Raw genomic sequence first — 137,355 nt, forward strand, 5'->3', positions numbered from 1 at the left:
ACCATATTTATATATATTATATATAGATATATACCACATTAATTAGAATCCTAGATCTGAATAAGATAGTGTTTGTATGAGCTTTTTTGAAGCACTTCTTAGCTTTTTCGTTAACAAAAATTTAAAATTTGTAAAATTTTATTAACGAAAAGCTGAGAAGTGCTTCCTAAAAGCTATCCCAAACACTACCTAAATTCGATTCATGATTTCGAATTACTTTATTGTAACTTACTTACTTAATCCAAATGCACATTTACTATTGTTTTGTATTTCAAATTCTCGTTAAATTGATCAGTTTTTAATTAAAATTGACTGGAGTGGGATTACTTAATTGCTAGTACGTTAATAAACAAATTAACCAACCCTCGTGCTTCAAGCTGCAGTGCATCCTTACCTTGGAACTAATGCATGTAAATCCACGTGCTTTCTTGTGCAATCTTATATCATTATAATTTACTCATCATGCATGAATCATTTAAACGACAAATTCCAAGAAATCAAGACCAGATTTGGACGGCAGAGGAGAAACATATATATATATATATATATGGTTGCGTTTACTTAGTGAGATATGATTATATATGGATAAATCATACTAGAATTATTAAAACGAGTTTAATGGATATAGAATAATAATGGATAAACGGTAAAATTTTTACTTCGAGTTATTAATTTTGACATTGAAGTAATGATTTGTGGACGAATTACAATTTTACCCTCCATCTATTATAAATAATCTTATGTTAACTTTTGTATTCATATAATTTGGATTAGATTATTTTTGAAAATTTTAAATTGGGAGAGGGTATATTAGGTTATCTATGAATTTTTTTCCAAAAATAATGATAAGGATGAGTTATACCTAGAAATATGAAGGATGAGATATCACGTCAAATAAAGGTAAAAAAAGGTGAAATGACGGGCTTTGAGATTTCAGGATAATTGATTTTTTTCAAGTAAAATGATGATGATATTGGATTGATAAACTCATCCTACCTTTATCAAGCCAAGTAAATGCAGCCTATAGATATAACGTTAGCTAGCTTAGTACTCGCACTACATGATAGTCATCACAAATACCTTATGTTAATTAACCAGATCGAAACGGGAGCTTCTATGCTCCATCAGACCATCAGGTGTTTTATATCTGATGAAATATGGTCACTAATCGATTTATTATGTGACCCACATGATACGATAAATCAATGGTGGATGTTACATTGGATGAACATCACTCGATGCAGCATGTACACGGTCAAGTGAAACAGGCGGATTATAGGTATTAGCGATGTTGCAGAAGAAGCAATGAACCTTGGGCTTTGCAAAGACAGTAAACAAATAGGTAGGAGTAACTGAAATAACTATCTATCAACGTGCTGTATTTATTTTTAGTGTTGGTTCCGAAATTCGGGAATGAGATTAATTGAATGATTAAAGGTTAAGGAATCGAAACTTGAAGAGGGCGAATATTGAATTACTGTATCAATTCACGAATCCTGATTATTTAACTGACTAACTGTATTAATTAATTAATTTGAAGAGGGCAAATAACTGTATTAATTAATAATGCATAATCAGAAGGGGGGCATGCATATAATAATTAATTTAACAGATTTTCTAATCAAATTAATATTTTTCAGTCAAAATATTACTATGTTAGTCAAGGGTAATTTATAATGAACAAAACTTGACCAAATTATTGTTTGCTAAATGGAACTTTTAAATTTAAGTTTTAAGTTCTGAATTCTAAGTTGAATTCCGTTCGGTATCAATAAATAAAATACTTCATTAACCATATCGCATACACATCCTAGTATCCCAAATCAATTTCATCCTACCGCGGATCTAGCTAGCGATCTTACATGGAATATATATATATATATATATATATATATATATATATATAAATGATACCCTACACACCCTTATCCTGCACACCTGTGGGCGCTTGCCAACGTGGCGCGCCCACAATCACACAAATTTTTTTATTTTTTTTTACAATAAACAGCTGACCAATCATGGACCACCACGTAGGTGGTGTGCATGGTATCAAAATTATATATATATATATATATATTTGAAGACACAAATTTTGTAATAAAAATAAATTAAATCACCCCATAGTGAAATTATATATATCTTAATGTATTTTTTAAACGGCAATCGTTATTTTGCAGTGTGCACTCGATAAAAATTAAGAAACCGAACTACATGGTCTCTTGCAAATCACGCTGATCAGATAAATAGTATTAGAAAAACTGTGCAAAAGTCTTGTATGAAAAAGTGTTGTCAAAGATAATCAAATTTTTGACATTAAATGATACGTGTTAACATACTCCACCAACATAGACTCTATCTCCGATCACCTGTGATCTTATCTGAGCCAGAAAAGGTGTTAGAAAACCATACGAGTCGTTGAGATTTATGCACAATTAATGAAAACGTAAGCGGGAAAGTCGAATATAAATTTGATAAATTAATGAATGAATGAAACAATTTAATGTACAGGGAGTGACCACTCTTTTTGTTTCTGAAAAAGACATAATAATCTTCTATTCATAAGATGACCCATTGTCATATAGGAATCACATGGAGGCACGAGGATTGCAGGTGCAAATGTGAGGCAGGTTGATATTTGGCCAACAGGGGAGGGAGTTAGGGTCGGGTTTTTATATATCATATTTAATAATATTATTTTTTAAAAATAAAAGCATATAATAAATAATAAAGACAACATGAGAACACCCTTTTGCGTAGCTTTCAATTGTAGTGGACCCTTCGATTACTTTTTGATACTATGAGAGTGGGACAATGCATTATATTTATGATGATCATATGAAATTATTATTATTATTATTATTATTATTATTATTCAACACAAACTAGTTGGATAATTTATAATGTCCCACTTCAACTTTCCGATTTGACTTTTGATTGACCTTTGCGATTTCATTTTACAACCTTAATATCCAGCTCTCTTTTATTATTATTAATTTTTTTTTAGCAAACTCATTTTTCAGATAATTCGGTGGCGCCTGCAATTTTTTTAGTACACTGTAAACCTTTCTAATTTTTTTAATTTTCTTTGTAGATACATTATAAACGCATAACTATAGCCAGAAGTTAAGAAAATACATTTGGAAACAAGATTAATGTGGCAAAAAAAATTGAGTACATATAGAATAATTTCTCCCAAATTCTATCTGTTAATCTTTTCTTAGGGACCCACTTCCATGGATACATGACAGGACTCGACAAAACCTCTCCAGCCCTTACACCTGGAAACACCAAGTTAAGATGCATCCCCCTTTGCCAATGAGGTCTTGGCCTAGTGGTCAAGACTGAGGCCCTGAGACCACGAGGTCTCACGTTCGATTTCCGCTGATTGCGGGTAGATTTTTTAATTTATTTAGGTAGATTTAAGTAATTTTTTTACTCGAGATAAGCACGTCTCGAGTTCATTCTCAAGTCTCATCGGTTGTGCGGGCAAATTTCGCTCTTTAATGTCATAATATGATGTAATTTCGATATTCGATGTAATTTGTACTAAACAAAGAAAAGATGCATCCCCCTTTGCCAAAGGGTTGAGCTAGCTAAACCTATTCTTTCCGAGCGATATTTTTTTAAGTGTGTATTCAATAATTATATTTATCCATATACGTAACGTCTATCATTTTTTTTTTTTTACGTGGCTGGTCATCTGTGAGGAAGAATAAAGATATCTTGTGCGGTAAACATTTTCGAATATTCCCATGTTATAGATGAATAAACTTCGGATATTTCATTTTCATTAGTGCATGAATTTGTTTCGTTAAGCATATTCAGCATCTATGTCAAAATAATGACATCACAAATATACAGTGGGTCAAATTAGCTTTTGAATATATTTAATTAACCAGTAGAATCGGGCAGTGTATGGGTGTTTATATTAGTAGCATGCCACGTACAACTTCAAATCAAATGGCAAGAAATTAAATGAAAAAAAGGTGACCAATAATGCAATATGAGTGCTGGAAACGCGAATTTGTGCGTGGCATGTTAAGTATGAATACATTTGGGAGAATACTTCTTAGTGCCACTTGGAGCTCCCCTTTTTAGATAATGGTTTCTATTTGAGGAATATATAATCCATTATATAATTCAAAACAAATATTATAAAATTTGTTGACTGAAATGACGTACCCTTGCTAATTAAAATCACCTAGCCATCTTTGTTGGAGTACTCCCTGTGTCCAAGATTATTTAAATTAAATTAAATTAAAATATATGAAATAATAAATTCTATGTTAAAATTTTAATTTAATTTTCTTACCAAAAAATATAAATGCAAAGCATGTGATTATACAAAGTGAGTTAATGTTTCCAACAGCAATTAATTCCGCGGAACTCAATCGGAGCAAAAAAATCTCGCCGGGAAGAGAGATGCATGGAAGTTAAAACTTAAAAGTCCCTCCGCACTAGCCTTTGCGGGCCGAAAGTTGGGCCGAAAGACATGTCTTTTCGTTTTCGAACTTTTGTCTGGGAGCCCACTAAAAGTTGAACTGGCCCACATTTATTGGACTTGAGCTGTCTACGCGACACGTAGTATTTTTTTGGCGACTGTTGCTTCCCAGTTCCAATTCTTTGGTGTGAATGTATGAATGCATAATAATCCAGAAAAAAAGGTATCGTATAATTTCCCAAATACTGAATCAATAATTATAAGGAGAGTGTTATTTACACTTCAAATTTTATTAATCACTTCACTTAAATTTTTAATTTTATAAGATGATCATAATATCTTTATTCTTGTGATAGCAATGTTTAGTTTTCGGTTTCCATAATCAAATTCTTTTTGTAGGTTCATCTGTAATTCTTCGATTCCTCGTGATCTACTTTCTATTAATAACTTTGGATCTAATTGTATTAGTGTCTAGAATTGATTTCTTCTGTGTAATACTAATTGATAGGGCCCCATTGGTAAGTGCTACAAGATCTCGTGCATTGGAACCCATGGTTATGGACCCGAATCCGCTCTAATTAATTTTTTGACATAAATAAAGCTATAAAAAAACTCCAGTAAATACTTTTCATTTTAACGAACACAATTCCATTAATATGAAAATTCGTTTTTATTTCAAGTACATTTGTTCTCAATTTAATATCAATAACGAGTTTTTTTTCCTAATTTTTAGGTGCATGTAATATGTGTAATTATTATATTACATGATATCATATTCAGTATTTGTTTTATATTTTAATATAAAATCATATCATTTGTGTTCCAGATTTTATTTAACTTTTAATTACTTCGTTTTTTTTATTAGCTAATGTGTCATAACTTCTCAAATTTTTTATTAAAAAAATTATTTTTGAAATTATTTTCCATTAATTAATTTATAATTTTTATCGAGTCCAAAGTTTCTTTCATTTAAAAGAAAAAATATTGAATCGAAACTCCATACATTTAATAGTTCTTCTGAAATAGTTTCCATTTAATAAATTTTAGAATTTCTTTGACATTTTTATTATTCATTAAATTTAATTTAAATTTTATAATTCTAAAATTATTATTATATTTTTTTTTTGAAAATTAGAGAAATTATGGAACAAGAGCTAATAATTAAAAAATTAAAATAGATTTAAATAAAATTTATAATATTAAATAATATTCCTTCATTTTATCATGTAATTCTATCTCACTTGTTTTAGTAGATCTATTTTTTCAAAAAAATATTGAAGATATTATCATTTAATAATTATACATATTATATGAACATAAATATTGGCATGTTGTCAAAAATATTTTTTTGTTATAGTACATTGGGAATAAGTAAATGAAATAAAAAAAAAAATCATATTATGAAATTTTATGAATAAAGTACACGAACATTTACAATTTTTTTTATTGGGTGTATTTATGGAAAAGAATTGATTAGAGTGATAAAGGATATTATGGCCATCTTATAAATTTAAAAAATAGGGTTGGAGTGTAAATAATATTCTCTTAATTATAATAATAATTATTAATTATAAGTCAAAAACTTTTGTGAGACAGTCTCGGGTTAATTTTGTGATACGAGTTTTTTTATTTGAGTTACTTATCAAAAAATATTTTTTATGTCAAAAATATTATTTTATTGTAAATATGATTGAAACCATGATTATTGAATATTATCCAATTGATTGATAATTTTACTTTTGACACATGGGCATGCCCTGTTGGGGTTCAGCGCTCAAACTTACACACAAACTGAATTAATCCACAATCTCTTTAGGCCAATAAAAATTTAAATTTATAGTTGGTTTCTCTTTTTATTTAATCTTCACAAATCGTTATAATTAATTTAATCTTCGTGTGCGGTGTGTCACAATTTTTTTTTTTTTTGTTCAATGGTAGTAAAATTATTTGGTTACTCTAAATATTTTTTATAAAAACAATTGGGCAACATATTTTTGTATGAAAACAAAGATTATATGAATTGCACACTTCAAACATTAATTGCCTTTCACATGAGGAAATTTTTTTGAAATTATCTTAACAAAATTTATTGTAACAACTAAAGTAATATGAAAAATTTTTATGAGACAATTTCACATGTTAATTTTGCGAAACGATTTTTCTATTCAACTTAAGTCATGAAAATTTATTATTTTTTATGTCAAAAATATTACTTTTATTGTGGGACCGTATTATAAAAGACATATTTCTAGAATAAACGCACCCTAAAATTATTTGGTTTAACAATTTACCATCACAATAATCTAAGCACCATGTGTTATTAAATGTTAGTATAAATTTTTTAATACATTTAAGATGAATTTTGTTTGAAATCCAATTATAAGATCCATCGTTAAATCGGTTGTCCATACACAAAATTAACAAAAGATAATGTAATCCGGTCCACTGCTATACGAGGAAAGCATGGGATTAGACAAAGAAGATGTCCTAAATCGCTAATTTGTTGTCTTATTGTCTAGTGTAGCTATCCAACCATAAAGTTAGGTTTCACGTTTTATCATATCTTATAATTGGCTCGTAAAATAAAACGATAAAGAATATTTATATATATATATATATATATACACGCGAATAACATAATAATTTATAACATAAAATGCCTCTAGTTAACGCTAAATGAAACAAAAATTTGCAATCAACAAAAAAATAAAAATTATAAATTCTCACGTCACAAAAAAAAATCACAATCAATTAATATATATCTCATCTACATATTAAATATAAATTACGTTAAGCAAAAGTTGCCTACTCCAACTTTATGGAATCGAATGCTTCGGTTGGCAATCTCGGTTGTATATTATATTGTAGCTTTATATATATGTCAGATAAAAAGATGAAGATTGCATGGTTAACCGTTGAAAGTGAGACTTGACGGATAAATATGACATAAAGGAACGAGAAAATTAGCTAATTTTTTTTTAAAAAAACAAAAATTATTTCTGATTGATTGATTGATTTATTTTTATTGGAGCAAAATGTAAGGGTCCAATCCAACGGCTACAGAAGGTGTTAAATTTCTGAATCAGCGGTCAATGATCAGCCACGCCCGAAATTCCCCCATCATATAATTATTAATATAAAGGCGCATAACCCCTTGATTAAAACGTGTTTAATTGACCCCGCCACCCATACAAATGTCGCCACGCCTTTCTCCCCTTGTTTCTTTAGTAGGCTGATTGGACATCAGCACTTTCCCCCAATTATCCTAATCCTTCGCACGCTTTTTTATACACAATGAATGGAAGACCATCTCGTGGCCCCCGATGGACCACAAGAAGCCACATCAACTATATAATAATGTGTGTTTCATTCGACATCGATGTCTCAAATTTGGGACAAAATGTAGAGTTCGAAGCGTAGTTATAGAAAATTCATTTTTAAATCCCCAAAAAAAACCCTACGGATGTAGTGTTCAAGAATTAACAAAAAATCAAAAACTATCTGAACGATATATCTACGGTTAACGTTGAAATTAAATTCGTTCATGAATATGACAACTGTCATTTATTGTAAATATACAGATACACAGATAATATCATTACATTTAATGAGTTTTGATATGATGAACACCTACCGTGAACGCATATATGAGCATGAGCTCTTTCATATATGTAAAGAATGCCACCTAAGTGACTTGTTACATAATACGTATTATAATTTATACCATCCGTGTAAAGGAGGGAAGGAATGTTTCGGTAAGCAATTACGTATGTAAAGCTTATCGTGTACATGTAGACAAAATAATGAAAAAGGAATAAAATGACTTTAATTATTTTTAGGTGGGTCTATTTGTTGATTCATGACTATATACATTGTTTCCCAAACTTGGAAATCAAATCAGGACAACGATGCTGTTAGTTCATGAAGGGGCCCAAGAAAACGTGGGAGCCAATTTTTGTTGCCTTTACATGTTTTGGTTCAAAGTTCAAACCAAGATCTTGATGTCTTGTTGTACAGCCCGACAAATTAGAGCGCAAAAATTATGGGCCCCTTGAATAATTTAGTGGACTGGCCTATCTTCTGAGAAATGGACTAGCCCGTTGGGTATTGGGGGGGATCAAACGATGACTTTAAACAGTCCTAAACAAATAAAGAACAAGATGAACAAAAAGAAAGAGAGTCCAACAAGAAGCCCACGAGATTTCAGCATGCTTCGCACTTTTCGTTCTTAATAATAACAATAAAAATATATATAATAAAAATGAGGCCGTTTTATAAAAATGTTATAAGACATTTTGATTTAACCAATGAGAAAATATGATTTTTTACGTGAAAACAATACTTTTCAATATAGACATAGTTCAGTTTAACAGTTTCATTCGTAATACTATCTCACATGAAATGTAAGCGCGTATATTTCTATGATCTTCATATTTCCAAATGAGTTTTGAAGAATTGAATTTAAATCAGAATATCATCCTTATATATTAACATGAACTCACTTATCAAGTCTAAGACTAGATATTGCATTGCATTCGATAAATTTCTTTCAACTTAATTTTTTTTTAATTAAAAAAAATCCAATGTCCATGAATTATGGTTTATGCCAAGTGTAATTTTATCTTTTGAGGGAAAACCCATTGTATAACATAGGGGGCTTTGACTTAGTTGATGTTGACGTTTACTTACCTTTTGGGATTCCTTAACGTCAATGTATTATGGCCGTGATGCGAAAGCCTCACAGCCCTGTGACACTATCATTGCCACCCGATACATCGGTACCCAGACACTTTCTTTCTCCAAGGCTCTGTTATTTCATTGTCCATCATGGTTTGTTCTTCCATGAACATGATCAAAACTTTATCTTTTTTACATTTTCGATTGATTGATTTGATGCAGGAACGTAGGCATATGTAGTGGAGGAGCTCAGGTGGTTCTTACAGCATGGATTGCTGTATGGAGCCGCAATGGCCGGCCGACGAATTGTTGATGAAGTATCAGTATATTTCAGATTTCTTCATTGCGTTGGCTTATTTCTCGATCCCTTTGGAGTTGATCTACTTTGTTAAAAAATCTGCTGTGTTTCCGTATAGATGGGTGCTAGTTCAATTTGGTGCCTTCATTGTTCTTTGTGGGGCGACACACTTGATTAACTTGTGGACATTCACCATGCATACAAGAACTGTGGCGATTGTCATGACTTGTGCGAAAGTTTTGACTGCTGCTGTGTCGTGTGCGACTGCCCTTATGCTGGTTCATATAATCCCTGATTTATTGAGTGTTAAAACAAGGGAGTTGTTCTTGAAAAACAAGGCCGCGGAGCTCGACAGAGAAATGGGATTGATTCGTTCGCAGGAAGAAACTGGTAGGCATGTTAGAATGCTGACTCATGAAATTAGAAGCACTCTTGATAGGCATACCATTCTAAAGACTACTTTTGTTGAGCTGGGAAGAACTTTGGCTTTGGAAGAGTGTGCTCTGTGGATGCCAACCCGTACGGGATTGGAGCTCCAGCTTTCCTACACTCTTCATCACCAAAACCCAGTTGGGTTTACCGTGCCTATACAGCATCCTGTGATCAATCAGGTTTTCAATGCTAATCGAGCCATAAAAATCTCTCCGAATTCTCCGGTCGCCCGGTTCCGACGAGCTGGAAAACACATGCCTGGGGAAGTGGTTGCCGTGCGGGTTCCCCTCCTGCATTTATCCAATTTCCAGATTCATGATTGGCCTGAGCTCTCGACTAAACGCTATGCTTTAATGGTTTTAATGCTCCCTTGGGATAGTGCAAGGCAATGGCGTGTCCATGAATTGGAGCTTGTTGAAGTGGTGGCTGACCAGGTTAGGATTCACCACATCTATTTCCTAGTTACGTTCAGATTTTTGGGTAGATCTTATTTTTTTTCCATTTCTTTGTTTGGGGTGTTGATCTTTTTTGTAGTTTTTATCTTTATGTTAATAAAAGAAAAAAATTGGCATTGGATGTGTCTCTGCTTTGTTTATGCTGTTTTGCTTAGAATTTAGACAAGCTAAATCTGCTGAAATGAATAATTAAACTGCAAGGCCCTATTCTTTACTAATTTCAAGCTAAATCTGCTTTGTTCTTAAATTACACTTTAGGTGAGCGACAAATATAAGACTGGAAGGTTGGTAAAATGGCTGATGGAATCTTGTGTATCTGCAGCTGCATCTAGTATTATCTCAATGCTAATGGCATTATTTTTGACCGAAATAACTGGCAACAAAATTCTCTATTTTTATTTGGTTTTCTAGTTTTGTATTTCTACCCTCGTTTGTCATTGCTTTTATGAATAGAGTGGGCTTTATTCATCCATAATTTCAAGATCCAGATTCATTAGCAGCATGCTTGGTTTTTCATGCTGTGTTTAGTTTTTATTCTTTTGATTGTATTGGCCCAACAAGTTTGAAGGGTATCTCAGCAAAGTTTCTCGTTTGTTCGGAAATTCATTTTTCAATCTCTGAGAATTTGGTTGCGTATAATATAATGTCGTGATTATGGATAGGACTATGCTATGGTGCTTATTGGTGTTTCTTATCTGGTTATTTAAATTGTCAAAAAGATTTTCTGGTTTAAAGCACTTGCCTGATTCAGAACAGTTGATTAGCCCTCTTATCAGATTTCTTGATGCTTTGAGTTTCCTGTGCGTTTGATTTATTCTGGAATCAGGTCGCTGTTGCGCTGTCGCATGCTGCAATTTTGGAGGAATCAATGAGGGCTAGGGATCTTCTTATGGAACAGAACGTTGCTCTTGATCTTGCGAGAAGGGAAGCAGAGACGGCTGTCCGTGCTCGTAATGATTTCTTGGCTGTCATGAATCATGAAATGAGAACTCCCATGCATGCAATAATTGCTCTCTCAAGCTTACTACAAGAGACCGAGCTGACACCGGAGCAACGTCTGATGGTTGAAACAATACTCAAGAGCAGCAACCTTTTGGCAACACTTATAAATGATGTCTTAGATCTTTCAAGGCTTGAAGATGGTAGCCTTCAACTCGAGATAGGAAATTTTAACCTGCATGCACTCTTCAGAGAGGTAAGAATAAGATACTGGCTGTGTTATGTGTGTTTAACTACTGCCTTGTCTTTAGAAGTAGCAAGTTATTATTTAATTTCTGTTTCACATTCTTCTTTGGTTAAGTGAATGCCTGCTTCTTATTGCAGGTCCTTAACTTGATAAAGCCTATAGCATCTGTGAAAAAGCTATATGTTACATTGAGTTTGTCTTCAGATTTACCTGAGTTTGCTGTTGGTGATGAAAAGCGGCTGATGCAAGTACTCTTGAATGTTGTTGGGAATGCCGTGAAGTTCTCAAAAGAGGGCGGCGTTTCGATTTCTGCCTTCCTTGCAAAATCAGATGCTTTGAGAGATCCTCGAGCCCCAGAATTTTCCCCCGTACTGAGTGACAACCACTTCTATTTACGTGTGCAGGTTTGCTCCTTTTTCCGGAATAGTATGATTATTTTCGTTCTTTTAAGCATCTTACAGCTGTTACCATTTTGGTTTAGGTAAAAGATACTGGTTTGGGAATCAGCCCACAAGATATTCCTAAGCTATTCAGGAAATTTGTGCAGAGCCAACCTCTAGCTGCCAAAAATTCTGATGGCAGTGGACTTGGTCTGGCAATTAGTAAGAGGTAATCTTGCTACTTTTCCTGAGCCATAAACATTTTTAAACGATTTCAAAATTAGCTTAGATCTTTTTCTTTGATCAGGTTTGTTAATCTCATGGAAGGGCATATTTGGATTGAAAGTGAAGGTATTGGGAAAGGTTCTACCGCCACCTTCATTGTTAAACTTGGGATTCCTGGACGCTCAAACGAGATCAAGTACTCGTTTGTACCTAAAAGTCCAGAAAATTATGTTAAGCCAATTTTTTCTGGGCTCAAAGTAGTTGTGATGGATGAGAACAGGTTAGTAATGGCTTATCATTCACTTTTATTCATGCTGTTGTGATTTTTTCCTTGTCTTATTTATGAGCAACATATGTTCTATTTGTACGTAAAGCAGTGAATTATAAACATTTAGTAACTCTAGCTATTAATTACAGGTTGCCTTTTGGTGAATTAATATCTTTATTGGCTTGAATTGGTTCAACATTGTGATAGTCCTTTCTACCTTTAAACTGAAGAAAAAAAAAGGCATCTTGCACCAGATCACCATAGAAAATACTTTATTTGAAGATAGTGATGGTGCAAATACATTCGGTACTTTTAAACTAACCAAGCTGAAGAAACTTATTCCATAGTCTTTGCTAATCTTTGGGATTGCCTTTTCAAATAAACGCTGGTTACATTTCTTTATGCTATTTGTACCTTTTGAAAATTAGAATTAATTCCACCTTCCTTTATGGGAGGTACATGTTAACACAGTGGAATGTTTAGTTAGGATGTTTGTGCAAGCATTTTTTTGGTTATTTTATACCAGGAATGTAAAATGTTCAGAGAAGATAGATGTTGTTTATGGATACTTCTTTGGGAACTAATATAATTTACCCTCTCTAAATATTTCCATATAGCGTTGAAACACTTTCTTTGAGTCATTATGTTTGGACAAGTTCAGCTTGCACAGGGGCACGTTTTTGAGTTAGGAAAAAATAATCAATTCAAGACTCAATGAAGTATATGTCGAGAAGCTGTATGTGCTTGTCACTCATGGAGATTACGAGTTCACTTTCATGCTCTGTTGTCTTAAACATATTGCTGTCTTTTATCGTTGTTGTCAATAGTTTTGGCATCATTGCTGGCCATCCAATTGGTCACTGCCACCTTATTCAGTGCTGTTAAATTGCTGAGGTTTCTGTTGCATTTGCTGTTGTTGTTGTCGTTTGTTAGTCTGAATCCTCTTATGATTCTAGATCATAGTTATCAAAGGTGAAAGTAAAACTTGAAGCTTGAGCACAAAGTGAGAGTGTGAGACACATGCCTTGTTTGAACGAGACATGCTGAGACATAAATTTGTAGGACCTGCATCTAATAGGAAAATCACACAACATTGCACATAGTCTAATTCATTAATAGTTTTGAAACAATTTTTTTCCCTCAGTTTAAAGGTATAAAGGACTTATCACATTGCATCTCAACTTGGATTAAACAAACTCTACGTTAAACATCGAGCCTTTAAGGATGGGGAAGTCAATTGCCAGACACTAGAATACTGATGTACTTTTTGATGCTTATTTAATTTGGCTAAGCTGTATGGTATCGTTTATATTAGGGAGGACATAGTCTGATCTCTCTCCCACGTATGTGTTTTTTGCTTTTATATAGAAGCACGCCTAGGCATGCGGTTGTGTTAAAAAAACAAAAAAACATTGAGTCTTATGGCAATCACGTGCCTTATATCCAAGCCACACACTTTATTGAAGGTTGACACATAACTGCAAGTAATGTGCCTTGCCTGTTGTTGAACCTAAGCCATGGTTTGTTGGTTTTTAACGACCTTTGTTGAATACATGATGAATTGCGAGAGTCATAGTTGTTAATAAATTTGATTTTAAAGTTGTTTCTTCACGATGCAGTGTTGGCCGTATGGTAACAAAGGGGCTCCTCACGCACCTGGGGTGTGATGTATTGGCTGTTGGTTCGGGAGATGAGTGTGTCAAAGCTGTTACTTATGAACACAAGTTGGTGTTCCTTGACATAAACATTCCAGGTGCTGAGCATTTTGAGGTTGCTAAAAGGATTCGTGAAAAATTCCCAAAGCGTCATGAGAGACATTTGATTATAGCACTCACAGGAAACTCCGATAAGTTGACAAAAGAGAACTGCTTAAGGGTTGGTATAGATGGAGTCGTGTTAAAGCCTGTTTCCGTGGATAAAATGAGAACCGTTTTATCTGAACTCCTCGAGCATGGATTTTTGTTTGAATCACAGTAAACCAAAACACAAGTGCATACTCATGAACAAGGTAATCTAGTTTAGTGAATATATATGGGATGGAACTGCTTTTCCTGAGACCATGTTGGTATTGTTTGACTGGTCGGATAAAGAATGTTTCAAAGATGATAGAACTTTGACAAAATTTGGGAGAGATCAGTCGTCCTAAGGTTGTGTTCGCGCTTGCACTTGGCCTGGTTCGAATCATAAGTTGGTAAGTTTCTGGCTTGTGTTCTGTTTTAGAATATTGTAGTAAAATATAGAGGAAGTTCTGAAAATAGGACTCGCTACCATCTATAGTTACCTAACTTACTCTTACTTTTTGTTGTTTGTTTGTCATTCATAAGGCTGTAAATACTGTTACTTTGTCTAATATTCATGCTGCAAATCGAACCCATTTTAAGTTCGCAAAACAGTGGCTTTCCTTCTTGTTATTTCGGACGGAGCATGGTTCGAGTTGGAGAGCTTCATTTTAGGACATTGTTGACAGGCTTGTGAGTTGTGTGTTCCATTTTTCAGGTGTATCATAGAACGATGCTTAAAGGTATGCATATTCAGTTCCTAAATTTTCGAACAAAAAAATGGTAGTATTAGAATCGATTAGATATATATGAATTAAATGGCACCAAGGTTTGCTAATTTTACTTGGGAAAATTAATACCGTGTAATTCTGATTGTTCGATCAATTGTGTCATATTCAAATTTTGCACGTGTATATATATATATATATATATATATATATTTTTTTTTTTCTTTCCGAGTTCCAACGTGAAAACTTGTTCAAACTTCAAAGTCGATTTTCATTTGGTCAGATTCCTTGACTATTTAGTTGTATGCTAATTAATGACTACCCCCTTACGTAAGAAAAGAGAGGTACGTTACATGTATAAATTTTGTTATATACACAATTATACGTTATTTTTTAAAATGATTAAATTATCTGTTCGATTACGTAAAACATTTTTCAACAAAAGAACCATGTGTGGAAATCACCTCTCACTGACTACTTTTGTGGCAATTAATTAAGCACAACTAATAATATATAAAAATTCAAACTAGTGGTCGTGGTTGCTTTAAAATATATTAGAATATAATAATCATCACAGTTATGTTGTAATCACCCTCAGAATTCAAACAATAAAATTCCATTTTGCATGTCTTGTGAAGCAATTCAGTTTTTGTGACGACCAACTTCTCTTTTTCCTGTTAACCTCAATTCATACACAATGAATACTCATAATTTTATGATAAAAAAAACGTCAACAAAGGTTGGTGTTATTATTATACCCTCCGTTTGTTTTTGTATTATTTATGTTGATTTCGACGATAATTTGGAATATCAAAATTTAAAGAGATCAACATTTATTGATAATAAAAAATAAAAGTAGAATTTAGTGAGATGATCTATGTTTATATGAGACATGTTAATTCGATTCATATTTATAATAAAAATAATATTTTTTTGTATAGATCAAGTTGAATCGAAGATCCATTTTATAAAATTGATGCCTGAAATCATCTCGTAAAAATATTATAGAAATGAGCAAAGCGTCCAAAAGATAAGGGGAATGGAGAATTAGAATCCCAATGAAAAAAGAGGCAGTAATAAGTAATGAAAGCCACATCCCATGTGTGGGTATGAATAACAAACAAAAGAAAGCTAAACTTGAAGTCATCTTACGTTAGCTTGGTACACAAATCTTTTAACGTCCCTCACTTTAATGCACTTTCTCTATTCCCCCCTCGCCCGCTGGCTGGCTGGCTGCAGCCTCCCTATCCTATGTGGCTAGCTGTATGTGTGTGTGTGTGTGTGACAAATTCTCTCTCTCAACAACACTGCCAAAAAGAAGGGTAGAGAAAGGCCACCTGTTAGTTTCTCCCAAAACCACTTCCAATTTGTTATGCAAGAGCCCTTTGTAATATATTGCATCTTCTCTTCACTTTATTTCTTTCCTTCTCTCACTCTCTCTCTATATATCATCATCACTTCTTTTCTTTTCCTGCCATTTTTGTCTTGTTTCACCGAATGTGATTTTGGTTGTAGCTCATTTATTAATGGTGTGTATGCTCGTTACATTGAGAGAATCGGCCTAAAATCTTGTTTGGAGATCACCCAAATCTGAAACGGAGAAAAAGACTCTTTCTTGACTGATAATTAATATCATTATTGAGATAAAAGATTGGGTTTTTAATCTTTACGGGAGGAAAAATGGAAAATATTGGAGCTTTTTGATTTTGGAGTCTGAATTCTTGTGTGGATTGTCTTTCAGGGTCGGGTTTTTTGTGTGATTTTGGCCCTTTTTTTTGTTTGTGGGGTTCTGTTGATTCAATGGCTGCTGGTGCAGAAGTGACTGGTGACGCAGCAATTAAGGAAATGGAGAACCCTGTTGCTGTTCTTGATCCACCAAAAGCCACCGACGCTTCCGCTGAAAAATCCGTTGAGAATAACGTCAGCTCCGATTTTAAGGAGTTTGCGGAAACTGAGGGAAATGGTGGGGTTAAGGATTCTGATTTGAACTCCGATGGTGATTCAAAATCAGAAATGGAAGTGAACGAAATTGTTGATATTCTGAAGAAACTGAAGCTGAATCCCCTAGCCAAGGAGTTCTTTCCTTCATCTTATTATCATGCCCAAATGGGGATAATCAATTTTGCTCCTGATGATAAGAATTCGGGAAATGATGGTTTCCCAAATAATCAAAGGGTACAATATAAATTCAATAACCTCTCTGGTTATGTTAACCGTGTTCATATTCAAATCGATCAATTAGTCTTCTTGACAGCCTCTTGATTCTCATCTAAGGTTTTGGCCTGTTCATGTGATTCAGTGTTGATGACTTGATGTTACTGTGTTAGCTTGCACTTATGCATTGGATAATTACAGAATAAGAATAAATTCCTGTGTTTTATTTGCAAAAGTGAGAACGATAAAACATTTAGCAAGATTTTTTCCTTTCTTTTCTGAGGATTGTGCACATTTGTTGTCTGAGGTTTTTATAGTGATTTATAGGTTCTTGAATTTGGAATTGTAATGATCTAATTATACATTTTATTCTATTTGCTATTCATGTGGATTTGATGATTTTGCAGAACTAAATTTGATGCTAAATTCGATCATTCTACATGTAGTTTTATGTTCCTCCTTGGAGAATTTATTGTTAAACGAAGTGGTGGAAAGAATTTTAAGATACAAATTCTCTTACATATTGGTCTTTCGTATTTCTAACATTGATGCATGAAGGCGGATTGGAATGAATATGGAAAAAGTTATGTCCTTTGTATCCATAAAGTCGTTTTCAGCATATCATATGTAAAGATGACTCTATTGGAATACGAATCTTTGGGAAAGTTGTTGACTTTGTGATTATAACTGCTGGCAGTGAATTTGGTTTGGCATGGACATTATCGAAACTGGTCCATTTGATATATGACTGTGGACTCCGCGCGCCTGGCGTCGGTACACTAAGATATACATATATTGATGGATCTGATAATATAACATAGAAAGAATCAGCATGAAATGTGTGCTACCGAGTACTAGATTTCACAACCGACAATCGATTTTCTTTTATCATTTTCATTTTTCCCGTGATTATTTTCTACCATATTTCTCTTTGATGTCAGGCTGTTGCATATTACGATTTATTAGGCCAAAAAGTGCTCTTTAAATTTATCTGAACTGAAATTTTGAATTGCCATTACCAATCCCACTGTCATTCTCTTATATTTATTAACTTCTCACTGGTCGTGCAATTGTTCTCAGAGAAGAAATAACTACAGCCAGAATCGGAGGAGGATAAATGGCAGATCTTCTAGAGCTCAAAGAGATGATAGTATTAGGCGAACAGTCTATGTGTCTGACATTGATCACAATGTAAGTAAATCGACGAACTTCATTTTTTCTTGTAATTCATATTGACACTTTTTTGTTGTTTCTTGAAATAAGGTGACCGAAGAGCAGCTTGCTGCGTTGTTCAGCGGCTTTGGACAGGCAAGTTATTCTGTTTATAGATTGTTCAACTGCAAGCCATTAATGATTTCCTTGTAAATCTGCTGTGGATATGTGTTGTTTGAAAAACTTAGACGATATGTTTGGTGCTGATTTTTAAAAATAAGATTTTGTTATTAGAATGTTAACCAATAATCTGGAGAAATTAATTCTGAGTGAATTACTAACTTTTCCAGCAATTTATTACAAGATGTTTGACTTTCTTGTCTCCTTTGTTGAAGTTCGAAGCATATTGTTTTGCTTGCTGGTTTAACTAATAGTAAAATCATGGATCTGTGCTATTATGAGATTTGAAGAATATGTTTGATTGTATCTATCGTATACCTTATCTGACTGAGCTGAGCTGGTTTTATTCCTTATGGTAATGCATTATGGTTTAGCTGCATTTCTTCTTTCTGTGCCCTGAGATATGGAATATTTTTGTTTTTCAGGGATATATCGATATTTTCAGAAAATGTAGCATCAATGATTTAGACTGCCTAACCTAGCTAACCAGTTATTTGTTACATAAATCAAATGAGTAAACTATGTGACTCAGTAGATTTTCTGAGGTTGTGAGTTTGTTGTCCTCTATGTCTTTTACTGTGTTTTGAGGCATACAACCTCATTGTAAAATTTCAAAAGAGCTAATAACCCCCTCCGAAAAATAACTAAACGCGTAACCCCCCACATCTTTAAAAAAAATGTTTATTATAAAAATAATAATACGATTCTAACGTCTTTGTTGTACACAAAATAGTTTTCTTGTCATATTTTTTGCGTATAATTTAAAATTTCATCAGTACTAATGAATATAAATCACATTATCTTTTTCTATTTTAATTTTTTTAGTTAAGTTGTGGTATTGTAATTTTATTTCTTTGATTATTTTATAGTCTCATGTTACAAAAACTATTACGTTTTAATTGTTAAAACATTTGTTTGTATGGTTTTAGCGACAATTTTCGTACATTCACACACATAACATGTGAATTACACATTGTCGGAAGTATAAAAGTGTGTACATCTACAATTATGAAGTTTAGGTTATTTGAGTTTCTTTTTAAAAGACATAGGGAGTTAAGCACTTATTTATTTTTGAAAGGGAGATATCAGCTATTTCGAGATATTACTAGGGGTCTGTATGCAAGTTATCCCATTCAGTCTCTATCCCTTTGATTTCCTACCAGAGGACTATGTTTCCCTTGTAGGATTCCCCTATCTGTCATAGTAATCGACATTGAAGGGGGGGATTGAGTCAATATATTTTGTCTGACAAATCCAATGGACTCTACACTTTGAAGCATTTAATATCTTTTGCTCTATAGATCCTAACCTATAGGGAAAAAATTACCGGAATGGGATGCCATAAATTTCTCTCCCTGTTTTCTTGTTTTATGAACTTAAAATGGGGTCTCTTTATCTTCCACTTTTGGGAGAATAGTCTATAGTTATTAACCTGTTAAGGTCCAAACAGTAAACCACCTTCTGTATACTGGGAAAATTTTCATACCATCAATTCACAGTGAACAGAACTTTTACTGAAGGCTAAAGATTGGAAAGATATATCTTGTGATATTTCTTATATTCGTTTCTCTTTCTGGCTGTATTTAATTTCAGGTTTTTGACTGTCGAGTTTGTGGTGATCCACACTCTCGCCTACGCTTTGCCTTTGTAGAATTTGGTGATGAGTGTATGTAATTTTATTTTCCTCATCAACTCATTTTTGCATTGCTTGACATGTGAGCCTATATCTGAATTTTGCATGTGTGATTAACATCTACAGATTCTGCTAGAGCTGCTCTTAGCCTTTGTGGGACACATTTAGGTTTCTCTCCTGTGACAGTCCTGCCTTCAAAAACGGCCATTCTACCGGTTAACCCCACCTTTCTTCCTAGGGTAAGATCAAATATATGAGCTTTAAATATTGATTGTATTGAAGTAAATTTGTATGTAAATCTATCTTAATTATTTACCAATATTTCATTCTATAAATTTTATTCTGTAGTCGGAGGTTGAGCGTGAAATGTGTGCCAGGACCGTATACTGTACAAATATCGATAAGAAGGTACATGATAGCTGGTTTTTTTCTTTTACTGAATAATGATTTGCCGTTTTCCATGTTGTCCTGCTCGTATGTTACTGAGCTGTTGCATGCTCTAAAGCACATTTCTGTGGTATGTGTCAACTTGAGCAGGTCTCTCAAATTGATGTCAAGGTATTCTTCGAAACAAGATGCGGAGAGGTACACGAAAAGTTTTAAAGTATTGTCCATTGGAGTCGGTTTTCGTAAACATTTTAACTTTTGAAAGTGTAAAATGCCTGAGGTAACTAACTCTACTGTAGGTTTCTCGTCTGAGGCTCTTGGGGGATCACATGCACTCAACACGCATCGCTTTTGTTGAATTTTCCATGGTATGTGTATATCACTGGCTGAAATTGCTCTCACATGCTTTTAACTCAAATATACATACATACTATTGTAACTTGCTATGATTTGCAGGCTGAGAGTGCAATACTGGCCCTCGAGTGTTGTGGTGAGATGTTGGGATCCCAACGCATCAGGTAAATCTTGTCATTGGTGATCGTTCGTTTTCTTTCAAGACAATAACAATTCATTTACCCCAAATTTCTCAATTTATACTATAGGGTGAGTCCTTCAAAGACACCGGTAAGGCCTCGGATTCCTCGTCCTGGAGTATAGGAAAAAATCCGATAGCGGGAACAAAACCTGGTATCTGGGGTTTGTTATCTTGGAAGAGAATGCTTCTTAAACGAAGTGGTGGTGGAACTTATCTTTGTTTCATTTATCCCTTTTCCCTGAATTTTCCCTGAACCTCGATTATTTTTTTCCTTTCAAACTGAATGCTACTCTTGATGGTCGACCTTTTATTGAACGGTTCAAATCATGGTCATTGCCTTATACCATGATCAATCATTATCTACAATGGCACTGGTTTTAACTTTCCAGGTCGTTATAAGAGTTACTATTTTCGGATTTGATCCAGTGGTTATAGAGTTTTCTTATATATATGTGAAGAATAGTAACTATTAACCATTCAAAATTCAACTGTAAGTTGAAGAATATTGGGCTATTTGTGTAGGTGAAACAATTGATTACAGAAGTTCTTGTTTCAGAATATACGATCCCACAAAATAATGAAACTAAGAAAAACACTTTCGCAAGTCTAAAGCTTTGATATCCATACATTAGTCAGGAAAACAAGAACAAAGGGCCAAAGCCACTGATAACTAGAGAGGTTCTCTTGAAAAACAGAGGCCTCTAAATTCTAATCATGAAAGGCAAGAAGGAGGCTTCTGTCTTCCCCGAGATCTGCCGTGGACGTTCGAGCAGGAAGAAGATGCAACTCCTCCCGGACCGATCAAGTTTATGTTCTCTAAAGCAATATTGTGACATGGATGGCTTTTGCTGCACTTGAGTTTCACTGCATCCTTGGTGGTTGATGTACCCCATATGTTCCTGAATATAATGTTGCTTATCTGAATCTTTGAGGATCCCTGAAACAAGAAAACTTAGGAAAAATACTCAGAAGGTACTCTTATGGAAAACACTATCATTTTAAACAAATTTTACCTGAGGATTGCACAAATTGAAAGGGCAGTACTGCTGATTAATGAATATGGGGTTGTCAACTTTCTCCATTAAAATGTTGTCATATGTGAAGTTCGAAGCGAACCCGCCGGCAGCCTCGGGGTCCGGCCAAGTCTTGATCTGAACTCCATTAAGAGTCCCTCTGAACGTGCAGTTGACGACGCTGATGCTTGTAACGTCTTCTTTGGTGCCAGATTTTCCCATGCTACCGACACTGATCCCGTGGCCAGGCCCACAAAATGTGTTGGTGATGTGAATGTCCCGGTTGCCGGGGCCGATGGACACGCAGTCGTCTCCCGTGGAGATGACGGTCTTGTCGATATTGATGTTGCCCGAGCTGCTGACGTGGATGCCGTCGGTGTTGGGACTGTCCGCCGGAGCCGATAAAACGACGTGCCGGATGTTGACTCGGTTGCATGCGAAGAGGTTAAAATGGAAGTTCTTGCTGTTTAGTGACTTTATGTTGGATATCTCTGAGTCGTTCACGAAATCCAGCCGCAGTGACTGTTGGTTGTCATTCCAAAAAGAAATTAACTAAATTTGAAGAGTACAATTATAAATATAATTTTAATATTCAAAGGTGGAACACTTGATCATATTTTTTTTTTGTATTAAGATTCAAAATTCAAAATACTTATCTACACCCTTCCTAAATCTTAGTTTATCAGTATCCCGTGCATGTTTTCACAAAACCACTACAATCAAAAGTGAGAAAAAAAAAAAAGAATTATTAAATGCTTCATTTAAGCCATTTAACACCAATTTAATTTCATAATAATACTCTAGTAAAATAGGATTAAAGGAGGGGTTACATGTAGTCACTTCCCACAAGTAGTCAACCAAAATTAAACCCATCTGGCCACTGCCACTTCCAAACGTTTCATCAAGAATTATTATTATTATTTAAAAAAAAAACGAATAATTTTGTAACTTCGAAGATAACATGTAATAAGTTACATTGTAAGTATATAGTATTGGAAAAAAGAACTTACAACAGGAAGACGCTTGCAAGAACCGGTGTTACATTTATTATACGACCAAGCCGAGGCTCCTTGGCCGTCCAACGTACCCCCGCCGTGGATCCTGAGATTGTTGATATTCTGGAATGTGATCCAATGGTCGATGAAAAAGGAACCCGGTTCATTAGGAGACCTCAGCATCCCTTTGATCACAAACCCCTTTCTCCCATTGCAAGGTCCTTTTAAAACTATGGATCCCAAATGGTAAGTTCCCTTTGGAATCAAAACAATGCTCTTGCCTCTCCATTTACATGACTCACTCCAAGCTTTCGTAAACGCCTACCCAAAAAAACAACAACAGACACTTTTATATAGTATGAATATGAAAAGCTAGCTAATGGGATCGATGTATGCATGCATGGGAACTAAATTATAATTTACCTTAGAATTATCGGTCTTGTTGTTCCCAATAGCTCCATATTTCTTGACGTTGAAAACTTTGGTTTTGTGACTCGAACACACGACGAGTGCTGAGAAAATGGAAAGGAAAGCTACTCCAAGGGCTACTCTTGGATTCATGTTAGTGTTTGTTTTGCGTGAATTAATGAGAATGGAGATTCGCAGCTAGCTAGCTGTGTGTGCTATATATTTAGCGAGAAGTTTGGGAGTTGGAAACGGAAATATTTAGGGGAGATTTAAGAGAATCGTTTATGATATATATAGTTGCCCATTGTCATGATCAAACTCCATCTTTTTCCGTTGATTTGAATGAGCAAGAGAATTTATGAGATAATGTTACTGGCCGGTTTTCCAAAGGAAGTTAAAAGGGTGGCATTAATTTTGCAATGGAATCGAATTAAAAGACTATAATTCACTCATCCAATTAATTTCTTGAATTAATAATATATTTCGAAAAAAAAATCATTTTATTTTATATTCCGACTTCTTTGTTGATACATTTTGGGAACAATAATAATAATATTTTATGTTGGTCGTGGGTTAATGATGACAAACGTATTTACAAATTTTAATACCATGTTTTAATCGAATGGAATCACTGATCTAGATTTTTTATTATATTATATAAATATAAATAAATCAAACTAAGTGTGCCACGACCCCAAGTGCATGCGTGTCTCTATATATATATATATATATAATTTTTTTGATTATGTAATTTTGTTATTTTATAATTTTAATTTTTTACGTTAACAAATTTCAGTTGAATTTTGCATTTTAGCAAGTTTGGTCATTTTTTTTCGAAAGTGATAATATGATACTATAAATTTCAAATACGAAAACTAAAATTTGATAATATATAAGAGATAAAAAAAAAATCAATTTTCGCCATGTATTTTTTTTTGTCACTTATCCAGTAATTTTTTTTAAGAAGTTGGTTTAATGACGTGTATGATCATTTTTTTTGTGACGTGGGAACCCGGGGCCGCTATCTTTCGGTGCGCTCTGGGTAAACCCCGGACTAACGCAATAGCCTGTAAACTACGCTAGTCAGGTAAACCACACTGGGCAAGTCCAAGAAAGTGTTGATAGGGAAAATCGAACTCCCGACCTCTGGCCAAAAGTTCACTTACTCCACCAACTTAGACAACCCCTTAGGGGCAATAATCATTTCTTTACGTACGCACATGGTAACACGAGATTATGTATAACTTGAAACAAAAGATAATGTCGTGGATTTCAGAAATAACTTGGGTGGCTAATCTTTGCTGTCTACTGTCTACCTCACTATTAATGTTACGCTCACGATAATAAACGTTACGGTAATGAGTAATAATTAATCAAACAACAGTAATAAAGCCTACTTAATAACATTTATCTATTTAAACACAATTAAATCAAATCATCTTCTTTTCACAATTTACGTTCAATTTCTCAAAATCCTCACATAAATCACCCAAGTTTGTTGATATTAATATATGTATGGATAAGTCGACGCATGATAGCCAATTTATTTTTGCTTGATTTTTTTTCCCTAATTTTAAACTAATTATATAAATTTATAATCGAGAGATATTTGGAGCTGCATGCAATGCACACGTGGGGATTCTAATTCTTTGCTTTCTTTCTGAAAAGTTCCGAAACGGACACAATTAATCCCTCGTACGAATATTGCGAACTATAGAGACAGCAGATCATATAATTGATCCAGCCAATTTCATCGATCATTCACATCTATGCATCAGGTGCGATTAATCCCTACATGTAATTCAGCTTCTTCAATATGATCACATATTATTAATTAATCGTGGGAAATCTTTGGTTGTTGCTAATATTTGCTGAGATATGAATGGATTGGATTTGATCTTAGATTGATGTAAATTTATGATGCCTTGCATAATTTGAGTAATGATTTCGAAAGCCGATTCCTACCGCCAAAAAAATACTTTTTTTTTGGATATGAATAGGAATATGATTGGTTTCAATAGAAGGTGAAATTTGATTTTTAGGGATTGAGTTTTTTAAAATTATTTTTAATTTTTATTCGAGGGTCTGCGGCTGCAGGTTTCCATACTACTGGCATTCTGTTTTTTAAGTTATGTACACCTTCATGAAAACAGGAATAAGTTATGACACAAAGTAGAACTTGTAATAACAGTATAATACCTCTTGATGCAGGTTTTTGGCTGTGAACAGCTAACGGTGTTCACGAGGCAGACGAGGTGATCGTTATAAGTATAATTCGACATACACTTTTGGTATTAGTTAGGAGTTCTTTTATGAACATTGTAGCGCTATTAATTTTAAATTGCTAATGACATTGTCTCTGCACTTTTCTCTTCATGTATGCATCATAATATAGGAATGGAAGTGTTATAGTTTCCAACATTGTTTGAGTTTTTCGATCCCATGGACATTTCTCATCCTCAATCTTGTTCTTAGTGACCGAGAATTCGATAATTCATGATAAGAAATTTAGAGGTTGCTCTAAGATTGTTCAATTGCCAGCTCCGATTTTCCTTAAATTCCATAAATCCTTTTCGGCTTGTCGTCGTCTGCATGACCACTAAGTTATTTTACAGCAATGAACCTGTTTAAACCGGTGTATGTATGAAAGAATATTTTTTGCCCTGATACAACAAAAAGTGGTTAGGCCACACGATGGCATCTCCAATGAATCGCCATGGACGATCTAGTTCGACTGGATTAGCAAATATGAAGAGGCCACAGAACACAAAAGCAGCAGCTCAAAGACTTGCTCAAGTTATGGCTCATCAACCTGCAGATGATGAGGATGATGACAATGACTTGTATGGTTTTGAACCTGGTATCTCGTCAGTTGGCATAAGACTTGGAGGTGGAAGGCAAACGAAAAGTCATTCTCCGATGGTAAAAACCTTTATCAATAATATTTTTGTTTCATTCACTATCATTTGGTAAGGGACAGACCCAGGATTTCATTTAAAATGTGAGAGAGATGGGTCTCAGGAGACTATTCAGTAGTCTGTGGAGGGGAAGAAACTTTCACTTGAAGAATTTATACTTTTTTTCTTTTTTTCGAGGGGAAGTGATATTGAATGATAGAATTTCCAATAAGCACCTAATATAAACTATTTCATGTTGCTATTTAGTCAGTTCGCACCTCGCAAGAACAACCACCATCTACACGTTCAACAATCAGTGCTCGAGCATCTACAAATGCTAGTTCGGTGGAGCAGCAGCGTTCTGCACGTTCAACATCAGGTACTAGAGTATCCGCAACTCTCAGCTCAATAGAACAACAGCCTTCATCAGCTCGCTCATTACCTTTTCTTCGACCATCAAATCTAAAGCCTATTGACCTGCCAACACCTATTCTTTCTACAATACCAAGTAGTTCATTTCAGCCCATAGAATCGGTGGAAGAAACACAACCACTTTCTGCTCGATCTAACATCACTGGAAGATCAGCTTCTTACTCTAGTCTCTCGGAACAGCCCCCATCTGCTCGTTTTGGATCAGCTGATCATCCATCCTTAGTGATCAAGACCGCTTCCACGGTGCCTCGAAGTGTACCAGTATCAAATAAGCCAGAGGTCTCAGGAGTCCCTGTAGAGACTAAATCTGCTAAATCCAAGGACAAAAGGTACTTAAATTGATAAATATCACGTCAAAAGACCTCTTACTCTAGTTTATTTTTCACTCACCCTATATCTTCTACATTGTTTTTTAAAAAACTGTTGAGTACCGAAATTTATTTAGATGTTCTGCATCTATGTATTCAATGATAATTGACCTGCCAATCACCAGGTTATCTCTAGACTTTGGAACTTTCAAATATAAAGAGCCTAGTGAGCAGCAGTCGTCTTCTGCTCTACAAGACGAGGTACTTTTACTTACACCAAATTGATTCCACCTGAGATAACGGGCAAGTGCATTTATACCTTTCAGAAAGGAACGATGTATGGAAGTGTTCTTGCAATTAATGTATTTGTTTGTTTATATTTGTTATAAGAATGTAGTTATGCATATACACGAAATATTTTCCTTTAAAAAGGTCGGTTGCTTCATTGACAACTGTTGATCAAAACTGCAGCTTGACATGCTTCAGGAAGAAAACGATAATCTATTGGAAAAGGTGATGCATTTTGCCTTTTCGTTGATGACTTGTGAATAGTTTATCACTTATTGCAAGTTTAGTTTCACATGAAACTGGAATAGTTTCCATATCACATCAGCAGTTAGAATCTCAATGTAACCACTGGTCTTCAGCTGCGAATTACAGAACGAAAGTGTGAGGAATCGGAAGCAAGAACCAGGCAGCTCGAGAAACAGGTAACTTTGAAAGTGTACTCAAGGTCTATATTTAATGTTTCCTTGGGGGAAATGTGAAATGCCTCTACCTAGCTTTTGACTAATGTGTTTCTACGGCTACAAAAGACATCGTCTCAGTAATGAAGAACCGTGTAATGGTTTTTTGCCTGTAACTTCAAAACCTACAAACTTGGGGTTTTATTTGATTGATAAATCATGACCTTGTGTAGATTGCATCTCTGGGAGAAGGAGTATCTTTAGAAGCTCGGCTTTTGAGCAGGCAAGTTTTGAATTGGGAACTTTTACCAAAGATGGTTGATTCAGTTCTAATTGTTTTTTTTGCTTTATACCAATTCTGCAGGAAGGAAGCCGACCTTCAGAAACGAGAGGTCTGTAAGATAGCAACTACCAACTTCTAATGATTTGTTTTTGTGATTGGATATTAGTGAGCATCAGCTTTCCATCCATGATAGTCAGTATCACAACTTATGCCAAAACGTATTCATTAAATCTTAATAAAAGGTCAAGGCTTGATGCTTTTGCTCATTCTGTTTTACATGGACAAGTAATTTTTGTTCTTCGTATCAATTGCCTCAGGCTGCTCTTAAAGTTGCTGCACAAAGCTATGGTGGAGGAGGCGAGGAGATTGCAGCGCTTCGATTAGAAGCCGAGGTATTAAGAATCTCAATGTCTACCTTGTTTATGATTTTTTTGTTCATAAATTTCGCAATAGTCACAAGGATACTGAAATAAATTCCAATTATATTCCAAATATTATTACCATGATATTCTTACAAGGCTGCAAGGGATGAAGCTACATTGGCTTTGGAGCAGCTCCACGATGTCCAAAATGAAGTTAAATCGCTTCGAACAATTACACAAAGAATGATATTGATTCAAGAAGAGACGGTATCTACCAATTGTGAAACATCTCGATGCTCTTACGTTGCACTATTTTATCCATACATATGTAATTGACAGTCTCTTAAATTAGGAAGAGGTTGTCCTGAAGCGATGCTGGCTTGCTCGATGCTGGAGCATATGCCTTCGCCATGGTAATTTTAGTCCACTCACATTCTTTCTACCACTACATGGTTGGGCCTATTTAAGACACCAACTAGGATACATGACAGGATTCTGAAAAAGCAGGTTATGGTGGAATAGATCACCAAAAGAAATCTTGAATTTTAATTGGAAAATTATTGTAGGAATTTAAATTTGAAATAAAATCTCAGGTATTTATGCGGAACTTGCGGGATCGAGATACGAATATTGGTCCTCCTTTGCCTCTCGTCCTGTTGAAGTTATATTAGCTGCTGGACAGAAAGCAAAAGATGAAACTTCACAGAGTATGTTCCATTTGCTGGACAGAAAGCAAAAGATGTTAACTAGCTAGATTAATTTCATGCAAACTTCTCTCAACTGTATATTACTTTTGTCAACTTGCAGTGAACATTGAGTTTGAAGAAAGGGAGAAGGTTGTACAAGACACAAATGGCATTTCGAAAAAAGCTTGTGTTGAAAGCATGCTTTTAGTTGAGAAAGGTCTTAGGGAACTGAACTCACTTAAGGTTCTTCTCAAAAGTTTAACAGCTATGTATTGAAATTTCCGCACTTCTTCAAGATTATATTTATTCGTTACTCAGGATTTTTATTGATGTTTGTAAAGAATGTTTGAAAATTTGATCTGTCGTCTGTGGAAACAAATACAATTGATCACGCCTGAAATCTCTTATTTTCAACCTCGAGTAGAATGAAGTTTTTTACTTTTACAAAAGGAAAAGGAAAAGAATGAATTTTGCCGCTGTTTCTGATGATTTTTAATATTTTGTTTCCAAGGTAGAAGAGGGAATAGCAATATCAATGGCCCTAAAGCGTCGCCCAAGTGTCGCAAAATCTAATGTTAATGGTATGAAATCTCGACCTCTTTCGACTGAATCTTTATCCTGTGGATGAATATTATCAAACTTGTATCTGATCTCATCCCTATCTTGGTAGAACAAATTAAATTGTCTCCTCATATTTTAATTGTAATCCAATTAATGTCATTTTATAACACAGTCTAACAAGGAAAGTTGATGCAAATATTTCTGATAATGCCCTCTTTTTTTTGTCACTATAGATGAATTAAAGCTATCTAGTGAGGGTCAATATTATTCAGAAGCATTTGGTAAGTCCTTTTCTCCAAAAATTTTCAAGATATTACTACTTTAATTAATTAAGAACTCATGCTTTGTTTCAGAACTGAGCCAAGAAGAGTCTGAAGACGTTCTTCTTAAACAGGTAACCTTAAATGAAACCAATTTCTGTAATCTGGAATGATTATAGTTATCTACCGCACATTCGGTTCTCGGGATCATGGCCAGTCAGCCAGATTGATTATACTGTAATATTAGGCTTGGCTGACATATTTTTGGAGAAGAGCAATGAATCATGGACTGGAACCTGACATCGCGGAAGAGAAACTTCGGTTCTGGATCAACAAATCCAACAAGCTGCTAAATTCACATGATGCTGTGGATGGTACTAACTTTGATACCTCTCGTTTTTGTATTTGTTCCTTTTTCATGTTTTCCTTATAAGTTTATATTGAAATATGAATGTTTCTTTTGTTTTCTACGCGACACAAATGGTATACGTCAATCCACGTCTCTTGAATAATCATGCATGCATGATGGAAGTATTAATGGTGCCTTCATGTAGTGTTCGAATTCATCGGTCTTGCTTGTAATGTCGCAGTCGAGCGTGGTCTGATGGAGCTCCGGAGGTTAGGACTGGAGACCAAGTTATGGGAAGAAACTCGTAGATTGATTAATGATCAAGATTGCAACCAAAAAAGCTCCTAGAAACAGAATTCTACGTCCACATATCTCAGGACATGCCTGTAAGTAGGACAATTTTTTTGGTCTCAATTTAGGCAATCTCTTATAATTTTTGGTTTATCTGGTTATCAGTAAATTTATCATTTCATGGCAAAGTTTTTTTATTGGTTTTTTTTTTTTGAGCAAATGGCAAAGGTACTTGAATCATCCGTTACAATTCCTTTTATTTGAAAATATGTACTAGAGAAATTTTTACCGAGATTTTTCATTATTTTAAAAATAATGATGGTTAGCCTTTTCTCATTATAGTGTCGGTTATTTTTACTAAGAATATTCATTATTCTATGCATCGTTTATTAACCTTTTCTACGTATATTGTTATAGTAAAATTATTATTTATTTTTGTTTGTGTAATTATAAAAATATATATAACTTTGCTTTCTTTGTTTTTACATTTTGAAGTTTTAGTCTTTCTTTGGAGGAAGGTTGAAATGGAGAGATTCAGCATTGAAACTGGGAGCACGTGTGGATCGCACGTTTTGACTGTTGCATGCATGTGTCAATTTAGATTCCAGGAATCTCGAAGCCGAAAAGTTGAAAAGACGAACTATGTAAATGCCAAAATTATTCAAATAAATCGAAATTATAGACCACACATTTACCATATTATATAAGAAATTTTTATTTCATTTTTTAAGATTAAGTACCCAGTTAAGTCTATAATACACCGGAATAGATATTCAATGCTATATAGTTTTTTTTTAAACAAGTTCAATGTTGTATAGTTCAAAGTGTCTTAGAAACATGATATATAAGCTCATCAGAGTTGAAAATATATGTAGTATCTCACTTCGCCCTTAAACAAATTTTAAAGTCTACATCTAATTTTATACATTTAATTAATTTTCATTATGACCACTTCATAACATCAATCACAAAATGACATGAAATCTGCGTACTGCACAGTATATTCATTAATATAAAATTAAAAGTGGGAAATAAAATAAAATTAGCCTGTAAGACAAATATCAACTTGACATTTGGTCAGCAAAATTTTAATGTTGCGTTCCCACCAAGATGTGAAGAGAACACAAACACGTAGGCGCTTGTCATTTTTTTAATAAAATCGGGCTTATAATTTGCGATATTTTTATTTTGGTTCCCTTCACAATTTTAATTTACTAATTTGTAACATTTTTTTCATTTTTCATCTTAATATTAACGTGACACAAAAAATAATAACGTGTCGTTGGACACAAATGACGTGACGTTGCTTCAGATATTGTTTGCGTGTCTTATGTCACATCAATATTCTAATAAAAAAAAACTAAGATTGCAAAATTGTGTAAGATCAGTTGGTGGAGTAAAAATGTAACTCGATCGATAAAAGGACAACAAAAAGAAAAATGTATAAGTTACATGATCAAAATGTTGAGTTCCCCTCAAGTGTGTGTCAATGATATACCATCAAACGAAAATTTTGATCAATTATGTATGGACTCATTCTATATCCAATTCCCAAGGTTCACATTCGCGTGTCTTGACTCTTGACTTAGTACTATATGGTCGTATTAGGCTGTTCCTTATATAACAATACATCGGTCAACTTCTTTGACGAATGACTATCAATCCGTACAGGTCAAACCACGTATATATAAATTCTGCGATCTGCTACTCATCATGAGTATCATCATTCACAAATCCCTTTTTTTAAAAAAACAAAAACAAAACAGCTCGGAGCTTGATTTTGTTCATTCATTTAGCATAGCAAAATATAATATCTGAAAAGTACGTGAAAGGAAAGAATATATATATATCAATGGCTGGGAGGCGTGGAAATATTGGAGTAAAGGTGGTGATAATCAACACGCAATATGTGGAAACTGATGCCATGAGTTTCAAGTCTGTTGTTCAAAACCTCACCGGAAAGGATTCCCATATCCACCCTGCCGCTAATTATTACTCGCAACGACAGCCGCCGCCGCCGCCGCCGGTTCGATATTCCACTGATCAAGCTGCGTGTGATGTGGCTCCATTCTTGTCACGTGGAATGTCGTTCAGGGATTTTGAATGGATGTCCAAGGACATGCCTCCACTCGATGAACTGTTGCAAGCTTTACGATGATTTGAAGTATAACAATTTCTTGTTCGATTATTTCTGTTGCCATTGTATCTCAATGCTGCGGTTTTTATATATATACATGTAATGATAATTATTATTAATGTCGTTGGTGGTGGTAGAATTGTGAACAAAGTTTTCCTTGAATTAAAACATGGGGAAAATTGCATATATCATTCTTGTGAAATCTCGGGATCGTTGTTAACTTCCTATGAAATTTTTTTAAGCTAATAACCCCCGTTGATTCTAGATTTATAGCATACACACCCCTTCTGGCTAAAAATGACAAAAAATGCCCTTGATTTTTATGAACTCTTTAATTTATCATTTATTTATGTAGGGGTATTTTCGTCATTTTTTAGCTGGAAATGGTGTGTATGCTATAAATGTAGAATCACAGGGGGTTATTAGCTTAAAAATATTTCATAGAGAGTTATCAGCAAACCCGAAATTTCGCAAAGGTAATATATGCAATTTTCCCTAAAACATATTTATCATCTCACGTATATATATATATAGGTAATATATACAAATGGAAATTAAATAGGTTAAGTTAAAGTGGCCTACACCACATTTAAGTACAAATTACTCTAAGGTTAAGTTCAGATTGAATCCTTGATTTGTATCTTATTTCTTTTTCAATTCTTATAGAATTTGGAATTTTGAAACCTCCATCACTTGTCAATCAAATCTTCCAATAACCACAACGAGTTAACTTCATCGAATCCTATCACCGAAGATCGATCGATATAATTATTAATTAATTTGATCATAGAAATGTGATAAACAAAACGTTATATTATGAAAAAACATAACTTAATACTTATTTAAATTCGTTTGAGACCTTTTAGCATGCCATGCATTCATGTCAATGATGTGGCATGGACATTATCTGATCAAATCTATAAATTTGGTCATCTTCTTCGAAATCAAATTAAATTGAAATATAAAAATGTTAGTATTTAATTTATGGAAACCGATAACGGGTTGTTAGTATACCGTTGCGAACAGATGATCAGATGGAAATAGAGTAGGAATGTTGAATTTAACTAAATTTAGTTGGACTAATATTCATGTGATGTTTATTTAAGGGAAGCTATTGGCCATTAGGCTTTGTTTGGTTTGGCAGGGGACCATACCCTAAACTCCATGACACGTATCAGATAAAAAGTACTAAACTATTAATCCCCAATTCAACTCACGGGCGTAGCGGATGGACCAAACACATATCTATATATATACAGTACACACACATATATAAAGGCCATTTTCTTCTTTATATATATCATCCATTCTTATATTATAGTCTCCGAGGAAAAATATAATAAAATCGCAGATTATTGTCACTAAAGTTGTGCCAATTATGATGCAAACTCATTTGAACTTAAAGCATCTCTTCTAGACGAGAGAGGTCAAGTCATAAAGTTTTTTGGCGACAAACTTATGATTTTGTGGATTCGGCTAATATAATAAAAATTTCTTCGTTGTTTCAAATTTTATTTAATGTTTTTCATAAAAAAAATATTATTTAAAATCTTTATTGGTAATCTATTGTTTCTATAGATGTACTCGTATTGCCTAAAGTCGTGATGCGGTATGACTAAAAATGGAGACCAACTTGCATGCTAAAATTTACCATCCAAAACTTGGGGCAGTCATATTATATTCCACTTAACATTAATTTGTAATGAATTCTCCAATTTTCAGCTAATTAATTCCCGTTAAATTTCGTTGACAGATCTAGTGGAAGTAATAATTTAGTTTTTGAGTAAATTAAATATATTCTTAATGGGTATAATTACTAATTAGGTCCCTTGAAAAAAATAAAATTCACAAGAGGTAGTGGGAAGTGGGAACGTTACCACGACCTTGAAAATTAAACATGTCGATTCATGAATCGACATTTTAAAATAACAATGTAAAAATTAAATGTTATCTACTCACGGGTTCCGTTTTATAATTAAAGTTTTCAAAATAATAATATTAGGATACACTAAAATTTTTAAAAAAAACTTGGAGGTGTGTATAATATATTGATGCAATACATAGAGTAAAATATAACCCATTTTTTCATGTTGATCATATTGAGAGATTTTTTGTACCGAATGGGACGCATGTAATAAACAAGAGGACACTAAAAATGGAAAAATAAATAAATAAAGGAAAGAAATAGAAGGGGACAATAGAAGTGAATCTTAGTTTGTTGCTCGGATAAGCAACTTGAATTGGTCAGTTTGCTTTTTCAGGCTACATACAAGCAGCTGGCGTATGTTGGCAGAAGAATAATTGCTACAAAAATGGAATTTTTATTTTCAATTTTCTATTGTTCCTTCGTAGCTTTTCCCTTTATATTTCTTGGTTTTTTACCAACATTTTTTTGCTTTCATCCTTGGCTAAGAATGTCCTTGGGATTTACAAATTTAATTTAATAGAAGGGGGAGCATGCATGACTACCAAGTGATACTTTTATTTAAAATAAATAGAAGAATTATTGTATTTTGAATTTATAGTATTGAGATTTACTCAATATTTATAATTTGTGTAGTCCTTTTATAAAAAAAATCTCAAGTATATTGTCAACTTCCCAATTCGTTTCAACTTTTTTAGGATAAAAACACGTTGATATTGATATTGAAAAGTTGACTTCTTCTTTTTAAGTACACATGTACATCTTGAAGAATTTGACCAATTTTTATTTTGTTTTTTTTTCATTTAACTAATTTCAATACTGTATGGTTACAAAGTATTAATTAACTATGACAATATAACGTCAAAATTACATTCATGCAATTTGAAAATATATGTTTCCCATAAATGGCCATGTACATTCCATTTAAGACCATGCACGAGAGTACTAATTACACACATTACATATAATAATCAAATTCACTTGAAGTATATAAGATAGTGTTTGCAATCATTAAAAAAAGTGATTGTTAGCTTTTGGCTTAAAAAAATTATTTTTGTGTGTTTTTTAAACCTAGATTATGTGTTAGTTTATGCTTAACTTAATTGAAATTCAAAAGCTAGTCATGTGATGATTATGATTCTCCAAAAGTGATTATAATAAGATAATCATCGTTAAAATCACTCTAATCACCTATTTATCAAACACTACCCAACTTTGATTTTTAGATTTTCACACATGTTTCCAAACACTATCAACTTTTGATTTTTCTTAACTTTTTTATAATATATAAATTAATCACTTCTACAAAAAGCACAATCTATTGCAAACACTCCCTAATTATCAAAACTGAAATCAAGTATTTGAATTTCACCCATTTTATATTTTGTGAACGACGAGTTTAAATCATTTTATTTTAATTTATTCGGCAGCTTATACGTAGATGTACACGATATTATATGCATGTATACATGTCCGTACGGTGTATATACTCTTTTTACCCTCTCTCGATTCTTTCCGGTTGCTCCACTCTATCCCATGGCTTCTTTCCTTTGTTTTATTCGTCAAGTTTTAAGGAAAAATGGCACAAAATTGACAGATCAATGGGTTAATTATTAAACGACAAATATCCAAACTTTCTTGTTTTACTTGGTTGAGAAAAAGAGAAGGAAAAGAATTAGCTTGTGTGTTTTCACCGAAAACTTTTAGTTTGAATCTGATGAACAAACCAAACCGAAGCCTAAAGATCCGAAATAGAACAAGAACAAAAGCAGATGGTGGATTTTCAGCGTATGCATCAGCATAATAGGTATATATATATATATATATATTTCTTATTTTATATTTTATTATTTTCTATAGGCACCGCATAAAAATTAAGAGAGATGCATACAAATTCCATCACAAATCTCCCACCTATATATCGATTCACACGCAAAAGAGCACAGATATCGACAACTGAGAAAAAGTTCTGATCTTGTTCCCTATTTCCCTCGTTCTTCTTTCCCTTTTCTCTTGTACAGACATGTTGATGTATCCGTGGAGGCATACGCAGTGTTGCGCTGTCTTGCTTGTTGAATTTCGTTAGGGCCGTCTTCATTTGTTCCAAGATTTCGTTTCGAGGTTTAATTATTTGATGGTGCTCTTCATTTCTCGCGTAAAATTGATGGGTTTCTCTCGTTTCTTCGAATTTTTTTTTTTAAATCTTCATATACCCGTTTTGCAGGAATTTGAGAAAGCGGAAATTGTGTTGCTTTGAAGTGACATCTTGGAGCCACAGTGTAAGATTGGGACATCTTGCTGTTGTAGAAAAAGAGCGATTGAGAAGTTTTGTGGTTTTATTCAATGGGGAATAAATTGGGGAAGAGGAGGCATGTGGTGGATGAGAAGTACACTAGGCCTCAAGGGTTGTACCAACACAGAGATGTCGATCACAAGAAGCTTAGAAAGCTTATTCTTGACTCAAAGCTGGCACCTTGTTTTCCTGGTGATGATGATTGTGGTTGTGACCTAGAGGAATGCCCCATTTGTTTCCTGGTCCGTCCCTTTTTTTGTCTTTGTATTTCAATTTTCTATCTTTTCGTAGGGGTTGGACCAGATCTCCAATTAGGAAAAAAATTGTTTCATGCGCGATACCAAGTGATTAGGAAAAGAAATCAGAGGACAAATGCAACATTGTTTTACAAGTATTGGTAGATTTGAAGGGGTAACTGATTTGAGTTCTCTATCTATTACTGTAGTTTAGTTCTTGAGCTCTATTTGATCGTTTGTGTATTAACTTTTTTGTCTGTTTTTATTTATTTGCTGGCCTTGTGATTGGTTTCTTCTGCTATAACGCAAAAGCAGCTGCCTTGGAGAAATTGAGTATTCGGCAAAATTGTTGAATTGTGTTGACGTTGGAAATATAAGCCTAATCTTTAATTATCACTTTAGGCTAATGCTCATGAGCAACTGAAGTGTAAAGTGGTTTGCTTCAATTTTTAACAACTTGGAGTGACCAGTTATGTGTTTTTATCTATTTTATGGCAACAGACGAAGGAGGGTCATTTTGTAGGAATAAAGAAAGCGCTTATTTGTTCTTGATGACACAATGATTAAGTTTTTAGCAAGCAATGGTGATTGGCAACATGTTATTTTCGTTTTAGTTTGATCTCCATTTGATGTAGAACTATGTTTCTTTGTTTTGAATGCTTTCAGTTCTATCCAAGCCTTAATCGGTCAAGATGCTGCACGAAAGGCATATGTACTGGTACAGTGCACATTATTTTATTTTTCATATTTACTCATTATTTCACCAAACAATTATGCTTATTTATCTTGTCATTTAGTTGCTAATATATTATTTTTCCCATTTCAGAGTGTTTTCTGCAGATGAGGACTCCTAATTCCACCAGGCCGACGCAGTATCCTTGGTTCAATGTAATTGTTTTATTTTCTGTTTTATATTAAAGGGGTTTGCTTTGCACGGAATATGCAATTGTTTACTTTAACTATCTATCCGAATTGCTCATTATGGCGTCAAGTATTTCTGGTTCTGCTTACCTTAACAATGAAAGGTGTCCTTTCTGCAAAACCTCAAATTATGCCGTGGAATATCGAGGTGTTAAGACAAAGGAGGAGAAAGGCTTGGAGCAAATTGTGAGAGTTAAATATTAGTATCATTACGTGCTATATTTTTCCTCCTACAGATGTTGAAATGGCCTCGCTGCTAAATGTTGGCATGTAATCAAACTTACATTTTTAGGAAGAACAACGAGTTATAGAAGCCAAAATAAGGATGAGGCAGCAAGAAGTTCAGGATGAAGAGGATAGGATGCTGAAACGAAGAGAAGTCAGTTCTTCTAGCAGCATGAGAAGACCAAGTGAGGCTGATTATTGCTCGACTAGAGGTAATGATATGAGTCTTTGTCAATGGCTGTTGCTCTTTTTCTAATTTAGATTAGATTTCATTTCTTCCAATTTGTAGGCCCATCTTTTGCTTCTGCCTTGGAGAGTGAAGAAATTGTGGCCTGTCACGAGTCTAGTGCTGCTACCGCGTCGAGACTGCTTCCACCTCAAAGGCAAAATAGGTCAGCTTATTTTATAATTTCTGCTAATTATTCTTGTTATGATCCAGTGTGTTCTTAATTGAATTGTATCAGACAGTTAAATGTTTGTGTTGACGTGTTTGGTTATGTGCTAAAAGAATAATATTTATCGGATGCTGGTTAGTGGTGTACCTCATCATTTGTTCCATGTTTATCTTGTGGGAGTTGAGCTTATCATGATCCGGCGTGTTCCTAATTGAATTGGATCAGGCAGTTTAAAAGTTTTTGTTGACGTGTTTGGTTGTATGCTAAAAGACTACATCTATCGGAGGCTGATTAGAGGTGTAGCACATCATTCCTCCCATGTTTATGTTTGGAAGTCGATCTTATCACTCTAATTAATAATTATGTTACATTTCAAATGGGTAGGCTAAATTTGGTGAAAATTTAGTGATTTCATATAACTTGTAACCAGGTATCTATTTAATCTGGGCAAATGCCCTCTTCATAAGTTTCTTTTCTTTCAGCTTTTCCTTTTCTATTTCTTGAAACGTGAAGATACCTACAAATGTCAGGAAGATGATCACTCAAAATTGGCAATTTCTTTACATATTTCTATTTCCTTTTTATCTGGGGAAAAGGTACCATCCTAGGTTCTAGGAATGTCATGGACAGAGTGTGAGCTCTATGTTACTTGATTCACTTTAGTGTCAGCGATTGTTTCAACACGATACGGTATTGTTGCCGAAGATTTTGGGTGATATATAGTTGGTTTATTGTTCATTGTTCAACGGGATTCATGTTCGATAATCTGTTTGTCACTTTTTCTTTAAGGTGCTGTCAAATGAAGAGCGTAAATGTTGCTTTAGCCTTTTGAATTTCTGTTATCCACTTTCTTCGCTCATCTTAAAGCTTGTTTTGCAAATTGCAATCTTATGTTTAGATTTAAGAGCTTGTGTTCATAGGGTGCTAGAATTTGTACCATGTACTTTATGATCAGATCGACTTGCATTGTTGGTTAAAGTTGAGATTGCTGCAAAATGAGGACTGGATTTCATCTTTTTAGGTTGGAATGTAATTTCAGCTAGGCAACTTTTAGTATTGATATGGATTAACTTTTTTTACATGGTTTGCGGATTCAAGTTTTTAGGAGCCTGTGAGTCTACACACTGAAAGGTGAAGCAAATACGAGATTTAATCTTCATTTTTATCCCTAGCTAGTGCTTGGTTACCTTACACATCAAGAATGAACTGAACTTACAATAACATGAATATTTTTCCGTTCCTATAGTATACCAACCTAGAGGTGTTTGGCTTAATTTGTTTTAAACATCTTATCATCTTCCTGAGATTTTATTAATGTTTCTGGATCTGGTAAGGCCTTAGGTTCATTTTTCTATTTCTTTTTCGAGAAAAGAAATCTGAATTTGTTTAATCAAAAGTAAGATGAGAAATATATTTTTTCTAGTGTTAATCTTGTTATTTACATGCTAAAAATGATTAAGCTGTTACGAGAGCTTGTTCTAGAAAAATACTTTCTAGTTTGAGATGCGAACTTTTCTATCACCCTGTTAGATGTCAGGTTTATAAGCTTCTTCAAGCAACTCCGTTGCTGGAAAGGCTTTTGGCGAAATGATTTTCTGATTGATTGAAGAAATATACAATTTCATTCTCATACACTGAAGAAATCTTGGGTGTGTTCAATGACATAAATTTATTAATGTTTTTCTATGGCCACTTTCATGACATCTTGATAGTTGGAACCTACTTCTACGACTACGAGTATGTTTCATATCATCACATATGCATTCATAGCTTAACACTAAGTTGAGTGACGGATTTTTAAGTATGAAGGTGATAATGGTTGCAGATTGGACTAATAGATTAGAGATTGCTTATTTGGAGATTTATGAGATGATTTATTGATGCCATATCCCTTCTATATTGCTCTTATACCGACACTAAATGCAGGGAGGGTGAATTTGACCTGGACCTCGAGGATATAATGGTTATGGAAGCCATTTGGCTGTCTATTCAGGTACTCCTACAGTCCCATGCATCCAAACTTTCTTTTCCTTATTTTGTTGATGCAATATTTAGATTTATTGTAAGGTAAAGAAACACAGAGCTCATTGCTTAGCTGATTTTGAAGACCCATGTGCATAGGAAATCTTCGATATGCTAAAAAATTCGGTGCTTGGTTACCTAATGTATTTGTATGTGCATTTTAATTGGTCCATTTGTGTGGCATTAAATCTACAAAGTAGTGATATTAAGCAATGTTGGAACATCAACATCAATATCGATCACCATTTCCTTGTTGGGAGATTAGAGAAATTAATCATTTGGGTTATTTAATTTGTCAAATTTCAGTTTTAGTATAATATTTTGTTTCTTTTTGCAATTGTAGTCATTTTTTCGTTGAAGTGTTGACATAGCACTTGAATAGGTGTTAAATCAGGAATATTTGGTGTTATGTCAGCATTCCGACAAAAAATGAGTAAATTTGTGAAACAAAATTACTAGACTAAAACCAGTGTTGTAAATGGTGGTGGGCTGTGGCGGGATAGTCGGTGACTGGCTACCGCCTCGGGTTCCTAGGCGGTTGAACTTTTTTAAACTAGTTTTAGAGATAATTATTTATAATCTTGCAATATATGAATAAATTAAATGATGTTTGTTAATAAATAAACTTCATACAATATAATACAATTTTCACAAAGTGCAAATAAATATATAAATACAACTAACAAGATAAATAAAATTCATCACTGTTTTAACCTGGTGGGCGGCGGTTGTTTGAGGCAGGAATGGACAGGGGCTTGTGAACTTGCAAGTGATTGGGTGGGACTGGAATATTATGTGTTGAAAAGGTTGGGTTTTTAAAATTTTCAATTTTGTTGACCGATTCTTTGACTTCCTAATCACCTGTCACTCCCGCCTCATCTGCCTTGGACCACTTATGACTGCCTCCTTAACCGCCTTAGGCAAAAGTGGTGCAACCGATGGCCGCCTACCGCCATTTAGAACACCGACTAAAACTGAAATCTGATCCGTTAGCTGATTAAAATCACTATTGGGCCTTCTGAGTGGATTAATTTTGCGATATTTCCTAACCCTTTCATTCTTGTTACATCTCGTTGTTGAGTGGTCTAATTTTTAATTGTTTACTCTGATTGCGTGATATGGTGAATTGACTTTTGTCATCCTTTCTCTTGCTGAAAGGAGAGTGGGAAAAGACAAGATCCACAGTATGGTGAAGCAGCTCAGTCAGAAGAATACATTGCAGAAGATCACAGTTCCAGTTCCTTGGCGGTGACGGCCCCTATATCCTTGCCTACATCATCTCCATCCGGTGGTCTCGCATGCGCCATTGCAGCCCTTGCGGAACGTCAACAAATAAGTGGAGAGACCTCTAATAACTATGCTGGAAGCATGTCTACATATAGCATGCCTAGCTCTAGCAGATATTTGAATCGGGAGGTGCGTGAATCCGAAAGTTATTTTCCTACAGAGAATATGATGGTGGCATCACCTGATAACCATTTGACAATGACCGGGGATGCTGGAGAATGGGTTGATCATAGGTCGGAAATGGCCGAAGTCGGAACCAGCTACGGAGGTTCTGATGAATTTGATGACGCAATGAGGCATGGGGAACTACACCAACAAGATGAAAATCAAGATAGCTTCCAACCTGTTACAGGAACGATTGTTCCCGAGAGTTTTGAGGAACAGATGATGTTAGCCATGGCTGTTTCACTTGCCGAGGCTCGAGCCAGGACAAGTCCACCAGGAGTTACATGGAACTAGCTCCCCCTTAGGTATAGTCAAATCTTCCCAAATCTATCCCTCTATAACCCGGGGCACAACAAAAATATATTTATTATATATTGCTCTGCATCCATTCACATACATTCAAAACTTGAGGATGGTATCTCATCATGTTAAGCCCAGGGAAATATGTGATGTAAAACATCGTTCAACGATCTCCTTTCCACTTTGCAGGTACAAAGTTTCTTGCAGAAGGGATTTGTTCAATGGGCATATATCACGATACCTAGAAAAACGCTACTTGGTAGCACTATATGTATGGATGTGGAGGTTTGAACCGGGGGGGTGTTAACATATCACGTTGCAGCTCGTATGAGGCCGTCTTCTCAAGCTCAACAGGACACCAGAAAGTTGACCACTTCCTATGTAGCAGAACATCTCAAGCCTGGAAATGGCTGATTCTCAGGTATCGCAAGGCAATGTACATGTACATAATATACACACATTTATAGTTGTTTTTCTAGATTCTCTTTTTTTTTTTCCTTTGGGTGGGTGGGTGGTTCAAAGGTGTACTCTGTTGTGGAATGCCATTGATTAATTGGCCATTTTCTGTTCCTGACGGGACTGTTCAACGCAATCTGTGTGGAATATAGATTTTTTGGGATTTCTATTGGACGATCGTATTTTCTTTCGAGTGGATATGAGCTTGATATGCTTACTTGTGCTAATTGACTGCTTCATGTGAGTCCATTGACTACGTACTTTGCAGATATTCGGAATGCGAGGGGAAATGGATTTGGATAAGTAATATGAGCGATAAAAATTACATATTTTTTTATTAAAATATATATAAATATGAATCCGATCGATTTTTCATATTAATATAGGTCCTTGAAATCGTATCATAAAAGAGAGTTACACAATGTTTTTTCCGAAGTGTTTTTTAGTTTTTATCGGAGAAGAATGATCAAGGACGAAACCAAAACAAGCTCTTCGTAGGCCGGAAGTCAAACATTTTGACCCACTGGATAAGAGGAGACTTCGATTAGAGACCTTTAATTACGGGAGCGAATTTATTTTTAAGATAGATTAATTGAACCTCGAAACTGATAATTATTTGTCCTACGCTCCTATGCAAAAAAGCTCAAAATCCTCCTCCTATATAACATTTAACACCCCTATGGTAAAATGACCTACCCTAGTTCAATTCATATCACTTGGGAAGGTCATTTTTTTTAAAAAAATATTGACCAAGGTCAATTCCCCAAATATCCCGTTTATTAGAAATCAAGTACATTTAGTTTTAGAAAAGAAAAATGTAAGGATACTTCTACGAAGAATGATGTTTTTATACTTCGTTTTAATTTTTGAATCGAGGGTGAGATTTTACTATAATTAAATGTTGAGTACGAGATTCGTCCAAACTTAAAAGCATATCTACATGAAACTTAAATAAAAAATTTTAATACGAAAAACAAGATTAGTAGCCGCCGGACCCCGCTGTTTGTTTTGCCTACGGGACAGCAATAATAATAAAGAAAAAAAGTGGAATGCATTAGCCGCCGTGACCAAGACCACAGTCGATTCCATTATTGAATTGGCACCTACTTCTGAATATTCTTTATTTTTGAACATGGGGAATTTTTAACTACTATAGTTATTATTATTAAATTATCAAACTGTTCTATTGGTCTATTCTTTTTTCACTTGTACTATAATAGGAGAAAAATAATATTTTCGACAACTTTGACGACGAGACTTCAATTTATAAGCACGTTAGTGGTTTAGTGGGGACGAATTTATGTACTAGATATCTATACTATGCGGATTAATTATCACTTGATTAAATTATTATATTAGATCAAGTTTGATTTGGAAAATAATTACCCTATTTATTGAACAAATTGGAGCTTGAGGTTTTCGGACACCTTAGCTGTAAATCATGTGATGATTAATCTACACATCTCAACTTGTTTGATAGATTAAAATTGAAATAAAAAGTATTTAGACTTCTAATTCATTAAATTATCATAACCATAGAAATTCAGTCCAATTGCCTATATATATACCAAGAAATGGAGAGGTAGTTTCCATGAGCATACTCTGCCTTTGATAAATATTTCACAAACCATGGCCACCATTCCACTTTCATGGTCCGCCGCTCCCACGGTCCGCTTGCCTCAGCGCCAACGTAGTTTCACCGCTAAGCCACCGCGGTTTATAGGCCATGATTTCGCCGTGTCGTGCAGCCACACGAACCACGGCCAAGATCACCGGAGACATGAGCCTGAAAAGGTGGAAAGTTCCGCGGGGAAAATGGACAGGAGAAATGTGCTTCTGGGGATGGGGGGTCTCTACGGTGCGGCAAGTGTTGTTCAATCAGATTCGGCAGCGATCGCCGCTCCGATTCATTCCCCTGATTTCACCAAATGCACGAGGGGCACGAATCTTAACACACAGAAGCCACTAGACGTGGACTGTTGCCCCCCTCTGTCCACGGAAATAGTCGATTATAAGCTCCCACCAGTCCAGAAACTGCGCATCCGCCCGGCCGCGCAGCTAGCAGGGAAAGAATACTACGCCAAGTTCGAGAAAGCTATTGCTCTCATGAAAGCTCTCCCCGCCGACGATCCTCGTAATTTCATGCAACAAGCTAATGTTCACTGCGCATACTGCAATCTCACGTACGAACAGGCGGGAGACGCCAAGCAGAAACTCCAGATTCACAACTGCTGGCACTTCTTCCCCTGGCACAGATGGTATTTGTATTTCTACGAGAGAATTTTGGCCAAATTGATCGATGACCCAACTTTCGCTTTGCCATTTTGGAACTGGGACCAACCAGATGGAATGGTGATGCCTCAACCATTCGCAAACAAAGACTCACCCCTGTATGATGCGAGACGAAACCAGGCTCATCTGCCCCCTGCACTCCTCGATCTCGCCTACTCTGCCAAATCCCCCACCAAGCCGAACAAGATTGTGCCCAATAACTTGACCGTCATGTACGGCGAAATGGTTCGCAATGTTAAAAAACTGGACGATTTTTATGGGGCTAAGTACGTGACTGGTACAGCTCCTAACCCGGGTCCAGGCACGGTGGAGCGTGGATCACACATCGCGGCTCACGCTTGGACAGGGGAAGCCACGCCTAGTGGAGAGGATATGGGGAACTTCTACTCAACAGCTCGAGACACGATTTTCTACGCCCACCATGCAAATGTCGATCGTCTCTGGACCATATGGCGCGGCCTGAGGGGAACCAAACCCAAAGATTACACCGAAGCCGACTGGCTGGAAGCCGATTTCCTCTTCTACGACGAAAACGCGCAGCTTGTGCGCGTGACAGTCAAAGACACGCTGGAGAACGAAAAAATGGGGTACGTTTACCAGGAGGTGGACTTGCCCTGGTTGAAAAACAGGCCGGCTCCGCGAGTCAAGAACTCAAAAGTGGCGGAGACTTCTGGGGCGCCGGCGGCGGAGACCGTTTTCCCGGTGAAACTGGACAAGGTGGTGAAAGTTTTGGTTACCAGGCCGAAGAAATCGAGGAGCAAGAATGATAAGGAAAAGGAAGAGGAGCTGCTGGTGATCGAAGGGATTGAAGTGGACACTGCTAAGTTTGTGAGGTTCGATGTTTTCGTCAACGACGAAGACGATAAGCCCGATGAACTGGACAAGGCGGAGTATGCAGGATGTTTCTCTCAGATTCCTCACAAGAATTCGATCAATATCAAGACTCAGATAAGGCTGGGACTAACTGAACTTCTGGAAGATTTGGGTGCCGATGATGATGACAAAGTATTGGTTTCTTTGGTGCCAAAAGATGGGGGAGAGGACATATCCATTGGTGGTATCAAGATCATCTACGCTTAGCTTAATTCTTTTATATATTATGATTGATCCTGAAGTTGATTTGTGTGTGTGTGTGTTTTCCTCTGAATATTAAAATATTGTGTTTTGTAAGCAGAAAATAAATCTTGATTTGGTGGTGTTCTGAAAATTTTAAGGAAATGGAATAAAGGAAAGTTGGGGGAAAAAGCAGGTGGGGAATTGACGTTTGATTTTGAGAATTGAAGTGGATATATATTGACACATGTTTATGGAAATATTTAAGATTAGGTAAAACTTGTAAATCTATTATTTATATTTATATATATATATATATATATATATATATATATAAGTGTCGCTTTAGTTGTACAATTTATTTAATAATTAATTTTTTGTTATTTCCAAGATTTTTTTGAGGTTTTTTATGCCATTTTATAGATTTATTCAATGCATATTTAATTTGTCACTATTTATTTATTCTAGGTAAAATTAATTATTAATATTTAATTCATGTCCAAAAATTAAAGTTTAGTTGTTAATTTACATTTTTATCATCATTTTAATTCATTTAATAGTTAATTTTTTTTGTCATTTCCAAAACTTTTTGAGGTTTTTGAGGTCATTCTATAAATTTATTCAATGCGTATTTAATTTGCATGTCATTATTTATTTATTCTAATTCATGTCCTAAAAACTATGTCCTAAAATTAAAGTTTTATTAATTGAAAGTTATATTAAATTTTTTTTCTCTACATCAAAGAAATTTATTTATTTTGTGAAATTATTTTCAACATTTATCTTCAACGCTATGCTTTTAGTCTTCATTCTTCTAACATAATATTTTGATTATTAAACTTTTAAACAAATAACAAATTAAATCAAATCATTAATTTTAATCATCTGATTCAAAACAAGTAGAATCATATCATAATCATAAATCGATATTGTATTCTACTTATATAAGAAACGTATCTCATACTTTATTCAATCAAGTCGTTTATTTTTTTGGAATTTGGTAATTTAACTAAAATTTCTTGTATTCCTGTTTTTAGGAAGAATAACTATAAAATTAACAATGATGCCTAACTAAGTAATATCTTAGAAAATTTAAGGACCAAAAATATTTCAGTGATAAACTAAAAGTGTAATCAACAACATTTATACTTTTTTATCGAATCGAAGGTAAAAGTAGCACTTTATTTATGAATTTAATAATTGGTTTTGTCATTTTTAAGGTTTTTGAAGTTTTTTATTCATTGTATAGTTTTGTTCAATGAGTATTTAATTTGTATATATCTATGTATTTATTGTAGATAAAATTAATTGCTAATATTTAATTCATGTTCGAAAAGAAAATTTTATCAATTGAAAGTAATATTTTTAATTTGTCTATAAATCTAAAAAATTTATTAATTTTTGTACCTTACTTTCAAGTTTTATCTTCATTGCTATGTTTTTAGTCTTTTAAATTTTTAACATAATTTAGTATTAAAATTTTAGAAAACAAAAAATTTCAATCGAGTTATTAAATTTTATCGACTTGTTAAAAATAAATAAAATCATATCATAAATCGAGATTTTATTTCACTTGTATTAGAAATGTATTACCCTCTTTTATTCAATCAATTAGTTTATTTTTTGCATTTGGTAAGCTAACAAAAATATTTGGAATTCCATTTTTTTAAAAAGGGGGACTACAAAAATAATGGTGATAACTAACTATGTAATCCTTTAAAAAAAATTTGGGATTAAAAATATTTTAGTGTTGAACTGAAAGTGTAATCAACATTGATATTTTTTTGTTCAAATTAAAAAATATATAATTATAACCAACTTTCATGTTGATGTTTGAACTACATTATAATATAATATTTATTTATATAAAAGTGGTTATTTAGTTATGAATTTACAGTTTTGTATTTATTTTATTTCATTTAATGATTAACTTTTTGTTATTTTCAAGGTTATTTTATGTCATTTTGTAGCTTTTTCAATGAGTATTTAATTTATGTTTATTTATTTATTTATGTGAATTAATTATTAATATTTAATTCATGTTCTAAAGTTAAAGTTTTATTAATTGAAAGCTATTTTAATCTAAAAAATATATATTAATTTTAAAACTTACTTTCAACCTTTATCACCATCGCTATGTTTTAGTCTTCTAAACTTTTTAACATAATATTTCGGTCATTATAGTTTCGCGAAAAAAATGAATAGAATCATTAATTTAGTCATCTGGTTCAAGACAAGTAAATCAGATCATAAATAATTGAGACTATATTTCACATATAAATGAAAGATATTCTCATATTTTATCCAATCAATTTGTTTTAATTTGTTTATTTTTTTTTTGAATTTAGTAATCTAACTAAAATTTTTGGTATTCTAGATTGTAGGACTAATATTATAAAACTAATGGTGATGACTATGTAATCTAACTATGATAGTTCACTGAAAAAAAATATTACAAGATTTAAAGAAATAAAAAAAGTTTACCTTGATTATTACATATTATATGTATATGATTTTTCAGAAAAAGGTAAAAAAAGAGACATTTACATATTAATATTTTTGATTTTAAAATAAGATTATGACAAAATTATGAAATAATTATGTTTATCATTAATTAAATAAATAATTGTACGACTAAATTAATTTTTTGGCATAAATTTGTTAATACTTTAAAATAAGAGTTTATGTTAGAAAAATTTATTTTGTATTGTATTTTTGTTAGGACATTAATTATTTTATATGCTAAATATTATTCAATGTATATTAAATTTGATTTTCAAAGCTAACGAAACAAAGTTATTCAATACGCTAAAAAATATACAAAAAACTTATGAATGTATTATGCATGAGCAAAAAATTTGAAAATCAAAGCAAGTCATATAGACATCATGTTTTATCAGACGTAAAAAATATATATGATTTATATACACTTTATTCATAGAAGATCAAATTTTATCTTCAACTAAAACTTTTAAATTAAAAAATTATTATTATTTTTCACTAACTTCTTAAATTTTAGGTTTTGGTCACTAAGTTTTCAAAATTTGTTTTTTGTATACTAAATTTTATTTTAATCTATTTATACCTAATTATTGTGGTGACACTGGAAAATGCTTTATTTTGTATCGAAAAATACTGACATGAGCATTATAATAATGATGAAACTTAAAAAAATTTGAATTATTAGATGTCACGTCAACAATTGGATTAAAAATAGTCAAAATTAAAAGTTAGTGTATTAAAACTTAAATTTAACAAATCAATTGACTAAAAAGCAAAATGTGATGTGTTAATGGAACTAAAAAAATTATTTTCTTTCAAATAAATTATTGTTTTAACTTTCAAATAAATTACTGTTTTAACTTACAAATCAATAGAAGTAAAATTATTATTTAACAGATATTACTTTTGTTGAAGTGCAATAACTATTCATACTGAAAAGAACAATCGAAACATGATGTTTGAGATACAACATAATTTAAAATATTGGATTAGTATTGTTACCAATGACTATAATTATTGAAAATGTAATAAGCATTCGGCCATACAATATGTATCAAAGTAAAGGTCATAACTTCGATTCACATTGATTGCGAGCATAATTATTGGGAAGGGGATTATTGGGTACAATAATTATCTCTTTGCTATGTAAAACAATCAAAATGTAGTGTTTGAACTGTTACACATATTAAAATATTTGAATTGCACAATTATATATCAACTATATATAGCTTTTAATAAAATGCAAACGCTCAGTCTTACGGTTTATAAAAAATCAATGTATTTTTTTACATTTATCAACAAATATATAACATATGTTATTGTTTTAAAGTCATTAATTAAAAAAATAAATTAAATCCAAGATGTAAAACATAAAAGCATCGATTAGATACCACAAATCGATCGTACTAATTAGAGAATAAATCATTATAACCAAAGTTTAAAATTGATAGTAAAATATATAACACTTAATTAAAAAAGCTAAGCAAACAATTAATAAAGTTATTATAATGTGTCACGTGCGTTGCACGTGCAATTTTCTAGTAAATTAAAATAATAGAGTTGCAAAGTCATGTTGAAATTACCTACAAATATGTTTTCAGAAATTTTATGTTTCGATGGATGACAGATTCAAAAGTTACTCGATTAATGAAGCATTATATTAATCCTCTAATTAATTAATGCTCCTTTAGGTCATCCCGTTACTAATTATTATAGTTATTTAATGCAATTTGATTCTGATAACGTGTCTTAGCGTAGATATAATAAGTTCAATTTCGTGCTTTAATAAATATAAATTAACCAACTTCAACATGACCACAAGTTTTTTAAGCAACAAGCTAGATACATATATATTAGCATATATTTATATCTACTTGCTTTCTTGGGTATAAATTAAGGTTGTGGGCGGGCTTGAATATTGTAAGGTAGAGAAACTAGAGCTATTACCTATATATTCGGCGAGGAATATGATATATTTGGAGTTTTAAAACTCCAATATATTTTTTTGAGTTAAAATAGTTTCATATGATTGAATGTGAGTTTTACTGATTTAAGGATTGTTGTCTCATCGAACGTAATTATTAGATTTAGATCTGATGGAACATAGTCCTTATTAATATATTCCAAAGAACAAGGTAATCTGCTATTAAACATACTATTTTTTCAGTTAATTAGTTTTTATGTGAGAATCTGATGGTGATAATAAAAGTGATGGAATCTCTCCCCATAGTTTTGAATTTTCAAGTAATGCACTGTCGTGAATCTTGGCTGCATGGGCTTTTTTTGTTGGAGACAGAATATTTTGGGCTGGTTTTGTTAATGGGTCGATTTAAACATGTTTTTAATTCGCGCAAATTACAAAAGTTCAAAAACCACCCCTTCTTTTAAAATTTAATAAAAAAATATCCTCCCGATTAAAAATATAATGTGTTGGTTAATTTGGAGTTGAAATCAACAATGACAAATCGAAGAGCTAAAGTTTTCATTTGTTGTAAAAATTGAAGTTAGAACCCTTTTGAAAAAATTTATGAGCTAAAACCTCATTTCTAATCTAATATCTTAATAAGTTTTGGAGATTTGAATTGTTAATTTTTCATGTTGTCCCTCAAATCCTTAGTTGTTGGAGGATTTCGGTGAGTTTATCTGAAGTTTCTTCTCCTTCATTTATTAACTCCTAAGGCATAATTAATTATTAATTATATTATCACCGATCACCTTTCATTTACGAAGGTATAAATTCAATCTCTTACGTTAGCTTTCATTTTCATAAAAATTTCGAACCTACCCATGGGGTAATACCTCATGGGTGGGGTCTAAGGAACCCATTTTCATGGGAAAAAGGCTAATAAAAGTTGTCAACTTTAATAAATGATAATTGATAATTAGTATATTATTTAATCTAATCTAATTATAATACACATACTTAACTTAACTTACTGTTATAAAAGTACGAGTTTTGAAGTTTTGAAGTGTGAATTATAACGTCCGTAAATTCAAAAAAATAAATGTAAACTTTTTTAAAATATAAACATATTGATAAAATTTATAATTATTGATTTCATACGTGTAAATTTTCTTCCATTGTGTCTATTTTCTGGGTACTTGGGGAATTTTTCGTCTTGGTTGATTGGCCTTGTAACTTCTTACATCATTCGTCCCATTAATTCATTTAGGCTTGTGTGTGCTTTCACACAAATCATAAAATTATTTGGAAAATCAATATTTATAAAAAAAATTCTCGTTTTGTCTTTATTTAATAAATAATAAATATCTTAATATGATAAAATAATTATACAACTAGTTAATGATATTAATTTAATAAATGTAAATTGATAAAAGATTAAGATAAATAACAATAAAGATAAAAACTAGAGTACTATATAACTGGAACGAATGAAAAAATAAATATAACTTAAATGAGTGTGATAGATGGAGTACTATTATAATTAGGTATTGTTTGGTTTGATGTATTATTAATTTATGTATAACTTATTTCAATCAATTTCGTCTTATTTTCGTCATATTATTTATCTATTTATTAATTAATAATTTTACATCAATTAAATCAAATAAATTATAATCTATCCATTAAATCAAATAATTTATTAACTATTTTTTCTTATTTATTTTTAATTTACATTATATTACTTATCTATGGATTACTTATCCTATCACTCAAATCAAACGGTGCCTTAGAGTACGAGTTTGAATTTTTGAATTGTGTATTTTCATGTTGTCAAATGAGTTTATTTGTAATTTTCTTTCCATCATTTAGTAATTACTAATTTATAATTAATTAATTATTCCTATTAATTATGGTTGTACATTTCTTTTTTACTTTTTGGTGGAAAGGGATTCAATATTTTAATATTTTTCATTTTCAGGGGAAAGATGACTAGAATTTGTCAAATTTAACAATTGATAATTAATATAATTAATATCTAATCTAATCTAATATATAATTCTAATATAATTTAATTTAATCTAAAATCTAAAATCTATCTAAATCTAAAAGTCTAAAATCTAAAATCTAAAATCTAATCTAAAATCTAAAAGTAATCTAAAGTATGAGTTTTGAATGAGTTAGTCTACGCTACACCGGGTTTCTCCCCTTATCGTGAGACTCATATATTTTTATGAAAATTGACATATGTCTTGATGATCCAATGATTGATATTTGACCACATCATGGGGGGAGAAGTACTCCAGGTATAGCATATAATAATCCGTTTTTTGAATTGTGAATTGTCCTTGTTGTCCTTTCAAATCCTTAGTTGGAAGATTTCAACGAGTTTAATTATTTATAATTTTCATCTCTTCATTAATTAAGTCATATTAACAATTATTAACTACTAGTACTAATTAATAATTACAATTATAAAAAAAATCTAATTAAATTTATAGCTACAAACCATCGTATGGATAAATTATTTGTGGCTTATATACCTTTTAAATATCTACACATAAAATTATGTACAAAACTGGAATTGTCTAAAGTCGAGACTGACATTTTGAATGTAATAAATAAAATATGTATATGTCGTTTTGCTCATGTTATTATTGAGATTCAATCACCGATTATGGTGAATATGATTGAACTTTAAAGTATAAATGTTATATATATGATTATATTTATATAAAGGTAGTAAAATTAGTATGAAATATGTGACCATAACATGCATCCTCATCATTTTTTTAGTTTTATTATGAAACGATATATTTCACGAATTTCGATCTGTTTCCTATTATATAGAGTGAAAAGTAGTAATATTTTTAACATAAAAAATTATACATTTCCATGGGTCAAGTTGAATAAAAAAACATGTTTCACCAAATTAATTTACATGTGAGACGTTCTCAATTCTCATGGTAATTTTATTTTATTTTTTAATTTTATTTAAAAGCAATCCACCTTTTTAAGGACATAATTTTCGATCAGAGAGCCTAAATGTTGGCACGTGTTTAATATATCCAATGTTTTTATAATCGGACCGGTTATTGAACCGATCTACTTTGAAAAAATGATACAATTGATCAGACCGTTTTAACCGGAAGGTCGAACCGAAAAACCCTTTATATAATTTAATATAATTAATAATATAATATTAAAATTTAAAACTTAAAAGATGTATATAAATAGATAAAAAAAAATTATCACAGTTTGAAAAATAAAGAACGATATAAATATATTCAAAATATTAATTATAGTTATATATATTTTTAAAAGTAAATTAATTAATTATAAAAACTTTAATAATACTAAAATAATATTTTAAACGATGTAAAAATTAAAAATAATCATTTATTATATATAATCAAATATTAAATAAAAGTTATAAATTAAAAAAAACTAATTTTTTTAAAAAAATTTGAAAACCGGTTGAACCGGTTCTTTAGCCGGTTTTTAGGACCGGTTCTTGGCAAGTTCTTGACTGATTTCGAGCAGTTCAACCGTTCAAACGATTTTAAGGAGTGTTTCCGATCGGTCTAGTGACCGGTTTCCGGTTGAACCGGTCAGTCCGGTCCGATTTTGAAAATACTAAAAATATCTATCGATGCCCACCATACAAAATGAGAGTTGAATTAGAGATGTTAATTACTTGAGTAGTAAATTACAAATTAATCATTTCATAGAGTAAAGTAGTAATTTTTATTTTTAAACACTCCTATTTTGAACTTCCTCAAATAAAATATGCTACTGCTAGCAACATGACGGTCTTGCTAAATAATTTTATGAATAATATATATTGTTTTATGTAAAAGGTAAAATACAATATACTTGTTCTTTTTACATGTACATCCATTAGGCCATGTTTTGATTGATGAATTTGAAAATATCGATTTCAAGTTTATTGACTATTTTGAATCAACGATATTTATCGAATCTACTCCAAATCAAATTAAAAAAATTTATTAGCATAATTGTGGTGGATTACAAATACACCTAAGATGAATGTCAGATTGTGATTATGCATAGTTCATGCATGTTAATCTATTCTTTTCCTCATGTGAAATTTTCTTTTATTTTTTCTTGCAAATTTGATTGCTATAAATTAAATATGTCACATACGATGTATTAAAAACTTTATTATTATACTTTTATGTTTCAATTTCAGGTAATTTATTATAAAAATTTAATCTTAATTTTAATTTTTATAATTTTTATAATTATCTTTATATGAGTCGAATATATGTGTGCAAATTAAATATGTCACATACGATGAATTCTTGCTTGAATATTCTCCTACTTTTAGGAAGATATTCTTTTATAATTATATTATATTATATTATATATATATTATGATCCATAATTTTGAAACAAGCTAAGAAGATTTTTTATTCCCAGTTTGTGTATATAGTCAACATTTAACACGCTATATAGAAGAATGGTAGGTTAAGGGAGACCCTGCAGCCGCCGGGTCCCCCCCACCACTGCATTTCGGACCCTGGACAGCAAAAATTTTCTTCATACAACAATAATTTTAAAGATTTTTTCGAAAAAGTATACATAAAAACGTGCGATACGTACGTAACGTAGACGCCCGTGACAAAAGACATAAACTCAATTAATTACATCGTTAAACAACATATTGATTCTTTGTAATCATCAATAACTACAATATTTGTTAAATGTTGCTCTGTTTTATTCGTTTAGTTTGTTGTTCCCTTTAATTTTGACTATATATCTCTGCATTTATATTTTTTTAAACCATGAAGGATTTCGCATTCAATTTGGTTTCGATTCTTGTGAAAAATTGTGGGAAATGTGCTAGCTAGGAAGTATGAACGTATTCAAGAATTTTGATCACAAGTGTGCTTGTTTTTATGCGCGCAAGTGGTTCCATGGGAACGAACTTATTTTGTTTTATAACTATAATCTTCGGTTCAAGGGAACTCAATTGAAGTATTTCATTGTGAGTAGCATTTCACTAAATTATCACGAAAAAACAAATATTTGAGAAAAGATATATGTGCATTGTGTGCGCAATTAATCCGCAAGAGTAGGTCTTTTGTATTGTCTATGAAATAGATCGATCTGATTCATATTTACAATAAAAATTAATTAATTTTGACAAAAATATTAATAATTTTTCGTGATTCAAATTGAACAAAAAATTCCTCGTACAAAATTGATATGTAAAACAATATCATACACCTCGGAGTAACAGCGTGGTAGCTTCCATGTATTCTTATGTCCAATAGTCTATATATACGATAAGTGATGGTTGCCACATTATCATGAGCATATTGAGCATTAATAATATCTCACAAACCATGGCTACTATTCCACTTTCATGGTCCGCCACCGCCGCGGCCCCTTCTTCCTCCTCCTCCCACCACTTGCCTCGACACCGACGCGGTTCCACCGCCAAGCCACCGCATTTTTCAGGCCGTCCATCGAAAGCTCATCGCTTGGCCGTGTCGTGCAACCAAACAAACGACGGCGGGGAAAACCAGAAACACGACGTGGAGAATTCTCCAGGAAGATTGGACAGGAGGAGGAATGTGCTTCTTGGAATGGGAGGTCTCTACAGTGCCGCAAATCTCGTTCCAGCGGTGGTTGCCTCTCCGATATCTTCCCCTGATTTCACCAAATGCTCGAGGGGTACAAATCTGAACACAAACAAACCACTGGACGTGGACTGTTGCCCCCCAGTGTCCACAGAAATAATCGATTTCAAGCTGCCTCCCGTGGAGAAACTGCGTATACGGCCCGCGGCTCAGCTAGCCGGAGAAGAATACTACGCCAAGTTCGAGAAAGCTATTGCTCTGATGAAAGCTCTCCCTGCCGATGATCCTCGCAGTTTCATGCAACAAGCTAATGTTCACTGCGCTTACTGCAATCTCACGTATGATCAGACAGGAGCAGACCCCGAGGTAAAACTTCAGATTCACAACTGCTGGCACTTCTTCCCCTGGCACAGATGGTATTTGTATTTCTACGAGAGAATCTTGGCCAAATTGATCGATGACCCAACTTTCGCTTTGCCATTTTGGAACTGGGATCACCCAGACGGAATGCCCATGCCTGAAAGATACGCGAGAACCGACTCATCCCTTTACAATGCACGACGGAACCAGACTCATCTTCCCCCGGTCCTCCTCGATCTGGCCTACTCCCCCACCGCCCCCACCAAGCCAGAGAAGATAATACCCAATAACTTGACGGTCATGTACAGCGAAATGATCCGTAATGTTAAGAACCTGGATGATTTCTACGGGGCCAAATACGTGACCGGTACCCCTCCTAACCCCGGTCCAGGAACAGTGGAGCGTGGGTCACACACAGCGGCGCACGTTTGGACCGGAGAAGCCACGGCTACTGGAGAGGATATGGGCAACTTTTACTCCACAGGTCGAGACACGCTTTTCTTCGCACATCATGCAAATGTCGACCGTATGTGGACCATATGGCGGAAACTGAGGGGATCCAAACCCAAAGATTACAAGGAAGCAGAGTGGCTGGACTCCGATTACCTATTCTACGACGAAAACGCGCAGCTGGTGCGCGTAAACGTGAAAGACACGTTGGAGAACGAGAAAATGGGGTACGTTTACGAGGATAGAGACTTGCCCTGGTTGAAAAAAAGGCCAGCTGCTCGTGTCAAGAGATCTAAAGTGGCCAAATCCTCCAAGGCGCCAAAGGCAGGGGAGAGTAGTATTTTCCCAGTGAAACTCGACAAGGTGGTGAAGGTTTTGGTTCCCAGGCCGAAGAAATCGAGAAGCAAGAAGGACAAGGACAAAGAAGAGGAGTTGCTGGTGATTGAAGGGATTGAAGTGGACAATGCTAAGTTTGTGAAGTTCGATGTGTTTGTTAACGACGAAGACGATAAGACGGATGAACTGGACAAGGCGGAGTACGCAGGATGTTTCTCTCAAGTTCCTCACAAGAACTCGGTAACAACTAAGACTAAGATAAGGCTGGGGCTGACTGAGCTGTTGGAAGATTTGGATGCCGAAGATGATGACAAAGTGTTGGTTTCTTTGGTGCCCAAAGCTGGGGGAGAGGACATTACCATTGGTGGTATCAAGATCATCTATGCTTAATCACCTTCTTTGATTAATTTATGCATGATTGATCCAAAGATATGTTTTCCACTCTCAATAATCACAGATTTCTATATATATCTGTTTGTATGAGTGAGTATATATGCATGGCTAATCTTGTAAGCAAATTCAGCAACAGATCCATCTTGATTTGGTTCAGTTGGATCGAATGTAAATCTTGTGAACTTTAAAGATTGAGGAATAAAGTTTCAAGAAGAGAAATTTGGGAAAAAATCATTTTTTAATATATGACAAAATTAGAATTTTAGTCGTCTATTGTTTTTTAGTTTTACTTTTTTTTAGTCGTTTTTCATCAGCACATTATTCGTGTTACATTAGAAAAATGACTCAAATTGTTATTGAAAACAAAAGTAGTGGACTAAAACTGAAATTTGACAATATAAAAGATCAAAATCGTAATACACAAATATATATGACCAAAAATTATAATATTTCATAATTATTTATATATCTTTCATAAATTTTGTCGCATTAAATCCTTATGATTTTTTCTATTTATACCTGATACTAATTAAGTGAAATTTTGTAATTAAATATATGAATATTCTAAAGACCGAAATCCCAATAAAGAATTGCATTAATTAACTAACTTCAAACAACTCAAACTTCTAATACATAATTGGATTGAGATTTTTCATAGTGAAATGAATTAGTTTTTGATATGTTAAATTAAATAGAAATAAGCATATGATCAAATGAGCAATTCTCCATTACGAAGGTTGACCGTTGACCGGCCGAAGAACGGATCAGAAAAATTGTGTGATGGACGTATGTTCTGGGCCCTGGGCTATTTCCATGGGCCTTCTAAAAAACCACATCCACGTGCCTTGGACATTTACTACAGACCCCCTACAAAATATCTAAAATGAAGCCGGAAACAATTATGAAGTATTTTTGCGTGGGTAAAATAATATTGGTACAATATAAATTTATATTTTTTTATTTTTTAAAATCTAAATTAATTTTTAGCAACTGTTAGGAACTTTTCATCTCTTGTAATTTTTATTTTAAAGAAATATGTTGTAAATTTTGCAAGAATAATGTTAAAAGCACGTCAAATATATCGTATATCGATATGTACATCAATAATATCGTTATATTTTTTTATTATATCTTGAAATTTTATATTCAATATATCACGAGATAGTAACATATGAAAAACTTGTATTGAATATTTTTTATGATGTACAAAATATTGATATACATATAACACAATTCAACATCTGGACCCTTTTATTGAAAAAGAACTGATTCTTTACTATGCACGTGCTTTTTAAAACACGCACCCAGAAAACTAAACCGTCCAAAGCTGAATATTACATTTTGAAGTAGTATATATTAAAACTTTCAAATATTTCGTGTAGTTTTTGTTACGCTTAAAATGCTATTTTTAATTTTGAGCACTTTTTTCCTGAATTTTTCAACATTTTTTCTTTTTGATCCTGTTTTTTTTATATCATTTTGCAATTTCGATACTAAAGGTTATCAGATTTCGTTTTTAGTCAGCTATATTTTTTTGTGTGGCAATTTTAGACCTTTTTTTTTACGACGTAGCGCTAATGTGGTACCGATACAACGCTGATATGTATAGTGTCACATCAGTATTTTAGACGAAAAATGATAAAATTTCCAAAAATCGAAACATGTTGGACTAAAACTGAAATTTGAAAATATAAAAGATTGAAATCACAACGTGAAAAAATTAATTAACCAAAATTATAGTTTTTCCTGTTTTTTTATTTTTTATTTTTTGCAAATTTTGAAAAGGAGCAGTTTTAAATTGACCCTTTTGAATTGAAAATTTGATTTCTATCTCTAAACAGAACAGAGAGCCGATAGCTAATTACTTTCGATTTATATGAGAATTTGTTCCATTTTTTTTATAACCTGAGAACCAGGGATGCAAATGAACCAAGTCGGTTTGTGAGCTTTACGAGTTCGCTCGATAAATATTTGATTTGTATTTGAGCTTATCGAACTCGAGCCGAATTCGAACATGTTCGAATTCTTTTTCGAGCCGAACTCGTGTCAAAATTATGTCGTTCGATAGTTCGCAAATAGTTTGCGAGCATTAATATTTAATTAATATAATATAATTATATACATTTCGAACCTTTTCGAGCATTTCGAGCATTTCGAACCATAATATCCGAGCAATAGTTTTCGAATATGTTCGAATGTTTCGAGCCGAACTCGAACTTTATTTTGAGCCGAGCTCGAGCCAAAATATTTGAAATTATCGAGCTTCGAATCGAACTCGAAATTGAATATACTCTTATCGAGCCGAATTCAAGCCTTAAAATTTTACCATTGTTCAGTTCGGTTCAGTTCGGTTCGTTTACACCCCTACTGAGAACTAACATCCATCATTTTTTTGATGTGTATTGGCCTAGGTCAATCTCCGCACTAATATAATACTTTCAAATTACAACAAGTCTTATAAAACAAACACATCTCATGATATATAGAGAATAAAAATCTTAATTAACTACCGGCTAAGCGCTCCCACATCTCTAGACATATTTATTCCACTCTGTATTTGGCAATGTATTCACCATTAATAACCCATCTAATGGTTGATATTAATTAATAATTATTTAAGGCAAACCATCAATCAAGAAGAGAGAAAGGGACATATAATTCGTCGATGAGACAAACTTAAATTTCTATTAAGTGTAGAATTTATTTATTAAATATTCCAGCTGGTGACATTGGGCGAGTGGGCTTGATTCTTTGAATGTGATATCTATAATTTTCTTATTTTTTAAAAAATAAAAGTGATATCTATAATTTTTGGTAAATCAAGAAACGAAAAACCGATAGGCGTAAGGCTACAAAACGATAGACAAATTCAATGGAGTCGTTGGATTTATATTTAAGCTTTTCACATGCTTTGTCTTTAGAAAATACAAAACCACCTCTATCTACTATGTTTGGATTCACGTGAAGGGTGCATTTAATTTCCTATAATAATTAACAATCACATCCATCTTATATATATAGTAGTTTAATATAATGATAGAGGAGCATGCATATAATCTTCACTGATTATTATGATTATAATATTTGGACAAATCATGTTGTAGTAAAATACATTATTAATATTTAGAATTATAAAACGAACCTTCCGTGCATTTTCCTAAATTTTTTCGAGAATGATTATTTTCAAAAAACAAAACACACAATATAGCTAACTTACATAGCCGTCAAATTTTATTTTATTTATTATTTTTTTTTTGATGTAACATAATTAACAAAATTCAATACAACTTGTGTCTTTCACCTTCTTGCAAAGATATCACTTTCATGCATACTGACATTAAATAATCTATGGAAAAGTACAGTTGGATTGATGAATGATTTATGAGTAAGTTTAGTCAACATTAGCAATGTGATCAATATAAGCAGCATACGTGATACCAAATCTTAGTCTAATCAAGATCTTAAAAAACGTCATTGTCTGTCCCTTTTTCGTTATTTTAAGATGGATAATTACCTCGTTTAGTAAATGGGACAAATTGTGGGCTAGAAAGTAATCATTTTTAAATATTTTATTTTTTAAAAAAAGTTATACATTCTAAATCTTGGGACAAAAAAGAAAACTACAACCACAGATTTAAAAAAAAAAAATAATTACTTTCAATCTTTAATTTACAACCGACATTAATATTTTTTCCACAATAAATTAAAGTGGTCCCACGTCAAATTATAAAAAGCTTTACGAGTTTTTCATCGGTTTAAGAACACATCGAAGCCAATTTATTGGGATTTATTGAATTCTGAAAAATCGAGGTAATTAAGATGGAGGTCTGATTTGAAGATTTTAGTTTTTATTTGATTGTGTGACACTGTGATGATTCGACTCCAAGGTTCTATAAATAAATAAAATAACTCAAAGCCATGTAACGAGATTGAGATTTAATTGAAAATAACAGCCCCCCTTTAAATATTCAGAAAATTATTCGAACCCTTTTAAATATTCCGTTGCCTACACACTTTGATCCGTTACGAGAAAGTTTGACCATAAATTTACCTAGCTATATCTGGAATATCAAATTTCATACTTCATCTCTATGTTAAATGAGTGAATATAAATGGTCTTCAATGTGATTATGTCTTTACAATCAGGGATAAAACCAATCATTTTAATTAAATATAAGTTGTTCGACTTGTTGATCTATGAACAGAAGTAAAAACACGAGATCATAGTTATAACATTAGAACTCTACGATCTTCCAAAATCAAACGAGGGCGAGAAACACCCCATGGGCTTGTGAAGAGCATCTATAGGAAGGATACAGTCGCACTTTTTTTTTTTGAAACTGATATAGTCACACTTGTTAAGCTGTAATTCAAAATTTGAAAATGGTAATATGGGGGGGTCAATGAAAGAACGTACATAACATATAGTTTTTACCGCTTGCCTGGGGTCCCGTGCAGAGCTGTCCATTTATACTTACAGATATGCATTAATAAATGCCACTCAACGGCTACAACCCCCCACTTCATTCATTTTCTGTATTGTTTAGGTGTTTCTTCTACTCTTGATCTCCCCATTTTGCAGACAAGCAAAACTGGTTCAAGGTTTGTGATCGGCTCATTTCTTTGATTATGAGCTCTGAATTCTTCTTTCCAAGATTTTGTCTTCATGGTGTCAGGTTAATTTCTTGGATTATGAGAGTGATTAACTTTGATCTGTCTCATCCTATGGTTTTTTTTGGGGGGGTGGTTGTTCAAAGCTTGATGAAATGCTTAGTTAAAAGGGTTTGTTTTTTTGTTTTTTGTATATCGTAACAGCATTAACCTCGAGATTCTTGAAATTTAATGAAGGATTTAGTAATAAATGACTGATTCTTGATCTTGGATCTTTGTTTGCCGACTACTATTTCTGTAACTTCAGATCTCTCATGAGCATCCACTTGATCGTCGTTTTTTTTACACAGTACAACGTACGTAGGCTAAAGGTGTGCACATCTTTTTATTGCATTAAAAGTTGGGATAAGTGGACTGCAAAGTTACTTTCTTTTGTGGAGAAAAAAGCATGCGTCATACCTTTGGACACTTCTTTATGTTGCACTCCAAAAAATAGACAAATCACATGAGAAACTGTCTGATTTTTCCGCGTGTGTTCGTTTGAATCTTTACTTCAAAAGGTATGATGAAGCTACACTTCTTGATTGTATGTATACTACAGTTTTTTTTTTTAATTTAGGTGTATTTATCAGTTGAAATGTTTGCTGTCTAGCTGAAACTCCTCCTCATATAATATTTCAAATTATGCAGATCAAACATTAAGTTCTGCTGCTGTTAAAAATTATTTATCTTTAATCTCTATCAAGAATGCCAAGAACAACAAGGTATTTATCATAACCAGGACTCTCTTTGTTGAATCAATTTTGTGTGATTTCATTGATTTGATGAGAGTACAGGTTAACAGAAGTGCCTCAAAAGCAAACTCCCCGAGGCCCCCCTCATCTCAGGACGTCGAGCTCTGCTTCTGAACCGCTACACCATCGTGTTAGAACCGAAAGGAGCCCGAAAATCGCAGAGGGCCGTTCTCCTCGTGGTGCCCAATCTGATCCGGTGAATAAAAAGAAGCTCGGGACGCGTATCGCTGATTTGGAGTCTCAACTTGGGCAAGCACAAGATGAGCTCAAAAGTCTTAAAGACCAATTAGTGTCAGCTGAGGCTGCCAAAAAAGTGGTTCAAGAACAGCTTGAGAAGAAAGCAAAGAAACAGCCAAACGTCCCGGAGTCGATGCAGATCCAAGAGAAGCACTCAACTTCAGTTAAAACCGAAGAGGTGGACATGAAGAACAGCAGTGTGGCAGAGTTTGAATCGTCTGATGAAGTAGAGAACGAGACTGATGTTTTTGAAGTTCCTATGGAAACTAAGACACAAGTCATATCTATATCCGATGGTTTGTTGCCTGAAACTCCAGCAATAACAGAACCAGAGAATTCCACTTTTGATGAGTTGGGATCAAAGAATGATGAGATAAACTTGTTGAAAACCAAGCTAGACGAAAAAGAGAAAGAAATGGAGGTTTTTCGTCAAGAAAATCAGAGCTTAAAGAACGAGCTTCACGAGAAATCGCTTAAGATATCATCAGCTCAATCTCAGATAGAGGAACTGACTTTGAAGTCGAGTAAAGCGGATCAAGAACTTGAAAATACAAAAAACAATGCATTACAGATCAATGAGAGGTTAATTGCTGCCGAAAAGGCAAAGGAAGAGTTAGAAAGTGAGATGAAGAGGCTTCGGGTGCAAACAGAGCAATGGAGGAAAGCAGCTGATGCAGCAGCATCAGTCCTAGCAGGGGGGGTAGAGATGAATGGAAGAAGGATTTCTGAGAGGTGTGGATCCATGGATAATCATTATAGAAGCACGTATGAACCGGTTGGTCTGTATTCCGGTTATGTTGATTCCCCTAGACCGATGGATGACGAAAGTGACGATGTTTTTGAAGGCGGAAAAAGAAAAGGTTCTGGCATTAGAATGTTTGGGGATCTTTGGAAAAAGAAGGGCCAAAAGTAGAAGCTTAAATTTTGTTTTGTGGTTGATGTGTTTATGCATGCTTTATATTCAGGCTAAGGGAATATGGTTACTTGCCATATTATTTGCCATCAGTATTTGACTATTTGTATTATGATTACTCCGACGTTCTCGTGATTGATAATCAATAAAAGATGGAGTTATAAAGTAAGGATTTTTGAAGTAGGGCTGAGCTCCTCTGCTCTAGTACAGCATGTAAGCTTATTGAAACCCCCAGTTATCACTCATTATAGTTGTTTATGTGCATTATGCATTATAAGTTATGATTCTGGACAGTAAAATCATGCAGGATTATGCTTCGGAGCATCACGGTTTGAGCGAAAACATTCAGTCGCTTAATCGTGGGAGCATACAGAAATGCACTATTCTAAGATTGCATGAAATCCATTCTTGAGATGAAACAAAAATGAACTATAACTTGTGGTCATATAGCAAGTATACTATTATCATCTTATTCTATGTTGTATGCATTCATATAAAAGCATTGATGAAAGACCAAATAAATCCCACCTGACCACTTTCAAGATTCATATTCCAGCTTTCCATATTATAATCAAGAATTGTCCTATAACTCTGATTTTCTTCAACTCACAGCCCATTTTGTTGTTCAGTTGCGCAGACCAATCCACAATCCCTATATATTTTTCAGTTTGCATCCATTTATCTCAATCAAGGAAGACAAATTTACTTTTTCTTCTAATTGCAAACATTAGATTAGATCAAGAGTTGAGATAATAACACTGATGCGTTTATCATAAAATGGGTATCCGGGGATGGGTATGACCCCGGGGATAAAAATGGCAGCAAGCTTCCTTGCCTAGCCGTGGAGGCTATCTACACATCCAAAACAAGGAAGCTCGTCAGCGGATCGCCGGGGGAGGTTTTCGGCGTCGCCACTCCGATGATTAAGTCAGTTTAAAAAGTATGGAATGGGCTTTAGAGATTCTTTTGTTTGAGAGAGTGAGTGTGTGCAGAAAGAGCGATGATGATCCATGAGAGATGTCCCAGCCTGATCCTTATACTCGTCAGCCCGGGTCCTCAATGATTATTGGGTATGGCCTTACTGACAGTTTTTAGAATGATGGGATGGTTACCACGTGTCATTTAGACATCCGTAGTTTTCCACTCCGTTGGAATGTGGTTAGTAATGATTCGGTCGGTGATTTGATCCTGACACACTCTAAGTAGACGTGGCCGTTTCCTGGCCCTAAGAATAGAAAAGCTCGGGTCCCACTAGTTTTCCTTCCTTTCCCGTCTTTCGAAGGTTTCCTCCTAGATACCTGACTCCCTTGTTTTTACCCGGGCTCCCTTCAATCTCCCGGGATTTCCACAGATTCCCTGGGCTTCTGAGAAGGCCTGGTTGGTCCGGTTCCCGGGTTCTCGCCACCCGGGATATTTCACGAGGATATCACTACACTCCCTAAAAATAATCGGGCTAGGACCCGCTACGCTGTCCCGAGGAGTTAGTATTACGATACCCTGGGCCCTGGGTTCTCACTGGATTTCTGGGATGCCCGGGTGCCTAAACCTTCCGGGTTATCTCATCATCCGAGATATTTTCGATCGAAAACCCGGGATATCTCACGAAGATATCACTACACTCCCTGAAGATAGTCGGGTTAGGACCCGCTCCGCTGTACCGAGGAGTTAGTATTACGATACCCTGGGCCCTGAGTTCTCCCTGGATTTCTGGGATGGCTCGGGTGCCTAAACCTTTCGGGTTATCTCATCATCCGAGATATTCCAGGTCCCCGGGTTCTCGCCACCCGGATATCTCACTAGGATATCAAACACGAAAAAATAAGTCGAGATCCGTTGTAATTTGTAACAACTGGGGTGAGGCTTTGTGAGCCAATAACCTTTCCGGATACTCCTTTCTCGCTCGTTCTATTTTCAGTTTCATCAAGCGTTTCGACATCTATAACATAATCCCAATGTTATCCTAAAAATTAGACATAATATTTCAAACAACAGTTACTAATGTTGTCCTCCACCCCGTGGAAGTGGTCATCACCGCGGTTATCGTCGTTCTTCACTGATACCTGGAGTCTAGATACATTTGTTTTTGTGAGTTTTATCACCGAAATGACTTGGTTTATAAAAGTATTGTAGTGAGAAATTTTTTCATATATCGTTAATCGTTATATATTTACTTCAAATATTTGGAAAGTTACTGTCTCTAGATATTGAATTAGTTCCAAATAACTACTAGTCAACTTTAATGGGATTAGAAAAAAATTTTTGAAAGAAAAGTAGACTCAACAAAAAATATATATATATATATTTTCTTTAAATTATTCTTGGTTTTATTATTCGACCAAATCTTGTAGAGATAAAAAAAACATCTTTCTTGGTTATTAATTATTATTTTTAGCCTTCAAAAAAAAAATTTATTATTGTTAGCCTCTTCTCATTGAATGATGCAGATATAAAATCACGTCAAACAATGCAAAATTTGAGCTCCAAGAAACTAGGAGTTGAAGATAATTGATTAGCGGCAGTCAAGGATTTGACTGTATCCCTTTTCTTGAATTTATTCTTTTTGAAAAAAAAAAAACCATAAAATTTGTCATATTGAATGTGATGCAATGAATTTGCCAGAGAATAATCTAACCCAGTTTGAGTCTTTGACAAATAATGATTTTCCGTGAATAGTACTTGCCTAATTATTATTATTTTTCTAGAAAAAAAAAGATTAGAGAAAGAGAGAGAGAATGAATTGTGGTGGCAAACTATTTACACACAAACAAGGTAATGGATGAATTCTTGAATTATGAACAAACAAGTTACAAGATGTATGGAGGAGGAAAGACAGAGAAGCAAAGGAAAACACAAACTTTGCCATCTATGGAAAAATTTGAATCTGACTGTACCAAACCCCTAAATGTGCCAAGCAAACATCATGAGGCCACATTAATTTTCTCGAAGAGGCCCAATCTGTTATCGGCCAATCTTGACTTGTAAGCTGATTTTTTGTACTCAAACCATGTAAATTCCTTGTACAAACTGTCTTCTCCTTTCATTAGTGAAGGCAACGGGGCTATCTTCTCGCTCAATGGTGGGCCACCGAAGTATATCATCGAAAGTCTTGATTTTGTGCTATTGGCCATTACTCTGTGCCTTACGCTCTTAAACCTCCCATTAGTCATCACCTGCCCAAATACACAACACGTATTTTCATATATCAATTCTCCTTTTCTTGATGTGATTGATGGGAAATCAAGACATAAATTTATCTCAAAAGTAAATGATATACTATTCTTAATAGTCATTCTTCCTATTATAAAATTGATTAAATATGAGGTTCTTAACTCTATCTTGATTTTGTTGCCCTTCATTTCCATGTTTCTAGAACCATAGATGTTGACTTGCAAGATTCATTCGTTTTGAAGGCGGAAACGCGTGCATGAATGATGAAACAAGAATGATGTCATAAAAGGGGTTGAATACAAAATTCGGCACATTTTTCAAGCAAACATACATACTCTCACCGACCTCTCTTTCAATCATCATGACATCTCACACGTTATAAATGGCAAAAAAAGTAAGTAATAATTCATGACAAAACTATAGATTTTATGTATTTAATATGATATCATATGATTTGAATACGAGTGAGAGTATTTATGCATGAGTACAAGGGGGTGGTGGTGGTGGTTGTACCTGCAATGAATCACCAACATTAATGAAGAAAGAATTGTGATCGGGCGGGATGGGAATCCAATTCCCGTCTTTCAAACAGATTTGAAGGCCACTGGTGTTATTGGATCTAAGAACAGATATGACTTGCGGGTCAGTGTGTTCTCCAAATCCAATCAAATTCCTGGAGCCATTGGATTCACCCGATTCTGGGCATGGAGGGTAGTGATTCACTCTGAAAACAGAGTCGCTCTGTTCATCCATCACAAGTTTACTGAACACATTTCTTGGTTGGATCTTCAGCCCATCTGCTAGCATTTCAAGAATCTCGAACGCCATTTTCTTCACAGCCGATATATAATCTTTCAGAACACAACTGCAAAACAAATGTCACGTAGAATGTTAGGATGGGGATTCATAAAAAAAAAAAACAGAGCTGAAAGTTACGAAAAACCTTAAGTCGAGCACTCACGGGAAATTCTCTGCTGCTTCACCGAAGAGGGATGAGAATTTATGGACATCTGCTTCGGTGTTGGAGTTCAAAAGCAAGTATTCGAGCCAACCGACATCTCCATTGGGGCCGATCTTTTTGTTGCCATAGCCGAAAGGGTTAGGAGGGCCTGCCTTCTGCTTATCAGACAGAGGCAAAGAGAAGAACTTGAGAGCTTCGGACTCCAAATCTCTCATGTATTCAAAAGGGACGCCATGATTGATCACTTTGAAGAATCCGTACTCCTCGCAGGCCTTGACTAGCTGCGTTTTCGAGTCGGGTTTGGAGAGGTCTATAAGCGGCACGCCGGGGAAGAATGTGGAGCAGTTCTTGGCTATGGAGAACTGTTCGATAGAGGGTTTGGAGAGAACCACCATTGATTTCTTGGGGGATTGGCGAATGTAGAGGGAAGTGGAGAAGCAGAGGTATGGAGATTTCTTTTCTATCGAAAGATTTGGACAGCTGAGTTTTAAGGTTTGTGAATGAAGGAACGAGGGTGGAGTGTTGCTTGGCTATTTATAGAGGGTTTTGGAGAGAAAAAAATGGGGAGGGCTGAATAAGATTTCGTGAACATTAATAATAATAATAATAATAACAATAAGGGTAATGCTACATGTACGTTGAGGGCTACACGTTGGGTTACATATTGCACATGATATTACATGATTATCCATGTACTTTATTTGGAAAAAAATTTTCAAAAATGCATGTAGGATAATCATGTAATTTCAAATGGAATGTGTAATCCAACGTGTTATCCTCGATGTACATGTAGCATTACCCAATAATAATAATAAAAGTCGTACTGAATTAATATTATGAGTGAGTATAATTTTGTGAAGGGGAGATATTCAATCATGCGTATTTTATCTAATAATAATAATAATTTGGCGGTGACATCAATAAATGTATAATTATGTTCCATGTATGAATTATTATGCATAAAACTTTTTATTGCTTTCGTGTTACAATTTGGCATAATAGCGTCATCAAAAAATCAAAAATTCTAAACTTTCGATTTGCAATAACTAAATACACGTATAAAAATTGAATTTTTTATTGGATATGATTTATTAAAAAAATATTATTTTTTATATTAAAAATATTATTATTTTATAACACGAGAGATCGATTCAATAAATATATTTATGCACGTTTATTAATTAGTACATGAAGAATCGTAGAATTATCTTAAACTCATTTCGTATGGGTTAGGGATTTTCTATGTTTACTGATTTCTAACACAATTTAAAAGAAATACACTTGCCGTATTAATTATGTTTATAACGTTCGTTAGTGGTTGGTTTGGATGATTGAAACCTTAACTTATGGTCGACATCTCTGATTTCATTTTAATATAATTTCAGTTGAAAAGATGATTTACGTTGGAAAAGAAATACATTTTAATCATAAAATATCATAAATGAGAGAGAGGGGAAAAAGAAAGAGAGAGAGAGAAAAGCAAGAAATAGTCAACTTGGTGCTTGGCTGGTCCACGCTTCATCAATTTGATGATGACTCGGTTTCCTAGAATATGAAGTTTCGTCTTCGGTTCACACAGCTTATTATTTGACATGTGTAAATTACGTGTTTGTGAAGTCAATATATATTGAGTAAATGTTTTTTCCGATGTACAAATTAGCTAAAATTTTCGCCGGTGTTGGAGATTGGTGGATGCTATTTTATTGGACATTGTTCAATTAGATTTTTAATTGTACATCCTTCTAACATTGAGATATCTAACTGTCTATTTTTTTTGCATATGAACATCTCGCATGTATAGATGGATACTTTCTATGAGCTAGCATCGATTTTACCGGGTGTTGGTTTGTAATTGGATTGCCGGAAATGGGAAATTTTCAAAATATTTGATTCGAGATATACTTAATATATTCATGTATATAAATTGTGATAATGTCATATGTCATATAATTAAAACCCATTAATTCATTCACTCGATTTCAAGTTCAAAAATATTGTTTTCCACGTCTTTCATCATTAACAACAATTACGTGTAGATGACGTCCAATGCGTGACTGAGATCTCTTGTTAAATTTATATGACGTCATTATTAGATTTGCAACTAGGTTTCTTCAATTCTATAAATAGGATACACAGGAGATTTTTGGTAATCTCGCATTCAAAAACTTTCTAATGCCGGCCGCCGAAAAACCTAACAAATGATGTGTCTCGATTTTGCAAAAGATTAATGGCTAAAAATTGTTTCTTTGTTAACAAAATTATTTTTGTATCGAGGAGCAGGCACGCACATGCAATATCCCAATAAATATATAAAGATATATATATATATATATATATATAAAGATATATATATATATATATATATATATATATATATATATTGGTTATTTGTGCTGATAATGAGGGGGAAAAAATGTACGCTTTTGAACCAAACATGTGAAATTATACATTTTAGTCTAGGCACTCAATATTGTAAATGATGTACAATTAATAAAAAAGTCAGATTCTCTTCGACATTCGTTAGCACGCGTTAAACTATTTTTTTGAAAGAAGTTGGCATTTCCTTGTGTATGCATTTGAGTTGTTAATTAGTAGCATCTAGAATTTGATAACACCCTCTTGAATAAAAGGATTTTAAATTCATATACAATTAATAAGAAAGTCAGATTCTCTTCGACATTCGTTAGCACGCGTTAAACTATTTTTTTGAAAGAAGTTGGCATTTCCTTGTGTATGCATTTGAGTTGTTAATTAGTAGCATCTAGAATTTGATAACACCCTCTTGGATAGAAGGATTTTAAATTCATGGATTTCAAATATACTCAAATGTATTTTTCTTGTATATAGAAGTAGCAACATAAATTTCAAATCTACTCATTTCATGTTTATATGATATTTCATGTTAGTTATGATAGATTTCAAGTCCACACAATAATGAATTCATTTGAATGCATTCTACTTTATATAACTAATGTGTAAATAAGTAGTGTATAAATTTAGGATTTGATTTATTATTTCATTGTTAACAATTAAATAGAATCGAAATTCATGGATTTAAAATCTTTCCATCCAAATACAACCTTAGATAAAGATAAAGTTTTTCTTAGAAATAATATTTTTTAGCATAAAGAGAAATCATTTTTATTTATTTGTGATCGAAAAACCCACTTTCTCTGATTTTTTTGTGTACATTGAGTATAATTTCGAAGTAATGTAGTAACCTCTAGACTACATTAAATCGGGTTGTTAGTTGTTACACATAGGCTATATTAAGTCGTTAGGAAATATGTAGTTGTACATATGGAGTTGGATAATACTCTCTTTTGAGCTATATTCTGAGATTGAATTAGACTGGATTCCCTAAGGAAAACCCGTGCATTCTTAATTCTTTACAAACTACTGTATATTCTAAACAGTTCCTAGTCGATTGAGCCGTCCGTTAATAAGGATAAGGATCGCTCGAGATTGAGACTAGCATTTGCGATGCCGAGTACCACGTTTCATTGGTATGGAACATAGAGATGTTCAAAGCATGCAAATGGATATTCATACGATGAATGATCGAACTACCCTATCCGGACTTTCCAAGTGGTTATCACTTATCGAGTGGATAAAGTCCGCGGTTTTGGTTGTACACCATTAGTCCTTACTACTTGAAACATCATTGAGACTCTATATGCTAGTACTGTACTTTGACTCGTTTACCGACTCTATTGGGGTCATCAGGTGTCGGGATTGGGTGCAGTTACGACACATATAGGAGTCGATGCTTTGTTGTCAAGGATTCACCACATACTTGCTAGTGTGGATATCCTATGCAATCTGAGGAGATATTAGTGTGACGAATCTCTGGCCAGAGTACATGATGTGTTTTAAAAAATGGTTTCTTAGTAGCACATGCGATGTCACTATTTGATCTTCAAGATGCATTGCATAGTTATCGAATCTCGAACGACTCTCGATTTACCAATGGTTGTTGATTCGATCGGGATATATGGATGAAGGGACCATACTGTACGCTAACCAAAATCTATTGGTTCTTGCAGGCACTATCAGTGATACCTAGGGAATCATGGGGCGATGTTGATAGGCGCTCTTACCATGATTCGATGGGCAAGTCGGAAATTGTTGTTCCGAGTCACAAGGAGTTGTGAGCCCACGGCTAGCTGTATCCCTGAACCATTGAGGGTCACACAAGTAATGGATTTTTAATTCCCGTTGAGATAATTAAATTTAAAGAGTTAAATTTAGTGAATAAAGAAGTGGAACTTCTAATTTAAGAGTAGAGGAGTAAGATTTCCTAAAATGACATAGGGATGGGCATTTTTGGAAATCACTGAATTCGGATTCAGAAAATTTATCTTGACTTTAAAAGATGCAGAAATGATTTCTGTGAACATTGGTGAAATTGGTTTATCAATCTGAGTCACGATGAATTTTATATTAATTTCTGAACATGCGGGCTTTGCTTGTCAGGCTTGAACTTATGACTAATGGGCCATAAGCTATTAGCAGCCCACATTATAAATAAGTTATTGCAGTACAGAAATTACACAACAGAGGTCACAAAATATTTTCGAAAACCCTATTTTTCCTACTATGGCCGCCGCCCCCTCCCTCTCTGCTTGAAAAAAATCCTGCCTGTGAATTTTGAATTTGCAGTCTGGTTTAACGGATCAAATTCGTTAATTCTCTTCGTAGAAACTTATGATAGATTTTCTAGTGCAATCTATCAGAGGGATTAAACTTCTGTTCGTGGACCTGATTGAAGAATTGTTCGTCCATCAGTTCCTGGGATATACAACAAGAGCAGAGTAATCTGTTGGTGTCCATAATCTCGTTTCGAGATTTCAAGGTAAAAATTTAATTGTTATTTAATTTTTACACGCACAATTTAATCGTAAAGTTTTGATGCCCATGATATGGAATTGTTCCATATAAAATTTTTAAACTTCCGCTGCACCGGGTATTAATTCTGATTGATCTGATCACGGTTCTCCAACAACTACTTCTTAGCCACAGGCCCACGTTATTGACCACCACGATTTCAGCCTGGCGGACTCTTTAGTTTTTTAATTTTTTTTTAGTTCAACTTGTATTTAGTCCAGGTAACTCAAAAAAAAGATGTAGATATTGATAAAAGTTCGCCCGAGAGTCTATTAGTAGGACGAATCAAACTCATAATCACTAATTAAGAATGCAATGCTCGTCTACTTGACTATTCCACCAAGTGGTTTTACAATCAGACCAACAATCGAACTGGTAAATTTTTAGAAAGCATTCCGACCTTTCCAATTGATTCAACCAAGCAATCAAATCGGAATACTATTATATTATATAATAAAATAATATAATGTATTAATCGATATATTTTGAATTTTAACAACTATAAATTAGTGTAAATATATAAATATATATTTAATAAAGTTTAAAATCTAAACAACAACATATATAAAATCAAAAAATCTATAATATATTTTAAACAAAAAATAATCAAAATAAGCTCAAATTCTATTAAAATAATATTTTTAACAAAATTCAAAACCAAAAAGAAAAATTTTAAATTTTAAATAGTGGCGATAATTTTTTCAAGAAATTTATGAAAAAATCAGTTTATAAAAGAAATTTAAAACCTAAAAAACTTTTTAAAAAATAGGTGAATCAATCGGACTGGTTCTTGATCGGGTTTGACCGGTTTCGAACGTTTTGACCGATCAAATGGTTTTTAGACAAATTCCAAACCAGACCCGTGATTAGAGCTGTCAAAGTGGGCTGAACCGGCTGGGTTGACCCTCCCCGCCCCGCTATATAGGTGGGTTTGGGTTGACAAATTTTCAGCCCGTCTAAATAGTGGGCCGCCTCGTCCTGTCCCATCCTGTACGTTCCGCCCCGTCAAGCAGTGGGTTGTGGGCTAACCTGCCCCAATCCGTAAAATATAACTAAAAATTGACGAATCAACCCGACGTTCATAGTGAAATAGGCGAAATGAGTTGATAAATGGTGGGCCGTCCCGCCCGGCCCCCGCCAACTGACAGGTTTTGGCGGGTTGGCCCGCCCGAAAGCCCATTTTCACATTTCCAACCTTGACTGATTCGCGATCGAACCGAACCCGTGATTGTAGGGTATGAATTTCTATATGAGATTCACATATATTTTAGTGTACGTATTACGTGATATATTATTAATGTTAGAAATGAGACTTGGACTTAAGTCACCTCAAAAGCTAGCTCAAGAGGTGAGGGTTGCCCTTGTCTATATTAAGGGCTCCCAGAAACTCTATCCAACCGATGTGAGACAATATTCAACACACCCCCAAGAATGAACATCTGGAGCGTGGAAATATTAACGGGTGACCTAACTATAGACAGTCCAATTATGGGCCAGAGCCCAGAACTTTCGTGTGTGTTGGACCGCCCATAATTGGGCTGCCTATAGTTAGGTCACCCGTTAATATTTCCACGCTTCAGATGTTCATTCCTGGGGGTGTGTTGAATATTGTCATACATCGGTTGGATAGAGTTTCTGGGAGCCCTTAATATAGAAATGATACTTGGACCTAACTAACCTCAAATGCTAGCTCAAGAGGTGAGGTTTGTCCTTGTTCATATACAGAGGTCCAGGTTATTTAGCCAACCTATGTGGGACATAAATCAATACACCAACACACCCCTCTCACGCTCAGGAATGAAACGACTGGAGCGTGGATATTAAATGGGTGGCCAACTATGGGACGGGTGAGGCCAACTATGAGCCGTTCAACACATAACGGGAACCTCTCTCTGATACCATGTTAGAAATGAGACTTGGACCTAACTCACCTCAAAAGCTAGCTCAAGAGGTGAGGGTTGTCCTTGTCTATATTAAGGGCTCCCAGGAATTGTATCCTACCGATGTGGGACAATATTCTAACACACCCCCCACACACCCAAGAATTAACATCTGGAGCGTGGAGATATTAACGGGTGGCCTAATTATAGGCAGCCCAATTATGGGCGGTCCAACACACACGGAGGGTTTGAGCTCTGATATCATGTTAGAAATGAGACTTGGACCTAACTCACCTCAAAATCTAGCTCAAGAGGTGAGGGTTGTTCTTGTCTATATTAAGGGCTCCCAAGAATTGTATCCTACCGATGTGGGACAAACTAAACACACCAACAAGAGTTGCCCTTATCTATATTAAGGGCTTTCAAAAACTCTATCCAACCAACGTGGGACAATATTCAACAATTAAGAATAACGTTTTGTTAATCGGTCCAGAGATAGAAAAGGTTGGAGATTGAACCAGAAAACATGGTATACTATTGACTATTGAGCCAAAGCATGCTGTAAGAAGCAGCGTACGATCTCAAACTGAAAATTTTAACAACACGCAAGATTTCAGCAGTGTGGTTAGATTTTTACCCAAGAAAGATGCATAAAATGTACTTTTGTCCCCCTATAAAGTAAGTGTATAGGTGGCAAAAACTCACATGGAAAAAATAATTTACTTGAAATTAAATTCCCAATTATTTTAATTAAAAACTTAGCTTTTAAATTATTTTTATAGAGCAGGATTTTCATGTGCTACAAAATGAAAAAATTGACACAACAGTAAAAAAAAACTGAACGAAAAGTTTTTGAATAAATAAACCCATTCCTTCTTTACTGTTTGAGTTGAATAATGCTGTTGATAAACCATATGTTATTCTTAAAAGAGTTATTTAAAGGATCATTAATTAGCTTCCATTGACATGATAAAATTAAAAGATATCGAGTTTCACCATATGTCCTCATAGTTATGTAAACTTTGTCGATTTTTATTAACCCTCCTTGATATATATACACTCGTGGAGCGTCATTTTTTATTTTTATATAAAAACAATTAAAATCTAAATAACTAATATAGTCTCGTTTGATTTTGTGTCAAGGAACCGCCTTCAAGCAATAATGTGCACCTTTTTTAGGTTCATGTACCTAGGCTATCATCGATACTTATTTGACTTCTGGTCAAAGGGATTATTCTTTGCTAAATTCTGATGTCTAAGCTAGTTAGGTTCTATCTTCTATTCCCCACAACCTCTCACGCTTCACTTTCACTATATTCAGAAGGACTAGTCATTTTTTCCTATTTTCTCCATATTAATTCTATATTGATTAATTTATTGGAATCAAAAGTATTTATATTTTACATGTACCTAAAATAATGTTAATTTTCTTAGGCACCGTTTGGTTTGAGATATGATATAAGTAATATAAAGATAAGTAATATAATTTAATAAAAAATAAATAATAAATGATAATTAAAATAGTATTGGAATTGATAGATTATGGTTTATTTGATTTGATTGATTAAACTTTATATAAAAATTTTAAATGACTATTTTGTCCTTTTAACAATAAATAAAATAAAAATTATATTATTTATAATGGGTAATATAGTAATTTGAGTTCAATGATTTGATTGATGTGAGATAAATAATTAATGATTTGATTGATTTAAAATAAATAGTTAATATATGAATAAATAATATGATGAGAAGAACGTGAGATAAGATATGATGAGTTATACGTATATTAGTAATATGATGAACAGAACGATGCCTTATGATATCAACAAGAAGGGGGCATAGGCGAGTTGGTAAGACCTGAGGTGACGTGGAAAGAAATTCTTCAGCGTTGCGGGTTCGATCCTCGTGTGAAGCATATTTCTCATTGAAATATTTGGGGGTATGCTCTGGGGTGTCTCGTTTTTTTTAGCTAACTATTAATCACTTTACATTTATGACAGTACAAAATCTGCATGTGTCTAAGCAGGGAAAGTTTAGGTGAAGTTTCGTTCTTGGAAATTTTAGGCACCAAAATTTGAGATGGTGTTGTCCATAGGAGTATAGACGAGTTGGTAAGACCTGAAGTGACATGAGAATAAATTTTTAGCGTTGCGGTTTCGATTTTTGTGTGGAACATATTTCCTGCTGAAATATTGTTGGGTATGTCGTATGCTCTGGAGGTTGGTCATGTTGTTCTCTCTCTCAAGTCCCTGCCGTTCGTGCACATCCCTCGATTTAACCATCGCATGAGCCAATAAATCTCTAACTTATGTAAAATGTGGTCCCCATCGAAATCAATTTTTTTTAAAAAAAAATTGAGATGGTGTTTGCTCATGGCAATAATAATAACAAATAAATAAAGAAAACTACCTTATTCTTTGTAATATATCATGATGATGGGATATAACGAAAAATTTTCTGAATCGCTCGAAATGAAAAATAAATAATAAAATATTACTTTGAAAAATAAAAAATGTGTACTGCGGGCCATGGGCAGCCATTACTGATGAACTAGGAGTAGTCAACATCGTCGCTGACTGGGCCCATTTAGTCAGCCATGCTTTTCCAGTCCCCATCTGATTTGTGGGCCCCGTCTAGTCAACTAAACTTTTCAGTTCCTTCCCATTCCTCTTTCTTTTCTATTACTATTATTTTTTTTAGTTATCTATCTACCTCTAAAGTAAACAAAATCTTTATTTTTTGAAACTTAATAATTGATGCTAATGATAAAATACGATTAGGATCACTTAGTATGGTTTTAGAAAAACTTTTAGAAATCATTTTTCAGTTAAATACGATTGAGATCATTTAATATTGCTTGAGAGAATTTCTTAAAAACACTTTTCAGTTTTTTCTTAATAAAATTTTGTGAAATTTTATTAAGAAAAAGACGAGAAATGCTATTTAAAAGCTCTCTCAAACATTACTATATTGTCGTTAAAAATATATATATATTTTTTCCATTTAAAAATCTAGAACCATTTTCCACTTTAACTATTCTCCACCATAATCGAACACAATAATCAATATAATGATCGTACGCATATTTAGATCGAAATCGAACTGGGATTAAGGGCCAGAAAATTCGATGTTGGGTGGCGTGAATCGATATAATCCGTGGGTTCGAATGTCGACGGTTACGTGCAAGTCGCATAATTTTGGCGTTGGTTATGGCGAATAGGTATGGGGACTCGGTTTGCCTTCGCTTTTTCAGGACAAAAATAGCTAGCCAGGTTGGCCACCCCACACGTATTTGTTCACGATCTTAACTCGAGTCGCGCCACTACTTTGCAACACATTTTTGCGTATATTTACGTGGTTCAAGTATGGCCAATAGAACTAACTGCAAAAAAAGATGCATGCCTCAATATAATATCCAAGTTTGGTGGGGTACTGATCAAATTTGGAGTTGAATAAATATTTAATCAATTCGGATCGACCCCTATTTACTAACCCGGCCCTAAGACGAAGTTCCGCTATAACGTGAGAATTATTTGTATAGTTCAAAATTTTTAATATTAATTTGCGTCGAAATGAGTACTAATCAAATTGACTTTAAATTTTTTCATGGGTCGGATGTTTGAAAACTAAACGAGCGATGAAATTTGGATACACGTGTATAGGTAGCTCCGCGAGCAAGAGTTTCGATCGGGTTCCTTTTGCTAGCAAGGTCTTTGTCACGAAGTTGTTATTTAAACGTCGAGAAATTTTTTGATGGCGAGAGTTGTTTTTGGTCCCAATTGTGGCAATGGACCAATAATTGAAGCAATTCATTATCCATAATTCCTATAATATTGGGGCATGCATCCATATTTTTGGTTTGCAGTGAAAGCAACTGGTCAGAGTGGGGAGATAAGGTGGTAATGGTGTACAGAATATACATTCGCAGTAGTAGGTATGAGATGTGAGATATATAGATAGGGGACTTAACTTAATTTGACCGAAACATTACAAATATAACAGGTTGCCAATAATTTCAATAAAATGCATTGTATGTAAAGATATATGTGCATTGAAGTTAGCATCGAGATAAACGAACTTCACTCGTGTGTACCACGTCAAAAAAATGAATAAAATCACAAAAACGACAAAGAGAAAAATACATGCATCAATATTTCAAAACACGAAACTCATGAGAAATTGATTCATCATGACATAAAGATTTTGATTTATGATTTGCCTTTAGGGAAAAAAAATAAAAGGAGAAAATTAAACTGGTTTGGTCAAAAGTGGTACTCAACTTGTTTTCAACTAGTTATAAGTTTCGAAGAGGAGTATCCCTACTAGTTTAGATGTCGCTGTTGAAATCTGAAAACAGAGTCACAGAGTGATCACAATCTGATGTGGACATAACGTGCATCCTTTTTAGTTCATGGGCTTCAAGAAACCCCCGTGGATGCACCCACTGCATTAATCGCTGTCTTTGACAATTATTCAATCTCTCTCAAAAAAAAAAATAAAAAATCAACACAAATTGTTGCTTGCCTAACAATGTTTTTGACCATATATATATATATATATATATATATATATATGTATATATATATGGATTTTTGATATTATGGGCAACCATCATGAGCACCTACATGGACAACAGCTGACGTGACATCTTGTATATCCAATCAGTGATTGCTACGTCAGCTGTTGCCCATGTAAGTGCCCATGGTGGTTGCCCATAATATCAAAACTATATATATATGTATATATATATATATATATGTTTTAGTGGTTTTTGTTTTTTTTTTTCGCATCACTAAAACCCACTACCGGGTTTTAGTGGTCGCGAACCAAGTGAAAAAAAATGATTGTGCAGCTGAAAATTTTTCTATATATATATTTGATATAGTCAGCACCGATCACCGATTGAGGTGATGTCAACACATTTTAGATATACATGAAATCACCTCAATAATGCTCACAAAAATACACCAAGTACGTGATCACTATATAAAAATATATATATGATACAATAATGTAGGTTAAATATTTCTGCTATATACATACCAATCCAATTATTATGTTTGTGCATGTTGTTGTACCACGTATGGTACGTACTAGTCTGATTTTCAATATCCAACCCTACCTTATTAAATAATTGCAAATTTATGCATAGTGGGATTTATAAATACATGCTATAACTATTGTATGAGTGATATTAAACCGTGTAATAACTCAAAAAAAAAAACATCACAGTTATGATCATGCATGCAATATAAATAATGAAATGAGAGTGTATGCAATAGTACCAAATAAAGCAAAACATGGGTGATACACATTGAAAATTTGATGGTTATACCAAGAAAATGGTGGACAAATTGCGGTCCATACATTGCATAATGAGTTGATCTGGATGTAGGAGGGCACCACTAATCTTATCTTCTCCATGTTTGTGTTGAAAACAGATATATAGTTTTGATTGTTTGATGGATTCTTTTTGAATACCTGGGGAAAAAAAAGGTGAGATAAAATGGGGTCAAAACTAAATTATTATTGTGGTGGAGTCATAAAGCTAAAACCACTCACACTCTGAGGATACTCAGTTTGTCAAATCAAAGCATGCATACACAAAAAGAAGAAGTGACTGATGCATAAGCGAATTTAGCGGGGAATTTTGATTGATGTATCTGCGACTATGAGCTGTCGTGTTTACAACCAAAGTTTTTTAACTCATTTATTTAACTGCATCATTACATCTTTGATATTTTTTTTTTACATATGATCACTGAGTTAATTACCTATGGGAGGGTAAAATTTGATGAAATAGAACAATATCAAACAAATATAATAGGAAAAAAAAATATCCAACATGTTACATGCATCCCAAGTGGTAAGTGTAAGAGCAAGATTTTATCCAAAACATGACCACAACAAGTTTGCGCCTTCACCCAACTTTCCGATATGATAATGATTCAGTTGTCCGTAATTCTTGAAAACATTTTAGAGGATAAGGGTTCTGTCTCATCTTAAAAATTGGATCATATATTCTTCTTCCACCATTTGAGGCAAAAGATATTTCCATTCTCATGCTTATCTAACTTAGCCACCAATTAGAAGGAAAAAAAGTGGGGTTGAATATGGTCTTTTTGCCTTTTTTTGCACTTGGAGCCAATAAGTGAATCCATGTTCCCATTTCATTAATTTTGCGTTGGGAATTAATTTGAAGAACGTGAGAAGTGTTGGACTTTTACTGGTCGAGGACTGTAGTTTTAGATAAGGAAAGAGTGAAGGGGGCTGGGTTGATTTGGATAGACTTCATTCCTAAAGATAGAATGCGCAGAAATATTGCGTGTGCATTATAAATTATCTATATCCATGATCAAATTGCAACTTGGGAAGTATATATTTTATTTTTTAACTTGACAAATTAAAAACAAATTAAGTTGAGTTGAGATAGTATACGACAATGCTTTTGGGAAATACTTTGATCTTTACATAAAGAAAAATATGAAAAGTGTTTTTTTAGAAGAAATCTCAAACACTGCTTAAATAGTAAATACATATGCGTGTAGGCAGAAGCGTCCCGCGGGCCGGCCCGCTTTTTAGACGGATTGAGAAATTGTCAATCCAACCTATCAATTTTATATGGCGGAGCGGGCCAACTCTACGAACCTAACCCATTTTGACACTTCTACGTCTAGGATGGGTATTCATGACTTGAGTAAATTGATTCTTTTGGCTTGGAGAATGGCACGAAACAAAAAATTAGAACGAGTCATATATCACACACATACCACATCTAAATTTATTGTTTTCTCATCTCACTTTTTTTTTTCTTTTTTAAATAAAGATGGGAATTTATTGATCACACATAATGTTTGAAATTACACGATCAATCATCTAAAAAGGAAAGCTCCCAGAGACCCAAACAAAAGGGTTCAGGGAGGAAATAGCAAAAAAAGCAAGCGAATGAACGACACGATTCGCCGATCTCCGAATATAACTTAATTTTATTAGAGCTTCTGTACTTATCAATTCTTTGATTTGAGCTGCTAAAATTCCTCATATGAAAGATTCTTTTTAAGTAATAAGGTGTTTGGATGACCAAATAAGTACTTAAAAAAACACCTTTTAAGTAAAAAAATAGAGCTTTTTTAAAAGCAAAAAATTATAACTTAAAAAAATAATTATTTTAAAAATCACTACAAAATCCAAACGAGCTCTTAAATACATAAATAATACAACAATTGAAATTAATCATACCTGAAACTCAAAAAAATTTGTGGCAATTTCAACTATAGTACGTACCTATTTGGATTCAAAAAAGGTTATGATGATAAAATGATAAAAATATGTGAGAGCTCAAACTAATTTTTGACATGAAGCTGAGTTTATGTTATGTTTGGTATCAAATACCGAAGGTCAAATTGCCCTTCATACAATAACCGACATTTTGCACAAGCATTTGTAGGCTCATCATTCGATTGGCTATTTCACTCTCAAAAAAAAAAAAAAAAAGGATTTGGGCTATTTTCTTTACAAAACTTTTCTGGATCTAATAGTGCTCCCAGAACCCAAAAACCTATCCCGAAGCGCAAATACAACAAAATAATCTACTACTACTGCCTTTTTTTAAGTGAACTGAAACTTTGATAAAGTCTTCTCCTCAAAAGAATAATAAATAAAGCCGAAGAAATCAATCACTAGTAGATTTCGTATAGTTGATGCCTCAAAGGTACATAGATGACATGTACATTAAATTTTAATTTTGTTTGTATAATTATTATTTCTTTTTATCGACATGTAAGCGTTTTCCCATCTTTCAAAAACTTAAATGGACAGAATACTATTGTAGGAAATGAGGTTCGGATATAAACACAAGAGTCTCACACTTTAGTTCATTGCTCAGTTTGCACTCATGTCTGACCTTATTACATAAGATTAATATGAACAATGACAACTTAAGCATAAAAAGTGCAAACCCTGCCTCATTACCAGCTAACGCCCTTGGTCGAAACCTTCTGTTCCCCCCTCAAGTTTCAGGTTTTGTTCATCCATATGTGCCATATCGTAAGTCGCATGAACTCCGGCTAACAAATAGTAAGCTAGCATGATGAAACTACATATAAGGAACCGCCAAACGGCTGCGGAACCAAGAGATCCTATAAGGAACAGATTCATAGCTATTGATAGAGATGGCAACCATGGAACAAGGGGAACCCCCCATACTTTAGGACTCCTGTGCTTTGCCGTAAATGCCATCCCTAAAGTTCCTAGAAACCACAGCCCTCCGGTCAAAGCATATCCTATCCATTCCCTGTTCTTGGAGTTCCAAAGGACCGTTATCCCGAAGGAAGAAGCAAATATAACGAATAGTGATGTGAAAAATTTGATGGCATCACTTTTGGGGGTGACATCCTTAACATTGTACCGTCTAAAGAGCAAAGCAACGGCCATAAGCATGAAAATGAAGAGAGTGCTAAATGATAACACGCTTGATAAAACGTCCAAACTCGAGAAGAAGGCAAGAATGCAGCTGCCTGTGGTTATCAACAGGGTAGCGTAAATAGGCGTTCCTGTCTTGGGATGAACAAGCGCAAACCAAGGGGGAATCATATGCGCCCTCGCTATCTGAGTAGTGTAACGAGCCTGTCCCATCGATCCAATTAGCAGACTGGTCGTCATTCCCTTAAGCGCAACAATGCTCACTAAATACTTAGCCCATTTCATCCCAATTCCATCGAATGCAACAGAATACGCGGCATTGACATCCACTTGAGTGTATTTCACCATCATGGTTAGAGCCAATGCCATCAAGCAGTACACGACAGTGATCAAAGACATCGACCCAACCAGCCCCACCGGTATGTCCCTTGAAGGTTTCTTAACTTCCTCAGCCATGTTAGCAACCATATCGAAACCCGTATAAGACCAATATACTACAGCGGCGGCAGTGAACACCCCTTCAGCCCCAAATGGAGCAAACGGAACCAAATTTTCACTCTTTCCATGCACAAAACCAACAATTATAATGAACACAATCACCACCGCCCCGAAAATTGAACTGATCCAATTCAGCACCGAAGTTCTCTTCGTCCCCGTCATCGCAAAACCATTAGCGATGGCCAAAACCACTACAGCTAAAGGATCCAATAGATTGAACCCCTCAGCAAAAGAATCAACTCTTATCCTCAAAAAATCAGGATTACTTTTAATAATGCTAGCAAAATAAGATGACCAAGAACGCCCCAAACCCGCAGCCCCAACCAGCCCTTCCAGCAAAATATTTCCCGCGGCGATAAAAGCAACAAAATCCCCCAATTCTATACGAAGAAAAGAAAAGGACCCCCCAGCAATCGGAACCTCGACAGAAAATTCAGTATAACAAAACACAGATAATAAAGCGGATAAACCAGAGACAGCATACGACAGAACAATTGCAGGGCCAGCGTGGTCGTGTGTTTCTTGACCCGTGATGCTGAAAATCCCCGAACCGACGACCGAACCAAATCCAAGCCAGATAAGATCCCACCACGTGAGGCATTGCTTCATCTCATTCTCCGATTGTTTCTTGCACTGAACGAGCTCATTCACGTCGGAGGATCGGCCGAATAGGCGATCTTTGAGACGGTGGGGGGTCTTGGAGAGGGCGGAGAGGTATGTTGAGAAGTTTTGGAAGGTGGGTTCCGGGAAAAAATCTTGCTTGCTGAAACGCCAGTAGGATTTCCCGGCGGAAGGGTCCATTGTCTTCGGCGGCGCTATTGGAGTTGTGAGATCTGAGGCTTCGGATGAAAATTTGCCATTGTTATTTCCCATATCATTTGCTATTTAGAGAGTTTGAGCCCAGAAGTAATCAAGGGGATTGGCCGAATACAGCAAACGGAATCCCAAGAATCGAGGAATAAGCGTGTGGAAATGAGTCGAATTCTTTCAATCGACTTTCCTTTCCTCGTACTGAATCTTGTTCATCTTTCTTTTCCAGATACATTCATATTACGTACATATACATTTTTCTTCTCCAAATTACCTGATAATAAGATGATTATCAAGATATTTAATTTAAAGTCTTTTTTTTAAAAAATAAGAATAGATTATTATTCGCATGATTCTCGTGATCAATTAGTGCTTATATTTAATATTGTGATGATATGATTTTTCCCAAACATCTGTATTAAAAATAATAGTGATTAGATTACTTACGATTTTTCTTGCTTTATTTTTTTAATATCAAGATATAATCCAATTCAAATAATGTTACGATGATTTTTATAGTTTAAACACAATTTTCGTAAGTTAAAAGATTTGATTAGCAACATGTTTTTCAGCCCTTAATCGTAGTTTATATAAATTTCAAGCATATTTTGATGTATACATCGTAGACCAGTCTACTTTCTAAAGAGAGGCCAACCGACTTTTATGTGAGTGAAAAATTAGTTCATTCATGCAATTTATTAGTTAAGTCAGTTATTAGCCCAAGCCTGTTTCTTTATTGGACTCTAAACTCACCCGGACACCCAAACGTCTACAAGCCCTTCGGCCTGTTAAAGATCAAATTTTTATTTTTCAAAGCCCTAAAAATGTAATTGGGCTAGCCCACGCATAACCACCAAACCCTCTTCTCGTTTTTTTTTTTTTTTTCACAAACACCCTTCTAGTTTTGAGATCACTACAGATTCAGAAGGCTATAATCACTTCAAAATTTCCTATCTCACCCAAATTTACTGATGAACAAAGTCATAAATTCACATTTTTACTTTTTAATTAGTATTTATATTATATGTATACATGCACTATATACCTTTTGAAAACGATGAGCTAGGAATATATAAATATTTGACATACCTGCACTAATTAATTCATTAATTAGAGTAATTAATATTGTTTTTTTTTTTTTCCTGTAAAATTTAGCAGACGATTAACATGAAAATCCAAACGAGTCAAATGAGAGACCACAGGTGGTTGGTTGAATCGCAAACCGGTACTGTACCATCTACCTAGTTTTTCGAATAGAAAGTAACTAGTATTTTTTTCATATATATAAAATTAGGGAAACAAAATTGAAAATTATATTTAATTCGAATATTGATTATTGATTGTAGACTAATAAATAAACCAAAAAAAAATGTACATAACATTCTAGGTATTCTATGGGCTGAAGTCATATATATAACATTCTAGTAAACAAACATGTGTTGCACTAATTCTACATTGGTGAACCAAGAATAACGGATTCCATATTCTGATATTTTTCTAACAAATATTCAACTGATTCCTCGAACAAATTAAATATAATTGAGTATACAAGTTGCCCTCCTCATGCTATAAATATTATAAAAAAATTATGAAGGATCATCAGAAATTTACCCATATAATTTTTTTTAATTAGATCTATAGCTTGTGTAATGTTTCACCAATATATATCAATAAAATCGGTCAACTGGGATCATATACACATGCAATAAAAAAATAATATTTTTGACATAAAAATTATATTTTGTAAAGTCAAATAAACATATATTATGTAATATAATTTTTGAAATAAAAAGTAAGCATATATTACACAATATCCCTTTAAAACTAAACTATAAAAAAAATGATATTTTTGTAATAAAAAAATGTGTACTATCAGAACCAATAGACTAATTTTAGTAGATCAATTCATAGCATAAACCCGTTATCTACTCATTAGTAGATACCTCATTTATTAGTTGTTCTGATCGCATAGTACGCTTCATTTAATTTAATGCCGGATACTAACATTTATAACGTATTTATTGCATAATCTTTTTGAAGTATGATAGATGTGTGGTACTAAGAAAAATTACTCCTCAATTACAGGCAAAATAAATGAAGAATTTAATAGAGTCGTTTATTAACATTGAATCAAATCAATATATAAATATTTTTGGCTCATTCGAAGAAAATACCACCCAACACACACACATAGACCATCCGCCTTCAAGAAAATATACATTAGTCTCAAAATACTATCGAAAAAAGTACCCAACACACTCATCATTTTTATATATCAGATCCTTAGATCATTGTCTCTCATGGAGTACAAATCTTGTAAACTTTTGGAAGAAAGTTCTATCAAATTAAAGTTAGTGAGTTGTAAAAGTATTGTGTAGACTAGGAGTTTTAATAGGCAGTGAATAAGTCATACTGAAATGGATTTGAACCAGTGAGTGTACCAATCAAATCTTATAATAATACCTTCTGGAAACAAAAAAAGAAAAAACATAGAAAGATTTATCCTTCGAACTTTCAGAAACAAATATGTCTCTACTGTTTTATTTATCTTTGAGCTTCAGCAATTTCAGAAGTTTGTTTCCCGCCTTTTGCAGTAGAGTACTGCATCTTCATTGCTGTCAAGAATGAGATTTACCTGTTATAATGCTAAAACCAGTTCGAGGCTCGAGAAGAAAAAATTTGGCGGTGTTTATATACCCTCCCTCTAAACACTCCATCTAATTCTAATAAAAATAATATTTTTCATTTGTTAAATCGGATTAGAGATTTATCTCACAAAGTTGACTAGTCTCATGAGACTTTTGTGTAATTCTTTTTGTCGAGGTGATATATTAATTTACGAATTAACTAAAAAATTAATAACGGGCATTCTTGTCATTTCATTTATTTATTTGTTCTTTATTTGAATAGATTAATTCAAAATAGCTAGCTAGTTGTAACTTTTGGAATTTGTGCGCCCTAAATTACCCAATGGTGATTTAGCCTTTTCGTGATAATAATTTTTTTTTATTTAAAAAAAAACACCTAAAAGGCTTTCTAGAATGCACATAAATAATTTATTCAGGCACGTAAGATTTTCAATATTGTGTAATATTAGAAATATAATAATCAACATATGCTTATGTCAATAATGGTCGGAGGACTCTTTAATTAATTAACAAAGTTCAGTTCAATACGTTCAAGTAATTAATCCTAACAATAAATCTAGATCCGTGATTTAACATGTCAACATTGTAATATTAATTATGCATATATATGTTGAGACATAAACATGATTTTTAACTCAAAATCCAAGTATAAAATGTTGTTTAGTCCGCTGAAAGAAACCCACCCCCTTCTTGTTTAATCCATTAATATCAGAGCTTAAAAAAGTCAATATATAAAATCATAGAAAATGGCCGTAACCAAGTCAGTTCCAGTAATCGACATGCAAGATTCGTCAAATCTGCCGCAGAAAATGGTGAATGCCTGCGAAGAATGGGGTTGCTTCAGGCTTAAGAATCATGGGATTCCTCTGTCCCTCATGTCTGAAATGAAGGATGTAGCACGTTCACTTCTTGATCTTCCAAACGAAATCAAGATGCGAAATTTTAACCATCAGGAGCCTTCCAAAGGATACACCCCAACTAACATGGCCAGCAAAGTTTTCGAAAGCCTGAGTTTATACGACGTCGAGTCGGCCGCTGCTGTCAACCATTTCTGCACTCAGCTGGATGCATCTCCTCATCAAAGGTCTAAAACATGATGCATAGTATTTACATGCATGATATATTGAATCGGTTTTGTTTATGCTACCCCATTTGGACACTGCTACAATGGTAATCTCAAATGCAAAAAATTTGGGCCGTTGGATGCAGCACATGGGGACTAGACATACCCATATTGAATCATATATAATCTAACGTAACATCAGAGTAGTGGTACGTCGATAGCTAAAATCCAAATTTTGACAAAGTTATTATGTGCATGTGTATATTACATATGTAATGATTTCTATGTTATGATGGTTCAAATCATGTAAATATATTTTGATAGAGTTATAAATATTGACAGCTTATTAATTCTTGGCAATGTTTTGCAGAGAGATCATCGTGAAATACACTAGTGCTCTTCATGATCTAGCGAAGCTCTTAGGGAGCAAATTAATGGAAGGTCTGGGATTGAATGGGGAGAAATTCAAGGAAGGTATTTGCCAGTTCAAAATGAACAAATATAATTATGGGCCGGAAACTGTGGGATCCAAAGGTGCTGTAATGCATTCAGACGTTGGATTTTTTACCATACTACACGATGATGAAAATGTCAGTGGTTTGGAGGCTGTGGACAAATCCACTGGTGAACTAATCTCCGTTGATCATGTTCCTGGAACTCTTGTTATTAATGTTGGAGATGCGGGCAAGGTACGTAATATATCTTTCATCCGAGAAAATGACTTTTTTGGATCCGTTGATTTGTCTATTTTTAGGTTTTAGTTTATTAAATTTTCAAAATTTAATTTTAAAAAAAATAAGTGTTTTGGTCCAATAACTTTACTTCCTTGGGTTTTGGTTCATTAACTTTTTCGATGTGGATTTTGGTACATTAACTTTGCATTTTTCGTATTTTTTGGTCCAACTGCTTACGTGTCAGCTTTTGATTGATCCACGTCATCATTTTGAACCAATCAAAAATTGACACGTGCCTTTGGACCAAAAAACAATGAAAATACAAAATTAGTGTACCAAAACCCATATAAAAAAAGATAATGGACCAAAACCAAAACATTGACAACTTAATGGACCAAAAAACTTATTTTTCCTTAATTTTATTACATTAACATTTGATTTTCGATTGTTTTTATTTTATTCGTGACAAGACAACTTAATAAGTTAACATTTTTCGATGTCACGCTTATAGTTGGATCAACGTAGACGAAAATTAAAAATTAGTGTCTCAAAATCAAATTTTAAAAATTTAATGGACAAAAACCTAAAATTGAAAAGGTTAATATACTAAAAAAACTATTTTTCCGTTTCATCCCCAACCCTGAATATTCAATTTTGGTGATACCCCATCCAACATCCATAAAAAATGGATGTTTATAATGGTTTATAATAACGTATAATATTTTAATAACTAGGTGCACAAAAGATAAGTAAAAAAAAAAAAAAATCAAGTAATATGCATTATATTATATTTCAAATTTCAATACAGCTAGCTATACCATTTTAGTCACGATGAGCCTTAATTCTTTTTCAACTCAAATATCCTATATAGGTGTGGAGCAATGGAAGGTTCCATAACGTGAAGCATCAAGTGCAATGCTATGAAGGTACAGTACGTATAACAAATGTCCTTTTCGTGTTGCCTGCTGAAGATGAGAAGGTTCAAGTGTTGCCGGGGTTGGTCGATTCCGATCATCTCGCCCTCTACGCCCCTTTCGATTTTGTTCACTACAGAAACCTACGAACTTCTATGAATTCGCCCACCGGTGAAGCTCTTGAATTTTTCCGATCTCACCCAAAATTGTTGAACTAAAGCCGTCTTTAGTGTATGTTTTTTTTACTTTTGATTTAATCGTATTATATTGCATGTATACATATATATTTGTATGTCTTGTAGAATCCATTTAATTTCCTTTACCTATCAAACATTTTCATTGGTTGGTATAATATACAAAATCTACTTTTAATTTCGCTCTATGATACATTTAGGATCGGAGTTTTTTGAAACATATTTGCACAAATTTGTTAAATTAGAATTAAAAAAACGTGTTAAAATTCAGTCGAGGAAGGGAAAGAAGTAGGAAACTCCCATAACTTTTAGGTGGACCGAGAGTTCGTAGCCGAACTTGGAGCGTGAAAATTCAAACGAGTCAAATTTGAGATCTGGCAAGTATTAAATTATAAAGAAAATTAAGTTGGATTCTAAACCGGAAAATTATTATTTTATATATCTATTACTATCATAAGTTTAAGCCTAATGGAGCCAAAAATCATGTCATAATCTGATATTTTGTTTTTTATTTATATTTTGTTTAATTTTTTTATCATTTCAAATTGAGATTTAATCTCTCATTGATTCTTACAATTATGTTATGAATTATAAATGTAATCAATAAAAAAAATTACAATATCATTCTTTATTATTTTTTTTTATCATCATGATATTCTTCTTTTTCAATATAAATCAAATTAATTATAAAAAATATTGTACAAGAATTCAAATTAATTATAAAAAATACTTTTCAAGAATATTGCAACATATGCAGTTGTGCTGCACTGATACACTATTCATTATTAAGTCTAAACCTTATAATAAGTCTCGTGATTTGTTTTTTTTTATTTATGTTTTTATTTTATTTCTTCGCCTTGTTGTTTAGTCCTTTAATAAAATTTTCAATTATGACATGACTCTCATAAAAATATAATAAATTAAATTACATCGGACTCTTCATTCATTTGTACTATTATTATTATTATTATTATTATTATTATTATTATTATTATTATTATTATTATTATTATTATTACTATTATTATTATTATTATTATTATTATTATCCATATTTCAATGAACTGATATTTAGATAGTATTTACAACCTATAAAAGTAAGTGATTATAGATTTTTCTATAAAAAATTTACATTGTTATGATTGATCGATCCTATACATTTTGTTATTTCACATTATAAGGATAAATAAAAAAATCAATAAAAATAAGTTTACTATTAATTAACAAAGAATATTTTTAATAAAAAATACCACGTAATTACTAGTTTTTTATATAGAAAGTTAGAATTAGTAAAAGGATAAAACTCAGCGAAATCTCATATTTTTCAGAAATTTAAATAAGTTTTAGGAGACCATCTGTATAGTTCTGAAAATTCAATCCAATTAATTTAGAAGATTAAACTGACATCAGGAGAATTTATTCCCTTTTTTTTTTAACCTTCTGAAATTATCTTGAATTCGCTAGTTTAATAGTTTTATTTATGAATTAAATTTTTTTGCTACTCTTGGAATTTTCCCTTGAGGCGGCGCGGCTGGAACTTGAGCCTCTCATTGAGTAGATTAGGTAGATGTTCTTCTAGACACAATGAAAAGTTGAAAACATGAGCAATTTGGGTGGTGTGAATATATTACATTATATTATATAGGTTAGATGTGTTGTGAAAAAATAAAAATTTATGGAAAAAAGTAAAAACTTCAAAACTCAAAATATATCAAACTCTACACTTTATAAAAAAATTTTCTCAACTCAATTGTATTTTTCATCACAAATGAAGACCTATTTATAGATCCACATTTGAGATTAGTCCAAAAATTAATACATCATCATCTACATCATCACACACTAATTTTTCACATTTTACAACTCAATATTTAATATTCAATATTCAATATTCAACATAATAATAATAATATATTTTTCAACAAGATGAATCTATAATACTCCATTAATTATCATTTTTTTATGAGTACCACACGTTCATAAATCATAACCATTTGGAAAAGAAATTGTGTCACACACTTCTGTTATCTATAAGAGTAGTTAAAAAAATAAATTGAGAAGAGATTAATAATTTACAATAAATTAATGATTTTAATGTTATTTTAGTTAATAGTAAATTTAATGTAATATAATTTGTATAATATATATTATAAAATGCATGCAAAAGATATTTGTTTAAAAATTTATGAATATATATATCACAACTAGTTCAAATTTCGGTACATATTTCAAAATACATCTGATTTAAATTTCGATGCCAAAGTCTCCCATTTCCGATTGAAGACTGCCTTGTCTTCTAAGTTTTTCCAAATTCCCTAATTCAATTCTTTCTGCACAAGACATTAGTGAAAAGATTTTAGAGGTTAATTTTAAGAGATTAATATTTTCTTTTGATTATTTATAAAAATAATTATTTTTTATATAAAATATTATTTTTTTATTGTAAAATATATATAAAGTTGATGCATATCATAACTAAATATACATGAAATCGTCACAAAAAAAAACATTTTTCTCTAATAAATTGGACTCCACTTACGTGAATGACATTGTAGTAGCCCGTACCCAAAATCAGTGATTTAATATTAATCAAATCATTAATCCTATTAAGTAAGAGTAAACGTGATTAAGAAAACTCTTAATGGGTTATCGGAGTCCGGAATTGGATTCAGAACACTTGAAAATGGTTTGTAGGTTGACAAGTTCGGAGGCTCCGAAGTTAAGGATCGGACGGTCCGAAGTCAGGGTTCGGACGTTCCGAAGAGTGGTTCGGACGCTCCGATCTTGCTGCCGACAGTCGTCATGGATGACGTCATCATGCTGACGCAAGCAATGACGTAATATTGGGATCGGACGATCCGAAGTCGAGATCGGACGCTCCGATCGTGTTCGGACTCTCCGAAGTCCAGTTCGGACGATCCGAACTCCGTCTATAAATAGGAGGGCCGCGATTCAGATTTAGACGCACCAATCACCTCTTCTCTCTCAATTCCTTAGCCTTCCAGCTCAGATATAGGGAATTCTAGGCGTCCCGTGGGGAATCCGGAAGTGGCATAGCGATCCAGGCGTCGTAGCGGAGCTGTGGCCTAGTTTTGAGGCACTCGACAGCAAAGGACTAACGACGGACGAAGGTATAGATTTTGCTTCCTAAAAATATTTAGGAGTATGCTTTAGCTTAGTTAAGGCTTTTGGAGCGCTATAATGATAGTAGTATCATTTGGCAGTGTAGCGCGGATTATAGGAGTGGACCTATGGCTGATAGCACTTGCCTAGTATTTGAGGTACGAAAGTACTGTTTGAGATATCCTGACTGAGTATGCATGTATTATGTGACTGCATGGTTTATATGTCATTGATTTATGCTGCATTCATTTGCATACTGAGTTATCTCCTTCGAGATGTCTGTTAGTAGGGTTTTTCCCTATCCTGTTAGTGGTTGGACTTCCATCGATTTGGGTCCGGCATATCCACTTGTATTATGATATGGAAGCCACCTCCTGAAGCCACGGCACAACGTGCTACATACCAGGGCCCGATCTGTCTCTGTCATCTGATCCTTGACCTCGAGTTTATAGGGAGTTCACTTCGCATGCATGTATACTCATACTCTCATGCTGAGCGTTTTATGCTCACGTCTCATACTCTGTGTTTCTGGACACCCTATTCCATGGGGCAGGTTTGCGATTGGACGAGGCTGGTGGATCCAAGAGGGGCTAGGCAGTGGTTGGCCAGCTGGAGCTTCGTCTAGGTTTTATTTCTGTTGTTTTGGGTTGATACAGCTATTCGATTTGGTTGTATAATATTTGGATAAATTACAGATTCCTTTCCTTGGGATTGTATTTATTTATGGTTTCCGCAAGTTTATTCTGATATCTATTTTATTAAGTTAATTGCATGCCTAAGTTCTGTTTAGTAGGTGATCCGGGTAAGGGTCACTACATTTATGGTATCAGAGCATGCAAAAGTATTCTTGGGATTTAGTCTCATCATGAGGTATTTTTGTAGATGGCAAACTACGATGATGAGTGTAGCCACGGAAGTGGAGGCGGTCGTTGGGGCGATGCCGACCGAGAGCATCGTCGAGAACGGCGTCATCGTCATCATGACGATGAGCATTTCACTGTGCGACGATTCTTAGCTATGGGTCCTAAGCCCTTAGTGGGAGGTGAGTCTCCGAAGGATGCGGAGAACTGGTTAGACCGCATGGAGACGACTTTTCAGACTTTCCAATGCACCGAGGAGCAGAAGATGGAGACACTGGGTTATCTTCTGGATGAACGTGCGCGCAGGTGGTGGAGATTTACTTCTGCACCTTTTATTGCGGCGAGAGGAGTGGCCACCTGGGCCGAGTTCTGCACAGCTTTTCAGAAGCTATATTTTCCTCTTGCACTCCGTCAGTCAAAGGCAGGTGAGCTTCTGAGTCTGCGACAGGGAGCCATGTCTATTGATGAGTATCAACAGAAGTTCTTTGATCTGCTATCCTATTGCCCCGAGATTGCTGACAGCTCTGGGATGAAGTATAATCTGTTCCTTCAGGGCCTTAACCCTGAGATCCATGACCGTATGACGGTTGGCGACGACATGTCCTACGAGGGTTTGGTGAGTTGTTGTCACCAGGCGGAGGACAGAATTCGGCGAAACAGGTCTTTCCCTCAGTCGAGGCCTGCTAGTTCTTTGGGTCTCCGTGCCCAATCTTTTAAGAAGTCTGGATCTACTTCTTCCTCTGGGTCTGGAGGTGTTGTCCGTTTCGGTAAGAAGAACAAGTGTGATCACTGTGGAAAGAACCATCCATCTGACAAGTGTCGTAGAGCTTCTGGAGCTTGTTTTCGTTATGGAGAGACTGGTCATATCCGGACGGATTGTCCACTATCTGGGGGAGGTGGTTTTGGTTCTGGTTCTGGTTCAGGATCTGGTTCTCAGGCCACCGTATAGCAGAGGTCGCAGGGACAGCCTGCTGGGAGTTCTCATTTGAGGCCACGAGCTTCTGGCCAAGTGTTTGCCTTAAGGCATGATCAAGCAGTGGAGGAGAATGAGAAAGTCATCGCAGGTACATTTCTGCTTTATGGTATACCTGCTCTTGTACTTATTGACACTGGTGCATCTCATTCCTTCATTTCTGCACGTTTTGTTAAGAGACATAAGTTACCATGCATTATACTAGGCGTAGTTATATCTGTTTCTACTTCGACGGGCCAATCTGCTTTGGCTAAGCGTCTAGTGATAGGTTGCCCTTTAGAGTTCGAAGGGAACATTCTGTTAGCGAATCTCATGGTCCTGGCGATGGACGACTGAAACGCCTAGTACTACTAAATGCGGAAAAAACTTTTTTTTTTAAAATACTATATACATATACGCCCATACATATATGTATAAACTTTAAAAATAATATTACAAATAATAACTCGCTTAATAAAATAATAAACATTTATTTGATAAAATCTTGAGTCATGCAATAGATAAAATAATGTCTATAATGAAAATTTATAACTTATGTCTACTAAAATCATGAAAAATCAATAAGTAATCATAACCACTGAAAACATAAAAATATCCTAAATAAATAACTCATGCATAAATAAAACTCTAGCGAGACGGTCACGGGGCCACTGCCATGCTCGCTCATACGTCCTCGCCACCGGTAGGAGCTACATCATACTCACCTGCACCATATAAGCGTAGTGAGCCTAGAGGCTCAACATGTCTAATCCTTTATAACAAGCTTAAAAATAATGCATCACGTAAATACTAATACATATACATGTACATGAGCATGAGTGGAAACATTTTTCATAACATAAATGCTTAATCATAAATCTTATACATAACATAACTTTCTTCATCATACATAACATAATTGAGCATGTCATAAACATAAAAACTGTGTACGGTCATATCCATGAATGTGACTAATAACTGTGCCGACTGATCAGTCTAAAGAACCATCGTACGTGGCGGTGGATAAATCCACCTCTATGCTGGTAGTAAACTACCTCTGTGCCAGTGGTAAAACCCACTTCTATGCCGGTAGTAGAACTACCTCTGTGTCAGTGGTAAAACCCACTTCTATGCTGTCACATCACTTCAATTTCCATAAAAATATTTTTCATGCTCAATTCTTAATCATAAACACATCATAAAATATTTCATGTATGCATGCACTTAAAATATGTCCGTAATATATATTTAATTAATTTTAATAATAAATATACTTTTACTTAAAATAGACTTCATGCATAAAAATAATTAAATATATATTCCGGACTTAGTTTATTTTCATGGGTTGGTCCAGACTGCTGGTCTCTCTACTAAACCCCTTAACTGACTTAAAGCCTGTTAACTAACTTAAAGCCCATAATTAAATAACTAATTTTAAAAATTATAATTTTTACTAAAATAAAATACTTAAATGTTATTGGGCTTAAATAAAAATATTTAGGCCCAATAACTAATTAATTCATAAAAATTCCTAGACTGACCCAATAAAATCACTGACTAGCCCAAAAATTCCAATGGGCCCACGGGCCCATAAAATTATTGGGTTAACTTAAAAATAATTTAAAAAGCCCAAATAAAATTAATTGGAAGCCCAAATAATTTTATTTCTAATTAAATGGCCCAAAATCCAATTAAAACATTAAACATTTTAAAATTAAAATACTCGAGCCCGCCCCACCTAGCCCGGACCCGGAATTGCCTGACCCGACCCTAGACCCTACTGACCCGACCCAATACCCTGACCCGACCCGGAACCACCCAGAACCCCCCTACCCGACGCCCCCTTCTCCTTGCCCTCGGCTGCGCGAGCAGCAGCCCTTTAGGGGCTGCTGCCGCCTCGCTCCGGCTGCCCCTGGCCGGAGCGCCGCCGGCAGGACCTTCCCAGGGTCCTGCCGGTTCGAACCCAGCCTTGGCTCGGTTGGGTCATGACCTAGCATGACCAGTCGAGCCCCCCTTCCACTAAACCCTAAACTGCCGCCTCCCATGACCAAACCTTGCACCAGCTTGTACCCTGCCGTGAACCAGCCTGAACCCCTGGACCCAGCTCGACCCTAGGCACCCTAGGACACCCTCGAACCTGACCCAGCAGACCATGCTTGTCCCATGCCAAGAAAACGTGAGCATATGCTGAAACGACCCTAACTCTATAATAAATAAATATGCGGAAATTTTTTTTTTTTTTTATACTACTAAATAAAATATGTACATATATGCCCATACATATATGCACAGAATAAAATATTTAAAATAAATACATGACTAAATAAATAAATAATTAAATACTAATACATACATATACATGAATGAGCATGCTTAAAAATTACATAACTTAACTTACATAAATAAACATACATAACATACATAATATCATACATACTTGAAATGTTGAGCATTTATTTTCTTAACATCGAATGGTCCTATCCGTAAGTGTGACCCATAGTGCGACTGATCAGTCTAAGAAACCATCGTACGAGGCTGGTGGCGAACCACCCATACATAAATGGCAGAAAACTGCCCATACATAAATGGCAGAAACTGCCCATACATAAATGGCCACACTACTTCAATTTCCACCTAAAATATTTTATTTGCTCAACCATAGAAATTAAATCATATCATAAAAATTGATTTCATGAATGCATGTACTTAAATAAATTGTGTGTCCTTCATATATTTAATTTAATTTTCTTACTAACATATAAATATTAAAATAACTTAAATGCATAAAAATAATTAAATATATAATCAGGACACATGCAATTTTCTCATGGATGGTTCTGGACTGCTGGCCCTACACTCAAGCCCATTAACTTAAGACTTGGCCCATAAATCAACCAAAGCCCATTAAGACTAACTTAGGTCCAATAACGCTGTCCCTGGCCCAATGGGCCCAAAAGCCCATTTACAGGCCCAATAAATTTCATGGGCTCCCAAGCCCATAAAAATTTCTGGCCAACTTAAAAATTTAATAAAAATTATTAAAAGTCTAAAAATAATAAAATAACCCAAATTAAATTAAATGGTACTAATTAAATTTTTGGGAATTTAATTAGTCCATTTAATCCCTAATTAACTTAAAAACTTAAAAATAAAAATACCCGAGCCCAATTAAAATAACCCGGACCCGGACCCACTTAACTTAACCCATATTATTTTAGACCCGACCCGGACCCAAGACCCGACCCGGACCCAATCAGAAACCCTAAACCCGATCACTACCTTACCTCTCTTCTCTCGGCCGCACGGCTGCGTGAGCAGCAGGCCCTCCCGGCCTGCTGCAGCCCAGCTCCGGCCACCGTGGCCGGAGCCCCGCCGGCAGGACCTCCCCAGGGTCCTGCCGGACCGAACCATACCCAGCCCCCGACCCCATGCACCCTGTAAAGACCAAGCCGAACCCCTTCTCCCACAACCCTAGCCTGCGCAGCCTCTTGAACCCTCTTCTGAAAACCTTTCGTCCTTGGTTTCTAGCCCCCAACCCAACCATGGCCGACTCATCTAGACCTCCTAGGGACCCCATAGGACCTAAGCCTCCAAGCCATGGGTAGCCAAAAGGCGTGAGCATGAACCATACATGTCAAAAACGGAAGCATGAGAGGAAGAAAAGTCGAAACTTGCTGTCAAAAAATATAAACTCGGATGATACACACTCACACGCATACATACACTGATATAGGTTTAAAAAGTGGAAAGAAACATGCCTTTCACCGATTTGTGGAGTTTAGAAGCGTATACGACGGACTTCGGGACGACGGGACGACGACGGGGTGCCTTGGCTTGCTTGGAACCTTCGAAGATGGCTATGGTGTTCTTGGAGCTTGGTTTCGTGAGGAAGAAGATGGAGATGGAGGTGACGGCTGATGCTAGGGAGAGGGAAACAATCGGCTAAGGTAGGGTTTGGGTAGAATAGGTTTAAATTTTTGGTTAATTAGAAAATAGGTTAATTAATAAAATAAAAAGATTTTCAAAATAATTAAAAAAAAACACAACTTAACTCTTAAAATCTGATAACCTAAATAAACAATCTCGAAATATTAATTTAGGGAAATTTTAAAAATATTAAAAAGTCAATATTTTGACTAATTTTGGATAAAAATGACCCCTAAAATTAAATAAAATTAAATACTTAAAATTTTGAGATAATAAAACTCAAAACAATAATTTAAGGCTCCAAAAAGGCTCATAAAATAATTTGGCTAGAAAATTGTCATCTCGTCCGTCCACGGTCCCGTCTACGCGATTAAATAATAAGAATACTAAAAATCATAAAAATCACTAATTATGGGTTAAATGCTTAAAAATAAATTAAATCATGCATAAATAATTCACATAATTATTTAACCCATAAATCATAAATTTAAATAATTAAATATCCTAATTATGCAGGCGGATTTATGTAATTAAAAATACCGGGTGTTACAATTCTCCCCCCCTTAAATTGAATTTCGTCCTCGAAATTAAAGTCCTTACCCGAACATCTCTGGGTAGCGAGTCCTCATATCCTCCTCGGTCTCCCAAGTAGCTTCCTCCTCCGAGTGATTCAGCAACTGGACTCTGACCATCGGTATGACCCGCGTCCTAAGCCTCCGCTCCTCTCTAGCCAAGATCCGCACTGGTCTCTCCTCGTATACAAGATCTGGTGGCAACTGTAAGGGCTCGAAATCCAACACATGCGACGGGTTGGAGACATATCTCCGAAGCATGGATACATGGAAAACATTGTGCACTGCCGCTAGCCCTGGAGGTAGAGCTAAACGATAGGCCAACGTGCCAACTCGCTCCAAGATCTCGAATGGCCCTATATATCTCGGATTAAGCTTGCCTCTCCGTCCAAAACGCGCTACTCCCTTCATAGGTGACACCTTCAAGAATACGTGATCACCTACTGCGAACTCCAAATCGCGTCGTCTGGCATCTGCATAACTCTTCTGCCGACTCTGCGCAGTCCTCATCCTCTCTCGAATCTGCGTCACGATGTCAGCTGTCTGCTGCACAATCTCCGGACCCAACAAAATCCGCTCACCAACCTCATCCCAATGCACCGGAGATCTGCATCTCCTCCCATAAAGTGCTGCATATGGAGCCATACCTATAGACGACTGAAAGCTGTTGTTATAGGTAAACTCCACCAATGGCAGTCTAGTCTCCCAAGAGCCCCGAAAATCAATGACACAAGCTCTCAGAAGATCCTCGAGAACCTGGATCACTCTCTCAGACTGACCATCTGTCTGGGGATGAAATGCTGTACTGAACAGAAGCCTAGTCCCCATAGCCGTGTGCAGACTCTTCCAAAACGCAGATGTGAATCTCGGATCTCTGTCTGACACAATAGACACTGGTATGCCATGCAGTCTAACAATCTCTCTAATGTAAAGCTCTGCATACTGTGTCAAAGTATAGTTAGTCCTCACCGGCAAGAAATGAGCTGACTTGGTGAGTCTATCCACAATCACCCAAATCGCTGTGCAACCTCTGGCACTCCTCGGCAAGCCAACCACAAAGTCCATCGTAATATTCTCCCACTTCCATTCCGGAATAGGGAGAGGTCTAAGAAGTCCTGCTGGACGCTGATGCTCTGCTTTGACTTGCTGACAAGTCAAGCACTCTGACACCACTCTCCCGATGTCACTCTTCATCCCAGGCCACCAATACAATAACTGCAAATCTCGGTACATCTTCGTACTTCCGGGGTGAATGGAGTACGGAGATGCATGAGCCTCTGCTAGAATCTCGGCTCTCAACTGATCAACGTTCGGTACCCACATCCTCCCACGGTACTGAACGATGCCATCCTCCACTGTATACAAGAGATTACCTCTGGCCTCATCTCTCTGTCTCCATCGCTGTAGCTCCTCATCAGTAGACTGTCCCTCCCTAATCCGATCTCGCAGAACTGGCTGCACTGTCAACACTGACAAGCTCGGTGCATGGCCGCTCGGATAGCACTCCAACCCAAACCTCTGAATCTCGGTCTGTAGTGGTAACTGTGCAGTCAAACATGATACCACTGACGACTTTCGACTCAAAGCATCTGCTACTACATTAGCCTTACCCGGATGGTAGCTAATGTCACAATCATAGTCCTTCACAAGCTCAAGCCATCTACGCTGCCTCATGTTCAACTCCTTCTGGGTGAAGAAGTACTTGAGGCTCTTGTGATCGGTGAAAATCTTGCACTTCTCGCCGTAAAGATAGTGCCTCCAGATTTTCAACGCAAATACCACTGCTGCAAGCTCCAAATCATGCGTCGGATAGTTCTGCTCATGAATCTTCAACTGTCGCGATGCATATGCGATAACTCTGCCACTCTGCATAAGTACTGCGCCCAAACCAAGCTTGGACGCGTCGGTGTACACCACTAACTCCTCATGTGGCACTGTCATAGCTAACACCGGTGCTGAAGTAAGTGCATCCTTCAGCTGATCAAAACTCCGCTGACAATCCGGACTCCAACTATACTTCGCGTTCTTCTTGGTCAAGGAAGTCAAGGGTACTGCAATAGAGGAAAAACCCTTGATGAACTTCCTATAGTATCCTGCTAAACCCAAGAAGCTACGAATCTCCGAAGCATTCTTTGGAATCCCCCAATCTCTCACTGCCTGCACCTTGGACTGATCCACTGCAATCCCATCTCTAGAAATAATGTGGCCTAGAAACGCCACCTGCTCCAGCCAAAACTCACACTTACTGAACTTTGCAAACAGTCGATGCTCCCTCAAAGTTTGCAAGGCTGTATGCAAATGCTGTGTATGCTCCTCAATACTCCTCGAGTAGATCAATATGTCATCAATGAATACAATGACAAACTGATCTAGATACGGCTGGAAGACACGATGCATGAGATCCATAAAAACTGCTGGAGCATTGGTCAACCCAAAGGGCATCACCAAGAACTCATAGTGCCCATATCGTGTCCTAAAGGCAGTCTTAGACACGTCTGAATCTCTGACTCTCAACTGATGGTAACCAGATCGCAGATCGATCTTGGAGAATACCGAAGCTCCCTGCAACTGATCGAATAAATCCTCTATCCTCGGTAGCGGATACTTATTCTTCACTGTGACTCTGTTGAGCTCTCGGTAGTCAATGCACAATCTCATGCTGCCGTCCTTCTTCTTCACAAACAATACTGGAGCTCCCCATGGAGAAAAGCTAGGACGAACAAAGCCCTTCTCCAACAGCTCCTGAATCTGCTCCTTCAACTCTCTCATCTCTGTAGGAGCAAGTCGATACGGTGCCTTAGAGATAGGCACAGTATCCGGCAACAACTCAATACTGAACTCCACCTCCCTCACTGGTGGAACTCCTGCAACATCGTCAGGAAAAACATCTGGATAGTCACGTACCACCTCTATATCTGATAAAGATCTGCTAGAAACGTCTGTGGTAGTGACCACACTAGCAAGAAAACCCTGACATCCATTGCGCAACAGTTTCCTCGCACGAACAAGTGATATCATCTGAGGAATACTGCTAGACTGAGATGCAAAGAAAGTAAACATCTCACCTCCTGCTGGCTTCACTGACACTGTCCTACGTCGGAAATCAATCGAAGCTCCATTAACTGATAGCCAGTCCATACCCAAAATCAAGTCAAACCCAGTCAATGGAAGAACCACTAGATCTGCTCGAATGGAGTGTCCCTGCAACTCCAATGCCAGATCCCTGATGACACTAGTGGTAGTGATAATCTGTCCGGATGGCATGGTAACATCGTAACCACTGTCTACAACCTCTGGTGTAATGCCTATCCGTCTGATAAAATCCCGGGAGATAAACGAATGCGTGGCTCCTGAATCTAGCAACGCAAACGTGGAGTTGCCTCCAACTAGAATTCTCCCTGCACGCAGAAGATTCCCAACAATTCATACCACTATGCTCCCAAGGTTAAAACACTAAAATCCTTAATTCTAATCACAAAGAAACAAAATTCTTATTCTAGCATGCTGATAATTAAACTCATGTAACAGGCATTCAGTTATAATCGCAATTAAGCAAAAGCAAAGAATTGAAAAAGTTCTAGGGGTTAGGTATACCGGTGATCAAGGAGGTATCTGGGTCTGCCTCCTCAGCCTGCATCACATAAACTCGCCCACTGACATTCTGCCTCTTCGGGCAGTTGGCAATCTGATGCCCTGGCTCCTTGCAACGATAGCAGACTCCTGCTCCCAATAGACACTGCCCGGAATGCATCTTCTGGCACTTCGGACACACTGGATATCTCCCTGGAGTAGGGGCCCCGCCCCTAGTCTGCTGCTGTGGCTTCCCCTGAGGCCTCTGCTGATTCGGGCCCTTAGATGGCCCTGTAGACTGTTTCTTCGCAGGTGGCTGCGAAGATGGTCGCTGATACCATGTCTGCACAAACTGCCTCTTACCCTGCTGCTCTCTCTGTATCTCCCTCCGTCCCTCTTCGGAACGCAAGGCCCTGCTGACTGCAGACTCATATGTAAAGACGTCTGCCATACGTACGTCATGCCTGATCTCAGCCTTCAGGCCCTCCACAAACTGTCGCAGCTTCTCCTGCGGACTATCAGCAATCATGGGCACAAAGTGACAGCCCCTCTCAAACTGGCTCACGTACTCCACAACAGATCTGTCCCCCTGACGGAGACTCATGAACTCTCGGATCATGCGACTGCGCACGTCCTCAGTGAAGTACTTGGCGTAGAAGATACGCCTGAACTCGGCCCACGTCAGTGTAGGTAGATGGACTCCTCGAACTGCACCCTCCCACCAAAGGGCTGCATCGCCTCGCATCATGTAAGTCGCACAGCTCACCCTGTCGGTGTCTGTGATCCCCATATAATCGAAGATGGACTCAAGAGAGCGAATCCATCCCTCAGCCACCAAAGGATCGGTGGTCCCCAAAAACTCCTTAGGCCCCTTCTTCTGGAACCTCTCTGCGACGTCCTCCTCATGGGACAGTCTGGGACGGGCAGCCTGCTGCTCCAGCAAGGCAGTAATACCCGCCATCATCGTGGCACTGGCCTGTTCCAGTGATGTCATGGGGTGCTGCTGAGGTGGCGGTGGAGGTGGAGGTCTCCCACGTCGATTCACCTGTCTGGGAGGCATTCTGCACCACCACATATTTATTCACGTAAATCGCCTTGCATAACTAAGTGTTTAAAATTTAAGGCTAACTTAAATTATAGAAATTAAATCATACTATAAACATTTAAAACTTACAGACCGGTAGCGTGGATTTCTGAGCTCGCAAAGCAGTAGTGACCCCTCCAAGGACCGTGCTCTGATACCAACTGAAACGACCCTAACTCTATAATAAATAAATATGCGGAAATTTTTTTTTTTTTTATACTACTAAATAAAATATGTACATATATGCCCATACATATATGCACAGAATAAAATATTTAAAATAAATACATGACTAAATAAATAAATAATTAAATACTAATACATACATATACATGAATGAGCATGCTTAAAAATTACATAACTTAACTTACATAAATAAACATACATAACATACATAATATCATACATACTTGAAATGTTGAGCATTTATTTTCTTAACATCGAATGGTCATATCCGTAAGTGTGACCCATAGTGCGACTGATCAGTCTAAGAAACCATCGTACGAGGCTGGTAGCGAACCACCCATACATAAATGGCAGAAAACTGCCCATACATAAATGGCAGAAACTGCCCATACATAAATGGCCACACTACTTCAATTTCCACCTAAAATATTTTATTTGCTCAACCATAGAAATTAAATCATATCATAAAAATTGATTTCATGAATGCATGTACTTAAATAAATTGTGTGTCCTTCATATATATTTAATTTAATTTTCTTACTAACATATAAATATTAAAATAACTTAAATGCATAAAAATAATTAAATATATAATCAGGACACATGCAATTTTCTTATGGATGGTTCTGGACTGCTGGCCCTACACTCAAGCCCATTAACTTAAGACTTGGCCCATAAATCAACCAAAGCCCATTAAGACTAACTTAGGTCCAATAACGCTGTCCCTGGCCCAATGGGCCCAAAAGCCCATTTACAGGCCCAATAAATTTCATGGGCTCCCAAGCCCATAAAAATTTCTGGCCAACTTAAAAATTTAATAAAAATTATTAAAAGTCTAAAAATAATAAAATAACCCAAATTAAATTAAATGGTACTAATTAAATTTTTGGGAATTTAATTAGTCCATTTAATCCCTAATTAACTTAAAAACTTAAAAATAAAAATACCCGAGCCCAATTAAAATAACCCGGACCCGGACCCACTTAACTTAACCCATATTATTTTAGACCCGACCCGGACCCAAGACCCGACCCGGACCCAATCAGAAACCCTAAACCCGATCACTACCTTACCTCTCTTCTCTCGGCCGCACGGCTGCGTGAGCAGCAGGCCCTCCCGGCCTGCTGCAGCCCAGCTCCGGCCACCGTGGCCGGAGCCCCGCCGGCAGGACCTCCCCAGGGTCCTGCCGGACCGAACCATACCCAGCCCCCGACCCCATGCACCCTGTAAAGACCAAGCCGAACCCCTTCTCCCACAACCCTAGCCTGCGCAGCCTCTTGAACCCTCTTCTGAAAACCTTTCGTCCTTGGTTTCTAGCCCCCAACCCAACCATGGCCGACTCATCTAGACCTCCTAGGGACCCCATAGGACCTAAGCCTCCAAGCCATGGGTAGCCAAAAGGCGTGAGCATGAACCATACATGTCAAAAACGGAAGCATGAGAGGAAGAAAAGTCGAAACTTGCTGTCAAAAAATATAAACTCGGATGATACACACTCACACGCATACATACACTGATATAGGTTTAAAAAGTGGAAAGAAACATGCCTTTCACCGATTTGTGGAGTTTAGAAGCGTATACGACGGACTTCGGGACGACGGGACGACGACGGGGTGCCTTGGCTTGCTTGGAACCTTCGAAGATGGCTATGGTGTTCTTGGAGCTTGGTTTCGTGAGGAAGAAGATGGAGATGGAGGTGACGGCTGATGCTAGGGAGAGGGAAACAATCGGCTAAGGTAGGGTTTGGGTAGAATAGGTTTAAATTTTTGGTTAATTAGAAAATAGGTTAATTAATAAAATAAAAATATTTTCAAAATAATTAAAAAAAAACACAACTTAACTCTTAAAATCTGATAACCTAAATAAACAATCTCGAAATATTAATTTAGGGAAATTTTAAAAATATTAAAAAGTCAATATTTTGACTAATTTTGGATAAAAATGACCCCTAAAATTAAATAAAATTAAATACTTAAAATTTTGAGATAATAAAACTCAAAACAATAATTTAAGGCTCCAAAAAGGCTCATAAAATAATTTGGCTAGAAAATTGTCATCTCGTCCGTCCACGGTCCCGTCTACGCGATTAAATAATAAGAATACTAAAAATCATAAAAATCACTAATTATGGGTTAAATGCTTAAAAATAAATTAAATCATGCATAAATAATTCACATAATTATTTAACCCATAAATCATAAATTTAAATAATTAAATATCCTAATTATGCAGGCGGATTTATGTAATTAAAAATACCGGGTGTTACAATTCTCCCCCCCTTAAATTGAATTTTGTCCTCGAAATTAAAGTCCTTACCCGAACATCTCTGGGTAGCGAGTCCTCATATCCTCCTCGGTCTCCCAAGTAGCTTCCTCCTCCGAGTGATTCAGCCACTGGACTCTGACCATCGGTATGACCCGCGTCCTAAGCCTCCGCTCCTCTCTAGCCAAGATCCGCACTGGTCTCTCCTCGTATACAAGATCTGGTGGCAACTGTAAGGGCTCGAAATCCAACACATGCGACGGGTTGGAGACATATCTCCGAAGCATGGATACATGGAAAACATTGTGCACTGCCGCTAGCCCTGGAGGTAGAGCTAAACGATAGGCCAACGTGCCAACTCGCTCCAAGATCTCGAATGGCCCTATATATCTCGGATTAAGCTTGCCTCTCCGTCCAAAACGCGCTACTCCCTTCATAGGTGACACCTTCAAGAATACGTGATCACCTACTGCGAACTCCAAATCGCGTCGTCTGGCATCTGCATAACTCTTCTGCCGACTCTGCGCAGTCCTCATCCTCTCTCGAATCTGCGTCACGATGTCAGCTGTCTGCTGCACAATCTCCGGACCCAACAAAATCCGCTCACCAACCTCATCCCAATGCACCGGAGATCTGCATCTCCTCCCATAAAGTGCTGCATATGGAGCCATACCTATAGACGACTGAAAGCTGTTGTTATAGGTAAACTCCACCAATGGCAGTCTAGTCTCCCAAGAGCCCCGAAAATCAATGACACAAGCTCTCAGAAGATCCTCGAGAACCTGGATCACTCTCTCAGACTGACCATCTGTCTGGGGATGAAATGCTGTACTGAACAGAAGCCTAGTCCCCATAGCCGTGTGCAGACTCTTCCAAAACGCAGATGTGAATCTCGGATCTCTGTCTGACACAATAGACACTGGTATGCCATGCAGTCTAACAATCTCTCTAATGTAAAGCTCTGCATACTGTGTCAAAGTATAGTTAGTCCTCACCGGCAAGAAATGAGCTGACTTGGTGAGTCTATCCACAATCACCCAAATCGCTGTGCAACCTCTGGCACTCCTCGGCAAGCCAACCACAAAGTCCATCGTAATATTCTCCCACTTCCATTCCGGAATAGGGAGAGGTCTAAGAAGTCCTGCTGGACGCTGATGCTCTGCTTTGACTTGCTGACAAGTCAAGCACTCTGACACCACTCTCCCGATGTCACTCTTCATCCCAGGCCACCAATACAATAACTGCAAATCTCGGTACATCTTCGTACTTCCGGGGTGAATGGAGTACGGAGATGCATGAGCCTCTGCTAGAATCTCGGCTCTCAACTGATCAACGTTCGGTACCCACATCCTCCCACGGTACTGAACGATGCCATCCTCCACTGTATACAAGAGATTACCTCTGGCCTCATCTCTCTGTCTCCATCGCTGTAGCTCCTCATCAGTAGACTGTCCCTCCCTAATCCGATCTCGCAGAACTGGCTGCACTGTCAACACTGACAAGCTCGGTGCATGGCCGCTCGGATAGCACTCCAACCCAAACCTCTGAATCTCGGTCTGTAGTGGTAACTGTGCAGTCAAACATGCACTCAATGAAAATCAGAATAAAACATAAAAGATCTGCCATAAAAACATGTATGTAGCTTATATGGTGTTAAAGAAAGGAGTTAAACATGCCTTGATAATTATTTGACAACGAACGATGCGTTTACGGGACTCCGGGACGACGAACGGACCAAAAACCTTCAAAGGTGGAGCTTGGTTGGATCGGCTATGGAGTTTTCTGCCAAGAGGGATGATGGAGGCGTGAAGGAGGGTGGAAGAAAAGAGTTATCGGCTAATGAGATAGTGGTAGGGTAGGTTTAGGTTTTAAATAGATTAAATAGAATTAAAATGAAATATTAATTAATATAATATAGTTAGGTAGATAATATGACATAAAATATAAATTTTTAAACTAATAAAATTAATAATAAATCTGATATTAAACCAAAATCCCGAAATAATAACTTTGGGAATTTTTAAATATTAATAAAAGTCAATAAAATGACTTATTTTGACTAAAAATCAACTATTAAATAAATATATAACTAAATACTAAAATTTTCTTGACAAAATATCTTAAAATAACATTTTAAGGCTAAAACAACTCATAAAATATTTTTGGCTAAATATTTTGGCATCTCGTCCGTCCACGGTCCCGTCTACGCGATCAAAACCAATTAATTTCCATAAATCACAAAAATCACTAATTTTGGGTTAAATGCTAAAATAACTTAAATCATATTCATATAAATGTCATTTAACCCAAATATAAATTTTTAAATAATTAATTTCCCTAATTATGCATGCGAATTCACGTATTAAAATTTTCGGGTGTTACAACGACTTTGATTGCATTCTGGGGATAGATATGCTGACTACCTATCGAGCTTTAGTGGACTGCTATCAGAGATTAGTACGCTTTCATTTGGAAGGGAGCGAAAGCTGGTTTTTCTATGGAGAGAGAGCGCGACCCCCGATGCCTTTGGTATCAGCTTTGAGAGCCTGTCGAGCTCTAGAGTCTGGCGGAGAAGGCTACCTTATCTATGCAGTTGATTTGTCCGCTGAGAGCATTGGGATAGAGAGTATTTCTATTGTGGATGAATTTCCAGATGTATTTCCTGATGAGATTCCGGGTTTTTCTCCTGCTAGGGAAGTCGAGTTTGGCATAGAGTTGATGCCGGGTACTTCACCTATTTCTCGAGCACCGTATCGTCTGGCTCCGTCAGAGATGCATGAATTGAAGAATCAGCTACATGATCTTTTGGACAAAGGGTACATTCGTCCTAGTGTATCTCCTTGGGGAGCTCCTGTTCTTTTAGTAAAGAAGAAGGATGGGTCGATGCGGCTGTGCATTGACTATCGGCAACTGAATCGAGTCACTGTGAAGAACAAGTATCCGTTGCCTTGTATTGATGACTTGTTTGATCAGCTGCAGGGCACGTCAGTTTACTCCAAGATTGACTTGAGATCTGGGTATCATCAGTTGAGAGTCCGTGATCAGGACGTAGCCAAGACTGCATTCCGTACTCGCTATGGTCATTACGAGTTCCTAGTGATGCCATTTGGTTTGACTAATGCGCCGACTATGTTCATGGATCTGATGAACCGTGTCTTCAGGGAATATTTGGACAAGTTTGTCATGGTCTTCATTGACGACATCTTGGTTTATTCGCGCAATACGGAAGAGCATGTTTCTCACTTGCGGTTGGTACTACGGACTCTTCGGGATGAGCAGTTGTACGCCAAGCTGAGCAAGTGTGAGTTCTGGATGGATCGAGTGGTCTTTCTTGGCCATATCATATCCAGGGAATGGATTTCTGTTGATCCAAGCAAGATTGAAGCGGTACTTAATTGGTCGCGTCCGACGACAGTTGCTGAGATCCGTAGTTTTCTGGGTCTAGCAGGGTATTATCGTCGCTTCATTCTGAACTTCTCTCAATTAGCTCGACCTTTGACGCAGCTCACCCGCAAGGGTGTGGACTTCGAGTGGTCCTCCGAGTGTGAGGAGAATTTCTGTGAGCTTCGACGGCGGTTGACTTCTGCGTCGGTGTTGTATTACCGTCAGGATCTGGAGGGTATGTGGTATACACTGATGCTTCTCTTCAAGGGTTAGGTTGTGTTCTGACTCAGAATGGGCATGTGATCGCATACGCTTCTAGACAGCTGAAGCTTCACATGGACAACTACCCAGTCCATGATTTGGAGTTAGCAGCCATTGTGTTTGCTTTGAGGATCTGGCATCATTATCTGTATGGCGAGAAATTTGAGATCTTCACCGACCATAAGAGTCTCAAATATTTGTTCACTCAGGCAGAGTTGAACATGAGGCAGAGACGTTGGATGGACTTGCTTAAGAACTATGATTGCGAGATTAAGTACCATCCGGGAGATGCTAATCTCACCGCTGATGCTTTGAGTCGCAAGGTGCGACTATCCGCACTTCAGACTTGTTCAATGTCTAGTACGATCAGTGACTGTTGTACTTCGGGATATACCTTCAAGCATAAGAAAGGTATGCAGAGTATCCAGATGTTTGCGATATTATCTGAGCCAGCTTTGTATTCACGGATTCGAGATGCTCAGATGTCTGATTCGAAGACCCAGCGTTTGGCTCGTCTAGCTAACGAGGGTAGCTCATCTGGATTTCACTATCAATCAGATGGCTTTCTGTGTTTGTCTGGTAGACTTGTGATTCCGTAGGATGAAGAGTTGCGAGAGGAAATTTTGTCTCAGGCACATCGGACTAAGTTGAGTATTCATCCTGGGAGCAACAAGATGTACAAGGATCTGCGTACTCGTTTCTGGTGGAAGGGAATGAAACACAGTGTTTATCAGTTTGTTTCGAGATGTTTGGTGTGTCAACAGGTCAAGGCAGAGCACCGACGACCTGGAGGATTGCTTAACAATCTGCCTATTCTTGAATGGAAATGGGAGTTTATCACAATGGACTTTGTGACCCATTTGCCGTTATCCCCGAGGAACTGTGATGCTATCTGGGTTGTGGTGGACCGACTCACCAAGTCAGCGCATTTCATTGCCTATAACCGAGAGTACTCTGTGGATCGCATGGCACGAATGTACATTCAGGAAATCGTTCGACTTCATGGAGTGCCTGTGAGCATTGTCAGCGATCGGGACCCCAGGTTTACTTCTAGATTCTGGGGGAGTGTTCAACGTGCAATGGGTACTACTCTCAGTTTGAGTACTGCCTATAATCCGGAGACTGATGGTCAGTCGGAGCGCACTATCCGTACTTTGGAGGATATGCTTAGAGCGTGCGTCATGGATTTTGGTTCAGCCTGGCAGGATCATTTGCCATTGATCGAGTTCGCGTACAACAACATCTATCATACTAGTATTGAGATTGCACCTTTTGAGGCGTTGTACGGGAGACGTTGTCGTACTCCACTCTTCTGGGAAGAAGTGGGGGAGAAACAGGCCGAGGGACCGGAGTTTATCCAGCAGGTGATAGACATTGTTGATCAGATCAAAAAATGGATTAAGACTGCACAGGATCGTCAGGCCAGCTATGCTAATATCAAGCGTAGGCCTTTGCAGTTCGATGTCGGGGAGAAAGTGTTTCTGAGAGTGTCACCTTTCCGTAAGATTCTCAGATTTGGCCTTAAGGGCAAGTTGTCTCCCAGGTTTATCGGTCCGTTTGAGATCTTGGAGAGCATTGGCGATTTGGCTTATCGACTAGCTTTGTCACCGCATCTATCCAGTATTCACGACGTGTTTCACGTATCTCTGTTGCGACGGTATGTGGCAAATGAATCTCATATTCTGCAGCGGTCTGAGGTTCAGGTGAACAAGGATTTGACATATGTTGAGAAACCTATTCGTATCCTGGATTATAAGGATAAGGTTTTGCGGAACAAAGTCATTCCTTTGGTTTTAGTTCAGTGGCAGCGTCGAGGCACTGAGGAAGCTACTTGGGAGCTTGAGGACAGGATGCGTGAAGACCATCCTGAGTTGTTTTGATTTCTTTCTTAAAGATGTATTCAGCTGCAAAAATTTTGTAAATGTTTGATTTGAATGAAGGATGTTTCTGATTTCTGTTTTACATTCAGTACTTAAGATCTGTTTTCGAGGACGAAACATCTTAAGTGGGAGAGAATATAGTAGCCCGTACCCAAAATCAGTGATTTAGCGTTAATCAAATCATTAATCCTATTAAGTAAGAGTAAACGTGATTAAAGAAACTCTTAATGGGTTATCGGAGTCCGGAATTGGATTCAGAACACTTGAAAATGGTTTGTAGGTTGACAAGTTCGGAGGCTCCGAAGTTAAGGATCGGACGGTCCGAAGTCAGGGTTCGGACGTTCCGAAGAGTGGTTCGGACGCTCCGATATTGCTGCCGACAGTCGTCATGGATGACGTCATCATGCTGACGCAAGCAATGACGTAATATTGGGATCGAACAATCCGAAGTCGAGATCGGACGCTCCGATCGTGTTCGGATGCTCCGAAGTCCAGTTCGGACGATCTGAACTCCGTCTATAAATAGGAGGGCCGGGATTCAGATTTAGACGCACCAATCACCTCTTCTCTCTCAATTTCTTAGCCTTCCAGCTCAGATCTAGGGAATTCTAGGCGTCCCGTGGGGAATCCGAAAGTGGCATAGCGATCCAGGCATCGTAGCGGAGCTGTGGCCTAGTTTTGAGGCACTCGACAGCAAATGGCTAACGACGGACGAAGGTATAGCTTTTGCTTCCTAAAAATATTTAGGAGTATGCTTTAGCTTAGTTAAGGCTTTTAGAGCGCTATAATGATAGTAGTATCATTTGGCAGTGTAGCGCGGATTATAGGCGTGGACCTAGGGCTGATAGCACTTGCCTAGTATTTGAGGTACGAAAGTACTGTTCGAGATATCCTGACTGAGTATGCATGTATTATGTGACTGCATGGTTTATATGTCATTGATTTATGCTGCATTCATTTGCATACTGAGTTATCTCCTTCGAGATGTCTGTTAGTAGGGTTTTTTTCTATCCTGTTAGTGGTTGGTCTTCCATCGATTTGGGTCCGGCATATCCACTTGTATTATGGTATGGGAGCCACCTCCTGAAGCGACGGCACAGCGTGCTACATACCAGGGTCCGGTCTGTCTCTGTCATCCGATCCTTGACCTCGAGTTTATAGGGAGTTTACTTTGCATGCATGTATACTCATACTCTCGTGCTGAGCGTTTTATGCTCACGTCTCGTACTCTGTGTTTCTGGACACCCTATTCCATGGGACAGGTTTGCGATTGGATGGGCTGGTGGATCCAAGAGGGGCTAGGCAGTGGTTGGCCAGCTGGAGCTTCGTCTAGGTTTTATTTCTGTTGTTTTGGGTTGATACAGCTATTCGATTTGGTTGTATAATATTTGGATAAATTACAGATTCCTTTCCTTGGGATTGTATTTATTTATGGTTTCCGCAAGTTTATTCTGATATCTGTTTTATTAAGTTAATTGCATGCCTAAGTTCTGTTTAGTAGGTGATCCGGATAAGGGTCACTACATACATAGGAACAAACTTCCTTCTTTTATTTTTATATTTCTTTAATTTCGTCATGGTATTTTGACTTTTCATACTTTTGAGTATTGTAAAATCACCTTGAAAAATATGGTAAACATCTGGATCAATGATTTACTTAAATTTTGTAAAGAATCTTTGTTGTGTCCGCTTCACGCCTTCATCCATCTCTTTCCGGTAGGGGTGTTTATGGTTTGGTTAACCGCCCGAACCGAGTCGAAATCGAAAACCGAACCGAAAATTCGGTTCGATTTTCGGTTTTCGAATTTTCGGTTTTCGGTTCGGTTCGGTTTTTTTCGATCGGCTCACCGAAACGAACCGAAAACCGATTTTTTTGATTTTTTTGAATTTTTAATTATTTTTTAATATTTTAATTAATATTTTTATTTGTTTTTATTAATAAATAAATATAAAATAATTTAAAAATATATAAATTCGATTAAACCGAAAATCGAACCGAAAAACCGAAAAAATTTCGATTTTTAACCGAACCGAACCGTTAAATTCTGTTCGATTTTCGGTTCGGATTTTCGGTGAATTTCGGTTCGGTTAACCGAAATTTCGGTTCGGTTCGGTTCGGTTCGGACCGAATGAACACCCCTACTTTCCGGGGTCTTTGATACATGACATTTTAATTGTTTTAATTTAATTCCAAAATTAATATTTTTTTCACCTTGTGATCAAACCTGGAGACCAAAAACAATATAAATAAATAACTTAAATAAGCGCAAAGTATTAAATTAAGATACCGGATAAACATGAATACGAAGACATAATAAAATCCTTTATAAAATCTCTATGTATTGATAAGCTCAAATCCTATATCCATAGAGATTTTATAAAGAATTATATATGTATATATATATGTATATATACATATATACACACACTAATATATATAGAAAACTTTCAGCTGCCCAACAATATTTCTCCACCTCGTCCCGACGTACTAAAACCCGGTAATTATTCCTTGTAAAAATCAGCACAGAAATAAAGCAACAATTTTACTCCTAAAACTTGTTCATTTTGTTTTACGTAGAATCAAGAATACGTGCCCATTAATTTATACTTTTTCTATTTTTGATCATATTAATAATAAATTTGTATTTTTCATCATGTGCTTTGTATTTTTTTAGTCCTTTTTATTATCGTATTCCATCGTATCAATCGAAAATTACTTATATGATAAACATGCATCCTGACATAGATTTTTGAAAGAAAACTTGGATGTATGTCGTAATTGTTTTTACATTAATATCCTATGGCACTCAAAAACTCTATAACATCACATTAGCAATTTTCAATAGACGTGTAGGACTCCGGTCAAAGAGAAGACCCAACAAAAAACACAAGTTACGGATTAAAAATATAAATTTTATTATTAATTAACATAACTAAAAATGGAAAAAGTGAACATTACAAGAATACAGACGTAATTTTTCTTTATTAATATTATCATCATCATCATGGCTAATAGTTGGTTTATTATGAGACGGATAAAGTTTGTTTATATTTATAATAAAAAGTAATATTTTTGACATAGAAAAATAAAAATTAATACTTTATATGTGATCTAAATAAGAGATTTATCTTACAAAATTGACGAGAAAGATCATCTAACAAGAGTTTTTGTACATGTGTAAAGAGCCAAAACTTTCACCCAAACGATTCTTTTGGATCAAGTAGCAATGGCGGAACCAAGTAGAAGCTCACCCGGGCTTTAGCCCGGGTGGGTCCGAATTTTTTTTTTAATTTTGTATATAAAATTTTGAATAATTTTTGTTTAATTTGGTGTTAGTTTGGGTAGTCCAATTCAAAATATAAAAAGATATGAGAGCTTAAAATTTTAGCACGAATGTATTAAAAATCCTGGGTCCGCCATTGTCAAGTAGGTAACGTTACTACTTGCATTCTCGTAAATTTACGTGTAAATACAAATCAAATAGGTTGGTTACCTTTCAACAGAAAAAATTATTTGAAGTTGGCAGTTGGCACATCCTTACTCGTCGGTGATTTACAGATGGAGAAACAAACCAAACTCTACGTACAAGGCTTCTGGAATGCAAATATAATTTACTTAGGCATGCACGTAAGAAATTCAATGTCTAATAATTATTTTCTTATAGAGGTTTCACGGATCTTTATCCGCGAGAGGGTTGAGTCAAATCCAATTATATTTATAATTAAGAGTTATATTTTTGGCATAAAAATAATAAGACTAATTGCATCCACATCTCATGTGAAAAGTCTAAAAGACATAAAACCCAATGTGTAAAATTAATAGCATGTAAGACCCTATATTTTAAAAAAATTAGCATTAAAACTCCTATGAGATGATATAAATGTGCCCGAGTTTGTATAACATAGGGGTGAAATGTGCTACATTTTAAAAAACTGAGGGATGCATTAGCCTATTAATAGGGGTTTTATGCTTTTTAGACTTTTCACAGGGGGTGTGGATGCAATTAGCCCAAAAATAATACATTGTCATAAATGACTCAGTTAAAAAATATATCTCACAAAATTTAATCGCGAGACCGTTTCTAAAGAGTTTTTGTGTTTTTTAAATAGTGTTAGTAAATTATTAAGATATTTTATATTTATAGTTTCTAGATGTAATATTTGGCAGAGAGAATAGTCCAGGCTTGGGCAATTTTTGATTGAAAAGTTTCTACCATGTTTATTTCCAAGTATTATCTATAATGTTAATAAATCAAAATCCCTAATGATAACTAACTTTTTGGCGAATTTTTTTTTCCTAATCTCAAAATTGTTCTTCACATGTTTTATATTTAATATATATAATTTGTTCTAAACTTGACCTTTAAAAAAAAATTCTTGAGATGTTATCATATTATAATTTGTAACAAATTACATTTTATTATTGAATTCTCTGATTTTTCATATTTTATAATTAGAAAAAATAATCTTAATAAGTCTCATATAATATTTAATTTAATTTTTAAAAAATTATAATTAAATCAAAAACTTTAGGAACAAAATACATATCATATTGTATGTAATTTAATTTTCAGAATATTATAATTAAATTAAGAACTATATGAACAAAATCTCATATAATATTTAATTTAATTTTTAAATATTATAATTAAATCAATAACCTTAAGAACAAAATATACAATTTAAATATGATTACGTACTACCCACAAAATATGGACTTATATTGACCAGTTATATCATTTCAAAGTAACGGATAGAGAGAGTTTTTCTCCATATTAATTGAAAATTAAGATTTTTTAAATATATATGGTGGATCACTCAAACAATTAAAAAAAATTAAAAAATACAAAATCTAAAAATCATATTACACTAAATATAAAATATCATAATAATTTATTCATAAACATTAAAATATATCACGATATATATGCTCCTACATTTATTGAATATTATATAATAATCTACCGATTTTCTTAACAATTAAGGCCTTATTCAACTAGTCAACATACAATTCCCACCCATATATAATCATATTATCATTTATAAAATCCTGTACGAATAAACTTTCCCAACTATAAAAACATGGTTTTGCCCCGCTACATCTTCAAGAAATCATAGCATATCAATTAATTAAAAGCTTGAAAAAGGCAAGAAAATGGCCGTAACCAAATCAGTTCCAGTGATTGATATGCAAGATTTCTCAACTCTGCCGCAGAAATTAGTGAGTGCTTGCGAAGATTGGGGTTGCTTCAGGCTCATCAATCATGGGGTTCCTCTGTCCCTCATGTCTCATATGAAGGATGCAGTACGTTCTCTTCATGATCTTCCAATGGAAATCAAGATGAGAAATTATAACCAGCAGGAGCCTTCCAAAGGGTACACCCCACCTAACATAGCCAGCGCCTTTTTCGAAAGCCTCAGTTTATACGACGATGGCTCGGCCGCCGCCGTCGACGATTTCTGCTCTCAGTTGGGTGTATCTCCTCAGCAAAGGTGAAATATTATTCAACTTCCGATCTATATATGTTAAGAATTATATTCGTGCACTTGTGCTAGCTGTTGAAATATTGTCACACATCGGTAGGATAGAGTTTTTGAAAGTCTTTAATATGGACAAGACATTCCCTTATCTCTTCAGCTAGCTTTTGAGGTCAGTTAGGTCCAAGTTAATTTCTAATACTAGCTAGTTCTTGTATATATGTATATGTATATATAATATATAATTAATGGTGATATATATTTTGCAGAGAGATTATCGTGAAATACACTGGTGCTGTTCAGGATCTTGCGAAGCTCTTGGGGAGTAAGTTGATGGAAGGTCTGGGATTGAATGGGGAGAAATTCAAGGAAGGAGTATGCCAGTTCAAAATGAACAAATATAATTATGGGTCGGAAACTGTGGGATTACGGGGTGCCGTGATGCATTCAGACGCTGGATTTTTCACCATACTGCATGATGATGAAGATGTCAATGGTTTGGAGGCCGTGGACAAAGCTACTGGAGAATTAATCTCCGTCGATCATGTTCCCGGGACACTTGTTTTTAATGTCGGAGATGCGGGCAAGGTATTTACCATTTTTAACGTAACGTAACATATATATATAAGTATCCTTGACACACGCGATGGGCGCATATGCATATGCAATATATACGTTAGTTCCTCTGTTTTTTTTGTCTGTTTTTACTTTTGAGAACTATGATATTATATTAATACCTGCTTGTGTAGGTGTGGAGTAATGGAAGGTTCCACAACGTGAAGCATCAAGTGCAATGCTACCAGGCTACTGTACGTATAACAATTGCGCTTTTCGTGCTGCCTGCGGAGGACGAGAATGTTCAAGTGTTGCCGGGGTTGGCGGATTCCGATCACCCCGCCCTCTACATGCCTTTCAATTTCGATCATTACAGAAGGCTACGGATTTCTACTGATTCGCCCACCGGCGAAGCTCTTGAATTTTTCCGATCTCAGTCGGAATTGTTGAACTAAGTATCATCGAGCGAGCATTTGTTGTTTTCAATATCATATGTATACATATATTTTGTCTTTTAGAATCCCGTGCCATGATCACCTAGCTAGTAATATCAGTACTCTCCCTTTAATTTCTTTGCTTGGTATCACACACAAACAATTAATATCTACTTTCAGTTTTTTATTTCATTTTATTTATAATTTAAATACTTTAAAATATTTTATTTTTTTAAATTTCTAAATATTGTTTTGATATTGCCGTATCAATCAATATTTTCGATATCATTTTCACGTCGTAGCGAAAATTTCGGTATGATTAAAATTTTGTTACATCTCTAGACCCTATTAATATTAAGAGGGAAACAGCCTGGAAACTTTCAAGGGTTGCACGTCTGCTCGAAGATTCAAAATTGAGGTCCCTAAATTCCTAATGTTGACTCGTTTGGATATTCAAGGCCATATGCTTGGAACTCGGGCACTATAAAAGTTATGTACGGCTGAATTTTATGGAGAAAACAGTTTAATTTCCTCATAAAAAGAGAAGAAAAACATTTTACTTAAAGTAGTTTAGTGGAAATGTGTAACATTTATGCCAACGTGTAAAATTTATCAGAAACTCGGAGTGATACATTTTTAAAACTAACCGTATTCTCAAAATCAAAACCGCTTGACTTCAAAAAAAAAATAAAAAATCAAATACTTAATCGACACTTTATTATATCGTAAATATTCAAGATACCCTATCAAGTACCAAACCATCCCTATTTAATACACGTACACAAACTTGACTTGTCGACCTACCAATTAAGCATTTATTAAGCCTCAACAAATTTAAACGTATTTAATTAGATGTAATTTAAGTATAGAAAAGCGTTCTCAATTTTAATATAATATAAACTATTTCAAATCGAAAAAATCGATAAAGATAAATTATAAAGTTTTTTTTAGTCGACAGGTAAATTAGAAAGTTTTGAGATAAGGGAGAACAACATTTTTTTGTCATAGCACTACAACTATTTGTATTTTTTTTCATTTTCGGTCCTGTAATTTCTTTGTTTTTTTTTTGTTTTTTTTCCTTCAATTTTGGTTATATTACTATGAATTTTCATTTTTGGCCCTTTGACTTTTATTTTATTTTTATTTTTGATCTTTTTATAATCGAAATCTATCGCATTATTTGATTATAAAAAGACAGAAAATTAAAGAAAATACAAGTCAAATGATAAAAAAAATAAAACAATATACAAAGATATACATGGTTTGAAGAAGAGTTCGATGATTTTTACCTTGTGGAAATCGATCTCGTTCTCTACATTTTTTGCAGATGAAGCCCAACACATGCGTTTTCTAATGAATCAGATCTAAAATGGTGAGGTTTAATATTTTCATATATTTAAAACGAGGGTAAAATTGTAAAATGTTTTGACACCATTGATGTTGATAGAAATCATCACACGGCAAGATTGGGATGTCTACTACCTACTTTTCAGAATATAATGTCGGGCTCATGGACTAGATAAAAAACACCAAAAACGAAAGAAACGTTGGATGAATGGTGATTAAAAACCCAATCACACTCTTATCCAGCGAGTCAAACTGGGCCTAACATGACAACAAATGATAATAACACAAATAATAAAACCAAAAATATATGTATACCTTTGAGATAATATATTAACTCATTAATACTATAAATATCAAAATTAGAAAGCAGACATGCTATTAAACATGATGGGTGGGTCGAGCAGCTAAAATTGCAATGTTTTCATAGGCGTAGCTAAGATTTCAGAAATCATTGGGATAAAAATAAATAAATTTTTTTTTTTTACAAAAACAAAATATAATATTTTTGAGTTTTCATAATGTTTAACTACAGAATACCGCCTGGTGTTCCAAACAGACAGAATAAATCACATTATATGAGTATGACGTTATTGTTTATTGAGAAAACAGAACAACAGACAGATTATGATCATACATTATTACAAACGTAGCTAGAACATCGATCAAGATCACTTCTCAAGCCGCAAATTGTCTTACCAGATCAAATGTAAGCCAAACCTCATTTACTCTGTTTCTAAACTCAAACGGAGAATTATATTGCGCAATGATGTATTCTGTTGTATTGTCCCCTGAATGACTCTTTTCGATAGCATCCCCCCAAACCGTACCGGAGACACTAGCGTACAAGGCCGCGGCTTCCTCTCCAACATCTTCGTCCTTAACGAATCCGCTGAACTGCCGAACTGCTACATAGGTTAGACCCCATTTTTGTAGATGAAGAAGATCGGCAGACGGGGCATTTGCTTGGTTACCCTTGGGAACGTAGAAGCTAACGACGAAGGATGAAGCACAGAAAGGGCCATCGCTAGGTTTCACCTCTGTGATTACTGGAGCTGTCATTTCTATTTTCTGCTTGTCATCGTTTTTCCCCTGGATGTAGTCAAATAGCCTGTCAGGAAGGAAAGAAATATGTTAACTATCATTATTTGATCACCTCCCATATGCTCTTCTTTTTTCTTTTTTTGAATAATATTTGGTTTAAACATGGAATTAGAGTCAGAGGGTAAAGGATCATGATGATACTTAATTTCCTCTTTATCTTTGATTGAAATTATTGTTCGTATTGCCTTCCACAAACTCCAGAATTTCGGCTAAATGTTTCTAACAAGAAAATTTACAATAGAAAAGTTTGTTAGAATAATTTTACGAATTAATTTAATATTTTCAGAAATTTTGTTGCCGATGTCTGAATGATCTTCGCTTGCGAAAATCGTAGGGGCTCGGGGGCAACGCCCCCTGAAAGCTTTTCAGAAACCTCATGACTGTTCACGAGTGGATGCTTTGGTTCGTGAACTCTTCATTTCTATAAATATGTGCATCATCAGATTCAATAGAAGGTCTGGAATCAGATAATAATCTCCATTGTATCCTGCGATAGATCTTAAAAAAACATAAACGTGCCTTGAAGTTCATAAAAATCGTCTATAATATTTTCGAAATAATTCAACAAAGTTGTAGTTAAGTGATTTCGGACAAAGATAATTTTGGGTCTGGAATCTGGATGGCGTGCAAATCAGAAAAGATATGTTTGATGTCTTAAGAGAGATCGCGACAAGCTCTAGAACAAGACATGATCACAATAAATCGTGGCTCTTGAAACAAATTTCTCTCGCTCAACTGTGTTCATAAAACATGACAATCTTCTTCCAAGATACGAGTCAATTCCCAGTTAAATATATGTCACGCAATTGTGGGAACACAAGCATTAAGTTGACATAAGAATTGAGTTCTCCTCCAATGAATATCAATCAAGACTTATCCATGAATATACATTTGGTCATGCATCGATCATTCAAATGTCACGTTGAATCAGCTCTAGCTATCTCCCTAAGCTAATAACAGAGCAATAATATAATTCGAAGCTGGAGGATAATATACTGAAGAAAAAAAGAAAAGAGAGAAGGGTTGATAATTACTGGAGGAATCCCTGTCTGGTAGCATCGACAAGGGAAATATCATCAACACGCTGAGTGGATATCCACACGCTGGAATTATAACGCCGGATCTCAAACCCATCACCGGTGTCAATCACGTCGTAACTCGGGCATTCGATTCGGGTACACGAGGGCGGGAATACACCAACATTACCGCCATGGGGAGAGCTTGAGTGTGAAGTGGAGAAAAGACTGAGAAGAAATGAGAGCTTCAAGAGACCAAGAGCGGCCATTTCTGAGTAGAATTTGAAACTTGGAAGACTCTGTACATATATGTTTTTCCAAATGTTTGTTTGATTTTGAGTTGGTGGGTAAGTTTTGGATGGCGTGAAGTGAGGACACGTAGATGGTAATATTATCGGATATTAGTAATAAAGGATTGTGTGTGTTGCCAACATATCAGCCGAATGTGTTGTTTTCTGTGGCCTTTCAAAAGTAAAAATGGGAAAGGAAAACTCGGACGTCTTCTTCCTCGGCCACATAAAATTAAGAACGGGCTACTTTTTCTTGAATTAATGCATTAACATTCATATACCAAGCGGGCCCTAATATTACACAATGTACATAGTTTATCATCAAATCGGTTGATTCGGGCCGACTTGTCACAAGTTAGAAAAATCTCAACCCAAAGTTCAACGTTTTTATAAAATTGAAGGAAACAATAAAAAGAACAACAATATCCATTTACGATTTATAAATATATATTGGTAATCTACGCACGCGAAAATTTGCGTCCATAAATAATTTATGTTATATATAAAAATATATTTATATATTTTTAAATTTAAAAAATAAAGTTGAAAGATAGTAATTATAAGTAGTAAATTAAATAATATATTTATTTAAATATAAATTTAAAACATTTTTGTTCATCCATTACAATGATCAAAATAATTACTCGATCGGTCTTATTATCTTATTAACGCAGACCCTAACCTTACTTAGATTTACAGTGCTAACTAATGTCTTTATTGTAACATTTTATTAATCAATATATTTTTTTTTGTTTTTTTTCCTAAATAACCCCTGTTTCAAATCTTCTAATCCTATTATTAATGGGATGCTTTTACATATATTTTTTAATCTTATTATTAAGGAGATAAATTTTTTTTTTTTACCCAAATCCAAAACAATTTATTATTCATCAACAGAGGAATTACAATCATCCATAATAACGACATTAATAATAGATCACTGCAGAATTACATTAGAAGTACCAAAAACAAGCATTGTAGAGAGTCAACTTAGTGTGAGCAGCTCTATTTGCTTGCCATTAAGGAGATAAGATAAACATTTATTTTTAAAATTAATGATATTTTAAATAATTAAATATCTTTCAAATTTATATATTTTATGTAGGAAAAATAATTTTTTTGGTCCATTAACTTGTCCATGTTTAGGCTTTGGTCCATTAACTTTTTCGATATGAGTTTTGGTAAACTAACTTTGAATTTTCTGTGATTTTTGGTCCAACTGCATACATGTCATATTCTGATTGGTCCAAAATGATGACGTGGACCAATCAAAGTTGACACGTATGGAGTTGGACCAAAAATCACAGAAAATGAAAAGTTAGCGTATCAAAACCCAAATCGAAAAAGTTAATGAACCAAAACAAAAAATAGAACAAGTTAATGGATCAAAAAAAGTATTTTTCCTTTTATGTATATATAAAAATAATATTTATTTTCTACATACATTGTGTGTGCTGAAGTGTTAGTGAGTGTGTGTACTATCATCATCGTCGTCATCATCATAATCTATACTATACTTTATTATAAATCACCAGACTCTTAGATTAACTACTTTTGAGTAGTGTTGTTATATTATCCACTTTTCAAAATATTTTAAATTATTTAAATATTTTTTAAATCTATATTATTTATAAATTTTAAATGATTATATCACTCTTAATAAAAAAATAAATATAGTATTAAAATTTATTAATTTGAAAATTAAAAAAATTATCACGTTTGAAACAATTATTTCAACTATAAAAACACACAACGCGTGCAAAAATACATTAGTCATTATTATACAAGAGAATCTTATATTAATTATATAGAGTCATGGTGTAATTTATCTTTCTTTCCTTTCATTTCAATTTAAAATTTTAATGATAACAATTCAAACACCACATTTCGAATGTTCTATCCAATAAAAATAATTATTGCGCGCTTAACATACAGTGACTCAAACCAATTATTATTAACTCATAAAAGCATGCATTACACTGTCTTACTCGCTCTTTAAAGTCTTGGTGCGCTCTTGTACATCTGGATTATTCTTCTCAAAGCATCAAATTATCTCTATATATAGGACCAATAACTCTTGACATTTTATAACACCTTTCACAACTAAAGAAACACAAAAATTCGAGAGGATCGAAAACGTAAACCAATTTGTAATCTGCTTGAAGATGGAAAAGGGTGAGGCCTCCAAACAACAAAAAAGATGCATCACATGCTCACCAATTAGTTCTGCTGGTATAAATCAACTATTATATACTGAGGCCGCCAGTATTTCTAAAATTCTTGTGTCTATATAGAAGCTAAAATCAAATAAAATTGTACTATTTTATTTGAACATTTCAATATAATTTTTTATATGTGACAAGTACTGCATTCCCTAACTAATTATTTACTCTTTTTAGGATCGGCTACTGGAGAAGCCAATGCAGCAGACTCGGTTAGCATCACCAGTGATGCCCTAATCCCGCAACCAACGACATTTATACGTAGTCCAGACCAGTACGTACCCCTGGCTAATTTGACGAGAATCATGCGCAGCATCTTGCCGCCGCATGCTAAGATCGCGGACGACGCAAAAGAAACTATTCAAGAATGCGTCTCTGAGTTCATCACTTTGGTCACCAACGAAGCAAACGCGAGGTGCCACGGTGAACTTAGGAAAACTATTTATGCAGAGGACGTGGTGTCTGCCATGGGAACCTTAGGGTTCCAAAACTACAAAGAGTTGTTGACTTGTTATTTGAAAAGGTATAGGATGGATGGAATCAATGGGCGATATGCTGCCACCATGCCACTGATGATCAGTACTCGAGGCCATGCTCAGATGAACTTTGCCCAGTCTCACTACAACGGCCAGCTGCTTCCCCGGCCGCCGAATTTTATGGCGAATGCTCCATCACATTATGCACTGGGGGGGCCTGCGATACCTAATATCTATGGGAGTGATGCATATGGAGAAGATGATCAAGGCAAACCTTAGTTTTTCAGAAGCAATATTCTCTGGAAAATTTGTTTGTTTGTTTGTTTTTTTTTTTATGACCCAAACATATTTTACAGAGAAAACTAGTCATTTGGGTCTCTTTTAAGTTTGGTGATTTTGAGATTTAGTCCTATAATAATTCGTCAATTTTTTTTTTTGGAGGAATCATCTTTTGCCATTTTAATCCGATATGTGCGGAATTTAATAACTTTATCGCGGAAAATGATTATTAGGTTCATGGATTGGATGATTAATATAACGATGACAATCAATATATTTGGATTATATAATAATATATTTGTGAATGATACTAATCTTTGAAAGAACTTGAGCCAAACATTGGATATAAAATGAATGTGTTATCAATCCTTCACACCAAATGACGCATGGAGACGTTTCAAGATTAAAAATATATAAAAAATTCCCGATATATTGCAATATATCACCAAACAAACGGGAAATATAATAATTAATAAATTTTTTTTGAAATAGATCAAAATTTCAAACCATGGACATCAAGTTTCCTAATCTTCCCATAATTCTTCATCATTGTACATATATATAACATTTTCCTTCCCAAATTCCATTCCCACCCAAAGACACCAAACCACCTCCATTACCACACCAAAATTATAGCTGGGTTTTCTTTATCTTTATCTAAGAAGTCCATGGCCGCTTGCTACAATTACAATACAGCGTGCCAAACCCAGACATGAAGAATTTTTTTTTATTAATCATATAAAATATTTTTTAAAAAGTGTTCTCCAAATATATATTGTTTTTAAAGAATATTTGAGAGTTGTTTTTAGAATAAAGCTATGGAAAACAATGATGAATATCATTATTTTTGAAATGTTAAATGTTTTATAGAATATTTGTCCAAACACATATTTATTCTTAAAACAACTTGTAAAGCATTTCATAATTTTTTTTAAAAAATACTTTTATAAAGATCATATTTTATAAATACATGTCCAAACGAAACCTAAATATAAGTAGTTCACCATGATTTCTTTGATCAAAGGGAATATTCTCCGTGAATTTCATTATATTTTTTTTTGGGGGCGGGGGAAATTAAATGCTTTGCTCTCGTTTCCTAGTTATGTTGTATATATGTAACATTTTTTTTTTTAAATTTTGCTTTGACATCCAACATGAAAATAATTGCCACACAGACAAAATATCAATATTCATTGTCCACTTCAAAAATCTTAATTTGCACTAGTCGTCAGTACTTCTCAACCAAATTATTAAAACGGGCGCACAAATATTCGGACTAAAATGGCAGCAAGTGCAAAGATGTATGCTATTGATTCTAATTTGACAAGTTATAGAACTAAATCATAAAAGGAAATTGATATTTACACTCCATTTTGTGTTATTTGCACTCCACTTGTGAGTAAATTGGACACATATTTTATATATGAAGTGGAGTGTAGATAACACAAAATAAAGTGTAAATATCAACTCCCATCATAAAATGATCAAAATTAACGGACCAAAATTGTATATATTTTCCCTATTATGAGAAAATCGAGGCCCATGGCGATACAAAAATATGGGCTCTATCACATTAACTTCAAAACTCAAATACAATAATAATAATAATGTTGGGATCGGTTCAGAGGGTAGAGGGGGGGTGAATATACTCTGAAACTTTTCTTCTTCTTCTTCAAAATGATCAAGTGAGGTTTAGTTCACTTAATCTGTTTTCTCAACTTCTAAAACGGTTTGAACAACTTAAATAGTGCGGAAATAGTTCAGAGGTTTTAGTGATGCAAAGTTTATAATGCAATGTATGAGCAGAATGTAAGATAAATAGCAGTAAAGACTAAGGCACGATTTATGGAAGTTCGAAGGCTTAATCCTTCTACGTCTCCCCTTCTTCCACTTAGGAAGGAATTCACTAGAAGACTTTGGTTATTACAACGTCTTGTAATACACCCACTTCAGACTTAGGACTTATCCAATGCCTAATCCGAAACTCCTAGATTTACACAGATAAGATTCTCAGTTCTTATCAGACTGGTGGAAGCTTTCAGAGTAGCTTCAATTCTCTTCAACAATGAGTATAGTTGAGTTGAGCTTCTCAAACTGCAGAGCGATCGAGAGGCTTGAAAACCCTAGGATGATCCTTGACGATCAGATATGTGAACTGTAGGCGAGGGTTTATTTGAGCAGCAAATGAATGATCTTGTAAGTGTGCTCAAGTATATCAGATGAGGACTTCTGATATTATTCAAGTGATTGAGTTGATTGAGATTTTTCTGAATTGCTTGTCTCTCTTTGTTGTCTACCCCCCTTTTTTGAGCAATCTTCCCTTTATATAGGTCAATCATCAACGTCTTTATTTTGAACGTTCTGATGCTGCATTGAATGCACATTTAATGCTCATAAATGCATTGATGATTCTGCATGAAGATCGTACACTGCAGACAACTTCCAGGGTCCAAAACTGGAATAAACGGTCGAATGCTTTATCTGTAGTCATTCTGTGTTTTTGCCATTTTGGTGCAACCTGTTGTCTCGATTGCAGGAGTCAACATATCTTCTGACACGCCGGTTCTGCTTTTAATAAAAGATCTTGCAAAGAACATCTTGTCACAGGTACTTGTCTTGAGATATCCTGATAGGCAGTTGGCATTCTACCTGTAGAGATATTTGTCCTCTGCTGGTTTGAATAACCAGTCGATAAGCTTGTGACTTCAACCGGTCGAGAGACAAAGGCGGTTGACAAGCTTCCGGTAGATAGATTTATCCTCTGCTGGTTTTGATAGCCAGTCGATAGGCTTGTGACTTCAGCCGGTCGAGAGACAAAGGCGGTTGACAAGCTTCCGGTAGAAGTTGTAGTAGATTCCTGAAATACAATGGTTGGCAGCACATTCCTATACAATGAGTTGTTGTTTGTTATCACCAAAATATCGGATTCAACAAATAATAATAATAATAATAATAATAATAATAATAATAATAATAACAATTATAATAATAATAATAATAATTTAATATCATAATCAAAGTAAACCATAATATGTAATTGTAAAGCTAGTTAATAGAAATAATGTTTTACATAATTTATTACTATAACTTGCTTAAAAACCAATATTATATAAAATGCACCATACTTAATTGTAATTTTTATATATAAAAAGTCATTAATTATACAGTCTTATAAAATATCCTCAAATTTTGTTTTCAATACAGATAATCATTAAATTATTTAATATCTCATGAATCATAATGTTTAACTTGGAAAATATTTTTTTGGGCCACAATTTTATCATAAATTCTCTCAATTTAATTTAAAATTAGACATAACTCAAAATGTATAAATAGAACAAGATCATAAACAAAAAAAAAATGTACTTGTATGTGAGAGGTGCACATTACGAAAAATTGAAGATGAAAATTAAATTTGATAAACCTAACACGGATTGAAAGAAAGAAGTGATTAAATTATGGTTGTACATGATTGTAAAAGAGATATATTCTCAAGATTTTATTTTCATTTAATTAACTAAAATTAAATGAATATTATTATAATTTATAAAAATAATTGGGCCCCTCTCTCAAGATAGGGTCCTGAGCAGTCACCCGGCTCGCCTCCGTAAGGGCCTCCCTTGCCTATAATGAAGGAGCACCTTAGGCCATCTCCAACCCTGCGCTAAAATGGTACTTTACACCATTTTAGCGCAGGAAAAATCCTCCAACGTGGGCGCCAAATGCTGCGCCATTTTGGCGCCCCCACCTGGTTTGCACCAATTTGGCCTGTGTCAAATTCGGTGCATTCATTTTATTTTTTTTTTAATTTTTTTAATTACCTTTTATTTTTTTTAAAATATTTAAATATTAATTAAATATTTTTGGTATTATTTTAATAACTAAATATTAGGGAAAAAAAATATAATCATTTAATATAATAAATAAATAAGTATTTTTAATTTAATTTAATTTAATTTTTAACATTTAAATAATTATTAAATAATTATTTTATAATTAATTTATTTTATAATACAAGTGCAAATAATTAAAAATATTAATTATACAATTTGTAAAAAAATTATTAACGTTAAAATTTTTATTTCTGTAAAAAAATATTAATTATATAATTTGTAAAAATATGTTGAATAAAATTAATTAATATATGTTAAATAAAATGAATATTTCGGAAATATTCTTTTTGGTGTAAGATTTGGTGTAAATGAGTTGGAGATGAATGTTGTGTTTGGTGCAGAAATTGCACTATTTTAGTGCAAAACTTGCACCAAAATGGTGTTTGGGGTTGGAGATGACCTTATGTAACTATGTTGGTATAATGGGATGACCATTTCAAAATTACAATAAATAATGCTCTTATTTTTTTTTAATTAATTTGATAATTATTCTTTGTATATATCGTTATCTTTTTATATTTTCCATCTATTTTTTATATTTTCTGTAAATTAACACAATTTTAAAATAAAAAATGATTATATAAGTATGCAATACTAAATCATGTGCATGCTTGAAGACAAATATTGTGGCCAAATACAAATCCTACAAAGATAATAGATATAATAAAATCAATGATAAATTTGAAGTTTCGAAGATTAAATTAAAGATGGATTTTTTTTTAAATATTAGATTGAAAAGAAGTGTGTTAGATTATTGAGGTATGAAATTCGAATAAATTGAACATTACTTGCACACTCTTAAAAATAAGTGATTACGAAGATTTATTAAGAGAATCTAACATTATCTTAAATCTACTGCAAGTCTGCAACTAGATTTTGACAAAAGTCCACTAAATTTCACTTAAGAGTTACAAAATTAACCCTTAGACTATTTAAATCATTTAGGCATTAACTTTTTAGCCATTCCAAATGGTAACGAAAGACGACAGTTGGAAATTAACTCTTAATTTCACTCCTAATTTGAAGAATATATATAGAGTCGATTGTTACTAATTAATAACAGGAACTCACCTTGTTAGAAATTTACATAAGAATATATTATAAAGACAGAAAAGGTGAAGCCTACAAACAACAAAAAAGGGGGGGACCAACTTCTGGTAAAAAAACGTGCAATACTGTGTAATTTTCTGTAAGCTCACCAAATGACCAAATTATATATATCAGGTGAAAAACTTGAATCGTGAAGCACACTAGTCGGTCGAGGTGCGATGCACTTGCATGCATACATTGTTTTGATGCATAAAAATGGGCACGAGGCTTGCACATGGCGTGCACGTGACCATTAACCCAAATCTCATGCAATAAAATATAATTATACATCAAATGATCAACTTCATGAATCTGCGAGTTTCTTTACTAATTTGGCAATTATCAATACACAATTTTCTTTACATAAATTTGATTGTTTCTAATTAAAATTACGAAATTTTATATTTGTTTATAGCATTATTTGCAAGATTAAGATCGACTAGTAAAATTTCTGCTGGATTCTATGCAAGGAGCTAGCCTTCTAAATACAGTAATTGCAAACTTTCATTCTTGATAATTATAAAATGATTAATCCTATCCCAAAAAAAAAAAAACGATAATGATATGATGTAATAACGCGTTTTACAGGTTAAATAAATCAATCCATGAAAGAAAAGGACGTGAGAATGAAACTAATTAGTAAAAAAACACAGATACGATCCTCGATCAATTTACTAAAACAAATAAATTAAAATCAATCCCGCGTCACCCGAGTATTAAATCCAAAAAATAATTATTCCATCATCAGTATACCATAGTTGACAGGAATGATATTCAATGGTCGTCGCAAGAGAAATTCAATCGCAAAGCTTTCGCGGTAGTTTCGTTTGTTGATTTTAAATAAATAACCTTACATTAATTAATATGCCGTGCATAACTGCATATAAAACCAACTTGGCACCTAGCTACTTTATTCCATATCCAGGGACGGAGCTAGAGGGGGGGCCGACGCCCGCCCTCAATTTTTACAAATTTTTTGTATATATTATATATATATATATCATATATATAGTTAATTAAATAAAAAAAATTAAAAACTCTTTTTATATTTGTGAGATCAATGTATATTTTTCATTAATCCCGCAAGAATAAACTCTAATACAAAAATTCAAATAATATGAATCACATTTAATTGCAAAGATTTTGAAACAAATGTATTCAACGGTTTAACAAATAAAAAACAGTTACCTTTAAACACATATTTATATTTTTTAATCTGATTTCTTGTACAATCATCCATTTTTTAATGTATCAAACTACTAAAATTATAATTACTATTCTAAAAAACTGAAAAATAATATAAATGTAGTATGTCATAGATATATTAATTAGATTAATTTAACTATTTCAATTTTAATTTTATAAAGCGTGAAGTTTTAGGTGTAAAATTTGTAATTAAATATGGAAGATTTATGTTTTAACATTTATTCATTGATATTACACTTATATATATTTTGTTCAAAATTTCATAATAAGTTTAATCATTACTTAGTTTGAAATTGTACATTAAAAAATCGAGTATAACAATTTATCTAAATATAATATACATGTAAATAAAAAAATTACATATTATTTTAATTTTTAATCTGCATGTTAGATATTTTCTTTGCAGTTATTAAAATTTTAATTTTAGTATTTTAAATATTGAAAAACTTTGAAATAGTTGTTTTTAAATTTTACATAATTTAATATGAAACCACATATTTAATATTTATTTTAAATTTATTTAAAAGAAATTCAATTTTTTTCAAAATTTTAATAAACTTTCTCAATGATATGAGTCAAAATTATTTTTTTATATTATTATGTATATATATATATTTTAAATTTTTTAATAATCAATAATTACATAATACTAAATTCGCCCCCCTCACTTAAAAATCCTAGCTCCGTCCCTGTCCATATCCAGTATTTTCTTCACCTCTCGTTTGACCTGTATTTTTTATGAGATAATGTTTGTATATATTGAGTGTTACATAAAAAAAAAAAAATTAAACGTTATTATTAAATTAAGAAACTGTATATACCATAACTCTTTTAAAAAATTGTTTCTTTTTAATCTAAACGCAAAGTTTTTGTTTGTACTTTGTAGTTAATTACCTTTCTAAAATTAACCACTAACGAACTTACTCTTACATATTTTTGGTTCATTAGTGTAGTTCATTATTACCATGTATATAATATAAAGACTGGAACTTTTGTACGTACCTCTTATATTGTTTATATAAGTTCCAAATCATAATTATTCTTATTACAATATGTATAATGCCGTCCAAAATTTATAGAATCAATCATGGTCTTGTGGATAGGGAACATATTTGTATAATATTATTTATAAAATATATAGAAATAGAGGGAGGCTGAAAGTTGAAAGAAATTGCTTCGCAACTCATGAAATCATCATCTTGTCCGTTATAATTTGGTTCGTAGTTGCAAGACTTTCCAGGTTTGAATTAATTAAGTGCGCATCGAAAAAATTAATATGCTCTTCTTTTTTTTTTCACAAATAATTGTATATTTTGTATATTTAAAATTTTTTAAATTAATGACACCCCATTCCTAAGGTAAACCATAAATGAAAAGAGATCACAATTAATGTTCTAATCAAGTTGCGCATTTAAATTTGGGGAAATGTTTTTTTTGGACCAATAAGTTTTCAATTATTTGGTTTTGCTTCATTAACTTTTCAAATTTTGGTTATGGTTCACTAATTTTTAATATTCAGTGATTTTGGTCCAATTGCTAACGTGACAGCTAGACACGTCAGCATTTTCTGTTGCCACATCATCATTTTTCGATGTCACGTGAGCATTTTCCGATGCCACATGTGAAACCCCTATCTGACATGGGAAAAATCAAGGATTTAAAATGGATTTAAAATGGGCTACAATGTACTTCTATAGTAACTTGAGTTAATCATTTTCGTAAAGCGAGGACGAATACGAAGTAGTTGCTATAGGGGCCCATTGTATTGTCGCGCAAACGCGGGCCTGGGCCCGAGGCGTGACAGAATGGTATCAGAGACAGGTTACCAACCGGCAGACCCCGGGAAATAAGTGCTTTGCGGGACAAAGTGCTACGTGCGTGAGAGCCACCTTTTGAACCTGCGGGGAAAAGTGCTACATGACGGAAGCCACCTCTTGAACCCGTAGGAGCCACCTCTAGATTCCCGGTGCTGGTGGATCGAGAGGTCAGGTCACGACGAGGACGTCATGTTCTGAAGGAGGGGTGATTGTGAAACCCCTATCCCACATGAGAAAAATCAAGGATTTATAATGGATTTAAAATGGGCTACAATGGACTTCTATAGCAACTTGGGTTAATCATTTTCGTAAAGCGAGGACGAATATGAAGTACTTGCTATAGGGGCTTATTGTGCAGTCGCGCAAACGCGAGCCTGGGTCCGGAACGTGACACCACATCAGCGTTTGAACCAAAATACCCGAAACTTAAAGTTAGTGTTTCAAAACAAAATTTTAAAAAGTTAATGGACCAAAACAAAAAAATGGAAAAGTTAATAAACCAAAAAAAATATTTTCTCTTTAAATTTACATTTACATAGAACAGGCGAGAGCTGGACCGAATTACAGCTAGTCGTGACTTAGGCAAAGAAAAATCATGCTAGTGAAAGTGTGTAACAATCATGCAATTAAAACCAAAATAAACTTTATAGATGTTATTCGGACCGACTCAATAATAATTACTGCTTTAATTCATAAATGATAGAGAGCGGTACATGATCAGCTGCAGGAATCATCCGACAGGAGGGGCGTCCAGATTTATTAGAACTTGTAGTATAGGACACATGCAGTGAGGACATATACGTACGTACATGTTTATTTAGGCATTCACGCAGATTTAAAAAATCCCCGGCCCGATATATATTTTAATTTTAATTAAAGAGAGAATATAACTAGCAATATTCCGGAATCCTTCGGGATCTCTTTTACATAATATTATTAATTTGCATGAGATTTCTGGCTTTTAGCGTGGACTTCAAACTCAATTGTATATCATGGGCAAATTACATCACGAAACGCGTACGTACGATGTTTCCAATTTTCTGCTTATTCAAGGACTGTTATAATTTTTCTATGCTAGAGCTAGACAACCTGCTTAATTCATATATATATATATATATTCTTGTTGCAAAGTGGAATTAAGGATATAATATATGTGCTTAATTAATGTTCTCAAGGCATATATAGCTAGCTAGGGTGAGGAAATTAAAATGAATAACTCCAGGTACTGAATGATATTGCTATTTATATTTTGTTCCAAAATTCTTTGATCATGATATATATTATATTCATGCGTAGTTTAGTGTACTCGATCTTAGCTTGTAATCCGGTTTTTGCAGCAATGAAGGATCATCTGATAACTCCGCCCTTGCCTTCGGGATCATTGGTGGTGTCAGTGCGCTTGCAATCTTACTTTGCTGCATTTCGGCATGTCGGAGAATGGAGCGCCGTGCCGATGCACCAGCCGGCGGTTCCCAAACTTTGCAGGTGGCTCCAGCCGCTGTAAATGGATCAGGAACTGCGGAGAAGGATGGAGACTTGGTCATTGATGTGTCGGAACCTGCCGTGGCTGTAATAGATTTTGCGATTCAAATTGATGATGGCGGTGGCGGTGCTTGTTGCTGTGGTGGCGGTGGTGGTTGTGGTGATGGTGGTGGTGGTGGTTGTGGTGGCTGTGGTGGTGGAGATTAAAATCCCATCATTTTTAGTTCATGTTCTCCATTTAATTAAGTTGTCCTTCCTTTTTTTGGAGTATAAGCAGTCGATGTAAATTTTGTTTGCCTAAATTTTTGGACTGTGCCATATCATGAAATTTGATCCAAAATGTTTGTATAAAAGTAATTGATTTTTTTTTTTCAAGTTTGATAAATTTGTAATTTGTTTAGATTTGAATATTATTTAGTTACGCACTCAACCTCATTTTATTTTTTAATATGCGTGATTTTAAAACTTCCATTGATTAAATACGTTTTTTTAAATTTTTTTATAGGATTGTTTGGAAAATTCACAATGTGTTTTTATTAAATTTCATTTAGTTTTTAAAAAATCAAGTAAAAATTACTTTGATTACCAAATACTGTGAATTATTTTCCATAAAATAGCATTTAGCATATCACTTTTTTATCGACATCGAATTAAAAATAATTCAAGTTTAAAAAGGAATGAAATCATTAATTATAATTGTTTGGAGACATTATCGTGTGTCCCAACTATAGACTAAAGCTTGGAGACATTAACGTGTGTCCCAACTATAGATTAATTTTATAAAAATCCAGGAACTCTATCTTATCGATATGAAACATCTTAACACATCTTTCACACCAAAAATGAAACGACTAAAACTTGAAGACATTAACATGTGTCCCAAATATAGATGGTCCAACACATATCATGTTAACGTTGGTGGTCCTCGACTTAACTCAACCTCAAAAGCTAGATCAAGGGGTAAGAGTTGTCCTTGTCTATTTATTGGACTCTTGGAAACTCTATCCAACCGATGTGGGATATCTCAGCACGCCCTCACCAGGAAAGAACATCTGGTGTGTGGAGATATTAACGGGTGACCTAACTATAGGTAACCCAACTATGGGCAATTCCAACGCATAACTGTGAAACCTGGTCTCTGATATCATGTTAAAATAGATGGTCTTGGATTAACTCAACCTAAAAAAAAATAGGACTTCCAGGAATTGTACACAATCGATGTAACTAGACACATCACTCTCACGCTCAAAACTGAAAAGACTGAAGCGTAGAAACATTAACGGGTGACCCAACTATGGGAAGAACTGGTAGCCCAACTAGTCCAACAAGCGGAGGAACCTGACTCTGATACCATGTTAAAAATGATAGGCTTGAACCTAACTCAACACCAAAACTAATTCAAGGGAGAAAAGTTGTTTTTTTTATATATATGAAACTCCCAAAAAACTCTATATATCCTATCGATATGAAACATCTTAACAAATTAATTTTTTATTTATACTCAATAATTTGGTAATCACATTTCAAATTAATTATCATTTTAATTATCTGATTAATTTCCACGATTACCCGCCCTAAATTTTAGTTAATATTCAAAACCGAACATACATTTTTTCACATTAACTATCATAATAATATATTATTTTAAGATTTCATAATAACTACATTCTATCTTTTATATAATAATAATAATAATAATAATAATAATAATAATAATAATAATAGTACGTAGGTTGAATTCTAATCAAGTTGCCCATTAAAATTTACATAGAAGCTGACAAAAATGCTTCACAGAAGCTTTCTCAAACATTAATTAAATTTTTTTTAAATTAATGATACCCCATTCCTGAGGTAAACCAAAAATGAAAAGAGATCACAATTAATGTTCTAACTTCTAATCAAGTTCCGCATTTAAATTTACATAGAACAGGCGATCGAGAGCTATCTCCACCGAATTACCTAGTCATGACTTCGGCAAAGAAAAATCATGCTAGTAAAGCAATTATGCAATTAGAACTAAAATCAACTTCATAGATATTATTTCGACAAATCAATAAAAATTATTATTTTTTAATTATCCTAAAAATATTATTTTTTTACTATAAATATAGATCATGTTCCTCCTCTAATATATAGACATAGACCCGTGATTTTAGGAACCTTTATTAATTGATAAATGAGTAAAATGTATTTTGGTACACGAACTATTGGTAAAATATCATATTGGTATACGA

The 137,355-nt window shown here is 34.7% G+C and overlaps 16 protein-coding genes across 26 annotated transcripts; 12 read left to right on the plus strand and 4 right to left on the minus strand.

Moving 5' to 3' along the window:
• Positions 1-9,201: 9,201 nt before the first annotated feature.
• On the plus strand, positions 9,202-14,356 carry LOC140865022 (ethylene receptor 1-like). Its single transcript, XM_073269504.1, has 7 exons — positions 9,202-9,219; positions 9,341-10,282; positions 11,130-11,498; positions 11,627-11,893; positions 11,971-12,098; positions 12,177-12,374; positions 13,982-14,356. Exons 2-7 carry the CDS (start codon positions 9,386-9,388, stop codon positions 14,337-14,339), a joined length of 2,217 nt encoding a protein of 738 aa, XP_073125605.1. The 5' UTR covers positions 9,202-9,219; positions 9,341-9,385; the 3' UTR covers positions 14,340-14,356.
• A 152-nt stretch (positions 14,357-14,508) lies between these two features.
• On the plus strand, positions 14,509-21,327 carry LOC140865024 (polyadenylate-binding protein-interacting protein 9-like). Of its 5 annotated transcripts, none has more exons than XM_073269507.1 (11): positions 14,509-14,883; positions 16,685-17,043; positions 18,103-18,213; positions 18,286-18,330; positions 19,948-20,020; positions 20,114-20,226; positions 20,336-20,395; positions 20,525-20,572; positions 20,674-20,742; positions 20,831-20,892; positions 20,977-21,327. In XM_073269507.1, exons 1-11 carry the CDS (start codon positions 14,874-14,876, stop codon positions 21,029-21,031), a joined length of 1,005 nt encoding a protein of 334 aa, XP_073125608.1. In that variant the 5' UTR covers positions 14,509-14,873; the 3' UTR covers positions 21,032-21,327. The 5 variants fall into 5 exon arrangements, with proteins under 5 accessions (XP_073125608.1, XP_073125610.1, XP_073125611.1 ...); XM_073269509.1 differs by lacking the exon at positions 14,509-14,883 and adding an exon at positions 15,858-16,255; XM_073269510.1 differs by lacking the exon at positions 14,509-14,883 and adding an exon at positions 15,858-16,207.
• An 86-nt stretch (positions 21,328-21,413) lies between these two features.
• Positions 21,414-23,478, minus strand: LOC140865023 (exopolygalacturonase-like). The gene is made up of 4 exons (XM_073269505.1): positions 23,341-23,478; positions 22,933-23,238; positions 21,923-22,444; positions 21,414-21,846 (listed from the first exon to the last, which is right to left on the minus strand). The coding sequence occupies exons 1-4, from the start codon at positions 23,476-23,478 to the stop codon at positions 21,622-21,624; spliced, it is 1,191 nt and encodes a 396-aa protein (XP_073125606.1). The 3' UTR covers positions 21,414-21,621.
• Positions 23,479-24,976: 1,498 nt separating this feature from the next.
• LOC140865980 (coiled-coil domain-containing protein SCD2-like) lies at positions 24,977-31,162 on the plus strand. Its single transcript, XM_073270833.1, has 20 exons — positions 24,977-25,103; positions 25,537-25,580; positions 25,941-26,247; positions 26,490-26,983; positions 27,148-27,223; positions 27,434-27,475; positions 27,610-27,672; positions 27,882-27,935; positions 28,017-28,040; positions 28,249-28,323; positions 28,450-28,560; positions 28,646-28,706; positions 28,887-29,000; positions 29,101-29,222; positions 29,491-29,560; positions 29,774-29,821; positions 29,894-29,934; positions 30,048-30,174; positions 30,391-30,535; positions 30,936-31,162. Exons 3-19 carry the CDS (start codon positions 26,020-26,022, stop codon positions 30,495-30,497), a joined length of 1,857 nt encoding a protein of 618 aa, XP_073126934.1. The 5' UTR covers positions 24,977-25,103; positions 25,537-25,580; positions 25,941-26,019; the 3' UTR covers positions 30,498-30,535; positions 30,936-31,162.
• Positions 31,163-32,292: 1,130 nt separating this feature from the next.
• Positions 32,293-32,598, plus strand: LOC140860403 (VQ motif-containing protein 1-like). The gene has a single exon (XM_073263420.1). The coding sequence runs from the start codon at positions 32,293-32,295 to the stop codon at positions 32,596-32,598; it is 306 nt and encodes a 101-aa protein (XP_073119521.1).
• A 3,452-nt stretch (positions 32,599-36,050) lies between these two features.
• On the plus strand, positions 36,051-43,001 carry LOC140863633 (E3 ubiquitin-protein ligase DA2L-like). Of its 5 annotated transcripts, none has more exons than XM_073267198.1 (11): positions 36,051-36,308; positions 36,523-36,638; positions 36,726-37,036; positions 37,697-37,748; positions 37,857-37,902; positions 38,023-38,137; positions 38,244-38,388; positions 38,466-38,568; positions 40,498-40,564; positions 41,752-42,350; positions 42,535-43,000. In XM_073267198.1, the coding sequence occupies exons 3-10, from the start codon at positions 36,845-36,847 to the stop codon at positions 42,337-42,339; spliced, it is 1,308 nt and encodes a 435-aa protein (XP_073123299.1). In that variant the 5' UTR covers positions 36,051-36,308; positions 36,523-36,638; positions 36,726-36,844; the 3' UTR covers positions 42,340-42,350; positions 42,535-43,000. The 5 variants fall into 5 exon arrangements, with proteins under 5 accessions (XP_073123299.1, XP_073123298.1, XP_073123300.1 ...); XM_073267197.1 differs by having other exon boundaries at positions 36,523-36,622; XM_073267199.1 differs by lacking the exon at positions 36,523-36,638.
• A 1,250-nt stretch (positions 43,002-44,251) lies between these two features.
• Positions 44,252-46,396, plus strand: LOC140863735 (polyphenol oxidase I, chloroplastic-like). The gene has a single exon (XM_073267351.1). The coding sequence runs from the start codon at positions 44,431-44,433 to the stop codon at positions 46,171-46,173; it is 1,743 nt and encodes a 580-aa protein (XP_073123452.1). The 5' UTR covers positions 44,252-44,430; the 3' UTR covers positions 46,174-46,396.
• A 9,485-nt stretch (positions 46,397-55,881) lies between these two features.
• Positions 55,882-57,964, plus strand: LOC140863451 (polyphenol oxidase I, chloroplastic-like). Its single transcript, XM_073266896.1, has one exon. It carries the CDS (start codon positions 55,888-55,890, stop codon positions 57,694-57,696), a length of 1,809 nt encoding a protein of 602 aa, XP_073122997.1. The 5' UTR covers positions 55,882-55,887; the 3' UTR covers positions 57,697-57,964.
• Positions 57,965-62,165: 4,201 nt separating this feature from the next.
• LOC140864605 (interactor of constitutive active ROPs 4-like) lies at positions 62,166-64,510 on the plus strand. Of its 3 annotated transcripts, XM_073268888.1 has the most exons (4): positions 62,167-62,301; positions 62,661-62,870; positions 63,001-63,074; positions 63,147-64,510. In XM_073268888.1, exons 3-4 carry the CDS (start codon positions 63,058-63,060, stop codon positions 64,252-64,254), a joined length of 1,125 nt encoding a protein of 374 aa, XP_073124989.1. In that variant the 5' UTR covers positions 62,167-62,301; positions 62,661-62,870; positions 63,001-63,057; the 3' UTR covers positions 64,255-64,510. The 3 variants fall into 3 exon arrangements, with proteins under 3 accessions (XP_073124987.1, XP_073124989.1, XP_073124988.1); XM_073268886.1 differs by lacking the exon at positions 62,661-62,870 and having other exon boundaries at positions 62,166-62,301; XM_073268887.1 differs by lacking the exon at positions 62,661-62,870 and having other exon boundaries at positions 62,241-62,375.
• Positions 64,511-67,024: 2,514 nt separating this feature from the next.
• LOC140863150 (gibberellin 2-beta-dioxygenase 1-like) lies at positions 67,025-68,903 on the minus strand. The gene is made up of 3 exons (XM_073266341.1): positions 68,384-68,903; positions 67,936-68,287; positions 67,025-67,424 (listed from the first exon to the last, which is right to left on the minus strand). The coding sequence occupies exons 1-3, from the start codon at positions 68,776-68,778 to the stop codon at positions 67,173-67,175; spliced, it is 999 nt and encodes a 332-aa protein (XP_073122442.1). The 5' UTR covers positions 68,779-68,903; the 3' UTR covers positions 67,025-67,172.
• Positions 68,904-82,947: 14,044 nt separating this feature from the next.
• LOC140865039 (cationic amino acid transporter 8, vacuolar) lies at positions 82,948-85,135 on the minus strand. Its single transcript, XM_073269534.1, has one exon. It carries the CDS (start codon positions 84,943-84,945, stop codon positions 83,128-83,130), a length of 1,818 nt encoding a protein of 605 aa, XP_073125635.1. The 5' UTR covers positions 84,946-85,135; the 3' UTR covers positions 82,948-83,127.
• A 3,056-nt stretch (positions 85,136-88,191) lies between these two features.
• On the plus strand, positions 88,192-90,476 carry LOC140867514 (2-oxoglutarate-dependent dioxygenase DAO-like). The gene is made up of 3 exons (XM_073272589.1): positions 88,192-88,614; positions 88,964-89,282; positions 90,139-90,476. Exons 1-3 carry the CDS (start codon positions 88,277-88,279, stop codon positions 90,397-90,399), a joined length of 918 nt encoding a protein of 305 aa, XP_073128690.1. The 5' UTR covers positions 88,192-88,276; the 3' UTR covers positions 90,400-90,476.
• A 27,009-nt stretch (positions 90,477-117,485) lies between these two features.
• Positions 117,486-119,090, plus strand: LOC140866381 (2-oxoglutarate-dependent dioxygenase DAO-like). Its single transcript, XM_073271360.1, has 3 exons — positions 117,486-117,929; positions 118,184-118,502; positions 118,664-119,090. Exons 1-3 carry the CDS (start codon positions 117,592-117,594, stop codon positions 118,922-118,924), a joined length of 918 nt encoding a protein of 305 aa, XP_073127461.1. The 5' UTR covers positions 117,486-117,591; the 3' UTR covers positions 118,925-119,090.
• Positions 119,091-120,794: 1,704 nt separating this feature from the next.
• Positions 120,795-122,733, minus strand: LOC140866105 (uncharacterized). Its single transcript, XM_073271002.1, has 2 exons — positions 122,386-122,733; positions 120,795-121,358 (listed from the first exon to the last, which is right to left on the minus strand). Exons 1-2 carry the CDS (start codon positions 122,634-122,636, stop codon positions 120,926-120,928), a joined length of 684 nt encoding a protein of 227 aa, XP_073127103.1. The 5' UTR covers positions 122,637-122,733; the 3' UTR covers positions 120,795-120,925.
• A 2,036-nt stretch (positions 122,734-124,769) lies between these two features.
• On the plus strand, positions 124,770-125,710 carry LOC140894419 (uncharacterized). The gene is made up of 2 exons (XM_073302926.1): positions 124,770-124,889; positions 125,057-125,710. The coding sequence occupies exons 1-2, from the start codon at positions 124,823-124,825 to the stop codon at positions 125,632-125,634; spliced, it is 645 nt and encodes a 214-aa protein (XP_073159027.1). The 5' UTR covers positions 124,770-124,822; the 3' UTR covers positions 125,635-125,710.
• A 9,103-nt stretch (positions 125,711-134,813) lies between these two features.
• Positions 134,814-135,328, plus strand: LOC140860404 (uncharacterized). The gene is made up of 2 exons (XM_073263421.1): positions 134,814-134,861; positions 134,977-135,328. The coding sequence occupies exons 1-2, from the start codon at positions 134,848-134,850 to the stop codon at positions 135,326-135,328; spliced, it is 366 nt and encodes a 121-aa protein (XP_073119522.1). The 5' UTR covers positions 134,814-134,847.
• The last annotated feature ends 2,027 nt before the right edge of the window (positions 135,329-137,355 follow it).

Source organism: Henckelia pumila, chromosome 4 (assembly GCF_033568475.1).
Source record: "Henckelia pumila isolate YLH828 chromosome 4, ASM3356847v2, whole genome shotgun sequence".
In the NCBI taxonomy this organism is placed as follows: domain Eukaryota; kingdom Viridiplantae; phylum Streptophyta; class Magnoliopsida; order Lamiales; family Gesneriaceae; genus Henckelia; species Henckelia pumila.

Bases quoted from the DNA above. Each gene is read 5' to 3' on its own strand.
- LOC140865022 (XM_073269504.1), top strand. From the start codon at position 9,386: ATGGATTGCTGTATGGAGCCGCAATGGCCGGCCGACGAATTGTTGATG. The intron at 11,499-11,626 runs GTAAGAATAAGA...TTCTTATTGCAG, and splicing joins TGCATGCACTCTTCAGAGAG to GTCCTTAACTTGATAAAGCC. The intron at 12,375-13,981 runs GTTAGTAATGGC...TTCACGATGCAG, and splicing joins GTTGTGATGGATGAGAACAG to TGTTGGCCGTATGGTAACAA.
- LOC140865024 (XM_073269506.1), top strand. From the start codon at position 16,669: ATGGCTGCTGGTGCAGAAGTGACTGGTGACGCAGCAATTAAGGAAATG. The intron at 17,044-18,102 runs GTACAATATAAA...AATTGTTCTCAG, and splicing joins GTTTCCCAAATAATCAAAGG to AGAAGAAATAACTACAGCCA. The intron at 20,743-20,830 runs GTATGTGTATAT...TATGATTTGCAG, and splicing joins CTTTTGTTGAATTTTCCATG to GCTGAGAGTGCAATACTGGC.
- LOC140865023 (XM_073269505.1), bottom strand. From the start codon at position 23,478: ATGAATCCAAGAGTAGCCCTTGGAGTAGCTTTCCTTTCCATTTTCTCA. The intron at 23,239-23,340 runs GTAAATTATAAT...TTTTTTGGGTAG, and splicing joins ACAAGACCGATAATTCTAAG to GCGTTTACGAAAGCTTGGAG. The intron at 22,445-22,932 runs GTAAGTTCTTTT...GACAACCAACAG, and splicing joins CTTGCAAGCGTCTTCCTGTT to TCACTGCGGCTGGATTTCGT.
- LOC140865980 (XM_073270833.1), top strand. From the start codon at position 26,020: ATGGCATCTCCAATGAATCGCCATGGACGATCTAGTTCGACTGGATTA. The intron at 26,248-26,489 runs GTAAAAACCTTT...GTTGCTATTTAG, and splicing joins CGAAAAGTCATTCTCCGATG to TCAGTTCGCACCTCGCAAGA. The intron at 27,936-28,016 runs GTTTTGAATTGG...TTCTGCAGGAAG, and splicing joins CTCGGCTTTTGAGCAGGCAA to GAAGCCGACCTTCAGAAACG.
- LOC140860403 (XM_073263420.1), top strand. From the start codon at position 32,293: ATGGCTGGGAGGCGTGGAAATATTGGAGTAAAGGTGGTGATAATCAAC.
- LOC140863633 (XM_073267198.1), top strand. From the start codon at position 36,845: ATGGGGAATAAATTGGGGAAGAGGAGGCATGTGGTGGATGAGAAGTAC. The intron at 37,037-37,696 runs GTCCGTCCCTTT...GAATGCTTTCAG, and splicing joins AATGCCCCATTTGTTTCCTG to TTCTATCCAAGCCTTAATCG. The intron at 38,569-40,497 runs GTCAGCTTATTT...CACTAAATGCAG, and splicing joins CCACCTCAAAGGCAAAATAG to GGAGGGTGAATTTGACCTGG.
- LOC140863735 (XM_073267351.1), top strand. From the start codon at position 44,431: ATGGCCACCATTCCACTTTCATGGTCCGCCGCTCCCACGGTCCGCTTG.
- LOC140863451 (XM_073266896.1), top strand. From the start codon at position 55,888: ATGAGCATATTGAGCATTAATAATATCTCACAAACCATGGCTACTATT.
- LOC140863150 (XM_073266341.1), bottom strand. From the start codon at position 68,778: ATGGTGGTTCTCTCCAAACCCTCTATCGAACAGTTCTCCATAGCCAAG. The intron at 68,288-68,383 runs GTGAGTGCTCGA...TTTGTTTTGCAG, and splicing joins GAAGCAGCAGAGAATTTCCC to TTGTGTTCTGAAAGATTATA. The intron at 67,425-67,935 runs GTACAACCACCA...GTATTTGGGCAG, and splicing joins ATGTTGGTGATTCATTGCAG to GTGATGACTAATGGGAGGTT.
- LOC140865039 (XM_073269534.1), bottom strand. From the start codon at position 84,945: ATGGGAAATAACAATGGCAAATTTTCATCCGAAGCCTCAGATCTCACA.
- LOC140867514 (XM_073272589.1), top strand. From the start codon at position 88,277: ATGGCCGTAACCAAGTCAGTTCCAGTAATCGACATGCAAGATTCGTCA. The intron at 88,615-88,963 runs GTCTAAAACATG...AATGTTTTGCAG, and splicing joins GATGCATCTCCTCATCAAAG to AGAGATCATCGTGAAATACA. The intron at 89,283-90,138 runs GTACGTAATATA...TATCCTATATAG, and splicing joins ATGTTGGAGATGCGGGCAAG to GTGTGGAGCAATGGAAGGTT.
- LOC140866381 (XM_073271360.1), top strand. From the start codon at position 117,592: ATGGCCGTAACCAAATCAGTTCCAGTGATTGATATGCAAGATTTCTCA. The intron at 117,930-118,183 runs GTGAAATATTAT...TATATTTTGCAG, and splicing joins GGTGTATCTCCTCAGCAAAG to AGAGATTATCGTGAAATACA. The intron at 118,503-118,663 runs GTATTTACCATT...CTGCTTGTGTAG, and splicing joins ATGTCGGAGATGCGGGCAAG to GTGTGGAGTAATGGAAGGTT.
- LOC140866105 (XM_073271002.1), bottom strand. From the start codon at position 122,636: ATGGCCGCTCTTGGTCTCTTGAAGCTCTCATTTCTTCTCAGTCTTTTC. The intron at 121,359-122,385 runs GTAATTATCAAC...CCTTCCTGACAG, and splicing joins ACCAGACAGGGATTCCTCCA to GCTATTTGACTACATCCAGG.
- LOC140894419 (XM_073302926.1), top strand. From the start codon at position 124,823: ATGGAAAAGGGTGAGGCCTCCAAACAACAAAAAAGATGCATCACATGC. The intron at 124,890-125,056 runs GTATAAATCAAC...TACTCTTTTTAG, and splicing joins CTCACCAATTAGTTCTGCTG to GATCGGCTACTGGAGAAGCC.